The sequence below is a fragment of the Phyllostomus hastatus genome, unplaced genomic scaffold (assembly GCF_019186645.2).
Source record: "Phyllostomus hastatus isolate PE091 unplaced genomic scaffold, TTU_PhHast_1.1 phas_scaffold_755, whole genome shotgun sequence".
Classification (NCBI taxonomy): domain Eukaryota; kingdom Metazoa; phylum Chordata; class Mammalia; order Chiroptera; family Phyllostomidae; genus Phyllostomus; species Phyllostomus hastatus.
Window position 1 is genome coordinate 4,212,724 of NW_025334039.1, and position 140,009 is coordinate 4,352,732.

Here is a 140,009-nt window from a genome sequence, read left to right on the forward strand (position 1 = left end):
GTATGCAGTGTTTGGGGGTGGGGCAAGGTCCCACCAAAAATGAAAGGGTCTAGGCTACAACTAACTCACACTACTGTGAAGATTTCCACCAATACTTCCCTCGGGTGCCCAGGACCACCATAGACTTCACTGTGAGGCTTAGCGCATCAAGACTCAGCCAACCCTACCCTACCCCACTCTTCCCCAGACTGTACCAGAGACACAAGAGCAAAAGGTCCATTTGGAGATGCTGTTGGGTTTTGCGCTTGCAACATGACAGATGGTTATCAACCTCTTTTCCATTCCGACCTCTCTCCCACCTGCCCAGTTTAGGCTTCATCATCTCACACTTAGACAACCTTCTCCCAATGCAGCAATATTCTCCCAATGATCTGCCTTTGGTCCTTCCAGTTCATCCAATATATCTCAAGACCAGAATTTCTTAAAGTGTCATTCTATACACAAACACACACAGCAATTCCCTGTTGCCTGCGGTACTTGACACATAGCAGGTACTCAATTAACATAGACGGACAGAAGGGCGGATGGATAGAAAAAATGGACTAACTGGGGACAAAACTCACACTCATTCTTCTACAGTGTTATTGAATGTAATGGAGAAGGGTTGTGTTGTTTCATTTAGCATTGTTTGGTTTATAAAGATGCACAATACTCACATAGGGTTGTCATGTGAGCTCCTCACATTCCAGATGAGGAAACTGATCCTTGAGGAGGATAACAGACACAGAGCCAACAGGGCAAGAGGTCGTGATACGACCAGGTTCACTGGTTCTAGACCCTTTCGACCCCCAGTCCCTCTCACTTTGTTCGCTCTTCTATTTAACTTAATCTCGCCCCATTTTCTAAACAGGCAACAGACAGCCTATTGTCGCTTCCACATCTTTTCTGAAGTCATCCCCTCAGCGAGGAATGGCCTCACAACATTTCTCCACTTAGTATGCAGTACTTGTAGTCACCACAGCTGTCCTTCACTGAGAGGGCACGCTGGCCCTCAAATGGTTTGGCCGAGAAGGGACACACATCACTGCCACTCACATCACATTGGTCAGAACCAGCCCAAGTGAAGACAAAGCCACTGGGAAGCCGTTATCCCACGTACCCAGGGAAGAGCAGAACCAGACAAGCCTGAGCACTAGAAGGCCCGGTCAAGAGACCAACACCAAATACTTGCCCCAGAGCCCACAATGGAGGGACTGAAATACAGAGAACCAAGGGAGGAATTCTATAAGCCAAACAGGGCGTGCCACCCCAGCGAGCATGACCCAGTGACTAACACAGGCAACCACTGGCCCACAGGTGATGCCCCACCTTAGAACAGGTGACTCAGATCCTCAGATAGGGGATCATCAGGTCAGTACTGGGGCAGTTAACAGTGAATATGATTTTGAAATTCCTCAGCTTCTTCATGAAAGGTAACCCACACAGTCCCATAGGATAAAAGGAGTGTGCGACAGCAACTCAGGTAGATTCCAAGCTGGAGTCCTGCCTGGGACACGTGCATCTCTCCCTCACTAATGCATGAGCATGCGTGCATGTGCAAACACACACACACACACACAGCAGACAGCAGAGGCCGGGATTTATATATTCTGAGGGACTCACTGCAGGAACCTCACCTTTTGTGAAGTCGAATGCTCGGACAGCCCATCAGGTGGTGTAATTGAATAGCTAGGCTCCCGGATGCGGGTCTGCTGGGTGCATTCTGTACTTTGCTTGGGAACTGGGTTAGGATTACACCTGTACGTTGGCCAGGCGGCATGGGTGGGTGAGGGTTGCCAGCATCTATCCCCATAACAGGCATCCAGTAATATTTGTTGACAGTGCTGTTGATGGTAGTTACCTTGCTCACACTACTTCTGACCTTGAATTTAACAGGAAGATAAACACACAGGATAACCCAAAAGTCCCCTCGTGTCACCAGGTAGCCCCGAAGGAGCCTCCATGTGCCAATTCTTCGGACTACACAGATAAACTAATTTGGACTTTGCTTCAACGTCAGTATTTGGAAGCTAAATATTTTCAAAATAATTGATTAGGCAAATGGTTTTAAACTGCTCTGTGTATTCAAGTACAATGTGTTATCCCCACCCCATGGACAAGAACAATTTCCCAGGTTCCAGCTGGAGCCCACTTATTCATTGGGTACGTGTGACACCTCGTGTTCGTACAGCCAGTGGCCACAGAATGACGGCATCAGGCGGTCACTTGCACACTGGAGGGACACGTCTCTGGGACTCCTGGGAGCAAAACTGAACACATGCTTTGGTGGGCAAGAAGTTAAAGATCTTGTAATTTACTGCAGTCACTGCCCTCGTATCGCCCTGAGCAGGCGTCTTCCCCTTCATCTGTGCAGACTGTCCTTTCGGCCGTCACGTTCTCCAGCCCTCACCACTGGGTTCCACCCTCCTCCCTTTTCATCCAGGGACTACTTGCGTTAAGTGTGGTATTCACGTCTGAAGCTACAAAGAGAATGATGGTAATAATAAATGTCATCTTATCATATTTGTTTTACCGGTGAGGCAACTGAAACTCAGAGAGGGGACCTCAGCGGTGGCAAAGGGATAAATGACAGAAGTGGGGTGCAGAGACGGGCCGTGTGTCCCCACAAAGACCATGCTCACGCCACCCCGCACGGCACTCCTGCCCGCAGGACTCGCAGTGTCGTTCTCAGACCTACAGCCTGCATCACGACGGCCTGTACATGCACCCCAAGGCAGCAGCATCACCCCCCAGTCGGGTCTGCCCCGTGGTCCTGTCCCGCCTTGCCCCGCCTCGCCCCGCCTCCTCTTCTCTGCCCTACCTTCCATCCTCTTTGAGAACAAATGGGGAGCTGACCTCACCCCCAGTCTGGGCCACCCCACCTGATTCCAGCCAGCTTCCACCACAAGCTCAGAACGCCGACTCCCCCAGAACTCGGCTCCCTCCGCCCGACCTCGAGGCCGCACAGAGCAGTACAGCGTGCTTACACGGAGGCTCCCTTCGCGGAGGCTCAGCTTCCTCCTCTGCAAAGTGGATGTGCTAGTAACTCCCCAAGGCTGGATGCAGTAATCTATGTGAAGTGCTCACTGGGTACAGCGCTCGTCTCCCAGGGGTTCCCATCCGCCTGGAGTCTCTCGAGACTGTGCTTGGCCAGGAAGATTGGACCACAGCGCCCACAGAGCATTAAGGGAGCGTCACGCAGGTTCGCGCGCTCCTTGATGCTATGCGCTGCCAGGCGCAGGGACTCCCTCAGAAACTGAGCCAGTTTCCCAGCCCTCAGCTTATGGGCCAAGGGGGCAGGGCTCTACTGTCCCCGCTGACGGCCTTGGCAGAGGCCCCGGCATGCCCCCTCCCGCTGCCATACCTCAGAGCTGCGCTGGTCAACGGAATTTTCTGGGGTGATTGACCTGCTCTACAGCTGTGCAGTCCAAAATGGAAACCGACAGCCACAAGTGGCTACCGGGAACTTGCAATGTGGTTAGTATGTCTAAGGAACAGAAGTGTTCATTATTCTAATTAATTCTAATTAAGTCACCACATGTGGCTGGGACTAGTGACTGTCATAGTAGACAATACAGGTGTGATACACGTGCAACCAGGTGTGTTTCCTGTCTCCCTGCTGCACCGCACGTGGAGTCGCTTAGCCACTCACGGTGCAGTTGGGCCCCACAGGTAACTCACCGCACCCCCATTGGCTCCTACAGCCGAGCCTGCGATTACGCTGAGCGCATTCATCTCTGCCTTAAGAAATCCACCTCCCAGATAGCAACGCTTCTCGGGGTCAGTGGAAGGTGAGGAGGAAACAGACCAGCCGTCCGCTGGTGGGGCTGCAGCAGCCGGAGCTGAGCAGGGGCGTATATAATTACGGATCGCAGAGCCGGAGAGGATTAGAGGTGCTCCAGAAGTGAATGGCAGGCAACATGATATCCCGCAGGTGTGAAAGTGGCATTTCTATAGGGTTGGCCCACACTCTCTAAATCAAAAATACCCGCTGCCAAAAGAAGAGAGCGAGAGTCACAAAGTAAAATAAAATGAGATGGGAGACATTGAACTTGGCACTCAGAGCAGTGGACCATATTTACAAATGGGACTCCCCAGGCCCTGCTCTAAAGGCTGAATCCTTTATCAAAGGGATGTGTGCTTGGGGAAAAAAGCAAAGTAAATTATATAGCTGAAGAAGCTGAGGCTTAGAAAGGTTGTTATTTTCTCAAGTTCATTCATCTTATGAGACTTGTAACCAAGGTACAAGGCAGTTGAGACTCCAAGCCCCATCCTCCATAACCCGGGATGCACGAGAGGGCTGAGTCTGCGCACAGCAGAAGAGGTCAGCAAGTAAGGCAACAAGTAAGAATGGAAATGAATACCAAACCAAAGCGATTGTAGTACCTGATGGATGTGCGGGGCCACAGGTCAGGAGGAGGGAATCAGAAGGGGGATCTGATTTGGGGCGGAGATGATGAGTTGGGGTTTTGAGGTGATGAACTGTAAGTTGCAATGAGAGGACTAAGTGAAATGATCAAAAAATCAGTTGGAGACCGGGACTAAATCTACAAAGAAATGTTGGGACTGGAGACAGAAACATTAATTGGGAAATTGTTGCAAAGCAAAAAAAAATCTCCAAAGAACAGAGTATAAAAAGGAAACAGCAACACCCGAAGTATTGCCAGGGAGGAGACGCTGGCAGGAAACTGACTTAAATTGTGCAGCATGTGGTCCTCTGCCAGGGAGTCGCACCCACCATTATTTCACCACAACCCTGTCGGAGAAGTTATGTGACAGCACACATGTGCTTTTTCCTTCCCAACATCTATTTCCTCTTTTTCCAGCAACACCCAACAGTTTTGACTTGGGAGTGTCCCCTCCCACCCTCTGTCTAAAGCATCCACGGGAGCCCCAGTCCCAGCACAGGTGTGGGTCATGTGACCTAGCCTGAGCCAATCAACACCTCCCATTCCCCTAGTGGTAGTGATTGGCTCAGGGATAGTTGCAAGACCCAGTGAGGTGCAGTGAGACCCAGTGAGACTTCTGCTGGAAATGCTGGGATAGGGCAGACACGCTGACATGAAGCCTGAGAGAATGGAGCCCCTACAGCCATCTAGCTACCGCTTGAAATCTGAGAATGGAGTCAAACCTGAAGAATCAAAAGGGAGAGGAAGAAACTGGGTTCTCGGACAGCTTTGGGTTGTGAATCAAAATACACCTAAAATGGGAACCCACAACCTTTCCACTTATGTGAGTCAGTAAGTTGTTTGGAACAAGTTTTCTAGCAGTTGCAACAGGGTTCTTACCAGATACAGAAATGATCCCCATTCTCTAGCTGGGGTAAACGAGGCTCTAAGAGATTAGCTAACTTGACAAAGTTCAGGTATTTGTTCAATAACCAAGCCAAAATCTGAACTCACTTCTTCACCTTGCTAAAAGGAGCTGCTGGGGGTACACAAACTGGATTTTTTACTGCAGTGTGACAAATAGGAAAAAATAAAGATGCAACCGAAAGGCAGGAATGAAAGAAGGACACAGAGTGAAGGACACTGTCAGTGAGGTACAGGTGTGATGATTCTAAAAATCTGAGATTTTTCTGGTTGCCCCATCTCTCCCAGGGGCTGGGCAAGATAGGAGATCATGGATGACTCTGATTACCTGATTGACTATTTTACACTCCAACCATGTCTAGAGCACTAATGAGAAATCATTTCAGCCATAACATCTGTTCATTGATTTGCTAATATTGACTCTCTACAAGAGTAATTTGCACTTCGTTGCTAGGAAGAGTCATTAGTTTTAGGAAACCGTGGGAAGCAAACCCAAAGTCACGAAGACCCTCCGTTTCAGAAGGCACACCATGTGAATCTGCTTCTTCTACTTCTTCGCATCAGAAGAATCCAGGATGAGCCCGTACTCCTTGGGCGTAGAAGTATCTCATCTATTGCGGCCCTCCATAGGTACTCAATTTTTAAAGTTTCTTGTTTTGAAATACATGTCAATTTTACTATATATTCTTCTCTGAAATACATCCATGTGTTTGCATGTACGATGTGTGTAGGTGCTTATCAACTGAAGTACTTTCTTCAACAAAGTTTACTAAGGAAGTTTATTCTCTGGCTGGATGGGCCACGTGCATCTTGCAATTCCTCACCCATTTAGCTCAGCAGTCAACACCCCAGGCTCTCAGTTCAGAGAAGCTGGTTAATGACGCCACAGAACAACAGAGAAGGGCTTGCGGCTCACCAGGCACCTGTCCCAGTGACTTATATACATTAACTCACTTGTTGTCACAGCCACCTGCGAATTAGCTACTACTCACATTCCCACTTTACCCTTGCGAAAACTAAATCACAAGAGGTCGAGTTGCCCGAGTTCACATACCTTGTGGGGAGTAGAATTAAGATCTGAATGCAGTATCCGGCTCGTGCCACTGGGCTATCCTGCCTCTCTGATTCATCAGGTCTTGACATAGAACCTACCTGGCATCTGTGGACTATAACCAGTAGTGTGTTAGAAAGAGACAGGAACAGGAACGGGCACCATCTTTGGAAGCAAATCAGTAGTTATCTGTCAACATTTTCAAGGCTCACCTTCTGCAACCTGGCAGTTCCATTTCCAGGCACCTTTCCTAGTGAAAGACTCGCAGACATGGACAACCTTGTGTTGCTGCTTTTGAAAGGGGGACACTGGAAGGAATCTACATGCCCATCGATTCTAGATGTCTTACATGAACTCTGGCTCATCCATACAATGGCTTGCTATCAGGCCACTATAAAGAACACGGCCAGTCTTTACACGGAGGATGGGAAAGTCTCTATGGTCCGGGCTTAGTGGAAAGGGCAAAGTGCAGGATGCTATGTATGGAATAAGGCAGGTTTTTAAGCATTTATGTTGAAAACACCAGAAAACAAAACTGTGTGCTTGTGCAGCAAGCAAGGCTCCAAGGCAAATTGCAGTAGAGATTTCTGCTTTTAACGATCGTTAGTGATGGTCCCAAGAGGCTCCTAAGAGGCCCGATGACGGCAGATGTGACAAAGAGCTGCCAGGAAGGAAGGGGTGCCAGGCTCCCTGGTGTAGGAAAATGCTCCCTTTCATCCAAGATTCTGGAGACCCTGGAAGACTGTCCAGCAGGACAGCGTGGGGCAAAGCAAGAACGTTGCTGGGGCGTGTGGCATGGAACACGGAATGATAATAACCCCCACCCTGGCCCTTTGCCCCCGACTGTTTAAAGGGTCATCTGCATCCCACAGAGAGATGTCCCAATGGTCCCTTAAAGTCGCCCAGCTTGTTAGCAACTGAGCTGTCATCACACAGCAGATGTCCTGCGAATCCAAAGCCGCTCCGCTCTCAAGCCAGTCACCTCTGGGTTGTTGATCTTTCCGCTGCATTCCAAGTGTTTCCAAAGAGCGTCTTGATCCCTGGCACAAACTGAACAAAAAAGCTAGGGCCCGGGTCACCAGCCTCCTGGCCCCTCCCCCCACCCCAGACAGGGCCGAACGGAGCAGGTGTGTTGTTTGCAATAGCGAGTTTTGTTTTGCATGCTCACCTCTAGTTGTGTGTGTGGGCTTTACATTTTCAATTCTTGGTACTCTTCTCCTTTCCATTTCAGAGCAGCCACCCCCCGCCATAGGCATTATTTTTTTTTAATTCCACCCATTTTCCTGGGCCATAGCATCTCTTCTGTTTTTTGGTCACTGAGCTGCGCTTTCTTGGCCTTGTTTTTTCTACCCTAAACTTGAAAGGCCCCTTCACGTTTGCAGAGCGGTCAGATTACTGTGGAAATGCTGCCCTCTGCAGGCCACTGCCATGCATGACCCTTCAAAAAGAAGGAAGCTGGACTCTAGAATTCAGGCAAATAATAACAGCTGTTGTGTTCTGACTCCTTGACATGGATTATCTCATGTAATTCTCACAACAGTGCCATGAGGTTAAGCATTAGTATTATCTCCATTTTTAAAAGAGAAGTCAGAGTCCCAGAGGGGTTCAGGAACTTGTTCCAGATCACACAGCCAGCAAGTAGCAGAAGCAGGACTGGAACCCAGGTGGTCTCCCCAGAATCTACCTGCAAGCCTCTTTTTCACACTGCCTCCAAAAAGGGAAGATAACTAACAATTTTGGAGCAACTTAACCGTGACAGGCATTGCATACATTACCTCACTGAATCCATCTGTCAACTGAAGGCAAGTAAATGAACTGAAAATAAAACTCAGTTACTCACCTGCAGCCATGCCACCATTGAGCTGGGTCTCTCTGGGTCCGAAGCACTGGCTTCGTCCCTGTGTCACTCGTGCAGGTGGGCTGCTCACATCTTCCTTCAGGAGCCCGTAGGCAGAGGGTACTGTTCACCGATGACAGCCTCTGGCTGCTGCCCCACCGGAATCGCCACAGCATGCGCCGGGATTCTCCCAGCCAGTGACGGAGCATGAGGGGCAGGCTGCAGCTCAGCCATTCCTACCAGGTCAGGACTCCTCTGACTCTGCAGGAGACTCCCCACTGGCCCGGCCCGGGCCCTCTCACTGGTGCATCTCAGCCGGAGGCTCTCCCTACCCAGTCCCCCTTCCTTCCCGCCCTGACTTTGCAGGTGTGGGGCCAGCCCCATGGTCTGAGGGTCTACACCCACTCCTGCTCCCTCCTTCCTCCCTTATCTTTCGAAGCTGCCATCCCCAGTAAATTCCGGGCACACCTCGCCTCCATTCCCAGAGGACCCACTCTGACCCTGGTATCGGTCCCGCTCTTCCAAGGGCACTTTGTCCTTCCATGGAGTTGTCAGTGTTAATTGTTATTAATTCCCATATACTCTGGAAGAACAGTATCAAGAAAAGAAAACATCAAAACTCCACGCAAAGGTTGGACCCCCCGCCGTGGACTGCAGGAGGCAGAAAGGGGCTCGGGGTGTGCCCGGGACCAGACCACTCACTCACACAAGGAAGTGGTCGCTGTCTGTGGTGGTCCCTGGCTCTGGGGTTCTTAGCCTGCCTCCCACTACCCCACATGAGATGGTTCTGGCAGAGCGATGGAGAGAGCAGGGTTTGTTCCCACCATCTGCTTACCCGAGAGCCCAGTTCCTTATGCTGGTGCCTCCCGATCAGTTTCCAGATGTGGAATCCCAGGTGGCTCTGTCCACCTGGCACAGAAATTCACCCTCCAGGATGTTCTCACCTGCCTTCCACCCCCTACCCGTCACTGGATCTTATACCTTCCATTCACCCGCCCATGGAACGTGGATCAGATGCCCCAGTGGCCAGGCCTCAATCTGGGCAATCTGGGGATCCGCTGAGGTGAGTCAGACACTGATCTGACTTCCATGTAGCTTGCGCTGAGCGGAGGAGCTTGGTGGCAAACGTGGATGACTAGCTGACAGGATGAACACCCAGGAGAAGCAGCAGTGCAGAGGGAGCCGTGTGGGACCTGCAATCACGAGGCCCGGACCAGAGTCCTGCATTTGCCAATATAGCACAGGTCACAAGCTGTGATGGGCAGGGAGGCTTTGAAATCAGGCAGACCTGGGTTCGACTCCTGGCTGGATAAACTCGAGCAAGAGACCTAGCATCTCTGCACCTCGATTTCTTCATCTGTATAATGGGCACACCAACACATATCTCGTGGCGTTGCTGTGGCCTTTAAAAGTAATGTGTAGGTAAAGAGTCTGCTCTTAGTAAGTATGAAACACATGGCAGCTATTCTTGAAGATCGTTTGGTAAGAATAAGAAGATCCTACATGGGGAAGTGCTTTGTAAGGTACGCTAGCCAGAGAGAGGTTAGTGCTGTTGTTACAGATGCCACAGAGGGAATGGGATGAGGGGTCTGGGATTCCAAGGAGAGGGCGCCTTTGCTGAACCAGGGAGAGAGGAGTCAGGCTTGGGTTGGGCAGAGGAGGGTGGAGGCAGTGCAGATGCGGGACGGCAGAGGCAAGAAGGCACAGGGCCTGCTTGGGAACCCGTCCGAAGCCCCATTCATTCCCTTGGGGCTCTGCTGGATGCAGACAAAAGAATCAGAGAAAGGAGGAAGCCAGGACCATGCACTGGAGGAGTGTGTGGAGGAGGCTGGAGGGGTGCCTCGGCTCTCTTGGCCTTGGCAGTTTAACAAGGAGTCTATAATCACACCGGGAAACAAGGCGCACACCGTAGGCTCAGTGAAACAACACCAAGGGCTGAGGTGGCGGTGGGGGGCGCGGAGAAAGGGAGTACGGCTACCAGAGCTCCAAAGTCACTAGCTCGGGGACAGGGGACAGGAGAATGAGGAGAACATTCCATCAGACAAGAGGGAGAAGAAGGGGTGACCCAGGCAGAGACCGCCAAAGGCTGGGAGGCAGGCAGAGCCCCGACCAGACAGCTCTGTCTGTCTATTGGCATCACACTTTCCAGACGCTCCCAGACATTTCCCTCACCACCACCCGTGCGGCCTGCCTCCGAGGTGGGACCAGAAAGAAAGATGGCCATCCCTTCAGCGGGCTCTCCCCACCCCACCCCTTCCCCACCCGGCCCGCCGGGGTGGGGCTCCTGCAGATGGTGCAGCTGGGGTGGAATTTGAGAGCAACACATTCCGTGACACCAGCGTTCCTGCCGGGGGAGCTGCGGGGAAGGGCAGCTGCGGGCTGAGCCCACAGTCAGCACTTTCCACGCCTCCCTGCCCAGCTCCACATTCCTGGCTGTGCCACGCGCAGAAGCCCATAAATCACTTTACCCCCTCCTTGGTGAGCTCAGCCGGCTCCCTCCCCGGACTGCACGCTCCTTGGAGCAAGCTGAGCGCTTGCGAGATGCTCACGTGCAGGATAGAAGAATAAACAAACCGATGAAGAAATAAACAAGAAGGATCACTACTCCCAATTGGTCTGTTAAGGTACAGGCAGACACTGCGCTCTTAGGCCCCAGGTTCCCAGGAGGGGCGCAGTGCGTCGTAAATGAATAAAAGGCCCCCATGTGTGAGCTGCGAGGCCACGGTCGGGATACTCAGCAGAGGAGATCTCATCACGTCTGCCTCGCAGCCCGATGGGAGGATTGAACTAGATAAAGCCGGAGAACTTCGGCCACCCTCACCGCCCGGTCCAGGTGAAATGCCACTAAAATGGTGGGTGTGAGGAGATCTCTTGTGAAAGCCGGGGAGGGGGCCTGGCTATGTGTGGCCTTCTTAATGTGACCAGGGAAAGAGAGACAGCAAATCTGGATACAGTCCTCAAGAGTTTATGTCCTCAGTATCGGTGATAATGCTGATAACAGCTACCTTTGTTCACAGATAGTAGAGGAGGTTGAGGTTGAGGGGGCAGCAGGAGCCGGGGGATGGGGGGCATTTACACTGCAGTTTTGGCAAGGCAAGGGGCCCAGGCTACCTGGGCACACCTTTCAGAGAAGCCATAGCCTCCACAGTCCCTTAGTTTCCCTGCAGCCGGACCTAGGAAAGTCAACCCAAAGGGTCCCAGGCACCAGGCACCCACAGGCCTGGGAGGGGAAGGAACCCCCTGGAGCCCCTGTGCAGGCAGCTGGTGAACAATTTCTTCTGCAGGCTCAGCTGCTGCCGAGTGCCACGGGGCCCCGCTCTGTGTGCAAACAGCAAGCACGTCTGGGACCCTTCTGGTCCGCAAACGCAAGAGGCAGGCAATGATGTCAGAGAAACGCAGAGAGCTTGGGGACCAAGAGCACCTCTTTGCAGGCCCCTACCTTGACCCACGTATGCCTCTGGGGTCCAGGGCACTAGAAATGGCACCGGGATGGCATTTGGCCCAGAAGATCGTGAGCACGACTTCTGGTCAGGCCCCTCTCATGGGAGCGGCCCTACCCGGGGCTTCGGCTAGACTGCGCTCTAGCAGACAGGTGACCGGGAAAGCATAGGAGGCCCGCAGCCGGGGTGCGTCCTCGGTCATGTCATGAGTGGAGCAGACCCCAAGGGCTCCATTCTGGTCGCACACTAGACGCTTCTCATGCCCGTCTTTCCGCATGCCTGAGGCATGAGGGGTCATTTTTGTGTGTCAGCATGGCTGGGCGGTGGTGCCCCGTTGTCGGGTCAAACCCGACGGTGCAGATGTTGCTGCGAAGGTATTTTCAGATGTGATGAACATCTCCCGCCTTCCGACTTTTAGTAAAGATCACCTTTGATGATGCGGGGCGGGGGGGGGGGGTTCGTCTCATCAGTTGAAGGCTTAAGAGAAAACAATGTGGTTTCCTAAAGAAGAAGGAATTCAGCCTTGAGACTAGAACGTGGAGATCCTGCCTGAGTTGCCAGTCTGCCAGCCTGCCCTGCAGACCGGATTGGCCAACCTCCACAGATTCCTTAAAATAAGTCCCTTTGTGTATCTAGACATACAATCTGTTGGCTCTGCTTCTCTGGAGGACCATGATCGGTTCAAAGAGTAATCGTTAACCTTTCAGGTGTGAGGTGAGCAGAGCACCCGGACTGGGATAAAATAGTGAAACCAAGAATGCATGCTCCTACCTACCCAGGTGTCCTGGGAGGAGGCTGGGGCTGCAATTAGCCCCATTTTACAGATGAGGGACCTGGCGCTTGCAAGCATTTTGTCCCAAATCTCACCTCTTACAAATGGTAGAGCAGAAACCAAACTTCCAGACCTCCTCCTCCAAAATGCCTGGCTCCTGCTGTTCCACCTTGGAACAGCCAATAACAAGCTCCCTCCCCATTTCACTCTGGCCCCCCAGAGACGCTCAGGCCTCACCGCTCACAGCTCTCCACCTGCAGGACTCTGCAGCCCCTGCAAACGAAACGCCCCTCCACTCTCTCCGTGTTAATGGCATGTTAGTTCCCCAGCACCCAGTCTCAAAAACTCGACACTGCCTTCTCCTCACTCCCCACATTGAGTCACTGAAGTTCTAGAGAGTCAGCCTCAACAGAAAACGTCTCAACTATCTGCCCTCCTTTTGTTCCTTCCCACAGGGCCCATAGGTGCCCCGGCCCTTGGTCCTTCTCACCCGTGGGGCCAGACACCGAAACAGGTTTTGAGAACAACTGGGCTCCCGTGGACATAAAAACCTGGGGAAGAAACTCCAGGTACTGAACTTTCTGACCAAGACCAGGCAGTCCTGGAGCGATTGTGAATGGCGTTACCCCTACAGTTCTCATTCTTACTGTCAATCAACCAAAAGTCACTCATCTCCCCCATTCGACACCCTGGGTGGGCTCTGGAGAACATTTCTAAGTGGGGGCTGCGCCTCATTTCCTAGGAGGCAATTGGGGAATTTGTAGGACCATTTTGTCGCGGTTGTTGTAGCAGTGTGGTGGGGGAGGGTCGCTCCTGGGAATTGGAAAGTGAGCGTAGGACGGTTCTGCCCAGCAAACACTATCCCGCCCCGTATAACTTGCCCACGTACAGCTCGAGACACATATCAATGACATGCGTGCTCCAAGTTTTCTGATTATGATTTTGTTTCGCAATAAATGCCAAGGGACCTATTGCCCATTTTAAGAAACACTCAAATTTCTAGAAATGTGACGAGTGTATCGCAGAGGGCGCTGTGTTTCACTTGCTGATTGTCTTTGGAAAGTCGCTGCTGTCAGGGCTCTCAGGAAGGGGCGTGGCCCGCGTGGGCCCTGCCCGCTGATCCGCGGTGGCAGGCGGCGACCCCCGCGGTGGGGGGGCCTCTCTGCCCTGCGGCCCCGGTCTTGGCGTTCCGAAAGACTGCGTGCCGTTGGGTCACACCTGCCCTTCCAGTGTTTCTTCTGTATGAGGCCGGGTGCTAGTGGGGATGTAAAATGGCGCAGCCACTATGGAAAACAGCATGAAAATTCCTCAGAAAATTAAATACGGAATTATTGATGATCCAGCAGTTTCACTTCTGGTGGCAAACCCAAAAGAACGGAGCACAGGGACTCAGGTAGATGACCGGTGCACCCGTGTTCTCAGCGGCATCACTCACAGCAGCGGAAAGGTAGACGCAACGAGCACGTCCATCCGTAGACAGGACTGGATCAACCGAACGCGACACACACACACGCCACAGAATGTCGTGTGGCCTTGAAGAGGAAGGCAGTTCTGACGCGTGCTACCGCATGGGTGAGCTCTGAGCGCATGGCGTGGGTGAAATCAGCGAGGCACCCACGGACAAATATCGTATGATCCCACTCACGGGAGGCACGCGGCGTAGTCGAATTCCCAGAGACAGAAAGCGGGACGCTGGTGTCTAGGGGCGGGCAGACAGCGGGTGGGGGGCAGCGTTTGGCGGGCGCGGAGGTGCAGCTGGGGCAGACGGAAAAGTCCTGGGGACCCGCGGCGGTGAGCGCAGTGGAACCAGGCGGCTGTGCTCTGGGCCACCGAACTGCGCGCTCAAAAATGGTTAAAATGGAGAATTTTGTGTTGTGTTTCTTTAACTGCAATTTTTTTTAAAAGTTATGCCTTTTATTAGTTTTTATGTATGTATCAGCAGGATAGTAAAGAGGGCATTTCAAAATATTTGTTTTTAAAAGGAACCATTCCACGGAGAACAAGGTGTCTAGAGTTTTATGCCCTCCGTGTTTTATGGCACATTTTATTTTGTCTGGAGATTTTCTGGCACCCCTTGGAATATGTGGAGACACCCAGGCATCACTAATGAAAGGCTGGGGATTGTTGGGGCGCAGAATGGAAAGCCCCAGGGGACTAAGAAAATCTATATGGGAGCTTATGAGGATCAGGGCTGAGGGAAGAGCTACCCAGAGTCGATTTAAGTTGGATGTGAGCGAGCACGCCTGGGACTACAAACATTTTATATTTATGGAGCTTCTCACGCTTTATGATGCAAAAACACTCTGCATGCATAGTCCATTAACGGGCGGCAGCTACGACTGAGTGGGAGGGGACACACTTGGCGTCAGACCGGACCTGGCCACTTAAGAGAAGCCTGTGTGGTTTAGGGCAAACGTCTTACCCTCTTGGAGTCCCTTTTGCCTCCGTCGGTGATACGTGAATATTCTGCCACCTTATCACGAATGCCTCCTCTCTATCCAGTACCTACTGGGGGCCCGGCCCATGTCAGACATGTAATCATGTTAGCATTCATCATGTAATCTCCACAACTGCCCTGTGAGACAGGCATCGTCCCCATGACACAAACTGGGAAACCAAAGCAGATGCCCTTGGGCTCCGACATTTCCTCCTGGCTCACCGGGGGGGCATCTGCGCGGCTTCCTGTGTCTCTCCGGCTGCTTTGGTCTCTTCTGCCCATACACAGGCGGCCAGGAAGGGCCAGGGAGTGAACCCAGGAGCAACCGTCAGTCAAGGAGAAGTGAGGAGGGCCAGTGGGCAAACATCCCAGGCCCCTCACCCTGCCGCAGAATAATCCTACCGTCTCCACGAGGCTGATGAGACCCATTACGGACTTTCCCCCCTTCCCTGCCCATGCCCCACTCTGGGCTTCCTGGAATCAACTCCCATAGAAACCACCTGCACTCGCATACTTGTCTCTGCATCTGCTCTTGTGGGGAACCCAATGTAAGACGGCAGCTGAGGCTCAGACAGCTGTCGCTTGCCCATGATCCCACACTGAGAGAGCCTGGCCAGACCACCACTGACAACCCGCCGAGTCCAAAGTCCCCCCACCTGGTATCTGGCCTGGTAACTGGGGGACTGAGGGAGATGATGCACTTGAAGAAGAGGCCCACCCCGCAGAGGAAATGACGAGAATGTATCCATTTCATCTTCATGGTAGGCCCCGGGAGGCAGATGAACAAATTAGTTCGATGCCCATTTTATAGGAGACTAAGGCTCAGAGTTTTGCCGCAAGTGACCATCTAATCAGTGACCGATGACAAGAGGGTCCTCTGCTCCTCCAGGTCCATTCTTCACTTTTCTCTGCCTTTCTGTGTGCCCGGGAGGCCAATGTCCTGGAGTCCATCACCCAAGCCCCACGCTCCCTGGCTTCCAGTTGGCTTCAGCCAGTAGAAATCACGGGCGGGAAGAACGAAAGGGGGCCATAGGCCCCCACTCTCTCCCCGATGGGCTATCATTTTAGTGGTGGCCACAGGCCCCTACCTGAGCCACAGTCCCTATCCAGCCACCTTAATTTAAAAAAAAAAAAGCATTTGGATTTGCCTAGGTTTTATTTGAAATCTAGAATCCTGGGAAAGAGGCGAGGCAATGAGCTGAGTTTGCTAAGACCCCAAACACTTTCTGAAGCCAGTGTGCCCTGCCTCGCGGCCACGGCTCTCCGCAGGTGTGGCCAGGCGCACACCCTCCACTGCCCTCCCGCGCGTGACGGGGCTTCCCGTTCTCGCTGCTCCCAAGGGGCTCCTCCTCCCCTGCCCACACCTCTGTAAATCTAGACCTGATCCTTCCGTTACTCTCTCTTCATCCAACCCTTCCAGGTGCCATTCTCTTTATGGCTGGGACTCTGATGGACCCATCGGGCTCAGCAACCGGTAAGGGAGGGAGAAAATAAAACACTTGTGGAACAAATGCCATTTTCCAGGCGGGCCCTGTGCACAGCCCTTTCCATCCACGGGCCTCACCACATTGCTGCGCAGCAGGTATTCCCATCTCACGGATAAATAAACCGAGGCTCAGCGACGGCCCGGGGACCGAGCTCCAGGTCCATCAGAATGGACAGTCCCTGTGCTCTCTCCCCTTCGCCACAAAGACCACACTGTTCTCTAGCCGGACCTGTCATTATTGTAAATAACTGTTGGGACCAGAGCCTCCCCCGCCCCCAGCCTTGCTCTGGGCATGTCGGGAAACCCGAGAACACCCTGCCTGGGGCGAGGGTGTAGCATCTTTGTGGCCAGTGAGCATTCCATGAATGGAAACAGCCTTTCCCTTCTGTGAGCAGAGGCAGGATTTCATGTAAATGTGTGATGACTGGCAGGGAGCCAAGAATAAGAGCAGGAAATGGGAGCCCAAGTGAGATAACTGCCACGAACATGGCCGGGCGGGAGCAGGGTAAACAGAGGACTTTCAATTTTGCAAAGCAGCAGAGAGGTCCTTGGCTTCAGGACAGCCCTCGGGAAGAGCCGGGAATATGAGGAAAAGGAGGAGACAGTCTTGGCAGGCTGGGAGACTGAGTGCTGGTGGAGTAATTAAAGGGCGGAGCAAATGAGTAGGAAACCATAGAATACTGCAAAACTCAAAAGCAGGCATCTGAAATGTGCAATACAAAAAAAAAAAAGCAAGCTTGTGCTTAGTAGCTGAAAATATTCGAAACAACATTTTGGAATGAGAACCATATGGAATAAAAGGCCGCTGTCGTTCGACTTCGCAGCTTGAGAAATGTGACGTGTCCCCGCGGGGGTGCGGAGTGGGGACAGTCAGAAGGAAAGAGTTTGGAATGCTCAGTGGAGATGTGGAGCTGAACAGGCACAGAAAGGCTTCCCCCAGGATTTGACAATTATGACTAAAATCAGGAACACTAGATTGCACTCCATCGGAATATACAACTTACCCGCATTAGTAATTTCCAGCTATTTAGCACCTACATTCCAAGTACTTTACATATCTTATTCCTAATTCACCCAGCAACCTGCAGGTCGTATTACCGTCTCATTATACGGATTAAGAAACGGAGGCAGAGCGTGAGCAACTCGCCCCAAGTCACGCACGCAGCACAGGTGAGAGGGCGAACAAGGAGGCATAAACCCGGACCCCTTTTTCTGCGAAGCCTTCTAGAGGGTCCAATCCTCTCTTTTCAGAAGGGAAAATCGAGTCATGGAGAGAAGACCGACATGTCTGTGGACGCAGTGGTCCTAGAACTTGAGCAGAGGCCTGTGGGGTCTGGGAAGAAAAATCTCTGAGCCGACTCAGCCCAGCTCCTGTGTCAATGCTGTTTCGATCTCCCCAAGGTCGCCAAGCCGGGCAGCCTGGCAGCGAGTTTTGTGAGCACCGTAGCACATGCCCCTTTCCATTCATGTGTTTATTTGTTCATTCACTCAACAAACATTTTTCAAGTGCCGAGAACTAGGGGCCAGGAAAATATTTTTCCCGCAAACAACACAAAAGTGCTTGATTTGCATTTTCTTTTGATCTGATTTTTTTTATTGTATCACCTTTCCACGTAATTCACTACCTCAGGTCCCCCCCCATGCTCCTCCAGAAACTCGGGTTCAACCAATAGTCAGCACACTGCTGTCTCGAGCACATTTATGACCAGAGAGCCGTCCTTGGTTTTCAGAGACGTGATTGTGTTTTCTCTGCAGTAACACTGGCAGCTCAGAAAGCATGCATTTTCCTCAGCAAATATGAATGGCAAAAGCGCCGTAGAGTCTCCTTTGTGTGCTGAGGGCAGTTGAAAGGGTGCTTTGTCAGGGCTCTGAAAAAAAAAACACGCGTTTAGCTAGAGTTTTACTAGAAATCTAGAAACCTGGGGAGGGGGAATAAAACTGTGTCGGTTTGCCAAATCCCAAAACATTTTCCCCATTTGTTCAGACCTAATGCCAGGTTCATGCTGGCCTATTATCAATAAATTTTTGCTCTGTAACAAATGACTCCTGAAACGCAGTGGCTGAAAACAATAAGTATTTCCCATGATCCTAGGGGTCTGCTGGTGGCCCATCTGGGCCCCTCTGGCCAGGCCCCGATGGCCTAGGATGCCGTATTCACAGGACTGAGGCTCACCCGGGGCGAGTGGGCCTCTCTCGTCTGCAGGGCACTAGCCTGGGCATCTTCACCTGCCAGTGGAAGGGTTCTCAGTAGCCAGAGAATAGCAACCCCAATGGCCAAGCACTTTTCAAGGCTCTCTCGTCTCATGGATGTTACTGTCCTGTGCTACTGGCCAAAGCCAGTCACAAGGCCAAGCCAAATTCAAGGGAGGAAAGACGAGTCTCCACTTTCTGACGGGCGGATCTACAGATTCTTGTGGCCATTTCTTTTTTTCTTATTCCCTCAGCTGCTGGGAGTTTTGCTGGCGGAGGGCCCTGAGCTGCCAGCCCTCTCAGAAATGGCTCCTTTTCTTCTGAAGAAAGCCGCCTCACTCAAGGACACTCCTCCTCCCCAGGGGAGCCCGCAGTGGTAACCGGCCAATACTGGGATAGAAAGATTTAACTCCTTGCCCAGGCTCAAGACAAGCGTGAGGGGTCGCCAGGCTTCGGAGCTCCCCCAGTGGTCAGCTGCAACCTTTGCCGACCCTGACTTGCATGCAGTCTAACTCCTATCCCCACTCCATCCTGCTCCCCCTCTCCCCGACAGGCGTCCATCCTGAGCACACGCCCCATTAGACCTGCTGCAGCCTGATCTCTGTCCCAGCAGCTGCTCCCTGGGGACCCCAACCTGCCAGCCGACACCAGGAGGAGTCTCAGAGAGCAGATGCTAAAGCATAACGGGGGCTGGGTCACCTGCCAGCCGCCAGCGGACAGGGAATGAGAACCCCAATACTAAGTTTAGAAGACGGTGGTGAAATGGGATGGGATGCTGGGAGGAGAAAAGGAGCTGGAGGATGTGACATATCAAGCTTTCGAAACACAGGGAGGACAGAGTCATGATCAGGGCAATGGAACTGAGTGGGTGCTGCTGGAGAACAATGGATGCTTCGGAAAAAGGTAACAAAAGACTGGAAGTGACTACTAGCCCATTGAAAACGAACGGCAAAAGCACAGGAGCCTCTTGGCCCCATGTGAAGAAATTCTCATCTCTTGTAACCAACACAGACTGAATTCTCAACCAAAAACAATGGAAGGAGCTGTGGCTCCCGGTGCTTCTGTGAAGCAGAGTCGCTACGTCAGCTCAGATTGGTACATGAGAGGAATATGTTTCTGTCTAACTGAATGCATTGTCAGAGGGGGTCTGTTTCATCTCTAGTCCATGCTGTACCCTGCTATACACTGCATGTTGTTTCTCCAAAAAGCTGGATGTTGAATCTTCACCCCCAATGTGATGGCATTGGAAGGTGAGACTTTGGGCAGGTGGTTAGGTCACAAGGGCAGAGCCCTCATGCGTGGGATTAGTGCCCGTACACAAGAGGCCCCAGGGAGCTCCCTCACTCCTTCCACCGTGTGAGGGCACGGCAAGAAGTCAGCGCCTGCAGCCTAGAAGAGGCCCTCATCAGAACTTGACCGCGCTACCACCATGACCTTGGACGTCCAGCCTCCAGCACTGTGAGAAGTTAAATTTCTGTTGTTGATAAGCTACTCAGTTTGTGGTATTTTGTTATAGCGGCCCAAACGGGCTGAGATATACCCTAACCAGCAGCCTTGAGCGTACTTCAGATCCACCTAAAAGGCACAGAGTTGGGGCTTCCAGCACAGCGTGAAGGTGGCACTGACCATCTCAGGGTCCACGGGCACACGCATGTGCCCAGCAGCAGGGCTGGCTGGAAAGTCCAGTACAAGCTGCACAGTCTTCAATTTCCTGAATCTGAAAGGTTTATGAAAGGAGAGTCTCTCTTTGCTCCTTCATAGAATACTTGCTTCAGCCACCCCTGTGTTGGAAGTGTGCTGGGGGACTTGCTTGTTGAGTTTGCTACCTGACAGCTCTTCTTCTAGGTAACATCTGACCAGGAGCCTCCCGCATCACCTCGGGCAAGGCTGTCCATGGGGACAGTGAGACCTCAGCAGCCAGTGGCTGCAGGGAAAGGAAGGCAGGTGGTGGCATTTCTAAGATACTGACTTAGTTCCCTCCTTCTTCCTTTGGGTGACGAGCCATTTGAGAAGCAGAGAGGGGAGTTCAATAAGGACCAACGGTATCAGCTCTGTAGCTTCTTTGGATTAGATAATGCAGCTTAGATATGAAGCGGAAAGCAGCATTCGACTCCTTCCCTCCTGAATTAAATTACACCCTCATTTTCGGGTACAGCTGCAGCTTCCCCTATGTTCCTTCCTCGCCCCCGCCAATCCCAGGCAACCCTTCCCAGATGCTAGGCCCTCCCTGGCTGCTTCCTCCTACAGGAGGCAGGCGCACGGGGAACACACACAGCATGTGGACGAAGCCCATCTCTGAGAGAGGTCAGAAGGGGCTACACTGCCTGTGCTCACTTCCCCTGGTGTCCGTCTCACCGAGGAGCTGTGCCCCTCCTCCCCCAGGGAGAGGGGTTAGTAAAAGGAGTGGTGATAAGGACACAGCTGTATCAAAAGAGAGAGAGAGCTGGAACTCCCGCCACCCCCTTCTCTCGTCCTCTCCCCGCCCCTAAGAAGTCACGACCGGGTAGGGCAGGTATTCCAAGTTATAGAACTGGCTCTGGATGGGTGAGGGTTTCTACCAAATAATCGTAACACTCACATCTACCGTTTGTTGAATACTCACTGTGTGCCAGACATTGTGCTGAACAGACAAATGGCCTGAAAAGCTGGGGCTCAGCCTGGCCTCCCATCAGTATGCCGGCTCGGGAGGAGGTTGGGTGGGTGGGGGCAAACGAGAGGAATTGTTAAAAGAACCCAGAAGCAATTTGAAGAGGCGCTCACTGGCCAAAGATGATGAAGTCTGAGTGTGATTAAATACAATAACTGAAATGTATTGAAACCTATCCAATGTATTTAATTCTACGAGTTTTAATGATACTTCTCAAAAACCCTAATTGCTTGTGAACTAACTCCATATTCATAAAGCTGATACGTACAGAAAAAAGTCAGCCTTTTTTCTGTTTTTTTTCTATATGGACCATGCCATTGGGTGACCAAATGGTAGATATAGGGAAATTTCTTTTTTTAAAGGCATGCTATCTAATAATTGAAGAAGGAATCAGAGAATTCAAACCTAACCATTTTTTTAAAAAGATTTTATTTTTTTTTAGAGAGAAGGGACGGGGGAGAAAAACAAAGAAACACCAATCAGGTGTTTGGGGGCTTGTCACAGGCCCCCACCCAGATGGGACTCAAACCAGCAACTTTCGGCTCGAGGGCCTAGGCTCACCCACTAAGCCGTACCAGCCAGGGTCTAAACTAACCATTTTGCAAGCTCTACTAAATTAATTTCAGCATGAGCATCAACACCTGCTACCCCCACAAAATCAGACGACCAGATAGTTCATGCCTGCGGTGGAAGAACACAGCACCGCCTACAGAGCAGTCTTGCCAAGAGAAATCAAGTCTAAATGCAAGCAAGACTTTCTCATCAAACACCAGTGCACACAGGGATGTCCCATGGGCAAGTTATCCAACTGCAAAATTCTACAGGACGCACAAGTCAACTCCTTTAAAAAATAAATTGCAAGGAAAAAATAGCTATGGGAACAGAAATCGAGGGGTTTTATTATCACGATACGTAGACTTTATTTGGGTGCTGACCCAAGCAAACTGTTCATGAGAAAAACCTTTAAAACATTTATGAGGCAACTGAAATGTAAACTCTGACTCAGTTGTTTGATGACATTGAAGAATCACTGTTACATTGAGATGTGATCGTAGGATTGTGATTCTGTTAAAAACAAACAGTTCCAATAGTATAGAGATGTATACCAAAGGATTTACAGATGCAATAATATCTGGAATTTGCTTCAAAATAATATTAAGAGAGATTACATGGAGGCATAGATAAACAAGTTTGGCCATGATTTGATCATTGTGGAGGCTGGGTGATGGGTACGTGAAGATTTATTACAGGAGTCTCTATATTTTTGTGAGTATTTGAGATTCCCCACAACAAACGTTGAAAGAAAAACATGCAAAGGGGACTGATTTGATGGGCGGGTAGTGGCAGAATAAGTCTGTGCCTCGCGCCTTATGTTTAGATTAAGGCAAGATCTTAGCGAATGGTGGGGGCCCCAGGGAGTGGGGAGAACGTGCTAGGCAAACACCCAGGCTCATCAAAGGGGTCTCACAACAGCATTAACTCGGGAGTACAATCCCAAGAACCAGACAAACCTAGCAAGAGGTGGGAGGAGACCAGCATGGTAGACATATAGACACTTGCTGTTTATGGTTGCCAGAGTCATTTCCAGGCCCCACCCCCTGGCAGGCACAGGGCACTCGGTGTACTGCCAACTCTGTGTAGATTAATTCCAGAACTGGGAGAGCTTGCCAGTGGAGGTCCCCCATGCCTACAGCCGAGAAAGGCAGACAGCAATCCCGCAGTGCCTTAACCCTCCGGGGAGGACCCTGAGATGGTTTTAGGATTGAATGGGGTATGCATACTAGAAGGGTTTGGTTGCCCGCGAATTCCCTTTCTGAGAAAAGCTCTCAGTGTCTCTGTGGTTTGGGCCGCCATGTTGAAGCCACACGACTCCACCCCTCCAGCCACAGCCGACTCAACCAAGAATGTGCCCCTAACCCAACGGGGGGAAAAAACTCATAGACTGAGCTTAGTGCCTCGTACTCCTCATCCAGAGTTGGAACCAGTAAACTAAGAAACCAAGATTAAGAGCTGCAAACCATACCACCAGAAGTAGAGGCATTGGACTTAAAAGGTCATTGCAATCGACTGAATTTTGTCTCCCCCCTCCTCCACCAACCAAAATGCATACATTAAAACCTAATCCCCAATACTTGGAGGTAGGACCCTTGGGAGGTGATTAGGTCATGAAGGTGCAGTCTCCACAAGTGGGATTCGTGTCCCTATGAAAATGGAACCCCAGGGAGCTCCCTCACCTCTTTCTGCGTGTGAGCACACGATAAGTCAGCAGTCTGCTCCGTGGAAGAAGGCCCTCACCAGACCCTGACCAGGACCCTGAGGTCTGACGTCCAGCCTCCAGAACTGTGAGAAATAAACTTCCATCGTCGAGAAGCAACCAGCCCACGGTCTTGTGGCAGAGCAGCGGAACAGACTAAGTCAGGCATTCCCACAGGACGCACGAGGGGGCGGGGGTCCCAGCTGACCTGTGTGACTTTGGGCGAGTGACTTGGCCTCCTTGAACCTCAGTTCCCTCATCTGTGATGCGGGGAGAATAAAATGAAAATATTTATAAAATATATATGAAAACTTTTATAACTATGAGCTCTCATGATTACTTCTAGTAGAGTGAATACTACCCTTGGCTGCATGGCTACGTTTGGCCACGCGAGAGCAAGGGAAGCCGGTCACAAGGGACAGCTAATAGCAGCGTGGGCGGATCGCTGCCCCCCATGGGGCACTGTGCACAGAAAGGACTTGACAAGCGTCGAGACCTCACCACAGCCCCAGAATCTGGCAACGCTCACTTCACCCATGAGGAAACTGAGGCACAAGCTGATTCACCGAACATTGGGAAACGAGCGATGGCAGGAATGAACACCGGCATTCTGCCTCTGAGCCTGCCCGCTTAACGGCCCTGGGACTGCTTCATTGTGCAGAGGGGGAAAGTGAGGCCTGGGGACCATGCAGCCCTGAGAAATGAGAGGAGGAGGCAACCCCTGCGCCACCTGGAAGCCAGAGGGTGTGATGTGGCCCAGAAGTCCAACTCCACTTCCTGTGAGGCCCCAGCATCTTTGCTTTCCAGTGAAACAGCCTGGTGTGGCCCTTGAGAGAGCGCCCCCGTTTGGACAGCCTCCTGTTCTTTGTCCCTGAGGAGAACAACGGGAATCTCAACGTGCTTCCGTCAGCCGCATTAGAATCTGTGCACAGACCCTTGGCTCAGGCCATTCTGGTGCCAGGAAAAACATCATGTAATGGATATTACAACTCAAATGTCTGCCTCTGCTAACGGCAGTTCATTCTGTTTCTGCCCCATCTGACGGCTGCTCCTATATGGCACCCCCATTAACCAGAATAAACTCTCCGCTCCGCTGAACAAAGAAGACCTTGACCGAGAGAGTGGTCACCGTGTGGCCAGAACGAGATGTGGTGTGGATAATTCCCTTTTGAGAAAACATCCCTTCAGGCACGAGTCACAAAATAAACAGAGACAGGGAAAAAACCGCTAACAAGAGAAAAATTGGAAAGCCAAAATGTTAAGAACAGAGCGAAAAGAGCTTTTTAAATGAGACCAGACTAAAAAATAAAGAACTTTTCCTTCGCCCTGCCTGTTTTTTCCACCCACAACCTCCAACCCTCACATTTTTTAAAAAGTCATTAAAAAAAAAACTATAAACTTTTCCATCTGAGACAAAAGCTGTTAAATGGAGAGAGAACATGTAGCAGAGAATACCAGTTGTCAAATGTCTGCAGCTAACTGGTCGACCTGGGCCATCTCAAGGGAAACCACCAGCCCACACCCAAGAACCAACAACTGGGAAACTATATAATTGCCCATAAAACTTGGAAAGTTGACACGGATTTTAAAAGACAAAAGAAAGGAGGGTGATCCTCTTTAAATAAGGCAACAGCTAAGAATAAAGAAGTCATACTGTTTGAGTTTACAGAGGGAAGTACTGTAACTCCAAAATCAGACAGCTCTCGGACCATGTCAGGACATGGCCACGTAGCAACTAGTGACCTTGAGCGGTGGCTTAGCCTCTCAGTGCCTCGGTGCCTTCATCTGGATAGGGAGGGTGACAAAAACAGCACCTACTTCAGAGGGTGGGTGTGAAGATTCATGCACGGTGGCATATTGGACACATCCCATAGACACTCATGGGCCCCTCTTACAAGATATGCAATTCTATAATGTTTAGTGTGAGTATTATGACATGATTATAAGTAAGGAAACCACAGTTGTCCCCTGCATTTATGTGACCATGGGTTCTATGGTTCACTTTTGAGGAAATCTCAAAAATGAAATGGGGGTTATTCCCAGGTCCCCAGATTCCAGACTGTGGGCATCGTGGAGAGCAAGGTGTGAGCTTTTACTAGAGCCCTTGGGTGCTTCAGAGGGCTCTCCATGGCAAGGGTGCTGCAAAGAGAGTGAGGGAGAATGGGGGTGTGTGGGGGTGAAAGTTTATACTGGTTGAGCGTGTCCTCAGTGCCAGGAACTGGGCTGAGCATCGCACACACACGTGCAAGCCCACAAATGCACACACATGCACACACATTCCCATTTCATCTTCCCCCTGAATCCTCAGTGAATCAGGCACTATCATTATCATTCTCATTTCTCTGGCAAGGAGGTTGAAATTTGGAGACATCCTGTGACTTGCTCGGGGCCACATATCCAACATGGGAAGGAACTGAGACTCCGGCCTGAGCAGTCTTCACGACGCCACGACACTGTCTTCTGAAACCACACGGGCGTCTCCCTTCTCCTGACCTCCGTTTGCTCCTCCGCAGAATGCAATTCGCACCAAAGGCCTCTGTAACGCTCCCATCCTGTGCTTCCACGTGTTGCGTCAATGTCTTCCAGCCGGAATCACCCCTTTCCAGGCAAGGGAACGAGGCGGCGGGGAGTATATGTTCCCTGGGCCCTTTCACAGCGTGATCGTGTCTCCTGGGCTGATTACAAACAAAACTGAATGGGCGATGATATGGCAGCCAGCACAACACACGGCGTCCCACAAGGTGTCATGTCAACGTCACACCCTTGGCTTCCAGAGCAGAGCAGAGAGGGGCGAGAGTCTCACCAGGGGCGTGGATGCTGGCATTGAGCATACCGAGTCCTCCCATGCCGACATAGACCCTGGGGCCCGTGAAGGACAAAGAGAAAACCAAGGACAAATCACCAGGGTTCCACTGAGAGCCCCAGGGAGCCTGAACTGCTGGAACCTACTCCCAACCACTTCAAGGCATGACGAGAATAAAGAACGTAAGATGCGTGAATCAGGAAAAGGATAAAAAGACCTCAGTTTCCTAGATACCATCTACAAGGCTTAAATACATCATTTCCATTACTCTCCACTGCCAGCCGTGGGATACGTCTCATGAGCTCCATTTCACAGGTGGGAAGGCTCAAGGTCAGAGACGTTAAGCAATGTGCCCGAGGAAACCCAGTGAGCAGAGAGTAAAACCTGAGGTCAACAAAGAGCAGCCTGATTCCATAGCCCTCACTGAAGCACCACACCGCCCCTCCCCTGGCAGAGGGGTGCTCGCTCTCTAAAACAGTGGGCTCACTGCTGGAGGATCCCAGCAGGGGGCTACATACAGGGAATGCACTCACTCCAAGCGTTAGAAGGGAATGAATGCCCTGTGCGGTGGAGTTAGGTACTGGCAACATCCATTGGGAATAGTCGGCAGACCCAGCATGCAGCGCACTGTTGCAGGTGGAAATGACCACCGGGACCACTGTACCCAGCATGCCAGGGGCAGGGAATGGAGAGCAGAAATGCTGGCTGGGATATCAGAGTAAAGGCTTCCTGTGTGACCTTCACACCCGCACACGCAGAGGCACACAGGCGCGCACACCGTTGACACTTCTCAAGAGGATGGAGTGTATAAAGCCTCCTCAGTACAGGCTTTCTTGGGGAAAGGTCAAGTATGTGGAATAACCTGTGTTTTTGTTGTCCCTGAAGTCCTGCTTGTGATGATTGGTGTTTTAAGTCCTTCCGGGTGGGAGAGCAATGCTTGATGTTGAGTGACCTGCTGAAACAGGAGTCCCAGAAAACCCACGTGGGGAGGGGCCTGGGCCAGCAGGTAGCCGCTGTTCCATTGCCCTCAGCTCTCCAGATTCTGTCCTGGCAAAAGGGTGCTGGCATGGCAGAGGGGCCTCCCAGTAGCTGTGGTTAAACCAACCAGCTTTGGGATCCCCCAGCCCTGGGGTCACTTCTCTCCTCGCGCACTGAATAACTACATGACCCCATCTACCAAATGGCAGTATGGTCCTCAGCCCCCTGGGTTGGGGCGGGCTCAATGAGATAATGCAGATCTGCCACTTAGCTTCGTACCTGACCCAGAGCAAACACTAAGAGAAGCTCTTGTTTCCATTGGAAGACAAAACAGTTGAGCACAGAAAACGATCCAGCCCATCCCAGCCCCTAAAACAAGAACATCAAAAGCAGAAACTTCAAGATCAGCTGGAGATTAGAACCGACACACTCCTCACATAAAAAACGTCCAGATGTTGAGGCTGGTGTGGGACAAAAGTGCTGATCCTCATGAACCTAATACTCCCAAGCATCGAAAGTGAACAGCTTAGGCAAACATTTCCGGGTGTTCGTTAGAACTCAACGGGGTAACTGCCGACGATTCGGGAGGAAGGACAGGAGTTCACTGGAGTGCCCAAGAGTCTGCCAAAAGCCTTTTCCAGCAGCTTGACTCTCAACCACACATCCTTCATTGAAAAAAACACCATTTAAAAAGCCATCTGAGAAGGCATTGGCCAGGAAAGTCACTTTCCACAGATCAGCGAAGAAGAATCTAATCTCTGTAGCCAAAGTCTCCCACCACTCCCTTCGCCAATTAGTAAAGACTCAGCCTTGATCTCAAAGCCAAAATAAACTGCTTCCTCCATATTTTAACCTTCTACATATTATTATTGTTATTAGTCATTATTATCATTATCCTTGCTTCCTACTGGTAGAGTTCATCAATATGATCATCTAACTCACTAATTCATGTTTTCAGTTGTATCAGTTCTACTGTATCACAAAATTTTAGTCAACAATTTCAACCGATGCATTTTTCAACACTGTTATTTCCACCTGGTTCTGTTTCATGGGTTTCTTCTTCCTTTTCACTTCTGGTCTAGGTCCTTCTCTAAGTTCTGATCTTTGCTGTGTTTAACATCTTTGTTCTAGTAAGAGATGTTTGCTTCGTGTGTACATTTAGTCCGGTTTCTTGTCTTTTCTATTGAGGTCATTGTACTTCTTAGGTTGTGCTAAAGGTTTCTGCTTATTTTGATCCGTGAGTTCATAGTTCCCCAGGGTGTCAGTTATGCTGCCTACAAAAGGGCGGAGGGTCAAACTCTGCTGTGGCAGCCTGGGTGCTTCCAGGAGACAGAATGAGAGAAGCCCTAGGAGGGAGAGCTGGCAATCGCTCCTCCTGGCCTCACCCACCAAGACATTCTTCTGGCCAAGACTTCACCTTCGTGCCTTCAAAGACAAACCACCCTGGCAGGAGTTTTGGAGAAATGAACACCCACAGAAAGGCCATCATCCACCTGTGTCCTCAACTCTTCACTGCGACGGGGCTTCTGCTCTGTCTTGATGTACACCTGCACCACGGTCTTGGCTATTGCCATGGTTTGGGGGCACACAATGGCTGTCCTGAGTCAACAGTGGAGGGAGACAAGGGCAGAAGTGGAAGCAGCTTTATCTAACTTACCTGAGCCCATGACCCTCTGACTCAGGCTAGAGACACCTCCACCTTCACTCACCTCCACCCCTCTTCCTTCCCACACCCAAAACCTACATCTCAAAGTGTCTCCATAGGAAAGACAGCCATTCCTATGATTGAAATACTTATCCCTATTATGATTCAAGTGCTTCTGGAAAAAAAGGATATGTTAGGTGACTATCTTTCAGAAACAACTTAAGTTAAACATCAGGGGCTGCCCGTGGGTGAATTCTGAGTCAACTTCATCTATACCATGATGCAGAGTCCACTCTTTCCACTCTGGTCCTACAGATCCCCATCACTGGGTACAGGATTCTCACCTGGTTACTTAAATACCATGCTATTGCTGCTAAACTGCACTGGGCACAATTGCTTCCCTGCATAGAGGAGGCATCAACGAAGGGAGCCTGGAAAGGAGTCCCCCTGCTGAGAAGAAGCAAGGAGAACATGGGTTCCAACACTGGCTGCCCCACTTGCTAGCTGTGGGGTCTTGAGCAAGGAGCTTAGGTTCTCAGAGCTTTAATTTCTTCACATTAAATGAGGGTCTATTTGTTCAACAAATGTTAACTAAGTCTGTTATATGTCAGGCACTGTGTTAGGTCTGGATATCCACAGTTGACATCCATAGTTCCTGCCACTGTTAAGGTTACGTTCCCATGGGGAAATATACGAGGTCTGTCCAGAAGGTACCCAGCCATGTAGCATGGAAAATAGAGACAGTTACTGAAGAAGACACAAGATACAAGAAACATTGTACATAGGACAATGACACCTCAGTTTCCTTTAAAGTAGGCACCTTGGAACCTCACACAGTTCTCCCAATCGCCATCAGATGCCCTGTCGTATTTTCCTGAATCTCACTGATGGTCGGAAATCTCTTCCCTTTCACAGGCGATTTTAGTTTTGGGAAAAAACAAAAGTCACAGGGCCCCAAATCTAAACTATACCAGGGATGAGTCACCTGGGTGATTTAATGTTCCCCACAAAACTCTGCACGAGACATTACGCATGAGTGAGCACATTGTCGTGATGAAGCTGCCAATCACCAGTTGCCCATAGCATGTCCAAGCTTAATGCAAACATTGTTGCAGATTCATTGCTACTCACTCAGTCATTTTTAAATGTGACAGCCACACAGTACACATGCTCACTCAATAGTGTCTACTGCCCCCACTGACTAGTACAGTGAAGGCGTCATTGTTCACACATGCACATTCCAGTCCACTCTCCTTGGCTGCCAGGTTACATTGATGTCAGGCAAACTGTTCTTGTTATATCAGCAATGGCTGGACTTTTTCTGGACAGACCTCATATGTAATTCCATATTGAGGCAAGTGGTCCAAGGCAAAGTTACAGAAGATTATACAAGAGTATGGGAGAGACTCCTGTAGCCTGCAGAGGTCATGGATAATAACTGCCTTTATCCCTGAGATTCCTGTGAGGATTAAATGAGATTGAGCCTGAGCAGGGCCTGGCAGGCAGTCAGAGCTCTGTAAATGGTCGCCACTTCTGTCACTCAGCCCAGGAAGATGCCAGCCTTCGGGGGGGCTGACCGGCATCCGGAAGCCATGCGTCCTGCTCAACATGCCATTCCTGCCCTGCATCTCTGTGGTGCATCCTATCTCAGAGCTCCTGGGGGTGGGAGACCAACTCCCATCAGAGAGCAAATGGAGAGGACCTGTATTCAAACAGAGCTTGTTAAAGAAGGTTTCAGAAAAATCCTGCTATTGCGAACGGAAGGAAGCTAGTTCATTTTTGTCATCGAGAGAGGGAAAGAGAGAGAGAACTAGTACTGAACAAATGAGCAAGTCTGTCCTTTAACCCAAGTGGTCTTGGTGAGAAGAGCTGTTTGAGCAACTTGGGTAAGAAGCAACATACACGAGAGGATCTCAATAAGGGTTCACAGCCCGCTACATCCCCGCCTTGTGCTCCCGTGAGTCCATGCATTCTCTTGAAGGGGACCTCATGCCTGGCTTCCCAGCCCAGCTGAGAACCAACACAGACTGGCTAACTCAGGGGAAAAAAAATGGAAAATAACATTTCCTTCTCCTGGATATTTTTCTTCTTCTTTTTTCCATTCAATCCAGAGAAGGATGTCTGAATCTTAAAACATCAAGGTTAGGAGAGCTCTGAGATCATCCCATATAGCCATCTTCAAATAATCTTTAACAAGAAAACACTTTGGTCAGATGAAATTTTACCCAAAACCGTAATGCAGAAAATGGGGAGATAAAGTAATATTTTTTCATAGAAGTGTATCATTTTCTCTCTTTTTTAAAGATTTTATTTATTTTTAGAGAGAGGGGAAGGACGGGAGGAAGGGATGGAGAGACACATCAGTGTGTGGTTGCCTCTTGAGAACCCCCCCACTGGGGACCAACCCAGACATGTGCCCTGACTGGGAATTGAACTGGGAACCCTTTGGTTCACAGGCCAGTGCTCAGTCCTCTCAGCCATACCAGCTGTGGGTAGCAGTGTATCCTGTTCATTTCAAGTTATCTGTCACTGGGTTTCACTGAGGTTCCTTTGATGGATCCAAACACCGTGCTGTGGAATTCTGCACAGTGTAGGCCAGCTCAGATCCACATTGGCTTCAGCATCTAATTGCTGTTGTCGCTGCTGCTGCTGCACAGTTGCAAGAAAAAATTCTTATTTTCACAAGCAGGCAATTTGCCAGTAATTACCATTACAATTTTCTTGTGCCATTTATGTTGCAAATGAGAGAAATCCAATTCAGTTTAGATTAAGGAGGAGGGAGCATTTCTCAGCTCACAGAAGGAAAAGCCAAGGGCGTGAAGAGCGTCAGCCTGGCAATCCCCCCACCTCCCCTCTCTGCACGGCTCCAGAGCCTCCCTGTACTGGAGAGAAGGGTGGGCCCAGTAGTTCTAGGCTTTTCTTCTTCCTGGGAGAAAAAAAGAATGATTTTCATCTCCTTGAAGTTCTGGAGAAAATTCCAGAGCAGACACCAATAGGGCAGTCTTGGGACATATGTCCTTTGCAGGAGGAATGACAGCAGGTAAGGAAAAGGTGGGCCCTTACCGACCAGGTTAGGGTCATCTTGCCACCGTGGTGGTCGGGAGGATACAACCTCAGCACCTCCCATCCGGGAGGAATGGGACTCCCACGGGGAAGACAGCTTCCCTTAGCAAAACAAAGGGGAAAGGAGCTACATGGACAAAACCCATAGCTACTACAGCACACTGAACTTCCTTAAATAGTTGCATATTTAACAGTTTTAACAGCTCACTTTCCATGCTCAGGATAATGGAACAAATCCAGAGCTCGAGAAACAGCAGGAATTTTTGGTCTAACGATGAATAGCTAGCACTAACCATGGTTCACATCTCATAATCAAGTATTACCTTAGGAGGGATTTGATGAACAAGGTCTCCATCCAATTTAAATTTTCCTTCTTTGGGAAAATCAGAACACTCTTCAAATATATCTTGAAACATTCAACAACGTGTGTAATTATTAGACATCTCCATTCCTGTTCTATCAGATATTCACAAAGCACTTCAGAACGATCTAATTTATTTTGTTTTGAATGTTGAGTCCAAAACGTAGCTTTCCAATTACTTTAAGGAAGTTTTAGCTGTTCCTATACGCCTGGCTATGGGGAGCTCCGCATTGCCATATTGAAACAATTCTGCTTACTAAAGCCAGAACTGTAACAAAAACTTAAATACATAAATGATCTATGAAATTATATTGTCACAACTCAGCATGTTTTATGTTCTGCTGTTACTCCCCAGCTGATCTATGGAGTTATGACAGAGCCCCACCAGCCCAGACTTGAGAATGGCCCGCACATGTGTTATAAGAATGTATACATTTGCACAGTTTTAAGCAAGTGGTTGAGTGCTGGCCTAAATTATTTCTAAATATTAGTGTAACACCCCAGCCCCACAAGTCAGCGAGACTTCCACAAGAATGTTAAATAGACGCAGAGCTCTAGGCCAAAGTGCGCATAAACCGCAACATAAGCAAAACGGGGGTGGGTGTTCCCCACTTGCTACATTGTGGCACGTAATACATTTGAGTCTGTGTTGTTTCTACGGTCCTTTTCATCAATGTTATTGAGGTATAATGAACAGGCGGTAAAATGTCCCCTTCTCAAGAGTATAGTACCATGCATTTTCTAAATAATTAAAGTTCATTTTTAAAATGATATTCTAGATTATAATCTTCAGCATTATTAACATTGGATTTAATCTTTCCTGTCTTAAAAAAATATCCTCCCTGGGATGAACGTGACCGGGTATTTTTAAACACTAGAAATCTATAATAAATAAAACAGTTGGGACTGGAGCATCCTATCAGTTTGCTAGGGTTGCCCTCACACAGTGCTGTGACCAGGAGGAACTTACTGTCCGACAGTCCTGGAGGCTGCAAGTCTGAGGTCAAGGCCATGCTACTTCTCAAGCCTTTAGGGAAGGACGCCTCCTTGCCTTTCCCTGGCCCTTGGTGGCTGGCAGGCCCTCCTGGGCTCACAGGTGCCTCTAATCCTCCCTTTCGCATGGCCGCCCTCCCTCTGGGCACATCTGCCTGAGCCCAGATCTCCCCTTTTTATAGGACGCCAGTCATACCGGATTAAGACCCACCATAGTGACCTCATTTTAACTTGATTACCTCTGTAAAACCCTATTTTTAAACAAACAGGGTCGCATTCTGAGGTACTGAAGGTTAGGGCTTCAACCCACCTCTTTTGTGGGACACGCTTCAACCCCAAACAACCACGAATAACAGATGGCATTGAATTTTATCGGAAATTGACTCAAACACATGCAAAAATATTAGAATATGATAAATGTGGCATTTCAAAGAAGTTGAGGAATTACTCAATACTTGATGTTTGAACAACCAGGCAGCCACCCGCTGCATCAAGGACTAATTGTATCAGTAATTTATACACTGAATCAGGAACTTTCCAGTTCCTGATTCTAGTCCCTGAGCAGGTCTTGCTGTTCTGGGGTGGGGGGGCGTAGGTAGGAGTCTATAAACATACTTCAGTGTCTTTTCAAATAAACTCACTTTTTTTACAAAGACTGGCTTGAGGTGACTTCCTTATAATCACTTCAGAAGCCCATGACCTTCTTTCTGGAATATTCCTTCTCACAGAAGTTTATATGTTCTTCATTAAAAATAATAATAATAATAACGGTCCTGTCATCCTGCCTCCTTCCCAATTACATCTGGTCTCTCACCTCTACCTGGAAGTAGGTTACCTGAAGTCAATCGGCTCCTCCTGCACCGTCCATCATCCTGGGCCGCCCAGGAGAAGTGATCAGTCACAGGAGACACTGTCCTTTAGGGGCCACTAGGAAGTCTGCAAAGCCAGCTAAGATCACAGCTATTTTAAAACCCAGACATCAAAGTATTTGGACGGCATCCAGTTTCCCGCGTCCCTGCGACCTCCCTTCCAGAAAAGAATCAAATTGTGGGCAGGAGGGAAAACCACCTTAATTAGGCCTCCAATGCTCAAACCTGCTATTGGACGCCTTCCTCCAGAAAGGGGAATCTTGGACGCTGGCTTAGTAAAATATTTTTTCTGAAAACCAGTGAATCGGAGGGCAGTGCTAAAACCAGACAAAGCATGCCTGCAGCCAGAGGCTGGCTCTCTCTGCCAGGTTTCCTCTTACATCGCCCAGCTTTGTTTTGCAAATGGTAACGACTGCTCCCACCTATTGGACACCTACGTGTCTTACGTATGTTCAAAAAGACACACATGATTACGTTATCAAATTCTCCCAACATCCCCATAACATAGGTTCTATCATTATTCCCATTTGATGAATGAGGAAACTGAGGCTCAGGGAAGTTAGGTGAATTACCCAAGAGCACGGGTTGGGGAAGTGACTGAGCCCACATTTGAACCCAGGCTTGTCGGACCCCAGAGTCTGTGCTCTGGGAATCCTAAGCCAAAATGTCTGAAGCCAGGGGGCGAGAACAGAAGTGGGCAGCACCGGCCAGTCGGGGGTGAGACTGGGCAGCGGTCGGTGGAACAGGCAGGGCTGCTGAGCTTGCAGGGCATCATCTGGAGGAGGCACAGCTCTGTGGGGATGTGGCCCAGGGCGGCTACATTTTCCAGTTTCAAGGAGAAGCTTGAAATCTGGATTTTATATGAAATCTCCCAACTTTTCAATGCTGGGAACCGATTCAAATATTTTTAGGAAAACTTTGTGCCAACAGAAAAATTGGCATGGGAGTGGGGCGGTCCACTCTTAAGTAGGAACTCTTGGACTCCACTCCTCGTGTTTCCTGTAGGAGGGATTCAAGACTACACCCAACCTCCGGTCTTTCTCCTCTGATTGGTGTGTTTCTGAAAAGGACCTGTGCTCAGCTCATCCCCTTCCTCCTCCTCAGGAGCCAGCCTGAACGCTCAAGGGGAAGCGTGTCATAGGCTGGGTGGAAGGCCCATCTACTGAGGGGTGATGCACCCACAAACCCTCTTCCTTGCAACAGAAAGCCATGTTCTCCTCGGTGTATCAGTTTCCTGTGGCTGCTGCAACAGACTACCATAAAAAGGGTGGCTGAAAACAATAGGAATTTGTGCTGGAGGCTGGACATCCACAATCAAGGTGTCAGCAAGGCCATACTTCTTCTGAAGGTTTTGGGAAAGAACCCCTTCTTGTTTCTCCCAGACTCTCATGCCTTCTGGTAGTGCTTGGCGTCCCTTCTCTTATAACTGCGTCACTCCAAGCTCTGCCCCTGTGTTCACACCGCCTTCTCCCTGTGTGTCCCTGTGTCTGTGTTCTCTGCTCACAAGGACATCGGTGATATCTGACTGGGGGTTCACTTAGTCCTGCATGACCTCATATAAATTAATGACATCTGCAAAGACCCCATCGTTAGTGTCTCCACTTGACAAATCAGGAAACTGAGAGACAGAGGAGTAAACTGTTCAAGGTGCACAGGTAATAAGTATGTATAATAATAATAATTCTAGTGTAATAAGCCAGGATATAAACTCCCTGCTATTGTGAATACACTGCTGGAGAATCCTGGATTCCATGAATATATTTTTAAAAGTAAAATAGGGATTACTCCCACTGGCATTAAAGGAAAAATGAAGCTGCTATTAAAGCTAATTCCACTAGGGGGAAGTAGGCACAAGCATTTTGACGCTAGCCCACGGATTTTTTTTTTTTTTTTTAATGTTAAACACAAAGTTGTATCGCATATTCTATGCTGATTGTTAAGGAAGAAATTAATCCAAGCTACTTTTCTACTGTCTTATTACCTTGAAGTATAGAATATTGCTGTGAGGATTAAATATTATATATGCAAAAGTGTCTGGTAAACTGTCGAGCAAATGAAAGGACTTCACTCTGTTGACATTCAATAAACCGTCGTTGCTCCCTCCTTTGCACCAGACACTGCGCCATTGCCAGGGGTCAGGGTGCATGGGGCCTGATGTTCCCGGGACGATGAGAGACAAGGACCCGCCACACCACTGTAGCACTGGGCACTCACACTTACTCTGTGTGAAAAGCTCATAGAGATGGTCCAGGTACAAGGGGCATGGTAGCTTGGTCCGGAGTGGTGGCGAGAAGTGGATAGTTCAGAATACATTTGCAGCAATTGAATGAGCCTGAATTTGAAAAACAATGTGTTAGGCGCTGTGTTAGAGCTCAGGGGCAGAGGAGCGCGGGAGAGGGAGTGAGCGGTTCCACCTGGAGAAATGCGAACTCGGCTTTAACATGAAAAAGAGCTTGCAAGTCAGATGGGGAGAAGTGGAGAAGTGTTGCAAGAAGACAGCACTCTGAACTAAGGTTCTAGAGCGTGGAATGTCTTTATGCCTTTGGAGAAGGAGACGAGGATACCCAGCAAGACCCGCTGGATGAGACAGAGGGAAAGGAGAGGTCTCTGCCCCCCAACCCCCAAGCATTCAACACCAAAGACAGGTGGGAAAACAGTTTGTTCCCTAAGGACACAACCTCCTTCGGTCCCTCCTCAATGTACCACCTTTGTGCAGGGGATTTGGAAACCCCAAGCTATAGACTCCAGTCTTTAGCTCCAAATGGACCCTCCATCAATTTGCCTGAGCCAAAAATTGTAATACACCTAAATGGGGCTTATATTTAATAAACCGTCTGCCTAAAACGACATCCGTATCTCTAGACTCTCTGCTCTGTCCCCACTGGCTTTGTTTACATGGGAATCTGTGTTTGTGAGAATTCGGTTATGCGACCCTTTCCTACTGCATGGCACTCCTTACACAGCCCCTCGTTCAGGGCTCTTGTGTGGGTTCCAGGGCAACACACGTTCCTGGCTTTCCTTCCTCTCCCTCTGTCTAGCTACCTCTAGCTACTCCTTTTCACTCTCCTTCACCAGTCCTTCCTCCCTTTCCGGACTCCAGGCTCAGTGGCCAGGACTCAGCCCTCTGCAATCTCTTCTCTATCTATTCACCGTGCTGGTAGTCCCACCGATCTGTGGCAGTGAGTACCACCTGTATATATATATATATATACATATATATATATATATCATGTGTGTATATATATATATATCACCTCCCTCCTGATACCTTACCTGCCTATTCTATGTCTCCACTTGGAGGTTAAAGAAGCATATCAAAGTTAAAGTATCTAATCAACTGATAACCAGACAGGAAGATAAATATTGTATGATATCACTTAGGTGTGGAATCTTTAAACAAAAATCAAACTCAAAGGAGCGGAGTGGAATGTTGGTGTCTAGGGGCTGGGACAGTGGGGACATGGGGATCATATGTGCAGCATATGACTATAGTCAATAATACTGCATTGATTATTGGAAATTGCTAATAGAGTAGATTTCAAGAGATCTCGCCCCACACACACACACAGAGTAACTATGTGAGGTTATGTATTAATTAGCTTGATTATAGTAATCATTTTACTATGTATATGTGTGCCAAATCATCAGGTTGTTTGTAGACCTTAAATATGTACTTTAAAATACATAAATAAATACATTAAAAAGCCAGCAGTCAACAACAGACCGAACCTCCCTCCAGAATCCCCCCGCCCCCAGCACACCTCTGGCCTGGCCTGTTCCTCTCCCATTTGTAACCTTCGTCCAGCCACACTGAGTTCTTTGCTCCTCTCCACATCTGCCACACACACTCCCGCATGAGGCTGTTTAATTTGTCCCTTCTCCTTAAAGTGTCCTTCCGTGGGATACCCACACGGGTAGCTAGCTATCCTCCTTCTGGTCTTCAGCTTCAAATATCATCTTTTCGGTGAGTAATTCCCTGATCATCCTTTTCGAAACTGAAATTGTACTACCCACTTGCCCAACTAGCTCTCTATTTGACCTTCTCCGGTGTAGTTTCCCCCAGCACTTGTTACCCTGACAACTACACACACACCATTCATTTAGTGTGTGTCCCCTCGGGGAAACGGAAGCCCCATGAGGTCAAGGGCTTTTTTCTGCTCTGTTCACACTGCTACATCTCCAAGGCCTAACACAGTAAGCAGACACTCAGGAAATAAGTGTTGGATCAATGGGTCAATGAATGAATGATTTCTGCTAACACTCTTAGACGAGAATTAGATCTTGTCTCATTCATTGCACACTTCCAAGGTGCACAAAAGTCAGATGACTTGCCGAAGGCCTTAAAAATCATCCCAAAGATATTACTGCTCTAGAGGGGATACCAGCTGCCCCAGAAGTCTGTCCTACTCTGGCAGAGTCACCCATTTCTTTGTCTTCATACCAACCTAAGGCCACATCACACAATGGGTCCCTGGGACCCAATTCTAAGAACGGAAAAGAAGGTGTAAGGCACCTGCCTCCTAAGGAGTCCACAGTACTTCAATGTTAAGTATTCAGAGGACACACGAAACATGTACTTGTGTGCTAAATTATCTAAGTGTTAGACTCCAGTGGAGAAAGCAGTTTGTCTTCGTTTAATGGAACAGTTTTCGTAGAGAAAGAAATGGGAGAAATATGTGAAGCCACGGGATGTCCTCAACGTTATCAAAAACCTGGTTTCTCAGCAGCCAGTTCTACCTGCTGCTGGGAGGGGTGTGGCCTGCGCCATTGGAATGCTTCTCCTATTCCTGGTGGAATGTTTCGATTGGAACAAATTCCTGTTTTTTTTTCATTTTCCCTGACTCTCTGTGTCGGTTTCTGTGCCCTGGAGAGAACCACCAGCTCTCCCAGTCTCAAAGGGGTGCTCTCGTGGGAGGGATGAACCGTTATCACTCACCTCCGCCCTAGCTCTTGGTTGTTTCCCAAACCTTTCGCAGACCACACTGTGTCTGAAAACTTCAGGGGTGTGCGCCACAGGTTAAATGGGAAAGCCCCACCTGCACAGAGCAGAACTGCGCCCCCCACGCCCCCTGCAGGCTCCCGCAAGCCAGAGTTAGAAGGGACAGGAAGAGCAAACCTCCCGATGGCCCCCCGCAGGTGGGCACCTGGGGAGACCCGGCAGGTAGGCTGGACGACTGCTTCACTCCCCGATGGCATCCCACAGACTGCAGGTCAGCACGGCCCCCGGGGCTCCCCACAAGCCCACCTGCGACCCCATCCCCTCACTTCCATCCAGCCTGGATGAATTTCTAAGCAGTTACCAGGACACGTCACGGGTACTCAGGGCTCTGTGTCTTTGCACCTGCCGTTCTCTGCCCAAAGCTCTGCTACTCCTCCCTGAAGCCGGCTAACCCCACTCTCCTTTGACTCTGCAGGGAACTGCAGTGGGGGTCTTTCCTAACCCACCAGTCTGGCGGAGGTGCCCCGCTGATGCTCCCGAAGTAATCCGTGCCAACTTTGGGTGGTGCTGTGTTCATTCCAGGCTGCCCCTGCTATTCTAAAGAGCTGCAAATGCAGGGTCTTTCAGCCGTCCCCTCGGTAGTCAGTGCCCACTGCACACAGCAGGAACTCAACTGGCCGTGGTGATAAATGACTGAAAACCAGAGCTGGGTATTAGCACACAGGCTACGGAGGAGCACACCATGCTGCACTGTTTGAGCTTATCATGTACATTACATAAAAAATAAGCAAAGGAGATGTAAACTACCTTCCTAGGGATGAGTGCCTTGCCTCCCTTTTTCACTCCTGAAATCACCACCCCAGGCATGGCTACGACACAACTACACAAAGCTCCCATTCCCAAAAGTGAACCTGTTTTAGCTCCCTCGTCAAGCTCTCCCCAGCTCCCCAGCTCAGAGAGACAACCTCCCCATCGTACTGACTCAGCACCTTTGACCCTCTGCCCCTCTCTCTGGAGCCTACTCCAGACCACTTTTGCACCAACTCGCAGTTCACTGGGCCACGCCCTCTTTCATTTTAAAGCCCCAGAGGTTGGTTGCACTTGCCGGAACCAGATTTCTACATTCCAAGGATTCAAAGGGTTCTCCCAAAACTAAACTCTGGTCGTGTCTTTTAACTAATCTAGGAATGAATGTCTCCTGGCTCAGGGTTCTTAAGAAAACCTTTTCTAATAAGATACTTTTGTTCATCAGAAAGTCTTTGAAATTCATCTCTTACCTATTTTTCAATAATATTCTTGAAAACAACCAACATTTCTTGTTTGAAAAGATATTTACTTAAACTTTAGGCATTTTTAAGACTCCCTTTTCTTTTGAAAAATCTTAAAGTTAACAGTTACTCTTCTCTGAGTCTCTCATTCCAGATTCCTCAGTACCCAGGAAAGGTTACCAATCAAATAGCCTTAAGACATAGGTAGGTGGGCGGCAAGCATGATTAACATACAACACTAGGTTCTAAATTTAAATAATGTCTGGGTGAGGGAAAGCATTAAGGCTTATGCAGTCAAGTTTCAGGGAAGTTTCAAGTCACTTCAGAATTGGGGCTTTGTTTGGCAGGCCTGCTTGCTATGAAATGTCAGCGTGAGTGGGGGAGGGGCAGGGAGAGGATGGGGTTTGTCAGGAGGTAACCTGAAAAAATCACTCACGATCCAAGCTCAAACAATTTGCACAAAAAAATGGTGATAAAATGGTGATTGGATTATAACCTAAAGAACAAAATGAACAACTGTGAGTCCATACGGGTAGAAATAAATGATTGGATACATAAATAAACAGGGGCCAGGAACAAAGGAACACTCCTTGGAGAAGAATTCCAAGTAGGGGCCGTGAAGAATGGGGAAAGGGCACACCGCCCCCGGACAGCCCAGGGGCAGCACTGCAGGTGACTGCATCTGCCCGAGGGTGGCAGCTCATGCAGCGGGCAAACCTTGGAAGAGAAACAGGGCATTGGCAGGGTCTCCAAGTACCTCCCCGAACATACTTATTCATCTGCTGCTTTTAACAAATGTCCAAAAATTCCTTGCTACTCTTTCCTTCAGGAGGTAGACCTTAATTCTCTTCTTCTTGTAATGTGGTCCAAACTTGCGACTCACCCATGAGGAACAGAGGGTGGGAAAGAACAACTGGAGACCTTACTTACAGTGGGGAAATGGGGCAGACGCCCCCTACCGAGGGACCATGGTTAATATCACCAGTAACAGTCACGCTGATTTCATAAGATATTAAGATACAATGGGATGAGGATATCCTTTCCAAAAATCTGTAAGCCCAGCCTAATCATAAGAAAACATCAGAGAAATCCACATTGAGGGAAATACTTTCAAATATCAACCAGTAGTTTTCAAAAGTGTCATGATCATGAAAAATTAGGAAAGACTGAAAAAAATGCCAGGAAGAAGAGACTAAGGAAGCAGGACTAGCAAATGTAACAGAATGCAATGGAATCTCAGATTGGACCTGAAACACAAAAAGGACATTAATGAGAAAATGAACAGAACCCAAGTAAAGACAGCAGTTTAGTTTATAGCAGTGCACTAATATTCAATTTCTTAGTTTTAACACATGTATTATGTTTATGTAAGGAGAAGCTGGGTGAAGAGTATACAACTCTCTGTACTACCTTTGTACTTATCTGTAAATCTAAAATTATTTTAAAATTAAAAGTTTTCAAAGAGTGACTCTACCTAATACATCTAATAGGATACACTGCTGACAGCCCACCTAAAAACCACTATGGACTTGTGGATGTGCGACAGGCATACATTTATCACATTCATCTCTTAGTGTTTCTATTTTATAAAAGATTTTATTTTATACAAGATTCTTTTTTGTAAAAGATTTTATTTATTTTTGTAGAGAGAGGGGAAGGCAAGGAAAAAGAGAGGGAAAGAAACATCAATGTGTGGTTGCCTCTCACATCCCCCCTACTGGGGGCCTGGCCTGCAACCCAGGCATGTGCCCTGACTGGGAATCGAACCAGCAACCCTTTGGTTCATAAGCTGGTGCTCAATCCACTGAGCCACACCAGCCAGGCCTCTTAGTGATTCTTACCTTCAATTTTTTTTTTATCATTTTGATGTCCCTATGGTTGTTGTATGGACCAAATATATAAGATAATGCTTTTCATATGAAAACATTTTGGTCTATCATGGTAATCTACTTATACATTATCTTTGCATATTGATATACTGTACTGATACATGACAATGACATGTGTGACTTCCTTGAGAGTGTTCTTTTGAAAAATAATTAAGACATCCAAGTAAAGAGGGATAAAAATGTTTTAATTATTGAAATACATTGGTAAATTGAGTAATTCACATTGCAATAGTACATGGATACACATGGTCCTTATCACATGAAAAACTCCCCCAATATCCCACTGACCATCAGTCACAAGTCCGTGAAACAGGACAGAAGGAACGTGATGAGATGCCGTGATCACTCAGGGGCAGAATGGGAGACCCGACACCGGGGAGGGGTCTGCAGTCCCAGAGCCTTGGACTAAAGAAAACAGGAAGATGATCAAAATGTGTACATGACATGCCAGTTTCAGCGGCTCCTTTTAAACAGTGTATGTAATGTCACACACTGTTCCTAATAAAGGAAAACTTCTGACACTTAAATAAAGCTGAAAACCAAATAGTAAAAAAGGGGAAGAGATAACCATAAGAATCAATTTAACAATTCTACAGCTGAAAATTAATGTGAAGTAGAAACAGGGAAAGATCACAGGCAAATATATGACTTCGGGTTACTCATGTATAGTGCCTCCTTATCTTAAGTTACAAATAGAATGAGGATTTTGTTATATAAAAACTATCCAAAAAAGTATCCGTGAAAAGACACCATCTTCACGAACGGCGTGGAACCGCGGGGCCGACACGCTGCTGGCGCGGAGCCGGCTTGCTGGGCGGCGGCAGTCCGTTAGCTGGTCCCCGCAGGCGGCCGCAGAACGTTCCATCCCCGAGTGTCCCGTTCAGCCGAGTCCTTTCTGGTGCCACAGCGTTCAACGTGCACCCGTGGTCTGAACTGCCGACTTACACATTCTGAGGAGGTGGGGGCGGGGGGCAAGGGATTGTTTGGAATCTCCTTGGAAATGTCTGTGCGTGCTACAACGCCCCACGGAGCGGAATACCTTCTAAAATCTTGACGAGCAAACTATGAAGACAAGAGACAAAGGGGAAATAATTAGCAAGCTTGGAAAGGTACAATGTCAATAAAAATACATCAGCGTCAAGCCTAAAAATTATTTACGGACTTTCTCTTAAGTAAAGCCCATGTTCAGCATTCACTTAATATTTATTTAAGACTTCATGCACCGTGCCAACCACTGGCTGATGTAAAGGGACAAAGTCAGGAAGAAAAGGAGACTTAGAAACGGACACTTAAAACACGACAAAATAATGCCCAAACCTAGCTGCATGTCATCATCCCCCAAATGAAAGGGACAGACTGCTCGGCCACAACCCATCCCTTCCCTCCGTGGGCAGACTCTCTTGGGCGGGCCCTAGCCAACCACACTACAGCGGGTGGGGGGGTGGGGGGGGGAATCTGACGCAGCTGGTCCATCCAGCGGCCTTTGAGAGCCATCCCTTAAGCTCCTCTGGGCTGGCCGTGCTCCACACGTCTAAGTGAGCATAACTTTCACCCTCGCACCATCTGTAGGAGAAACTGCACATTTGTATGGTGACACGACTAATTTTAAAAGACTCTGAAATCTTCTATCACTTTGCTTCAAAAAGTAACCAAGACAATTTTGCATGTTGGTCATTGAGGGGGTTCAGTGGCTTTATTTCAAAGAAGATTTTATACATTGGGCCAAAGAGGACGTCTCCACTCCTTTCCATAAAAGTGTCTTTCATTCCGAAAGATACTCTTCATTCACGTAGGGGTTTCTGCCCGATAATGTCAGCCCAGAGGCCATGAGTCCAGCTGTATTACAGACAAATAACAACCAAGGAAAAGAGGCATCCTCTCCACTTAGAAGTCTTTGCGGGTAACTCAGAGGAGGCGGGAGAAAGATCAGGATCAAGTCAGTTGTGTAGAAACAGGGAAAACTGAGAAGAGGGAGGGATGGCAACAAAATAAGATACATTTACAGCCTGGAGCAGGAAGGAAATATTCTAGCCAGCTGTCTGAAGTTGCGTGGGCTGGCTTACCAGCAGTATTGCTAAACTGTTATCTGGGAACTTTAGGTCCACGTACAAAATTTAGCAATCATCTTGTGTCCCATGAAGAAACTACAACGGAGAAGCTGAGAGAAGATAAAGCACGCATCTAAGGTCCTGTGTTAGCAGAGCTCCGGACATTTATCTCCGGAGCACCTTTTCCCACTCCATTCCCATGCGTTTCGAAATACACCCTGTTTTCAGGAAGATAAACAGTAACATATGCTCTTTCAACTACATTATCTTTATGACTGGATATGAATAACAAAAATTCTACTATAATAGGGGGAAACGGGCAGGAAACTGAGAAATTGACATGGAGGGTTAGAACTCTATTAAAAATACGAGACACCCTGGCTGGTGTGGCTCAGTGGACTGAGTACCGGCCTGGGAACCAAAGGGTTGCTGGTTCGATTCCCAGTCTAGGGCACATGTCTGGCTTGCCGGGCAGGTCCCCAGTGGGGGGCACATGAAAGGCAACTACACACTGATGTTTCTCTCCCTCTCTTTCTCCCTCCATTCCCCTCTCTAAAAATAGATAAATAAATCTTTTTTAAAAAAATACAAGAAATAGAAAATCTCAATCAGCTTCCTAGAGAAACTCAACACCCTCACATGATCATGGGCACTAGGGGACCAAGTCCCATGATGCTGCTGGCTTGATGGGAACGTCTTCAAAGCTGCTACCCGAGACTGTTACGTTTCTTCCCAGAGAGAAAGTGGTTCCAGTTTCCATGTCCTCATGCCCCGCTGGGAAAGCTTATCTGTCTCCACCTGTGAGCTTAGTTTGCGACCGCTCCCCATCCCAAACACCAACTCCAGTTCCGTCCTTCAGCAGGAAGCTGGTTCACTATCAAATCAGTCTTGCTTTGCGTCTGCCAATGGCTGGGTGCTGGTCACAAAATGAGTATCATAATGATGGTGATAATAGCGATGAGGATAGCAGAAGCTGCCATTTATTTCATATTTAATCCTAACAACCACCCTTTGAGCCAAGCATTAGTTCCGTTTTACAGATTTAAAAAATGGAGGCCACCAAGGGAAAGTCATTTGCCTAGCTCGTGAGTGAAAGAGCCTGAGTTCAAATACAAGGCTGCATGGCTCCCAGAAGAGAACGGGCTATCTCAGGAATCTCAGGAGACAGCATCCATGATTCGTGGAGGTCCGAAAGAGTCAGGAGGCAGTTCCGCAAGGCTGAAAGACAGTGGGGGTCCGAGCACCGCAGTGCTGCTGGACCAGGTGAGCTGAGGCTCGCTGTCTCTACGAATGGCTGCTTGGCATGTTTTAGAGGCTGGGGGCGTAGTTAACAAATGAAAGCTATTTTCTCCTGCCCTTGTTCTTGCTCATCTTACTGTAACTCTAGCTCCAGGCTCTTCAGCAGGATCCCTGGTCCACAGTGCATCACGGAGACCATGTTTTCTTCTGTCCACGCTGAACATGGTTTATGATATCCAAGGCCTATGAGTTTACTCTTCTTTCTTGCATAACTGGGCACTGAGGTACCGCCCATCTCCACTGGAGTCGCGGTACTGATGCATCTCTTCCATGTACTCTCACTGGCTCCTGGCTGTGGTCAAACACTTAATGTTGATCCTAATTTAATTCCCAGCCCCAGCCTCTCTAGTCTCTCTCCCTGTCATTTCCCAGGTCTGAGACCCTTAAAGTTTTTGGCAATGAACAGTGAAAACTCAATTGTTTTTGGTAAACACTTGGCTTGCTCTTTTTAAATGAACTAAGTTGCATTTGAAAGAAAATAAATGGCTTTTAAAACCCGCAAAGAAAATTGATCTGACCATTAAAGACCTCTTGGCAATAAAATATGTTCGGTTCCACAGATACAACCTCAAGACGAAACCCCCTCCTAATCTCGAAGTCCCAAGATTCCTTAGAAATAATGTAGCAAAATAATATCTGCAGTTCATTCATCATCAAGGCTAAATACATCCAATTATTTAAAAAATATACAGTACCTCTTGATTATTGAGTCATGTGTTTGTCTTCTAATCTTAAAGAGAAAATTAAAAATGGTAAGTGTTCAGATTATAAAGAGCATATTCTAGTTTCTTATAAAAGCTCAAATAGTCACAGCATACCTTATTTGCTAGTTTAAATAATGTCATTAAATCAAAATCATCAAATCATGTCATTAAATCAAAATCATAAAATCAAACAAAATCATAAAGTAGAATATAATGAGGAGGAATGTATAGCTAAAGTATGTTAAATTAATGCACTACCGCCTGAACAGTTCCTTAAAACTCTGCACGAGACAACCGCACAGTACTCGGGAAGTCAGCGTTCTCTACCACAGCCCTCACTTCAAGTTCACTCACGCAAGAAGCCATCTGCAAGGCTGCAGTGGCGCCTACCATCAAAAGGGCTTCATTCACCCTGCAATTACCGTGAAACTCAGAAAAGGGAGCCTCCCTTCATTTAATTATATAATAGGCAGTTGCTTTTCCTTGAATCACCAGACTGATGATCAGTCAGTTGTCTTTATAACATAGTAGAGGATTTTACTGTTATGTTCTACAAAACCCCCGTGAACTGACTGACACCTTTGCTTTCGTTTTCATACCGATCACCGCTGACACTAGTAAAAAATTAAAAATGCCCGTGGAGCGGAACCACAAACAGAAGCCAACTTACGACTCCCACCTGTACAGGGCTGGCCGGGTCAACAAATGATTACAAACACGGACACGGGCCTCCCTGCCACTTGAATGTATGTAGGTTGAGTCAAGCTGAAATACACACTTCGTATTTTCTCACAAAACCTAAGATAGATGGTTAGAGAAAACAAATATCTTGTGATTTTACCTACTTTTTCGGACTGTCTTTGTTTGACTCGATACCATACTGACAGCTTCAGATGGGAGACCGACATACACTCCTCCGTAGTTTCTTCATGAAAAGAAGCAGAGACGGGAAAAAAAGTCAGACCAGCGTAATGGTGCTACACGTGTGAAGAGAGCAATAGGAGTATGCAGTACTTCAGGCAAGTTATTAAAATAACTTGTGATTTTTCAAAAGTGGAATTTAAAATATTATTGCCCTTGGAAATGTCATTTTTTTCCTGTTAAAAAGAAGCTACATATATATATAAAAGAAAGCTGTATTGAGTTGGTAGAAATTTTAGATATTTTACTTACAATAAGAAAAAAGTTAGAATGTTATAATTTAGTGTAGTAGTAAATACGGCGGAGTGACATGTGACAGTTACCGAGAATTCAGAGTGGCCAAAGTGATATAGTCAATGCTACGGACACACAAAAAACACGTCATCTATAGGCAGGTCTAAGTACAAGGTTCGGAGACAGACCGCTGAGGAGTAACGAGAGCGGGGAGCAGGGAGGCAGAGGAGGGACGGGAGGACGGGAGGCTGAGAGGATGAAGGCAAGTCGCCCAGTTAGGGAGGACAGCACACCCAAAGCCACAGGACGAAAACCGCCACCGGCCACATGCACGGGACGAAAACCGAACTTGCCTGAAAGAAGCAAAGATACTGAACCCTGGGGAAGTTCTTTTTCAGGTCACATGCTCTGTGCCAAAATTTTTCTGGTGAAATCTCTACGATATTGGCAGTGTGCTACAGTGTTACATTTGTAAGTTAAATTAATCCACGTTAAATTAAATCCATGAGATGTGGCCACAATTACCCAAATTAAAGCCAGCTTCAATATCCAACTTACCTCCTCTTGTCATCTTCTGCTATCGAGTCTTCTGTTCTGAAAGGTCAAGAACACTTGCTGTGAGCCGTTTGGGTACATAGTCAGAGACTTCATTTGGGGTTATGAGAAAAAGGACTCCGAGTTATAGTCTTTTTACTTCAAGTTCTTCCGCCAAGTATTCCTGTAACACCGTATTCTGTCTCCACCTCAATCATGCATACACTAAAAACACTTAATTTTCTACTCATCATAATATTCAAACCCAGCAAATGCCAAAGAGCCCAACTGCAAACAGAATGAAAAATGGAGGGCGGCCGAAATTGCGAAGAGCACAGAAATTAGACATCAGGAAGCCCAGGTTCTTCTCTTGGCTGGGCCACCTGCTCCCTGTGACAAACAGGCAGTGGGCCAGCGGCCTACCTGTATGTCATTTGTAAAACAAGGGGGTCGACCAGATGACTCCAAAGGTCCCTTGCAGTCCTAGCACACTACGACTTTGTGTTCCTCATGCCAGTCAGTGGCACAACTCTAGATATGAATGATTTTTTTAGTGCCAAAAAATTCATGTCGATTAGGTGTTTTTAAATCTTAAAAGAAAAAAAAAAACTCCATCCATTTTATACATGATCTCCTGCAAAGAGAAGGGAAAATGTGTAAAGGGAAGTTGTACAGGGACTCGGCAATGTAAAACGCACAGCCTCTTTCCTTGCACAGGAGGAACCCATATCCTACTAGAATTCCTGGGCAAGTTTCTGAGAGGGGCACAAAGCTTTCCTTAAGGAACTAGTTGGCATACATAAGTTGCTTTTTGAAAGACTGTAACAGCTCAACAAGATCTAAGTATTTCTGGCTGAGCTCAACATGTAATTCTTAGGGGCTTCCGTCAAGAAGAAAAGCAAACTGAAAACATCTAAACAGCTTCACTGAATCTTCTGATTCTAGGGACAAATTGTGGTTTCCCCCATTTCAAAGTCGTTGATTTTTCAAATGTGCACGTACATGAGATTTTGCTTCATTGCAACAGCCAATAAGGCCCACGTCTGTAAAGGAGGGGAGTACCAATGTGGCAATAACCACTTGAACACTGGCCTTGCCCTCAGCTAGGGCCCCAGCAGAGCACAAACTCCCCTGGAGACCTAATCGATCCAAGGTGAGTGCATAACCTACAGTGGCCAGACAATTATCAGCCTCGTTTCCCTCTTGTTAATGGTGGGCCGTTTTTTAATTCAAAGGTGTCAAGGTCATGCTGTATTAGAAATGGTGTTATGCTCATTGAAGCGGTCTAACAAAGTGTTGTTTACTACTTGTAATTAGAATGGATTTATGACCTGTTAGTACAGATAATAGGAAAACGAAATCAATTCATTCAAGATTATTAGAACGGCTTCCTTTGGCCCTCAGTAACTAACGTTATCATGAAATTGGTTTTTGAAGCTACACGTAACCGGTGGACTTGGACACACACAAAGCCTTGTATTTCCTGCCACAGCTACACTTTTCATATCCAATTATGTATCTGTTTATTTCCATTTTTTCCCTTTCTAATTGTGATTAAGGATATAGTGAAGGTTTTGAAATATATTTTAACTTCCCCAAATATAAAAAAATTGTAAATTATATTAATCTATTATACCTTATTAAATAGTCAATATGCTAAAACCCAATCTGTATTCTCCTTTATAAAATTAATAACGTTACTCATCTAACTGGCAGGAAATGAAAATGTAGCTGCCATATTCATTGGATACTAAACTAACCTTCAGATATAATACAAAAATGTTAAAAAATACCACTTATAAAGACTTATAAGATGTCTATTCTTTTAAACTTTCTCATAAGCCACCATCCTGCCTTGGTGCATATGCCCCCACGTGTGAGATTGCTGCCTCATCCCCTCCCCCCACAAACGGTGATTCCACAGTACAGTAACCGGAAACCGAAGACTACACAGGTGAGAATGGGAGCTCCAGGGGCCCCTCCTCTGTGTCACACACAGTGAAGGGCACTCTGCACCATCAGTGCTAGTCCTCACAACAACTCCAAAAATGCAGACCTGAGGAAATAGGTTCGGAGGGCCATGTAATGGATAAACATGCAAGATCAACCAACAAGCCCAACATTTACCCTGACACCACATTCTAACCCGCCACTCCACCCCTCAAATAGGCAGATGGAAACATCAAACACACTTCCAGTAATACACCAACATGACAGCTGCCCCTAAGTGGGAGCTGCCCCCACACCACGCTTACAAACGCTTTCAGCATCACGTCTGGCTCACAACCTGCTCGTGTGAACTGTACACGACACTTTGTTAGTGCTATTACCTCATTTCCTTTCATCCTCGCCACTATCCTGCAAGATGGGTACTGGCCACCTTTTAAAGATGAAAAACAGCACTCTGAGTGGTTGAGTAGCATGCCCAGGGTCACACACCCCACTAATAGAGCCAGAATTCAAACATAAGTTGGTATGATTCCCACTCCTTCTTTATAAGCCGTGAGCCCATGCTAATTCGAATCAGAGAAACACCCCCATCTCCCAAGCTGGATCTCTGCAATTTTTATCATCCCACTTAAGGAAAGAGGAAACCAAGATGGTAAAGGAGTCTTAGTCAGCGTTTCATTAGCATCAGAAGAAACTTCTCATGGTAGCAATGGACAAGCCATCTTTGTAGAACTTGACAAATTACTTCATAACTCATTTTTATCCAAGTACCAACGTTGTCCTGATCAGATGTTACATCAGAGTCTGCTCACCTAAAAAACCAGGTCCCGACTGAAATGCAATCAGAACATTGTCGTTGGTCTACACTGAATCCCGGAGTGGACAGACAGTCCAAGATACTGAGTTTAGCTGCCTGAGGACCAAATGCTGCCCTGCACGTGTGCAAAAGGACTGCACCCTCCCAGCTGGGATGGCGTGGTCCTGCCTCAACTGCGGAGGCTATGGCATCAGGAGGCAGAAATGGTTCATCAGGCAGCCACAAAGCTTCCTGGTGAAAGGAAGACCTGGAGTTGTTAAGCCAAAGGCCCAGAAAAACTACTGGAATTGCCTCCTGGTTACTGCTCACTGCCGGTGAGAGCTAAAAAAACCATCCACCTTCCAGTGTGGGGGACTAACTTCCCTAAAAGGTCTTTTTCTTTCTTTTTTTTTTTTAGATTTTAAAGTATTTTATTTTTCAGGAGTACAGAGCTTTCCTTTTCACTAGACTATAATTTCTCTCTTTTTTGCCTTTTATCTTTGAAACATATTTTTATTTTTCAATCACATTTTACATACAATATTATGTTAGTTTCAGGTGTACAACGTTAAACAGGAGAAGAGTGGCTATTGGGTGGCCTGCAGCTGCGATGGCTGAGGGATTATAAATTTGTCCCCCAAACCAGCACAGGAGTAGGGTGGGAGAACGCACCATGATTAGACACTTACATAGCTTATGAACTGATCACCCCGATAAATCTAGTACCACCTGGCCCCATAGTCAGTGATTATAGTATTATTGACTATATTCCCTATACTGCACCTTACATCCCCGTGACCAATTTGCAATTACCAATTTTTACCATTTTGTAATCCCTTCCCCTGAAAAGTTATTTCTTGTTGCTAAGAGAAGTGGACATTACCTTGCGGCAGTACAAAAGTGGGGTTTGTTAAGTTCATCTAACCACTGAGCGACTTAGCAAGAAGCTTGCCTTTGAGATTCTATCCTTGGCAGAGTCTCAAGTTCAGAATGATGCCCTGGGTGTCCGAACCCTGGGGCTGCTCATCTGGACACCATTTCCAGATATCACTGCACTTGTTTCCGCTCACAAAACATATTCGGACAGATTTTGTTATCAGCTGGCCTTAAGAGCTCATTCGCTGATGTTCCGTCAGACACACACTGCCCGAGGGAGCTTCTGACGCACATGGGACGACCAAGGTTCCCTCCCACTGGGAGCTAATGTAATTGGAATGGGAGGCAAATAAAGCTTACGTTTCGGGAGGTCTGTGCGGCCTCACTGTGGGCACATGCAGATTTCCACTCGGTTTCGGGAGTAATGAAGTTGGTCTGTGGCCCTTCCTCAGCCTCCGAGATCCAGTATGCCCCAGTGAGAACCGCATTCAGGCCAGAGCCCTCTCCGCCCCAGCCCTCCCGCCGACCCCACGGGGATCTTGGATGAGCCACTCCGTGTTTCACTGAGGACTTTATTTTCCTTTTCTGGTAGCTACACGTTAAACAGGAGAAGAGTGGCTATTGGGTGGCCTGCAGCTGCGATGGCTGAGGGATTATAAATTTGTCCCCCAAACCAGCACAGGAGTAGGGTGGGAGAACGCAACACAGAGCCACACCTCCCTGGGCTTTGGGAGAGCAGTGCCGCGGACAGAGTCTGGAAGGTCCTCAGAAACAGGCACCATTCCTCTATTTTCTGCAGATCAGCAAAGGCAGAGAGAGATGGCCTCGCCCTTGAAGCCTCCCTTAGAGAGGAGAGGCTGGAGACCGAATCATCCCACGCCAGAAAAGTGAGAGTAAACACGAGGCCATCTCACAGCAGATGGACTGGAAAGGAGGCCCAGCTGCCCCGCCGCCCTCGGTCACGCTACCTGGGGGTTACGTGGTCCAAGGATCTCTACCGACTCAGCCGACACACAATCTTGCTCCCTCAGGAAAGGAGCAAGTGGGTGTAAACCAGCCAGGATGAATCTCCCAGAGGTAATGCACCTCTAAATAATAGTTCTAAAACAGAGTTCAGGAGTCAAGGCCCAGACATGTACGAGCAGGGCCACTGAAAAACGGGAACTGCGTGAGAAGAAACCCAAGAACCACCCAAGCACCCAGCCCCCAATCCACCGTCAGTGGGGAAGACACCTTGAGAATAAGGCTTCTACCAGGAGGGCCCAAAACACAGGGTTGTAGGAGGCGAGGGACCAGGTACCATAAACCAAACCACCCAAACACAAAAAGTGGAGGGTAATTTTTTTCAAATATATTTTATTGATTATGCCATTACAGTTGTCCCATTTCCCCCCTTCATTCCCCTCCACCCTGCACACCCTCTCCCACCCACATTCCTCCCCTTTAGTTCACGTCCATGTGTCATAAGTTCTTTAGCTTCTACATCTCCCATACTATTTTCACCCTCCCCCTGTCTATTTTCTACCTGCCGTCTATGCTGCTTATTCTCTGTACCTTTCCCCCCTCACTCCCCCTCCTACTCCCCTACTGATAACCCTCCGTGTGATCTCCATTTCTGTGGTTCTGTTCCTGTTCTAGTTGTTTGCTTAGTTTGTTTTTGTTTTAGGTGTGGTTGTTAATAATTGTGAGTTTGCTGTCATTTTACTGTACATGTTTTTTATCTTCTTTTTCTTAGATAAGTCCCTTTAACACTTCATAACATAAGGGCTTGGTGATCATGAACTCCTTCAACTTGACCTTATCTGAGAAACAAAAAAGTGGAGGGTAACTTTGACCAGTGTCCCTCCCTGCTCCCCTGCCCTGGCTCCCATGTCCCCATTAGGGAGCGAAAGGCCAGGGTCAATGAGGAAACTAGCACAAATTACCAAAGGGTCAAGGGTGATCTGGAAGTAACTAGGGAACACATCAAGACAAAATCTGCTCTTGCCAGGGGACCTGTGCTGGACAGCAAGCTACTGTCTCTCGGCACCAAATCCTTGCCCCCTGCTCTGTGACGCTGGGGCTGGGACTCTGAAAACCACATTCTCCTTGGCCATCTGGCTCCCTGTTAGGTCCTACCATGGACATGCCGGAGACAGGTAAAATGCCAAAGGAGGAAAAGGGCTACTCTCTGTGGCTTCGAGTGCTATTTCTGCCAGTATTGCCCCAGCAGCTGGCTCCAGGGTCCAGAACAGGACCCAATACCTTCGTTTTCCAGTCCCTACAGCTCAAGGTCAGGAGTGGGGGGCCGGTACCTACAAGCGGCCTGCAGCTGTGATCCCTGATGGATTTCAAAAGTCAGATGCGACAGCCCCAGGCTGGCAGTGCCCTGTCCTCTAAGGCCCTGAGATGCTGGCAGCAGCCAGGCAACACTGTCCCCTTGGAAGTCGGGGTCCCAGCCCCTCACAGCCCCTCTCCCTCCAGCTCCCAGATTTGGATAACCCTGCCTCCTTCCTCTGTTGCTCCAGCCCTAGCCCAGGCAGCCACCTCCTGCCATTACTAGTTCTGTTCCTCTCAGTCTTCCTTCCTTACCTCCTCAGTCCCCAACACCTGCCTAACCAATCCCCAACAGTAAACTCTCTCCGCTAAAACAGTTACTATGGTTTCCTTCACACCGACGGGACACCAGCTGATACCTTACTTGGCAGCAAGAATGGGGGTTATCTCCCACACTGAACCATCTTACTAAAGCATCTAAAGTACTTGTTACTTTCTGTTCATCGGATCCAGTTCCTACAATGTGATCAGTATACTGGAGTATGATGTGCTGAGGGATGTCAATAAGGTGGAGATGCTGCAGAAGAGAGGGTGCGAGAAAGCGGGGACATCTATAAAGCACAGAGGGAAGACTGTGATGGTAGACCGTTGGCCACGGCAGGAGCAGCGAACGCTTGTGGTAATCCTTGCCAACCGCTACAGGGACAAAGCGTTTGCCAGACCAAAGGCTACATGCCAGGAGCCGGGGCTACGTGGATTATTTTCAATAAAGATATCACGTCTTGACCAGCAGCTGAAACTGGAATCACCCCTTCACGAGGTTTACAATAATCCAAAGTCCCTCTCTAAAATAAATCTGCCTTCTGCACTGGCCAAACAGGCAAGTTCAACGGGGATGTGAGTGGTACCTCCATGCCTTCATTTTCCCAAGTCTTTTCTGAGGACACTTTGCTGTGAAATTCCCCAGGGACGCAGCACTCCTTCTGTGTACCATCCGGGTAGGGAGGGGAAAGTCCATTGGCTTCCACTTGGCCCTTCCTACCGAGGTAGCCTTGCTTCAGAGGTCAGAGGGCCAACGCGGGGATTCAGCCAGGTGCAAATATGTCTACTCCAATTACGAAGTCAAAAACTGAGAAAATACCCAGAGCCTGGGCCTGTGGACTGCTGGACCCATTGTCATATTGAACATGAGCCAAAATTCCACTTTTCACTTGGCTGCCATAAGCCCGCTCACGAACTGGTGGACCACAGTGGTGTTTTGGGGGTTCTCAGCTATTACCATCACTCAGAGCCAGTGCCTAGAAATCTCTAAAAAGTCCAGGTACTTCCTCTGGCTCTGGGCGCAGCTGCTGTAGTGAATGCACGCGGGTGCCTCTGAGGCAGACGCGGAGGGACAGCTGCACGACACGCCTGTGGCCTTGCTGAACCTTCCTGCAGGGAGCACAGCCTTGCCTTCAGTTAAGGGGCGCAGAGACGGACTTGGATCTGGAAACTCGAGGTTACGTCTTTCCACCGTGATACACCAAGTCAGGCTCCCGACTCCCAGACCGAAGGTCCTCCTCTTATAGAAATACGCAGAGGGCGGAAATTAACCTTTAGAAGGCCGTCCACCTCAGTTCTCCCCAGGGAGGCTGTGATCAACGAGCTATGAGCACAGACCCTTCCAGGAGAGACCAGGTCAATGGCCCCCTCATCCCCGCCGGCCGTGACGGTCACTGGGCCAACCTTGTCCCAGGTGGTTAAGTTCTACCACCACCCCTCGGCCTCTGCTCCTAAGAGCCCACCTCAGGGACAGTTATTCCCACCATCACAGCTGTCTGACAGAGGGCAGCCACCCTGGAGCTTATCGGGGACACCCCTGCACTACGTGTTTCTCGACTGCATTCCTGTCTGAGCCAAGGGGGCTCCTCTGTGGTGGAGAGCAGGTCACACTCCAGCAAGTCACACCGACGGCCCTGTCCCCTGAGGTTCTGGCACGCCCCTCCCCTGGGTAGAGTGTAAGCTCCTGTTTCATCCCCCAAGTTCACCGAACCGTTAGAGTCCCAGCCATGCACCTGAATCACTCAATCTCGAATCTCTGTTGGATGTAACAATAAATTCAATCTAATTCATTCAGAATCCATTCCCTCACATGCTCCCCAGGTTTCTGGTAATAGAAACGGCAAAATCCAGCAATTATACTGTAGTATAAGCTCTTTCCTCCCACGTCACACGGTGCGCTTGGCCTCTGGGGCGCACTGAGATCTGACTCTGTGGGTGGGTCTAGCGGCCATGAGGGGTGACTAGGGTAGGTCTCAAGAAGGACAAGCCTCCCCCAACAAGGCAACCGCTCCAGGCAAGGGGCCCACTTCCACGCCTCCCACCCACCGGGACGACCCCTTTCTCAAAGGCACTGCCAGGAAAACAGAAAGCTCCTGGCTGGCAAAGGAAGTCCGCTCCTTGTCATTGGTTTCGCCTCGATTCCAGCTTAGGCTCGTCTAGTGAGAAAGGAAATGGGGAAGGGAAGAGGCTACCACCGCTGTCTCCAATCTAACCAGGCACGAAGCGGCCACAGAATCCCCCTGCCGTTTGGAACAGAATCTCAAACTCCTCCAGAGGAAGCCCCACCATTTACCGCAGTGTCAATGCCCTACAGCACGGCCGAAGGCAAGGAGTCAAGAAAGTCACCGCCCACCTGACTGTCGGTCTCCCCAGCAAAGTAAAGAGTAAAGACAGGTGAGGAGAGGCGTAAAGAGTCAGGTAGGTTGGCTTTTTTTAATTCAGAGGTATAAGTAACCAACTATTTGAATAGTTTTAAGGGTCTGGAAAGGATAAGATTTAAGTAGAGTTCAATTGTATTTGTTGGCTGAAGTTACAAGTTTGAGTGCCCTATTATCAGGTGTGTGTGTGCCTCGGTGTCAATGAAGAGAGAGACAGAGCAAGAGAGCAAGAGTGAGAGCAAGAGAAAGAGCGAGAGGGCGGGAGAGAGAAGGGGAAGCCCGGTGGAGGGGCTAGCACTAAGGCTGGGGTTTGGGTATCGACATCATCCACTTCACAGCTGTGTCCGGGCTCAGTCTTTGACGGAAGGCTTGCTTCTGTGGTCCAGAGAGTAAAGGAGCAAAGCAGTGCCCGAGGACTTACATCAATGTCAACGAGTAGTTACATCATGTTCCAGTTATGTGTGAGCTGCTACTCTGAAGGGGAAGCTTTTTGATAAACTTGTTTTTTCCAGAGGGAGCATGACCGAAAGCCTAATGATAAGCTGCTTTCTCTGATATCAAGATAGTGCTATATTTCTAACCATATACGTCATTTGAAAAGTTGCGGAAAGTGATGTAGTATTTGGGGAAAAAATGTAATAGTGCAATTATTTCTTAATCATAAAGCTCACATCCCATCTTATGGAGAAAACTTTTTAAACCATGGAAACATTTCATAAGAAATGTGGAACATGTATTAACAATTTTGGACCAGGTTTCAAAAATACCCTGGGGGCCCTGGCCAGCGTGGCTTAGTTAACTGGAGCATCATCCCAGAGACTCAAGGGTCGCAGGTTCGATTCCCAGTCAGGGCATATACCCAGGTTGCAGGTTCGATCCCCAGTCAGGGCACATACAGGAGGCAACTGATCAATGTTTCTCTCTCCTTCTCTCTCTCCCCTTCTTTCTTCTCTCTCTAAAGGCAATGAAAAAATGTCCTCAGATGAGGATTAAAAAAATACACTAGGCATTTAATTAAAATTGGGTCTCTTTTTGTTAGCAAAGGGTTAGCTTCTTTTATCAAAGAACGGGTGTTCAAGGAGAAAGAATGCATCAAGGTCAGAGCCATCGGTTACGAAAACCTCCAAGAGTGAGACCATAGGCTCACAGGCTGACTCACATTCTTGCTCAGAGGATCCCTAAAAAGGTGTGAGGGTGGACCACCAGTCACTGACGTCCTCCCACCCCCCCACTTGGGAGATTGTTAAAAAGATAAATCTTCAGATGACAGTTTTAAAATGACACACACTTGCAGAGTAGGATACTGCTGAGTGATACCTATCTTACCAAAGTCGGCCCAACACTTGATTCCCACACAAGCGTGTCAGAAAAAGAAAGCAGCCAGCCATCAGCAACCACAACTAAAGTTATAGTTGGATGACTTCAGGTTTCAAACTGCTTTGTTATACCTCCGAGTTTCCACCGAGGACTGCTGGCCTGCTTTCCGTGAACTTGCTAATAGCAGCATGGGACTCTCTTAGCCCTTCTCAGGCTCAATATTCAGACCCAGATTCTCTGGGGCACTGCACGCCTGCCTGCTCCGTACTAGCTCGGTAGACCTTTCCCAAATGAACCAGAGACACTGAACTTCTCTCTAACCGTAACTCTGACTCCTTGGGAATCGAGGTTCCAGGAGGTGGGCTGCCTCCACACCAGCTCCGTGTCTGTGGTTGCTCTCTGGGGCAAAACGGCTTTTCTTGGCCTGTCCTGTTTATCACTGTGTTCTGTGCTTGCCTATGTCAAAGCCAATATCTGTCCAGAACACCTGAACCCGTCAATCAGTTCACACCACGACAATTCCCAGCTTATCAATGACTACCACTTTAATTAAGAGAAACCTTATCCGGAGTTACGATAACAAATAGAAACCACTGCTATTGTCTTCCTTAGTACTACATGGTCATCAAAATATTTTCATCACTATATTCGCTTAGTTTCAGGTTGTATAAAAATAGCAATCCAAAGTGACCTAAAAAGGCAGGTTTTGAAGGTAAAATCATCGAACCACAGTATGGACACACTATGTGCGCTCTCAGGAATAAACACAGATGACAAATGTGAGACAGCAGCCGCCCCCCACCCCCAGCTGGCATCTCCTTGCTCGTCCTGGCTACGGCCTGCCCCAGAATGTTCTCCCTTGCCTGCCTTTCCAGACCTAACATAGTTTTGTGGCACCGAAAAAAAAAGAGATTCATTTTTTTTACTTATTCATCAAGAAAAATGTTCTACATCTAGAGCTATTCTTTTTAGCGATGACTTAAGAAGCAGAACAACAGGCTGCAGTCTTTTCTTTTTTCCAGGGCGGCAGAGCCACTCACTCTGTTTGGTTTGGAAACAGAAAAAACAATGTAACAGGGACTCAACCCCCTGGAGGCCTTGTGCGTGGCTGACCACTTTCAGCTACCACTCGCCCGTAACCTTTGGGGAAAGGGTTCTTAATGAACAAGGCTGACCTCCAGTCACACGGCAGTTCTCCAATCAAATAACGCTATTTAATTTTCTTTGTAATGTTGGTATGATGGCTGCTGCTTTTTGGGGGTGGTTCCGATCAAGTCTACCGAACACTTCAGTACATTTGATTCAGGACACAATCTTTTCTCGTGGACCATTTGGGCCTATATGCAATCTCATTTGTTTCTTCGCAATTTCAAAACTTCTTTGAACAGTTATCTTTAAAACTCCTGCCTTGGACGGGCCCCTTAGCTAACACTGGGTCGCTTCTGTTCTTCCAGAATGTACTACCGGAGAACATGATAACACTCTCTTTGTACGGGAGTGACGGGTCAAGAGCCTACTTACAATTCCCCCACCAGTCTACTGCTCTCCTTCTAAGAAGCACACGGCCTGTTCCATCACTGGCTGTGAAAGAACCATTTGCCCTAAGCCAGTCAGCCATGTCTCTCCCCTACCTGACTTAAAGAAAACCTGCTTGTCCCGGATGGTATCGCTTCCCCAAAACCAGGAGCAGAGGCAACTGGTTTTCTCATACCCCAGAGCCTCCAAACAGGAGACGGAGCAACCTCCCTGCAGAGCTCTCCCACGGGGCCCGTCCCACCCCACCCAAAACCTCTCCCCTCTGGCATCAGAGCCGGCTCTCACAGCCCAATGCACTACAGATTTGGGCTTTCTTCCTAAGCATCATGATCTTGGAGGATCTGAATCCCACGAAAATCACCCAGTCGACCTCCTGCTGCACATGTCCCTGACTTCCTCTAGCCCCACAACCATAATTGGTGCTCTAAGAGCTTACTCCTGCGGCTGCTCAGTGGAGCTTAGTTCCCAGAACTACTTCGCCTCCGACATTTCGGAGTAGAAAATTCCACTGTCTGTGGGGGAAGGAAGTCTCCCTTCCCAAGACACCTGCTTTCTTGTTGTGCCTTCACCTGCAGTGCATCCGCCTCTCCCCACTCACTGGCCCACGAGGGTGTCTCCCCCCCCACCCACTCCCCACTCCCACCAACACCAGCTCCGCTCCAGCAGGTGCCTGCGGTCCAGCTTTCCTGCAGCACGTGCAGGTCACCACCTCTCCCTCTCTATCCCTGGATGGCCCCACCCACCTACTTTCTCTAATCCCGCTTCTGTTCCACGGGGTCCCACCCGAGGAAAATTTCACCGTGTACTGATGCGTAACCACTGGGCCTGTGTGGTTTCTAACGAAGGTAAGGCTCTCGAGGTGACGGGTCTTCTGCCATCAGGTATTCATGACCGAGGCTCTGCCACACCTCTTCCACAACCCTGAAACCACCTGAAAATCTATAGCATTTACAGGGGCGGCAAAGCCTGTGCCCAGTATTATCCTAAGACACTGAATCTACCATACATCAAGAACCACCGTAACTCCTAAGCAGTTACTCAGGCACTTGGTGCCTCAGTCCTCGTTGGTGAATGAAGCAGCGTTACTGACCCATCAGACGGTCATGGGAACGAAATGAGATGGTGCACTTGAAGCGCTAGGCTCACTATAGAGCATCTAGTCCTCAGTCAAGAGGAGCTACTGACGAAGAATGATGATGGTGATGATGATGGTTACCCTGCAGGTATGACTATCCCAAATGTGCAGACAAGAATCCTGAGGACACAGTATCACATAGTTAGTAAATGGTGGCAGGTCCCTCTGCTTCCGAAAGGCATGTTTTTTTCAATGCCACCCCCACCCCGTCCTCCACACCCTGCCTGCTGCTTCATAGAGGAGACGTGAGTCCATCAGATGCCCTCAGGTTTGGAACAAGGAACAGAGAGGGCTCAGCTGACACAAGTGCTTTAGACATGGAAATTAATAAAGAACAGCAGAGGAAATGGCGCAGCCAAAGAACTTATCCTCGTGACCCATGGACGTGAACACGGGTGGGGGCGTTGCCTGAGGGAGTGGGGGGTGCTGGGTGGAGAGAGGCAAAGGGGACAAAATCAGGACAACTGTAATAACATAATGAATAAAATATAATAAAACATAAAACAATATGAGTCTATGTGAAAAAACAAATAAAAAATAAAGGATTCCAAGGAAACTCAGGATTTGAGATTGATAATTTCATTTTTAAAAAAGAAAGATGGCGCTTCGACATACTTTATGTTAACTCATTCCAAGACAATTTTCTCTATAGTGGACACCTTCCATTAACAATAGAATTGCTTTGTCAATGATAGGATCTTCTTTTTTTATTTTAAGTACACTTTATTGATTATGCTATTACAGTTGTCCCACTTTTTCCCCCTTTGTCCCCCTCTGCCCGGTACCCTCGTTCCCTCCATCGATCCCCACTCAGTTCCTATCCATGGCTCGCACATATGAGTTCGTTGGCTTCTCCATTCCTGTATTATTATTCTTACCATTCTCCTGTCTGTTTTGTATGTACCAATTATGCTTTTTAATTCCTGCACCTCTTTCCCCATTCTCCCCCTTCCCCCTCAGAGCTGATAACCCTCCAAATTATCTCCTTGTCTAAGATTGATTCTGTCCCTGTTCTGGTTGTTTGCTTAGTTTCTTTTTGTTTCTTGTTATTTAGATTGAGTTGCTGATAGTTGTGAATTTGTTGTCTTTTTAATGTCCATAGCTTTGACCTTCTTTTTCTTAAATAAGTCCCTTTAACATTCCATGTAATAATGGCTTGGTGATGATGAACTCCTTAGCTTTACCTTGTCTGGGAAGCACTTTATCTGCTCTTCAATTCTAAATAATAGCTTTGCTGGATAGAGTTACTTGGTTGTAGGTCCTTGCTTTTCATCACTTTGAATACTTCTTGCCAGTCCCTTCTTGCCAGAAAAGTTTCTTTTGAGAAATCAGCTGATAGTCTTATGGGCACTCCTTTGTAGGTAACTCTCTACTTTTCTCTTGCTGCTTTTAAGATTCTCTCCTTATCTTTTATACCTTTGGCATTTTAGTTATGATATGTCTTGGTGTGGTCCTCTTTGGGCCCAACTTGTTTGAGATTCTCTGTGCTTCCTGGACTTGTATGTCTTCACCAAATTAGGGAAGTTTTCTTTCATTATTTTTTCAAATAAGTTTTCAATTTCTTGCTCTTCCTCTTCTCCTTATGGCATCCCTGTGGTTCAGATGTTGGCACTTTTGGAGATGTCCCAGAGTCTTCTTATTCTCTCCTCAGTTTTTTAATTCTTGTTTTTTCTTTCTGTTCTGGTTGAGTGCTTATTTCTTCCTTATGTTCCAAATCACTGATTTGAACCCCAGCTTCCTTCCCTTCACTGATGGTTCCCTATAGAGTTTTCTTTATTTCACTTAGTGTACCCTTCACTTCCTCCTTTATGTTGTTGCCGTACTCAGTGAGTTCCTTGAGCATCCTGATCACCAGCGTTTTGAACTCTGCATCTGATAGGCTGGCTATCTCCATTTCATTTAGTTCTTTCTCTGGGGTTTTGTCCTGTTCTTCCATTTGGACCATATTTCTTTGTCTCCCCAATTTGGCAGCCTCCTTATGGTTGTTTCTGTGTATTAGGTAGAACCGTGTTGACTCCCTATAAAAGTCATCTATAAACTGTATGGGGCAGGGGCAGCCTTAGGTAATCACCAGGACAGGGCAACCCGCTTCACTGCTTTGTGGCTCTGTGTGGGGGGAGAGCTTGGAGAGAGGACTGTGCTGCTGCCTGGCTTCTGGGGGTTTGCCCAGCACTCGCCCCATTTCCAGTCACTTCACTCACTCCCCGTATGTGATTGGCCCCCTCCAGCTGTTGCTCTGGTGGTGAATCCCAGAGTGTGTGGCTTTTATGACCACCTAGGCCCTTTAAGTGAAGTTTTCTGAAGATCTGGCAGTTTCTTCCATTGCCCCTGCCCCCACTGATTTTTACAGCCGGAAGTTATGGGGGCGTATCTTCCTGGCCCTGGAATCCTGGGCTGTGCAGTCTGGCCCAGGGCTGGGATTGCTTGCTTCCAAGGTGTCCCTCCTGATTTTTATCCACCACACACGAATGTGGGACTGTCCGTACCCATTCTGCCACCACTACCTCTCCACACCACACCATATCTCCTGACCTCTCCTCCCCATCTCCACGTCTCCACCCCTCCCACCAATGTGAATGAATCTGGCTTCTTTAAACCCTTGGTTGTTGGACTTCCATACAGTTCAATTTTCTGACAGTTACTTGTTTTGAGATGTAGTTGTAATTCCTGCTTGTGGTTGCACGAGGAGGTGAAGCGTGTCTACCTATGCCTCCGTCTTGACCAGAAGTCCAAGAATGGAATCTTAATGAAATGTCACAAGTTTCAAGTGAAAGAAGTATCTGAATTATCTTGCTTACACTGAGTAACTATGGTGTTTTATTTTTAATGGCAAATATTAAATTTGAGTCAACTTGTTCAATACTGTTTCTTATTTGAAACACATTTATAATATTTTTATAAGTGTTGCTTAAAGTTTTAAGTTGAGTTTTTTTTTTCAAAATATAACATGAAAATTGACCTCCATGGAGAACATGCTTTGTTTCTGCCTGCCAGATATAATTGCCCCCCTCTCTGGTAATAGCATCCCAATTTTTCTTTGGTGTGGGAACCGCCACTCTCCCACTTTCTGGGCATAGAGTCATGTGGAGTTAATGGCACCGGTTGGCTCCAGCAGTGGTCACGTGACAAGGCCTGACCAATGAGAGGCTCACGTTCCTCTGGCCCACTGACTAATTCAGAGAGAGACACATGACTGAACCCAGGTCCTGGCCAGGGGCAGCCCAGCCCTAGGACTTTTAATCAAACCACAGGGAAAGATAAGCACTTTTCCCACAGAAACTATTAAGCTGATAAGATATAAACTGGCATCTCCATCACCATATGGTGGAAAGCTGCCTAAGAGTGGAGCCAAAAACAGGAAGGCAGAGATGAGAGAGCTTCTTCCTGTCATTTGATTACCTGGACCCAGCTGCAACCAAGGCCAAGCCCCTGGAGCTTTCCTGTATCATGTGCCAATAAATTCCTTTTTGTTTGTTGGTTTAAGCCAGTTTAAGCTGGGCTTCTGCCATTTCCAACCAAAAATATCCCATCGCAACCTATTTGTGCCAAATAGCTAAGATCATTCACTGAAATTTTTTTTAAAAAAAGCATGGTTGATTTCTGCAGGCTTTTGAAAACAGCCAAATGTCATCACACTGAATCCACTTGTATTTCTTCTGCCTGTCACTGCACGGTGATTCAATTTTGAAGAGACAGAGGGAGAGAAAGAAGAAAGGTTCGCTCCCCGATATGCATGTGAGTCTCTCTTAAGGTAATTAAATTTCTATATTCACCCGTGCATTCCTCCTTATCTCAGGTTTCTAAGGTTAATCTTCTACATGTCTAATCCTTGTCGCTTGTCCTAGTATCTATTTCCATCCATTATTCTCTCCCTTGCCATAGATAACCACCCCCCCCCAAGCCACCCTCAGCTTTTCTAATGCTACCGGCTTCTACCCTTTATCCTGTAAGTACAACCATATCTCCTCCACGCAAAAATTAAGTGAAAGAGTAACAGACTTCAATACATGAAACCGCACATATACCAGCCAGGCAGAAATAGTAAGAAAAAAATGAAATAGTGTTAACTATTAATGATGATTGTCTCCGGTGGTAGGATAATGGCTGATTTTTTCTCTTTTATAAAAAAAATACTTTTCTGTACTTTCCAGATCATTTTGGTATTCCTTTTATAAGAGAAATATTATGCTTCCTCTTTCAGCAACCAACAATTTTCCATCCCTTACTGCCAGACATTAAATGAAAGACCACGCCCACTTCCGGGTTCTTTGCTCCCACCCCCTTTGACTCACGCCACTCACCTGCAACTACAGTCCCCACGGTGACCAGTGTGGCCACCACGCCACATCCTACGGCTTATCTTCTCCCTTTAGCCCACCTGACCTCTATGGATCATCAGCCACCCCTTCCCTTGACGCAAGTTGGAATCTGCAGCGTCATCCTCAGATTTTCTCCCCTTTCCTTCCCCATCCAGTCGTTGGACCACCTTACCAATTCTACTTCCAAGTGGACCCTGACTCCGTCTCCTCTTCCCGTGGTGACTGTCCTGTCCGCGGTCTGACCCTCGTGTGGCCTCACCCCCATCACTCCTCTCTGCCTCCACCACTCCCTCATAGTTATCACCCCAAAGCTCAAACAAAATTACTCAGTTCCCCTGCCTTAAGATGTCTGGAGGATCCTGAATGCATACAAGCCCAAGTACCGTTCCTGGCACCCAGGGCCCCGCCCAAGCCAGCCGCAGCCCATCGGCCGCATCCTTGGTCTCCGTGGAAACACACGGGCGCCCTGGCCACCCTGCACCCAGCGCCTCTCTGCGGGCTCTCTCCTGGGCCCTGGTGGTCCTCCTCCCCCTTCCCGCAGGAGCTCCTGCTCCCCCTTGAAGACCCAGACTGGCATTCAATTCTTATCATTTTAGTAATTAGCACTTATCACAGTGTACTCCAGTCCCCAGGAGACACTGACCTACTTAAGGGAAGAAATGTCTTATTTGTTATTACATCCTGGCTTCTTGCCTATGAATAAATAGGAAAAGACGGATAAAATAAAAATTGCAGGCCTCCCTAAAGCACTGAGTTTTGCTTATATATTAAGGGAGAAAGTGTAGTATTTCTGGCTTCTGCAAATAACCATGATTCTCCCCGAAGACCTTCTGTGGTCTGTGGAACCTGGGGGTGGTCCCGTCTGAAGCTCTCCACTCTCAGGGCCCGAGGCGGAGGCGTGATTGCTGATTGCGGCTACTCCCTTTGGTTTGGGGTCAGTTTCTTTAAATTAAAAAAAAAAAAGTTTAAATCTTTGTAATAAGAAGTTTAACGTGTCTTAATTTCTCAGGTCCTTGTTTATTCACAGCATCACCTAATGTTACAGTCCAATTTATATGTAAATCTATAGCTTCAGCTTTAAAAAAAACAACAGGTTTGCCCTGGCTGGTGCAGCTCAGTGGATTGAGCACGGGCTGTGAACCAAAGCATCGCAGGTTCAATTCCCAGTCAGGGCACATGTCTGGGTTGTAGGCCACGGCCCCCAGCAACTGCACATTGATGTTTCCCTCTCTCTCTCTTTCTCCCTCCCTTCCCTCTCTAAAAATAAATAAGTAAAATCTTTTTTAAAAATCTTAAAAAAAAACGAAAAACAAAAACAAATTTTAAAACAACAGGTTTGAGTATAACTTTTATGCACAGAAAAGTAATACCATAATATTCTTGTACTTTTTCCAATTAAATGTACTACATTTATTTTTTAAAGGGTCATTGACTCAATAAAATTATATCGTTTTAATTATAGGACATACAATGAGCTATATATAGACCCACAGAAAAACTGAATCTGGAGCTTTCAGGATTTTAAAAAGTAGTTCAATGACATCTCATATCCTGGACTAGTTAATTTTGTTGACTCAATGTCCACAAGGCATCAATAAATTTCATTAGAAATTTTCATGATCTAACGGAAAGAGAAAGTCATGGAGTCAATCTCTGCTTGAAAAGAACTGATGGAATTCATTCAATACACATTCATTCCGCACTAGATTCAAAGCACAACACGAAAAACTGCAGTGGAGGTGGGCAAGACGCTTCACTTCCCTCAGGTCCCCCAAGGACAAGACGAGAAGATAAATAACTCCAGTAGAGGCCCAATAGGATGAGGCCCAATAAGAGTGGTCCAAATTGCTATCAAAGTTCAGAAGAGAAAGACACGTTATACCCAGTGGATTATATCAAGTTCTTTTCCCAAAGAATACGATGTAAGCCCTGAAAAACAGAAGTTTTACAAAGAGCTTTGGGGAAAATGTTATTCCAAGGCAGGGGGGAGAGCAAAACACTCGGAACCCAGACAGGAGGCGTGAGGTCCGTGTGCGCCCCCGAGGGCGACCTCACGGAGGGGACCCTCAGCTCACCCCTCGGTCCTGGGCCTTGCTCCATCCCGGGCTGCAGCGTCTCCTTCTGCCTCACGTGGAGTTGGTGAGCTACGGGCTAAAACACAAAGGGCCTTCCACTCCCAAAGGATTCCGCGTGCAATCCAGAGGGCAATGAAAAACAATTGAAAGCTTTTACGCAGAGGTCCTGAGAGGGCAGGAGAGTGTCTGAAGAAATCAGTCTGGCCACAGCGTGTAAAAGGGAAGGGAGAGACCCGGACACTGAGTGACAGGAAAGAGGTGCAGGTGCTGAACTCACCGTGGCCACATGTTTTCATAACAAACTGAGCAATCTGTACTGCTTCCTTTGTACCTAAAGTCCTATATAAAATGCGCATTAACTCCCCAAAAAACTATACAACCCCATTCTTATCTTCTCCTGATAATTAAAAAAATACGGTTCGGGTATTTGACCACAGACAGATTTCAAGTGCCACCATCCCCCTTCTGCCCTGTGTCGGTGCAGGCTGATGAGAAAGCTGGGCATGGCTTCCTTGGTGCTGGTGGGGACGAGCGAACCAGGCCAGCCTCTGCCCATGCACACCCCGCCCCACAGCCTGTCCCGGTGAAAACCAAAGCCAGGCACCCCTCCTTCATGCAAGCTGGGTGGACCAGGCTGATGCCGATCCTGCCCTCCCCGAAGAGCCTTATCGTGTGAGTAATAAGCCTGTTCACACCCTCTCGGTGTATGTGTGTGGGGGGGGGGGCACCATCAGTCCTGACATCGAACTAGTGTGGGGTGAGTGGGGCCGGGGTTGATCCCCCCTTCTGTGAAGTAACCACAAACATTCTTAAACAGGGCACTGGTGCAAAGTCCTCGCTCCGCTCGGGTGGGAGGTAGGGATGCAGAGGAGGGGTGGACGGAGGTTCCGACCGGGTTCCCGAGTCACAGAAACCTCTCAGACACAGCAGCGCTTTCATGCAGTGTCCTGGGGTCTCCAGATCAACTCCGTGTTGGCTGCCTGTGCCCAGTGGTTGTGCACATCCACTCACGTACCTAAGTTATCAACTTCAAACCAATTCCCTGTGCGCTCAGTCAGTGCTCGGCCCCGGCCGCTGCCCACGGCTGACTCTGAGACACCGCATAGTCACGGGGCCACGTGCTTAAGTCTCCCATCGCCTCTTGCTTTTAACTAGCAGGAATCTATCCCGAAGTCGGGAGGGAAACACAGACATGTCCCTTTCTTCAAGTTCTGCGTTAAAGGCTTCGGGAGACTAAAAAGCTAAAATGGAAAGTCACAAATAATCACATTCTTCGAATAGTACTTTAGTCATAAACTGAATGATAACCTTCATGTGTACACAGCACAGAAAGTATTCCGTGTCTTTTTGGCCACAGCTACACATATCTGAAGGTTGTAACTATGCAAAACAGTGCCTTCCTCAGGAGGAGCTTAGCAAATCATAACAGTAAGTACTTACACATCTTTAGCTGCTCCTGCAGAGCCTAGGAAAGAAAACAAGACAGGTTTGTATTAGTGTGAGAGTATGGCTACGAAAATTACACGCCCGCTACCCAGTTAAAATAATAATCTACATGAGGCAACTTGAGGAAATGGTGTTTTAAAAGATTATTTCAGAAAGAGGGCAAGAAGACAATCGTAAAGTTCAAATCTTAAATTTCTAATTTGTTCTGCCCGTTTTTAACAATTCCACCATGTTACAAGGTGTTGGGTCTGAAGGGGTTTTACGGACCACCGAATCCAATCTCCCCATCTGACAGATGAAGACTGGAGAAACACCTTCTTTTCCAAGCCACGCCCCTTCTACTAAGCTGGGTGGCATCACTGTAAATCTCACTCCGCGGAGTAGAGCAAGGCCACCAGACAAAAAGGAGGTGATGTCCTAAGGGGACTAGGAAGTGTCCAGGACAACAGCCCAGCTCCCCCGGGAGATACCTACACCTATGAGGGTGCCCCTGATTCCTGCCGAAGCCTCTCATTTCTGCTTCCCAGCCGGTCGCGTGGAGCCCACTCTCACGGCTCAGCACAGGTTCTCCGCCCACAGCACAGTCCGAGCGCTGCACTTCTCCCAGCGCCCCTATCTAGCGACACAGAACCATGTTCTGTGGCCTCAAGGGCCCTATGACCCTCGTCAGACCTCCCTTCCCTCCTGTGCCAAATGAGGGTAGTAAGAGTGCCTTTCTCAAAGGTTGTGAAGATTTAAAAAAATAAACATGCATATAAACACAGCACCAAGTCTGGCCATAAAAATAGCTCAGTTATGATGAACAGTCACGTTGAACTTGATATCTCAATTTCCATATCTACGAAATGGAAATGAAAATACTTCTGCGCAAGTTACAGAAACATGAAAATAAAGGGAGCATTGCTGCAAAGCAAACAAGCACGTCTGCAGGGAAAGCTGCTGTCGAGGTGGCCAGAACGAGGGCCCAGCGACACTAACTCAGGACCGGTCACAGTGCGGATTCAAAGCAGAGCGTTAAGATAATCAAGGCTATGTCTCAAACAAAGACTTTTAAGGCTTTGACCAAACCTGAGTTTTGTAACAACCTTAGTTCCTTTCTTCAGAGAAGAGTAATATTTCTGTGCCACAACTATCAACTCAATTACAGAAATAAAAACTGCTTTGGAATCTGAAACCATAAAAACAAAAAAAAATCCTAAAACTTAAAAAAAAAAAACTTCACGTAAGAAACACTACCAACAATGGAGTGTCTTGATAGAAAACAACAAAGGATTAGAGCCACCCAAAAACCCGGTGAAAACGAACATTTTATTTCAAAGTCAAAATGAGTATGAGAAGCTGGAGGGCAGCCTAGAATGAAAATAATAGCCTCGTTTCCTCATTTTTATTTTCATGGAAAAGGACAGGGAATGTCTGAGGTTGGGGAGGGAGAACCAGGCGTACCCGAAACTTGGATTCCGTGAGGTCTTAGAGGGAGAAGAACACAGAGGTCGTCATGCCGACCGTGAGTCCACTCAGCAGTGCAGGGCCACCCAGCACAACCCCCCGGACAGCAGAGGGGACGGAGCCACCCTGCCCCATCCCAGGGACGGCGGCAGGAAAAGAACACCATGGAAGTGGAAGGCAGCAGGCCTCCAGCGAGGCCTGGCTCCAGTATGTGTCAAACAGCCCATAGATCTCTGGGCTTCAGTTCCTAACGCGGGGCTGATAGAGACACTGAGAACACAGCACAATAACACGTGTGAAATTACTTTCCAAACGGCACCACATTGTCTAATCACTACTTATTCTCATCAGCCACCAGCGACCTGCCACCCGGCTCACCCAGACTGAACCAGGCTCCAGCACCCGTGGGTCTCTTCCCAATTTGGTTCACCATCACAGGTCCCAGTGGGTGTGACCTCCCAAAAGGAAGTCAGAGATCATTTCTTTGTTCTCAAATGTCCCTTATTTATGTCGCCACCTATTCAATAATGGCACGGAGAGCAAAGAAGTCAGAAACACTACATCGAGTGCATACATGTGATCGTAAGGTGTGCTCTGTTTTTTTAAAGGGACGAGTGTACATCTCTGAAGCAAGGTAACATGGTACTGATAAGTTTACAAGGGCAGGCAGAACATGACTCCCTAACATGCAACTTCTCAGAATAAGTCTTTTTAAAGATTTTATTTCTTTATTTTTAGAGAGAGGAGAAGGGAGGGAAAAAAGAGAGGGAGAGAAACCCCAATGTGTGGTTGCCTCTAGTGTGCCCCCTGCTGGGGATCTTGCCCACAACCCAGGCATGTGCCCTGATTGGGAAGCAAACCAGAGACCCTTTGGTTCACAGGCCAGCACTCAGTCCACTGAGCCACACCAGCCAGGGCAGGAACAAAGTGTTTAAAAAACTGCATTTGTTGAAAACCCCTGGAGAGACTCTCAGAATACCTAGGAATATAAATGTGAAATATCTTTGTTCAGCAAAAGTACAAAATCACAAAAGTACTATAAGTAGCAGAAAACATGTCATTAACCTCACTGTAATATTTTAATCACACTTCACCTAAATATTGAACATAATTAACCAGATGGAGGTCTCTAATTTATGCAAAAAAAAATACTCTGATTAGAACTACTCAGATAGTGGCAAAATCCCATTGGCATTAAATCGGGTTTATGGTCCACGTGATTTGTGTCCCATTAGGCAAACATTTGTAGGGGCGTGCCTCCTTCTTTCCAGGCCCCAGGGACAGAGCCACCATCCCTGTTAGCACCACCTCGTTTCCTGCCCAAACGACTCTTTCCTTTTTTTTTTTAAAGATTTTATTTATTTATTTTTAGAGAGGGAAGGGAGGGAGAAAGAGAGAGAGAGAGAAACATCAATGTGTGGTTGCTGGAGGTCATGGCCTACAACCCAGGCATGTACCCTGACTGGGAATCGAACCTGCGACACTTAGGTTCTCAGCCCGAGCTCAATCCACTGAGCTACGCCAGCCAGGGCTGACTCTTTACTTTTTAAACAAGCCTTGATGTGTTAACCTTAGAAGAGACAGAGATGCAAAAAGGTAACAATGATTCTTGTGGAATAAGAGCACCCCAAAACATACAGACTCGCTAGAATTTTTGTGGGTCCAAAGAGTTAATGACTATTTTCCAACCATATCAGTGATCATCATAATTTTAAATATCTTCCTAAAAACAGAAGAGGGGGAGGTTTGCTTTCATAAACATGTCACATGCAGTTACAGTGACAGAAAGTAATTGCCAATGGTGAGGGTCTGTAAGGAAGAACATTTTTTTCTGAAAGTGAGGAAACGTCGTTTCTTTAACAAGCAGTAAACATTCTCGGTTGCTCACGAAATCACTTCACTTCACCGTGATTGTGTACAACGTTTACTTCACACACTTCGAAAGATTTTAATCTTTTATTCACGAGTCTCCAAGTCTCGGTTACTTGAACACGCACAGCAAACCCAATGTGTGCGAACATTCCAAGAATTTAATCTGATATTGTGAGATCAGACAAAGATACTTGGTCTGTATCCCCCATTCCTGGCTCAGAGCTTTTAAAACTCTTGGAATTTCCTGAACGATAAGGGTGATGGGAGTCCTTTCCCCGCTGATGAGGGCACACTGGGCCAGACCACACAGAGCTTCGGGATGGGGCGCCGCCCATCAGAAGAGCCAACAGTTGATTAGAAGCTTGGCACCGGCAGCCCCACTCTGAGCCCTGGAGGGAGAGAGGGCCTGAGCTTGAATTAATCACCAGCGGCCATTGATTTCACTAGCTGTGCCTACCTAATAAAACTTCTAGAAAAAAACACCAAACAAACAGTCCAAACGAGGAGGTTCGGATTGCTTCTGAGCTGGCAAACACATCCATGAGCCAGTCAGTAGGGAGGGTGGCGCATCCCGACTGCACGGGCCCAGAGACCCCTGCGCTCAGGGCCCTCCCAGGCCTCCCCCTCCGTCCCTCTCCACAGGGGCGCTCACTTATGCCCTCGACAGTAAACCGGCAAGTTTAAGCTGGAAAGTACAATACCTAAACTCAGTGAGCCTTCCTAACGAATTATGCAATCTGAGGGAGGGAATGGGGGAACCCCCACAAACTGCACGTAAGTAACCGTGGGGCCCAATATTTGCGACTCGTGTCTGAAGTATGGGCATCGTGTGGTGCTGGGCCCTCAAACCTGCGGCAACTGGCACCGCGTGGAGTAGGCATTAGATGTGAGCTGAATCACCGAACGCCCACCAGCTGGTGTCGGAGAAGGGGAGAACTGGATGGTATCAGGAGGGAAAAAACCTATCACGTGTTCTTCGTGCCTTGTAACAATTTGCTATCCTAATAAACGGGGCTCTGAACAACCTTGAAGCGATTTATGAGTCACTCCAAGATGGAACCGTGCTGGATTTAGGTCAACAAATAATTATTGACATTCCAGGTATAGACATTTTTAATGACATTTTCTCACTTTCTAACTTTGTCCCATTCCCAGCAGAAAAACCTGCTGTATTCGTTTCCTGCAGTTGCTGTAACAAATCACCACAAACTTGGGGGTGGTTGGTTATGCTCCTGGAGTTCTGGAGGCCGGAAGTACAAGGTCAAGGTGTCAGGAGGTGCACGCTCCCCACCGAGGCTCCGGGGAAGAGTCCACGCGTGCCTCTCAGCAACTGGTGGCCGTGGACACTCCTCAGCTTAGGTCCCTTCGTTCTGCTCGTCCTCATCCACCTTCTCCTCTTGGTGTCTCTGTCTCCTCTAGAGTTTCTTATAAGAACACTTATCATTGAATCTCAGGCCTATCCAGATCATCTGAGATGACCTCCTCACTTAATCACATCTCAAAGGCCCCTTTGCTACATAAGGTAACATTCACACATGCCAGGATTAGGGCATGGACTTACCTGTTTAGAGGCTATCATTCAACCTGCTACACCTTCTTATCCCCATCCCCCCCCGCACCCCTCCAAAAACAGAAACTCTCTTTGGAAAATACATACGTAGCAAAGCTAAGATGGGGGTGAGGGGTGGGGATTAAATTTTACATAGCGTGTCATAGATTCCACAAAAACAGACAAAACTTTATTCCTCATGAATAATGAAGCAAGCCAGCTGCAAGATACTACATCGGTTCAGCAGTTTGAATCTCAGTTCCTAAAGACAGAGGTCCCCCTGGCTGGCGTAGCTCAGTGGATTGAGCGCAGGCTGCGAACCAAAGTGTCTCAGGTTCGATTCCCAGTCAGGGTACATGCCTGGGTTGCAGGCCATGGCCCCCAGCAACCACACATTGATGTTTCTCTCTCTTTCTCTCTATTTCTCCCTCCCTTCCCTCTCTAAAAATAAGTAAATAAAATCTTTTAAAAAAATGACAGAGGGCCCTTCTCAGTTTAAATCAGTCTGGTAAGTGAAGGAGAGTGAGCCGTACTTCCCAGTATGGTTTTAGTATTTTTCAGATTCACATACTTATTGTTATGAGTTCCTCGCCCATGTCAAGTTCTAATATGAAGAAAATATTCATCTTTTTAAAAGAAAGATCATGTACATTTTTGCATTTGAAAAAATAGTCTATTAATGCCTTTTTCATCACTACTTTATATGCATTTTTATTATAGAGTTTATGTAAGGTACTGGAATTCTTCACACAAGCAAATGAACTGTTAAATTACATACTAAATCATATTTCTTTCTTCAGACTACGTGGTAATCATTTAAACACACACCGAAAAATAAAATAATGCACAGAAAGAATTTCCAAAAAGCACTAAAGATTTATAAATCAGTCTTCTTCCACCATAATGATCAGAAACATAAATGACTACGGCTCTTATGGGAAATAATAAAAATCTGCAGGAGTGTTTTACCCATTATTTGCTTTACAAAAAAGCCCCTCTGAGAACGGCAGAAGCATGACTACAGAAAAATAAACAACATTCTCTTTAATTGTGGCAGCTTGCTAGGTCTCCTCTGACCCACAACAGTTCAAAAACCATGTCACACAGACTATTTGGCCCAAAGTAGTAGAACGACAGCTCTTCAGCTCACCCAAAGCAATGTTTATTTTTCAGGAAGCCAACAAAAGACACGGATTCCTAAGTCATTTCCTCAACAACGGGGAAAAAAAACATTCAGGTCAACGTGTCTCAGAAATGTAAAATGATATTAATGAACGCGGGAGCCCTTACAGAAAACTCTCTTTGCTTACAGGTCTTCCCGGCTGCGCGGCTGCCCCTTAGGTGGATAAAAGAATTAGTAAGTACAGGCAGCCGCCTGATACAGACGGAAGGTAACGCGTTGACACTTAGCTGCGACAATTCAGGCCACGTCTATATTGAGCTAAAAGCGGCTCGTGGCAGGACTGAATAATTTCCTTAGGTCACGTGGTGGTGAGGTCAATTCTAGGGGGTTGGACAATGAACTTCCTGACTCCGTCGGACCAGTGGTGATGCCTGAGTGAGATATTTCCACCTCTCGTCGTTCAAAGGGGGTACAGCCAGCCAAGAGTACACTGTTCACCTGCATCTCCCTGCCGCCCCTTTAGAGGGAGCGGCATCTCCTTCCAGTTACCCAGGCATCAACGGTTTGAGTGCATTTTCGCTTCCTCCTCCTCCTTCCTCCCTGACGTGAGGTCCACCCTCAGCCTGGCTGTCCTCCAAGGGTCTCTGACATCAGCACCGCCACCCCTCCGGGCCCTCGTCGCTTCACTGATCCCAGACAGCAGCTCTAATTCATGACACCCCAGGTGCTCACTCTTTCCTGCTACACCAGCTATCGATGCCTTTCCCTATATGAATAATAAATGCCATATTGAGTGCTTAACACTATACAGAGCACTGTTCTAAGCCCTTTCCATACATTAGCTCAGTTAACTTTGAGTCAGTTGCTTTAATGACTCCCCCCTTCATGGAAGCAGGGGGACAGCTGAAAGTACCCGGGCATGGTCACGGCCATGTTTAAACCAGCCCTCCAGGAGACAGGTCATCCAGTTACCCCTCTCAAGGGTCCCACAGGGCTTGGCAACAGGAGACCTTTGGGTAAGAACTACGCAGCCCCAAACCATAAATGTGATTGCAACGTGTGCTTAATAGCCTTGGTATCTTGCTAAAGCTGTTTTTGCTAAGCTCTGTTCCCTGGAGAATGGAGCGGTCCTGAAGTTAGCTGGGTCCCTCATGCCCTTTTTGGGCAACCTGTTCGTGCCCGCTCACACTCCGTGTGTGACTGCTCTGACACATCCCAAGGAAATCTCTGCTTGTTCCGTTTGCCGGCGTGTAGTATCAGGAAACAGTAACCATCGTTCATATGACTGCTTTGCAAAACAAACATCACACTGTAAAAGTTAAGAATTTCAAGGTCATGAATGCAGCTGATAAGTGACAAAAGCAGGATTTGCTATGACAAAATGACAGAAGCCTCCCTGTCCTCCTCGCCCCATCCTACCCAGTCTCACCTCTGCCCCAGCATCCGGCGATCAATATGAACTACTAACGCCGGTCCGGCGGACTTCTCACTGCCTTGAAATGGGCCGAGCCCATTTCTGTCCCTCTGATTTCATAGGGCCCTGAAAGTGCCCTCCCTCCTGTTTCTGCTCACCCAGTTCTTACCTATTCTTCAAAGCTAAATCAAGTCCAGCTTCTTCCAGACAGGCTTCCCAGACTGCCCACACTTTTATTTTGTGGTTCTCTCAATTGCCGTAGCAGTCACAGTGCCCTCAACACAATTTAGGACTTAATTTGGTATCACCTTTTTCTCCCCCAAATATACTTATTTACTCAACAAAAATTTTTGAGGGCTAAAAAATTCCTTTGAAAGTTTGGATATCAGTCTAGAGGCTGAGGGCACAGCGGCGAACAGGATGCAGGAGGGTCTCAGAAAGCCAACATTTGGTGGAGGAGGACAAGGGGACAATAAATATCAGCTCTCCAGCAGAAAGTGTTTCGGAGCGAAAACAAGAGAATTCCGTGTGTTTAAAGAATAGAAAGGAGGATGGTGGGGCCAGGGCCTCACGAGCCAGCTGAGTAGCCCACGATAACAGGGCTGCTTGATGGTACCAACAAAGCTGTATAGTATGTCCAGCATTATTCAGCCTGCACTAATGCTAAGCACCGTGGGGGCATTTCAATGCTACCGGAGCATTTATAGATTCATATTAAAACTGCCTTATACAGCTGCACCCAAAGAGCATGCAATGATCTGTCTAACTGGGGAGGAGGATAACTAATCTAAACAAGTGGACTCAAAAGAATGATATTAGCTCCCTGAGTACACTGATAAAGTGAAATAATTATTAAACGTCTCCTTCTCAGACTGTTCTCTAAATAGCAGAAGAACCATGATAGAAACATCCTGATAATAAACTGCCCACAAAGTTAACCATGTTAGATGGTTGCCAGTTACATACCTCTGGGAGGAAAACTACAACAAACCAATTCCATCAACTCTCACGAGCAGAATACTTCTGAAATAACTCCGCTGCAGTGGAGAATGTCTACAGCCTTAGCCAGCATTAAAACATGCCATTGTAGATATCTGGAACCATCAAAACTTTCAAGGGACTTTCTGGTTTGCATTAGACTCGCTTAGCAATCTATACGTATTGCTGCTACATAAGAGGGAATGACTGACCTGTCATAAACCATTATCTCAAATGCAGGCTTGCTCAGTGTGCCGCCTGGCTAGGGAGTATGTTCAAAGAAAAACAAACAAAGGGATAGAAATCTGACGGCCGAGAAAAACACAGAGAGCGCGAAAGCTCCCTGCCTTATAGAAAACACAACCCTTTCAATATGGACTATTTAATCCAGATGTTTCTCTCTAGTTTAGACTCTCCTAATGCAGGAAAAGAATGTATTGAATCTTCAAGGAATGGAAAACGTAAGAAGTCCTCCTACTCTAGCTCTCAGTAGGGAAAAATCATATTCCTCCACAGAGAGAGTGATCTTACTAAAACATGAAAACGGAGAGAGCTCTCATGTAATCTAAATGGTTCCCATGACCCGGTCTAGACTCATAGCCGAATTCCTCCCGGAAGCCTCCTCTGATTGAACTCTATTATTCGCCATCTCCGGGCCACATGGAGGTTCCATGTGTGTTCTATTGGCTTTGCAGTTGTCCTCAAAGGGTTAAACTTCCTACCTAGACTGTCCACTTCTCAAGGGCAAGAAAGTTGGATTTCATTCTACCGCCACCATGGCTGGCCGCCTGGACCCTTGCGCTAACTTCCTAGAAGAGGACCGTGTTCTGCACATAGACGGGAGAGTGTTTATGTTCACGGTTCGAGATCTCCCATCAAGGAAATCTCACCTGAATGATCTAGGGCCTCGCCGATCCAGGGGCTAATTTCTTCTGGCCGTTGGCCATTTTACTGCATCTCAATTTCAACACAGAGTGGACATTCAGAATCAAATTTACTCAAGTCCACTACTAAATACCAATGTGTCATATTAACCAGTTCCGCCAGACCAAAGCCAAAGAAGGCAGTGGTCCAGATAGATAGCTTGGGGAAGGGAGGAACAATGATCTGCTTTGACTTGAATTACTAAGGGAGTTAGACAGGGCTCCTGACGGAGATTTCAGGTTCGGGAGCTTTATTAATAACGTGCTAATGCCTCCTTGGAAAGTGGATTTGCCATGTTCTTACAGAAAAATATTCAGGGAAAGCCATTTCACTTTCAACAAGGTAATATTCCCCTACTCTGTGATAATTACAGTACAGAGTGCTTTCCTCCTAGAACTCCAGCTAAGTGAAATGAAGTGGCCACACTAACGCAACCGGCACAGTACCAAAGTCAAGTCCATTCTCCAGGCTGAAGCTCAGCATCCTTCCACCACCTCTCTGCACTTTTTGCTGAAAAGCTTAAGTACAGCTATTGAATTGTATGATCCTGGGACATTTCAGAAGTTGCACATTGCGAGCACCTGGAACACAGGGACAATTTATTTAATGCATCTATTTAATGCGTTTCATTGAGCTTGGGTTTGGTGCTCAAGTTTGCAGCTCGGTCAACAGCATAGTCGATACTGATGTCAAAGCTCACAATTGAAAGAAATGTAAGTACCTTTGCACTCTGGTTTCTTTTTTTTAACCTGACATCTCTCAATCTGATGCATTCCCTTTCTGAAACTAAAGTCCTACCACCAGCTAACCAAAAAAAAAATTCAAAATAACAATGAAATTTTGGGGGGATAACAAATCCCCAAGCGAGCCAGCTAGACTCACCACCAGCAGGGACACCTTGGCTTTGGGGAATGACTTCCCAAAGCCAAGGGCAGCTCCCTCCAAGAGCTGGTGCAGCAACTCCCTGTTCACGATGTTTTCTGCTCCTTGGTGCTTCACGGTCTGCACTCACTATCTTGCTCTCCTCTGAACACAAAGTAATTTTTAGTAAAGAACAAGCTAGCAGAGAGAACAACGTGCACTCGCATGAGCTGTCCTTCATAAACAAAAGGCTACTTATCAAGAAGACTGAGCTGTAAGCGGTTTTTTCCGGCCTAACTATACCTCCCTGGATGGAATAAGGGACGTGCTCCTGGGGGGGGGGGACGCATGTGGAAGGTCAGCCAGATATGTGTAAGGAGAATCATATTTTCCTGTTTTTTTTATATGCCCATTTTGGAGCTACCTTATCATCATTCTGACTTAGCAATGGGACTCCTCCCTCTCTGTCCCCACACCTGATAAGCAGTTCAGTAATAAAAGTGTAAATGAACCAGACTGGCTCCACTTTAAAGAGAATCTGTGATGAATTCTCCCCATGATTTTTTTTAATGTGGATTTTTAATGTGTCCTTAACCTTCTGTAGAGTTGTGGGGAGTGCACATGCAGTAGGTCACATAGGGCCACAGGGCATGTCGGATTAAGAAATGCAATTTGTGGTGCGTGGGGGACGTGGCCTTGGCATTGTTCCACGTTTCTATACAGAGCTCTCTGGCCGCTCTCTGTGGAGAAGCCTGTTCTTGCCCTCCTTAGCATAAGGCGATAACTAACCCGTGTCACTGTTACATGAATGGAAATGATTTGTTCCCTGGTGGCTCTCTCTCTCTCTCTGCATGTCACAAGAATAGGAATTTAATTCAGGATAATAAATGTTACCTGTAAGAGATAAACTTTTCAATAAATTATTAGCTGGGCACCTTCTCTTAAAATATTGCATACGTGTGGTCCCGGACAACCAAAGAGAAAAAACAAACTCGGCCAATTAACTGAGCAGATTTCCATACCTGCTCCTGGGACATGAACATCAAAATAAACTTTAAAATAAACAAACAAATAAAGCTTGGATCTTAAACTGCATCTTCCACCAAGGTCTGGGCTAAGCGAAGTGACAGGCCCAAGGTCACAAAGTCATTGACAGGGCATCTGCCCCGCCTAGGAAATACTGCAGCACCAGACCGCTGTTTACATTGGCCCTTTGGGGTAGGATGTGGCATCTGACTGACTCTCCTTTGGAGGAGATACAAGTTCTTTATCCTCACGGGCACTAAAATAGGTCAGCAGATATCACTCAAAACAGATCCAGACTCTTACATCTGGGAGGCAATGGGTTAAAGGGAAGGACTGAATTTTGGAATCAGTCACCGGATACAAAGCCTGGGTGACTGGGGGAATCCAGAACACCTCACCTGCCAACCAACGACGCAAAGTGGTGTAAAAAAGAAGTTTCAGTATGTTTTTGTTTTTTAATTAAAAAAAAAAACACAGGAACAGATCAATGCTAATATTAAAACTCTGTCACACATCCAAAACGTCCTTTATACCCGCAGCCTCTCAGAAAAATCCTACAAGCAGCCCAGCTATCTTCAGCGTCAAGACCCACTGGGATGAATTTTCACAGCCCTGCTTGCACTTCTCAACCCCACTCGCATCCCCCCAGCAGCACTACCAAAAAAGTCCCGAATTGCTCTGCTACACTTTTCCAAGGAGCAGCGTCTGGGTTCTGAGGGGCTGGGGGCGAGGCCTGGGAGAAGGCGGGGGGCAGAGGAGTGTCAGGACGAGTGTGAGAGCGCGAGGCACGGACACGGACCGTCACTAGGAACCCTCTCCCCGCGGAGAATGCCCAGCCTACCCACTGCAGGGGAGCCCCGCCGCCAGTCCTCCCCGCGCTCTCTCCGCAGGATCGCCCTGCAGGCTCTCCTCGTCCCTGCGTGATCGCCCCCGCGCGGGGGAAATGCCCAGCTTTCGGTGGTTCCAAAAGCGGGCGATCTGTTCCCGTCCCGAAGAAGGGGGCTGGTACAGGGGTCTGCACTCTCTCCTTCCCCGGCTCTCTGCACCCCTCCTTCCCGCTACCTTTGTCCTGGGCTCTCTAGCCGAGGTGGCCCGCCCTGCTGACTCCCCACAGCACCCCCAGTCTCGCCGTCTCCACGCCCCCGGCTTCCTGCTGCGCTCACCTCGGCTCGCGCCCGCGCTGGTGGCGGTAGAGTTCCCGCAGCCCATCGCACCGCCGGCTGGAGAAGCGGCGCTGGAAGCAAGCAGCTGCAGGTCCTGGGGGCGGAGACGGAGACGGAGGGTGGTGCGTCCCGAGCGGGAGGCCGGAGCGGCGCGAGCGGTGGCGAGGGGCGCTCGGGGGCCGCCCCCTCCTGCCGCCCACGCGCACCGGCCAGGGCGTGGCGGAAACCACCGAGCACCCTAGCCCTCGCCCGGCTCCGGGACCCACCGGGCCCACCCGTCACCTCGGCAACCGCGGCGCCGGCCAATCCGCAGCCTCCTACGGGCTCCTTGGCCAGGCATTGGTAATCATTAAGAGGGGGCGGGAGTTTAAAGGGTTGGGGGCCAGGGCTAGGCTGAGAGGTGTGACCCGCGCGGGCGCGGGGCTGTGTCATAGGAGCCCAAGATCCTCATCTGCTCGCCCTGCACAACCTCTTTGCCTTCTCTTTTTCTTCCCCACTTTCCCTCCTCCTCCAGGATGTGGGGAGCAGAGGAAGTGGCAGGGAACACCTGTTTTGCGTACAGTGGGAGGTCAATAGATGTTATTGACTAAATAGTGTTCAGATCTGAAGCTAAACTGAAATTCATTTCTGCTTTAACAGAAAGCTAATGCATCTCTCTGCCCCGCTGTTCACACTGGCTAATAATATAAATATCCCCCACATTGGTCATGTTAACTTACTCCACTTTAAAATAAATGCCACAATTTTGATAATCTGGGTCCGGGACCTCCCCTCGGAGTTAATGGCCAAACTGTGAATTTACAGGGTGCCCTTCAACCTAATAGTTGGGCAAGAGCTACTGGAGTCAGATTGTCTGAGTTAAAATCCCTGCTCTGCCCCTCCTGACCTCAGCACAGTCACTTAACCCATTAGCATAGGGGTTGTTCTACCTGTAAAATGGCAATAATAACTCAGCCGCACATGTAAAGACCTAACACGGTGCCTGACCCTAAATAAATGCCAGGTATTCTTTTTCTTAAATCTATTAGAAGTGAACACTAATTCCCCGAAGGTAGGGACTAGCTGATTTATCATAATGTCCTGGCTCATAGTACAGGCTCAGTAAATGTTTTGTGAGATGAATTCAAGCCAGAAGTTAAATCTCTGTTTTAAATCCATCTAATATTTATAGAGAGCCTAGCCTGTGGCAAGTTTTTTTGTGACAGTTAAGTCCCAAGGATACAGGTATGTGGGGACTAGTCAATTAATTACAATATAGCAGGGGTGTTTCCAGAGGGCTGCTGTAGGGGTGCTATAGGGGGATCTGCACTTTCTAACGCAGGACTCCAGCCCTAGGACACTTACGAGAAAGAAAAAACAGACCGAGACATCCAGGACCGGGCCTGACCCAGCAAGGCCTTTATGTTCTCCCTTTAAGCACAGTTGCACACACACCAGCATTAGACAAGGCCACTCGGTCATCTTGTCTAAGTGTGACAAGAACAAAGTCACTGGTGAACCACAGAAACCCCAAATGCCGCCCAGTCCTGGCTCACATGAATAACGCTGCAATACTTGCTTACCAGTCACAGCTCTAGCCTCATTCAATCCTTCCTGCCTTACAGACGAGATTCATTAAGAATATTCCATCACCAAATTGCCCCTGCTTCCTGACAATGTCCAATTCAGGGGGGAAATAAGTGGGGGGGGAGGCTTTTTTAAACCTTAATCAAAATCACCTGACTCAAACCCAAACCTGTAAGTTCCTCTCTAACACCCCGTTACTGAGCTACCTCTTGGTCCCCGACTGTGTGCATCATCTCTTACTGCAATGAGGAATAAACCCAGCTTGTTCAACTACCAGCGCGTTCTTGGTGGCCTTTGGCTGGAAGATGTCGACCCTCGCAAATCACATGTACTCTGCTATATAAGGTTGATAGGATGTGTTATCTCTCCATTTTTTCAACAAACACTATCTCCTTCTCCTTCGTGCCAGCCACTTTTCCAAATGCTTGAGATACCGCAGTGAACCAGCCACAGAGGAAAAATCTAAAGGGAGCAGACAGATCAAAGTCAAACAAAAGATAATTCCAGATACTATAAGCTCAATGGGGGAAAAAAAATAACGTCGGGTGAATAGGTGACTGGGATAGAGGGAGAGATGCTATTTCAGGCAGAATCGTCGGGAAAGGGCTCTCAGAGAACAGGGCATTTTAGCTGAGTTCTGGACCGGAGCCAATCCGATGGGAAGACCGAGGAAGGAGCACTTCGGATGGAGGCAAAGGCAAGCACGAAAGCCCTGCAGCAGGAACGTGCTGGGCGTGTTTCGTAAACAGAAAGGGGTCAGGATGGCTGGGCTAACGCAGCGATGGAGAGAGGGTAGATGGAGACGTAGGCCAGCTCACACTGGGCAGGGTGGGCTTCGTCAGGAGTCAGCACCTTACAGAAGGGCAATGCAAAGTCACTTGACCAGGCAGCGTACGATAAGCTCCTAGCAACGTGTCGGGCATGTAATAAGCGCCCCATGAGCAGCAGCCTCTCTCCCTGCTATGGAGTGAAAGAGTAATCTGGTATTTCTTTTTTCCTTTTTAGGACTTTGTTTTACTTTATAGACAACAGTTGATTGCCTTTGGGTGTTTTCAAGAAACAGTGATTCAAAAGAAAATTATGAATGCCTGCCTCGTTTCCTGACTGGTCAATTTTAGCTTTTTTCTCTGCGCCCGTTGAATCATAACACTTGCTGTGGTTCTCATTCTTCCAACGAGAGCTGGTGTGGTGTGAAGGCGAGAGGTGTGTGACTGAAATTGGTCTGATAAGAAGAAGAAAGCAGGAGGCAAGAGAACATGGACCTAAATAAGTCTCAAGGTTCTTGATTTTTCTTCCATAAAAGTCTCCCTACAGAAGTTTACCCGCCTGAGTTTCATTTTTGTGTTTCTTTGATTCGCCATTGACACGCGGCAAGGTGACGGCCTCAGCTCTGAGTAACGCATCCACGCATCCACACGCCACAATCTCAGCAACAGAAAGGGGCCTTTTGCCCTTCCTGTCCCTTTTTAAAGCCAGGACACTCCCTCTCCCAGCTCATTGGCCAGAATTGGGTCACACTCCTCCTCCTGATCCAACCACTGAGAAGGTAAATAGGATGGTTGTAATTGGCTCTGGTAAGTTACACTTTACCCCTCAGTCAGGACAGGGAGTACAAGATAGACACCTGAACACAACTGGGGCTTTGCTGCCCCCCTCCAAAAAAAGAGGGATGGGAATAATTAACATCTATTTCAGTAGTTTAATAGATACACAAATGTGCACCAATATTTAGTTGTGTTCTGGATTAGCCTTTCTACCCCCCTCGAAGATGGGCATGGACATATGACTAGCTTTGGCCAATGAAATACAAGTAAAAGTAAAATATGACTTAGAGGCTCTGTGAGTTCTGGTCTGCTGGGAGTCAGGCGTCAGGAATGCAACAGATTTATTATGGGTAATGCTTGAAAGGTACAGGGGAAAGAGATCAGAAGCAGGCTGGGAAAGCCTTCAGGCCGCATGGCAGATCTGACACCCGTTGGGCAAATGAGAAGAGAGTTACATAAGGAGGACTGGGCAGGAAGAAGTTCTGGCTGCGGCGCAGGTCTGAGGAAGCCTTGGCCAAGGCCAACGGGAACTTCAAATGCAGATTGCCTGTAAGGGTAAGAGTAGCTCCAGGTTGTGGGGAGATGGCCAGGCCCTAGGAACCACGCTGGGCTGCCAGCTGCCCAGAGAGATCTTGACCTGGAGCAGGACACAGCAGCAGATCCTGAAAGTTCCAATAGCTGGGGGCTGTGTGCGAACTCCACCGCTCATAGCAGGTTCTCTCTTAAATGGAGATCTGAGCCCTGGCTGGCATAGCTCAGTGGATTGAGCGCGGGCTGCGAACCAAAGTGTCGCAGGTTCGATTCCCAGTCAGGGTACATGCCTGGGTTGCAGGCCGTGACCCCCCGCAACCGCACATTTGATGTTTCTGTCTCTCTCTCTCTCTCTCTCTCTCTCTCTCTCTCTGTCTCTCTCTCTCTTTCTCCCTCCCCCTCACTTCCCCCTCTAAAAATAAATAAATAAAATCTTAAAAAAAACAAAAAACAAAAAAACGGAGATCTGAGCAGCATGTCTCTAAGCCTGCTGCACAAGGAGGAGCTCTTGATCTCAAATGCCAGATTATCCAGCTGCAAGGACCGTAGAAGCACAGGCGGAGGAGTTGCATCCTCCATCAGCCTGGATTCCTAAGTCACTACATCAGGCAGGTCCCCACCCACAGCCACACTGGTCCTGCAACATGAGCAAGAAGAAACTTCTGTGGTGTCTAAGCCACCGGGATGTTAAGATTGTGCTATCATAACATGCCCTGTCGTGTCAGATCAAAGCATAGTTTTTCACACCCTGTCATAACACAAATACAGCAGTGACCCGTGTCTGCTACAGGACACGCATTCAGATGCATTGGCATAAAGCTGGCCACGGTATTTTCTTGTGGTGGTTTTAATCTCACAGCTGTGGCTGTGTCCCCTTTTGCCCTCCCAGAGAGTTTATTTTTCTTTATCTCTTGATTTGACTTGTGATAGATTTGTCCATTTTATCAGAGTTTGCTGAACCCGCTGGTAATTTTTTTTTACTATCTTTGTTGTTTTATTTTCAGTTCATTTATTTCCAGTCCTCATCTTTATTATTTTCTTCTTTCTAATTTCTTTGCGTTTACTCTGTAATAACTTCTTGAGTTAAACACCAAACTCATTTACATCTTTCTTTCTTCCAAATATTGCTTGTGCTGGCTCCCCAAAGTATTGATATTTAGTGTTTTCACTGTCATTCAGTCATAAATACTTTATAACTGCCATTACCTATTAATCCAGGAATCAGTAAGAACTTTTTTGTTTCCAAATGCATTTCTTTCAAAAAGGTATTAACATTTTTACTATCGATTTCAATCTGTCTTGGAGAGAATTATCACTATGAAAGTGGTGATTTGAAATATATTGGGACTTCCCTTTTCATTCTCCTTATTTAATATTTAGGCATGGTCTACAACATTTTCTTATGGGTTATGCTACTTATTCAGACCATAAATGACATTTTTAAACAGACGACATTGACTGTATGTATTTCATATCTTCCCGAAGGGACCACCAGCTCATTGAGCACAGAGATGGGGTCCCACACTCTCTATTTCCTGACTGCACTGTGAGAGCACTTGTGTGTGAGTGTTCGTGGAGAAGGGTGAGGGGAAGAGAAAGAAAATCTTTGTAAAAACATTTTTTGAGCCCAACTGCCATTATTAATCCCAGGGCTGGTTTTTTCAGAAAAACTTACATCATCTTTTTGAAAGCAATAATAATACATGTTTGAGCTGTTAGTCAAACAAGGTTCAGGCACATTGCTAATTAAGTATGTTGCATGGATCATCTCATATAACCCTCGTGAGGAGCTTAAAGGGTAGGTTTTGTTGGTCGGTTCACAGACGTAATAGGAAGGCTAGGAACCCAACCTGGGAAGCAGTCAAGAAGCAAGAGAGACTGGGCCATGGGGACCAATGCAGCCCTGGTGCACTGCGCCTGTCCACTGGTGCCACTGTACCTGCCCTGCCCTTACCCACCACTGTCACTGTCACATGCCCAGCCCCACCCTCACTTACCTACGTGGCACTCTGTCTAGATTCAAAACCCGAGGAGGGAAGATCCAAGGTCGGATGCTGTGTAGACTCAGTGAGAGAAAGATGCTCTCCTCCCTTCGGTTGAGAAAGGGGTGGGAGTCCTCTTAAACAGGAGGTGATTTCCCCAAACCTTGAGAGAGGGTCCACTTTCTGAGTCACTTAAAAAGACAGTTATCGCCATGGCTGGCGTAGCTCAGTGGAGTGAGTGTAGGCTGTGAACCAAAGGGTCTCAGGTTTGATTCCCAGTCAGGGCACATGCCTGGGTTGTGGGCCAGGTCCCCAATGGGGGCCATGTGAGAAGCAACCACACACTGATGTTTCTCTCTCTCTCTCTTTCTCCCTCCCTTCCCCTCTCTAAAAATTAAATAAATAAATCTTTTTTTAAAAAAGGCGGTTATCCACTATAACAAATATAGCGTCTGATGGAAGAACGTCAAATCCAAGGCTCTCACTTGAGAGTGAGGAAGAGAGCGAAGAGATCTTGCTCACCACTGCTTTTTAGTTAGCAGAGCAAGAACTTGAACCCATGGCTTCTCATTTCCTGTCCAACTCTCTTGATGATACTGCTCTGCCTCTTTCATCCTGAAAGACAGACTGGAGTGGTGGCATCTCCTTGACTTATCTTCCCTTGTGGATATCATTCCTCCTTTGGGAGGATGACAAAGGCCAACTTCGGGGCCTCAAATAATCATCAGACTTAGAGGCAGCTTTGGTTCTAAAAACCTAGAGTTTGCTGACACTCCAAGAGTGGCTGCCTGGGGAGGCTGCGTTGGAAAGTACGTAGCAGGGAGCCTCATCGTGGGTAGGAGAGACGGATAGCCACGTTTTGTTTTGTTTTTTTCTTGGCGCCTGGCCACAGGCATACTCCCTGGAGTGGAAGCTCGGCCTCAGTGGCTGCCACACACCCGCTCCGCCGCCCTACCACTTTCGGGGCATTCTGACCTCTCTGGCCCTCGGTTCCCTCCCTTTCCTGTTCAGATCAACCAAGAGCAGACCTGAGCTTCCAAGAGAAACTTTACTAGGAAAACAAGAGAGAATAGCACCTACACAGTAACTTTTTAGTATAGACAAGGATAAATTTACACAACTTATTCTAACTATGAGATTACCAGGAGTCCAAAATTACATCTTCCCAGGCCGAAGGCCATTTCCCCCCTGACCCCCCCCCACCCCCCACTCCGGCATCCCTCTGCTTGGCTGGAGTAGCTGAAACAGGAATTCCTGTCCTCCGCTGTCCTGATGCAGCAGATGGGCATGCCCAGATGGAGAGTGCTTCCAGGCTCCCGTGTTGCCTATCAACCCCCTCACCCTTGGGTGAGATTTGGCAGAAGCAAAACAAGAAAACATTGGCTCACAGAACTGATATGTACAGAGGCCAGGACAGCCCCAGCTGTGCTTTAACACGATACCGAAAGTCATCAGGACTTTCGCACCAGCGAAAGCCTCGCTTTCGACTCAGCCTCGCACCATCTCTCAGCTCAGCCCCTTTCTTGGGTCCCACCTGGTGACTCCCGCTGGCGTCAAACTCTCCATATCATGATGGCAAGACGGCTACAGCAGCTCCTCTTGAGGGTGCTCAAGTTCAAAGCCAAAGAGCAAGCTCAGGCATCTTTTCTGGCAGTTCCTGCTAAATTCCCGACAGACAGTCGTTCCGACAGAGCCAGGGCGATCTGATTGGTCAGGCTTGTCCCACCCCTATCACTGCATCCAGACCGCAGGGACTAAGGGAGGAAGAGGAAGAGGAGAGCTTGGTCAGGCATCAAGGCTGGCTCCCCTTCCCTTTCCACTCCCTGCACTAAAGAGTGCCTTTTCAGGGTGTGAATCTGATCAGGTCACACACAACCTGCTCCCACCCCCCCGAATCCTCCTGAGGATCTTCAAGAACTTCCCATTACTCTTTTGATCAAGACAAAACTCCTAACCTTGGTTTGCTAGGTCTGACCTCCACCCACCTCCCCTTCTTTAGTGTCTTCTTCAAGTCAGGTCTTTCCCACCAGTACGCCTTTGCACTGACCACCCTGTGCCTGGAGCACTCTTTTCTCTCCTCTGCCTGATTAATTCCTGCTTGACTTTCAAACTTCGCAAAGTATTACTTCTTCAGAGAAGCCTCGTCTCCCCTGTCTGATGAGTTTAAATTTCCCTGTTACACAGCCTCTCCGTCCTCAAAGCAGTTGTCACGGTTGCAGCCCTAGGTTTCGATGTGGTTCTTAGCATAACACCTGTCTCTCCCCCTGGGCTATCCATTCATTAACGCAGAGATCAGGCCTGGTTTGGCTTCCTCGTCGTCTCTCCAGCACCTGGCTTGGTGTTTGGGCCAAAGCAGGAGCCCAGGGGTGTGTGTGAGCACCCATCTGTGCCGCCACGTTGCTGACGCTCTAAAGAAGGAGACAGACCAAAAAAAAAAGGAAAAAGCCCCAAAACAACAGTTTGGGCAAGTGCAACGAAGATATATAGTCAACCGACATAACAGGCGGAGATTAAAACGTAAGTGGAGAAGCCACTTAGATGGTGATGTGACATTTTAGGTGACACCTGAGGGTAGGAAGATGCTGGCATCTGGGCTTGGTGTTTCAGATAGGGCCACCTCAGGGCGCCGAGACTCGGGCTTACAGCCAGCGAACGGGCGGAGCCCCACGGTGAAGAGCCAAGTGTGCTAAGCAAACCTCCTAGAACTTCAGAGCCAGAGAGGGTCCCAGGGATTGTGGTCCCGTGTCCCACCATCAGGTGTCTGGCGAAACCCCACTTTAGAGCTCACACAATGTGTCTCCTTCATTCTGTCTAGGTCGATGCCTAATTCATGTGCCATTTTTAAAGGGGAGGGGGCGGCGGCTGAAGCCAAACGTAGGCACGTGACTCCAATCTCCTTGTGAAACATTGTTTTCCCTCACCAGTCACTGCCAGCCCTCACAATTGGGTGTTACTACATCTTTTAAATTGACATTAATGTCCACATAACATAAACATACAATTTTAAACTGTCCGACTTGGTGGCATTTAGCATTTGCAATGTCGTGCAGTCTTCTCCACTGTCTGGTTCCAAACCCTTTTCATCGCCCCAAGAAGGAGCTTTGCACCCATGGGAGCGGTCACTCCCCATTCCCCACCCTCATTCTCAGGCCCTGGCAACCACCCATCTGCTTTCTGTCTCCATGTGTTTGCCTATTCTGAGTATTTCACATAAATGGAGATGTTATTACATTCTGTTTCATTTTTTATCCTTACCCGAGGACATTTTTTCATTGCTTTTAGAGAGAGAGGAAAGTGGAGACGAAGGGAGAGAGAGAAATATTGATGTGAAAGAGGAACATTGATGTGTTGCCTCTCACAGGCACCCAGACTGGGTGGCGATGGTGTAGCACCTGAATCGGGGATTGAACCCACAACCTTTTGGTTATGGGAGGATGCTCCAACCAGCTGAGCTGCATCCACCAGGCAGGTGTTGCTGCATTTTAAACCGGGGTCTATTCCACTGTACTTTGACGTGATCAAAGCTGGTACATTGCTCTGTGCTCCCGTGAACTTGCAGACTGACTAGATCTGACTGAGATCTAGCATGAAAGGTTTTACCCAAGTCCATGGTTATTTACAACAGTGAGCAGAAACCAGAAACAGCTCCCTAGCAGGCAGGTGACAAACGTGTTCCCCGTTGCCTAACGAGCACCGTGATGAATGTTTAATAGACACATAAAATAAATAGTGTTACTCCTTTTCTCTGAAGCAGCCTTCTTAGTAAACATCCTCTTTCCTTCAGGGAATCGTGAGCACCTTCCCTGGGTAGCTGAACATTCAGGATCTGAAAAACATCCGTTATCCTGAGCAGCGGGGACAAGCTTGCCCTGATGAATCGAGAGATCAAGCTAGAATTCAAGCCATAACCTGGACGTAACATGCCTGAAATTCTTTTTTGTTTATGTGGGTTTTTTTATGTATCTTTTTGGGGATTTGAAACATGGTTGAATCATCTTGACAGCTTCAGAAAAAAACAGGCAGAGAGGCACTCTCAGTGTTACATATTCATTTACAAATTTAATGCTACACTTGTAAATGCCCTTTTATGTAAATCAAATTTAAGATTGAGTATTTCAAATTATAAAATGTGGCCCTGCCCGGGTAGCTCAGTCGGTTAGAGCGTCATTCCCCATACGCTGAGGTTGTGGGTTTGATCCCTGGTCAGGGAACATACAAGGATCAACCAATGAATGCATAAATAAGTGGAACAACAAATTCACGTTTCTCTCTCTCTCTCCTTCTCTCTCTCCCCCTCTCCCCTCCCTTCCTCTTTCTCTAAAATCAATAAGTAAATTTTTTAAATTATAAAACACTACCAAACCTTTGGGAAACCCGGGAGTGACAGTTTAGATTCATATTTATGAAGTCTCCGTTGCAACAGACTGTTTAAGTTTAATTTTTAAAGATTGGATTTTAACAGCTCCATACTTGTTTCTCTAAAAAGGAAAATAAAAGGAAGCTTGATCCTGAAGTTCTGAAATCTACATTTCTCCCAAAAAGTCCTTTTCCTCCAAAGGAATTCCTCTCCCGGCCAGATTATTGTTTCATAGACTGCTTTAAATAAAACCAAGTGAGGTACATTCTCACCCCTTGTGATTGCCTGGCAAATGTATTTGAAAGCCAAAGCGATATAGTCCAATGTGCTAAAGACACTTTTTCTTCAGTTACAACACCATCATTTCCAAGTGCATTGGCTAGTTGCGGAGATTAGTCAAGCCTTTATGCTAGAATCTGAAAAATTTGGCTGATGCAGCTGGACTGTCAATATCAAGTCTAAATTTAGTTGCTAATTGGCCTATCAAATGGCTTCGTTGCCATGACTAACTAAACAATATACATAAATGGTTACGATGAAATTGCTTGGAAAAGGAAGAGAAAACTGGAAGGTGAAAAGGGGACATTTAATCATTAGCTAAAGCGCAAGGAATCTGGACTCCTGTGTCCGGACTTGAAGGGATTTCTGAAGGATGCGACTCCCAAATGCGGGCCCTTCCCTAGAGGAAGCTCTGTCAGGGTTCAGAGAGATAACGAGGGATGTTGTTTTCTGCTTTTAAATGCTTCAGTAGGTGCTGTGGCTCCTAGCTTGAAGATCTTAGTGTGATCTCGGGTACCGTGTCTCCAGCTAGAAACTCTAGACTGAAGCTGTGTTCTGAATCCCAATTTCTTACAGACTTTCAGTCCACCCACCCCACATTTTCGGGTCTCCCCCATAACTGACTGGCTCCACCCCCACCAGGAATCAGAGGTCTGGCTACCGTGCTCTGTTTAACGCCGCAGAGATTTCAGTTTCTACATGTCTTCGTGATAACCCTGATGAACACTCTTATTATGTTTGAGACGGAACAGCAAAAAGTTGAAGGCTTGGGACTTCGGAGCCAGGCAGATATGGTGTCAACTCCCGATTGTTTACCACTGAAAACTCTAAAGCCCCCCAACCTCTTGAAGCCTACGAGACGGCCTGAATCATCTAAACTACAGGCTGCGCAGATTCTAGAGCCAGACAACCCGGGCGAGAATTCAAATTCACCGCTGACTACCAAGCTGCCGAGTCATTTTCTCTGCCTCGGTTCCTTTGTTTGTAAAAAAGGAAAGACAATAGTACCTAATTGGAAGGTTGCCCTGAGAATTCAATGAGCTAATATATGCAAATCCCTTCAGCAATGTGGGTCGCAGGGAAGACTTTGATCTCCAGGCCCTGCCTTGCTCCACACCTACCCCATTCCCCCTTCCCCCCCACCACGCCTAACCCATGCTCTTTGTAGTTATCTCTGATGACTGTTTTCTTCCTGGGCCAGGCCCTCTGTCAGGCTGTCACAGGAGGGGTAATAAGCTCTTTCTGAGTCTTTGGGGGCCTTGATGGTCTTTAGCGCAAAACAGTGTGCACGCCAAAGTGACACCTTCTGGGAAGGCTTGTTCTGAAGCCCTTCGCTTCCTCTGCAAGTCTCCTCCTCTTTTCCGGGGAAGAAATGATTCCTCCTCCTCCCCGCACACTTCAGGCACACTTGTGACCGCGCTGTATCTTTGTGTCTTGTTTACCTCTGTCCCCCCAACACACACCATCGTCACTAGCATGCAGATTCCTCCAAGTCAAGGTTTTACCCAACTTTGCATTCCCAGAGCTTAGCCAAACGCCTGGTAAGCACTCAGTCCACGTGAACTATCTTTCTCCGAGGGATGCGAAGCCGCAGTCCACGGAGTCACAGAGTGGGTGTAGAGAGAACTGGAAGAAGGAGTCAGCCAATCAGAGGGTGCTCCCAGGATCTGGGGGAGGGACGATCAGGCAGCATTGCCTGACTTTCTCGATCCTTAGTCTCCCAAGCACTTGCTTTGAAATGTGCAGCCAAGCAGGGGAAAAAAATCATTGGAAGAAATTACAGCTTTGGAGTCCCCGATCCCCGTGAAGCACATGGGCCTGGTATTCGAGCTTCTCTTCCCATCCAGTGAGCTCTCGTTGGCCGCAAGAGACCGTGACCTAGATTTCCCTGCACAGTACATTGGAAATAATTCCCACCTTTTGGCCTGGAATGAAATTCTTATTTTCCACAGCTTGCCAGGGATACCCACGAAGCCCTTTCAGATTCTGCAGCTGGAAGTGGGGACTTGGCCCTCAGGCCGCCCCACCGCATGGTGCTGAAAAGTGCTTCAGCGACATCAGTGAGAGCGAGTCGCAACTCCCAGGAGAAGCAAAAGTCAAATGAAGGCATTTAAAGTCAGCAAATCTCTTCACTTGCCGTGTCCCCAGAGTCGGGCCGCTGGGGTATCACGAAAAGTGGCCATGCTCATCGAAAACCGAGCTGGGCATTGCAGCCCCACAGCACCTGCGAAAGTGCCCGTGTGCACCTTTCCTGCTCGTAGACACCTCCCACCTGCGCCTTAGACTCCACCCCATGCTACCAGAAAAAACATCTCACTCTTACCCCTTTCCTCCCTCCCACAGAGAGCATCAGTTTTCACCTCTTCTCTGGCTTTAAAAGGGTCAGTGTCTCCCCCAGTAGTAGAAATAAAAGCTACTGTTTGGCTCTGGAATGCTCTTTCCAGATGTTCTCACTTCCCTACTGTATGGCTGCCTCCTGTCTTTCCCCAATCTCTGTGTTTGCTCATCATGAGTCCTTCTGGAGTATCGTCTGGGACCACTCATCTCTGGACCTCTTGTAAGGTAGTGGAACAACTAAATCTCTACTATTCACAATCCTATTAGTTCTTGCTCCTTGCCCCTGAAGTCAGCTTCATTGATATACTAGGCTACAGAAGTGGATGCCTCTGGTTTGGGTTTGCCCACCATTTCTTCCCCCTTCTATTTGTAGAAGAATTCGACTTTCATTTGGGTGACACCTCACCTCCCATCCGATGTGGTCCTGATGGGACTGTAAGCCGGGACATCTCACCAAGGAGAAGTGGTTGAGGAGTGAGCTGTTACCCAAGCGGGGCCAGTCCAAGCCTTTCCCGGGAATCTGCATCCTGAGCAGCGTGACGCAGGGTGAAAAGCAGCTGAAGCTGAGTCATCTCATAGCAAAGCCCAAAAGAGCCTCTTCGTGGACCCTCCCTAGCGTTCCTGGTTACTTTCCTCTAAGGCCTGCTGTTAACTGCAATAGTTAAGGAAATGCACCAGGACCCAAGTTCAAGGTGAAGATGGTTTTGATAGAAGAGAATCATTTTAGCTTAAAAAAAGCGTATTTAATTTTGATGACTTTGCCCTTATTTACCCATGACAAATTTCTCCTTTGTGTAAAACTGTGATTTCTTTTCAGTCCTTCTCAGTTTTTTTTTCTTAAGTGAATCTGACTTCATGTTTAAACTGTAACCAAAGAACTATAGCTGATATACAGACTAATAAATACATTAATTAATTATTGTGTCTTCAGGAACCAAGTTAGAAGTACAGACTAAAATATGCCATTCTTCCACAGTTTTCATCGTTGTAATAAGCATTCTCACTCTGTTTGACTTTTTAAAGTGGCAATTTCTAAAGTGAGATAGCCTCATGATGGAAAAATCCCAAATGGAATCTCTGAGAATGTTCTTTGAGTGTTTCAGCTTCTATTCCAGTTGTTCTTGTGTGTGTGTGTGTGTGTGTGTGTGTGTGAGTGTATAGTAAAAAATATGCTTAAGGCCCTGGCTGGCATAGCTCAGTGGGTTGAGCACGGGCTGCGAACCAAAGTATCGAAGGTTTGATTCCCAGTCAGGGCACATGCCTGGGTTGCAGGCCACGGCCCCCAGCAACTGCACATTGATGTTTCTCTCTCTCTCTCTCTTTCTCCCTCCCTTCCCTCTCTAAAAATAAATAAATAAAATTTTTTAAAAATATGCTTAAAAGATCTTTTGAGTTTTCATTGTTTTTCAGTTTGGAAGATATATACCATGGTTAATAAATAAAGTCTGATCTTCATGCCTTAGAAGCTCATCATTTCTGCTACGTGTCACAAGCTGGGGAGATGTTCAGGTTGGAGGAGGCAGGTGCCTTCCTCTCAGCTAAGGAACTTGATGGATCCAATATTCTCAAGTCCCCCCCCTCCCGCCCCCGACAGCATGTGTAATCTTCACTAAGGGAGAAAATGGACTCTAACGTCTACTTCTTTCATTAGGGCTCTTGGCAAGTCTTCACTTGACCAGCCATGACTCACCCTGCAGAAAAACAGAAAAACACTTTTCCCTGCTGGTTGATGACAAGCTACTAATACTGCAGGGCGGGCGGGGTGGGGGGACTGTGCGGAGAAGCTCCCCAGCAGGTTTATGGACTTTTCATTGTTTCCTAGAAGCCTGTTCAAACCTCCACCCACACACCTTTGGATCGGATTGTCAACAATAAAGTCTTCATCTCTTGACAGGGAAAAATAGTTAAGGCAATTCACCAGGACTCAAGTTCAAGGTAAAGATGGTTTTGATAGAAGAGAGATAATTTTAGCTTTAAAAAAAGGGAGGTATTTCATTTTAACTCCTTTGCCATTATCACCTGTTTATCTGCAAACATCAGATGTCTACGCTCCGCTCTGCCTGCAGACCCGCAGGGCCGTGATTAGACGGCGTCGCTGCTCTGAGACTTTCTCAGCAGAAACATCACCTTGTTTCTATGATAAATTCTACATATTATCTTCCATACTTGCTACTAGTTGCCAAGGAAACTTTTCTTCCTTGTGTGTATAGCAGAATGTTATTGTAATTTAAAAAAAATCTGTTTGGAGGTAGTTGTATATTGTATTTCTCCTTCTTGTCAAGCAGCAGGAAGGAAAGCATAAGGTCCAATGTTAATGAGGAAAAGTTTCAGCCGAACATGGTAATGATATGTCTTAAAACATGTTTTGCCACATGAGCTAAAACAGTGGTTTCTAAATAGCAGTTTGTGGACTAGCTTACATCAGACACGTTGATAACAGAGGAGCTTCTTGAAAAGTATAACTTCCAGGCCCCACCTGACCCAATGAATCTGAATCATTTTTGTGGAACACATACGCATTTGAAAGACTGAAGTGGAGCCATATATGCTCCATAAAAAAAGTGTTCAGCCCTGGCTGGCGTAGCTCAGTGGATTGAGCGCGGGCTGGGAACCAAAGCATCGCAGGTTTGATTTCCAGTCGGGGCACATGCCTGGGTTGCAGGCCACAGCCCCCAGCAAACGCACATTGATGTTTCTTTCTCTCTCTCTTTCTCCCTCCCTCCCCTCTCTAAAAATAAATAAATAAATATTTTTTAAAAAGTGTTCAGAACACAGCGGCCTGGAAAAGCAGGTTACAGAATGGTAGATATAGAACAATTACATTTGTGGGGGGGATGTAAATGAACCTATGCCTGTATTAGGTACAAAAAGTTTTTGGAAGGCAATACACAGTGGAGTTATTCTAGGAAGCACAGAGTATGGGAGAGGGTATTTGCATTTTTTTTCCTTAGGCTTAATGGTTTGGGGGTTTTTTAGTTTTCAATTATAGTTTGCACTCAATACTTATTCTGTATTAGTTTCAGATATACAACACAGTGGTTAGAAAGTCATGCACTTTACAGAGTGATTCCCCCAGTGCCTCGAGTACCCATCTGGCCCCGTATACAGTTATTACAATATTATTGACTGTATTCCCTACACTGTAATCTACCTCTCTGTGATTATTCTATCTCTCCGTGAAAACATTAGCAGTGATATTAGACCTTAGTTTTTGAGTTTAGCAAAGAAAGGATTCGGACCCAAGAACTCTAACACAAGAGGAAGTTTATTTAGCACACAAAGCAAAAGTACACTCTGAGGGAAGATTCAGGCAGGCTGCTCAGAGGGCTGCCTTGGCCTTTCGCAAACAAAGACTCAGAGGCAGAAGAAGTGAGCCAGCTGGGCATCATGGACTCAGGAAACAAGTTACGGAGGCAAAAGAATGGCCACTGGAGACATGTTCAGGGAGGTAGCCCGGGACGAGCTGCCACTGCCCACTGCTCTCCTGGTTGCAAGTCTTGTGAGGACCCTTTGAGCTCAGGAGAAAGAAAGCAAAGACACACACCTGCAGAAGGAAGGTGCAAGCATGCTCTAGAGAGAGAATTTTCACTGGGTTCTGTATCTTACGATTTTTTGTCTGTTTTCTAAAAGCAGGAATTTTATGGGATGTCTCGGGGGAGGATGTCAATAGAATATTCATCAGCTTTCTGGGTATGTTTTTAATATGCTGGTTCATCCAAATGAGCAGGTAGAGTCAGAGTCGTGGTCTCCTCTGATCGGCACTAAGGTAGAGGGGTCATTGGTCACTGCTTCTGGTCCTGAAGCCAGCCATTGGCGTCGCTTCATCTGGTTTTGCTGCTTTTCTGGGCCTGGAGCTGAAACACAATTGAGGCCTAGATGTTATCTCCAGTTTGACCAAAACTCTGTCTCCATGGTCATGAGGGCTTACTGTTTAAGGGAGTCGTTTGTGTGAGGGAGAGGGAGGCAGCGAGTTGGGGTGCTGGATGGGGCCAGTTGGAATCCGCCATTGTCTCAGTTTCCACCTTCCACTCGCCAAGGAATCTTGCTGGCTTCTTACTCTCCTGCCTCGTGACCACCGCTGTGTACTTGTAATCCCTTCATGTTCTCACCCAGGCCCTCATCCCCCTGCCCTCTGACAACTGCCAGTCCATGCTCTGTCTTTATGAGTCTGTTCCTATTATGTTCGCTTATTTAGTTCTTTAGATTCCTCCTATGTGGGTGGACAAAAGTGGATTTAGATGACCAGCCATCATTCCCTAAAAGATAAATCATAAGTAAGGATACAGAATAATAACAAGAAGACAAATAATGAATAATAATACATAAATAATAATACAAGATTAAACTCCGTATTTCATGTACTCACAGCTGTAAATGTATCGTGTCCACTCCTGTATTGGTGGAAGCACACGGTCTTTATCTTTCTCTGTCTGACTTATTTCCCTTAGCATAGAGAGGGCACTTGCTTCCAACTTTTCATCCTTCCACACTTTTTGAATTATTTTAGCCCCAAGCACATATTACTTTTGTCACTGACATTAATTAATCAACAGTGGAAAATATGTAGAAAAACTTCCCAGGGCATTCCAATCATCAGCCAATTTCAGGGACCATTGCATCAGGCAAATGAGACCAAAAAAAAAAGTCCCTTAGTTTAATTTCTCAGTTAAAGGATTTGTATTTTCTCTCAAGATGCAAGTTCTTCTAATTATCCTGTGAGTACCAAGCCTTAAGGAAATGTTGACATCTGCAAGCACTCACTACACGGAAAGTAAAGGAGAAGAAACAGTGAGGAATAAATAAGCAACTCACATTGAAATTTCGAGGTGGAAACATTATAGTCCAAGGAGAAAAAAAGCCTTAAAAATACTTTTCCAGGGATGGAAACTGAGAAACTAAATGCCTCCCCACCATCTTATATGTTCCATACATAAAGTGCTTTGTCTCGCTTCCTTTCATAAAAAGATCCACAAATCAAGCTACATTTTTTACTACTTTAGTTCCCTCCTGAAAAGTTGGATTGTCAGTGGCCAACATACTGTTACTCATAAAAAACTGTAGTTACTTATCAGTTTATCTCATCACACAGGCACTGGGTCATCCCACGTCATCACAAGAAGTGTGAGTACAGTACAGGAGGGTATTTTGAGAGAGAAAGAGCATATTCGCATCACTTATATTGTTGTATATTGTTGTAATAAAATTGTTCTATTTTACCATTCATTATTATTATTAATCTTCTAGTGTGCCTAATTTATAAATTGAGCTTTATCTTGCATATGTATGTATAGGAAAAAACAGTATATATAGGAGCAACAATATATATATTGTCAGCGCTATATGTGGTTCCAGGCAACCACTGGGGGTCTTGGAGTGCATTCCTTGTAGATAAGGGCAGGCCTGTACATTGCTTTCTGCATCCCTTCCATCTGGCTGTTCCTGAGTTACATCCTTTCACAATAAACCAGGGATCTAGTAAGTCAACGGTTTCTCTGAGCTCTGTGAGCCACTCTAGCAAATTAACCAAACCCAAGGTTGGGGGTGTGGAAACCTCTGACTTATTGCCAATCGGTTAGAAGTGAAGGTGACAACCCGGGCTTACAGCTGGTGTCTGAAGTCCAAGGAGAGGGTCGCTGGAACCTCTAGTCTATAGCTGGCCAGTCAGAAGTGCAGGTGATAACTGGCCCATGAAGGTGGGGGTGGAGCACTCCTGTAGGACTAAATGATTAACCTACAGGATCTAATGCTATTTCCAGGAAGGCAGCGTCAGAACTGAGTTGAATGGTAGAACACTCACCTGGTGCCTGAAGAATTACTTGGTACTGTGTGGGAATCACGCCCCCCCAACCCAGCACACACATACACATCAGAACCCTATGTACCCCTTTACCCTCATCTAAGTGTTGTGCCTAGTGATCACCAGCTTCTCTAAAAAGCTTCCTTTTCTTTCTTTCAACGCTTGTTCCCAAAGACTCTTCACATGATCACACTTTCAACTTTGGAGGCCATCTCCTTCTCGTCCCAGATGTCTCTCCTGACCTTTTCTGTCATCAACGTTTTCAAAATGCAAACATGACTAAATATGAAATGCCCATGTATAGATTGCTTTATTGTAAAACAAAGTATAACATAATATGCAATGCATTGAAAAAAAGGCTTTCAGACAGCCTGAAAATCGCTAAGCTCTTAGTAATCATTAATTCATCACTTTATGCATTCACTTAGCAAATGCTTGCTGCACACGCATCACCTGCAGAGGGACGAGCTCAGCCCCAAAGGGCGTGCAAAGAGAATAAAATCCACCTTTGCCCCTGCAGTTAGGAGATAAGCTACACACAAGCCTGAAACAATTATGTAATACTGCAAAGACAGCAGGGAACTGAGTAGTAAAAAAAGAAGTTTCACTAAAAATTTATTATCATTTAGAGAGGATGAAAATCACACTAGCTGGAACAAGTTTCTAGACAATTTTTTTTCTAAACAAAATGTTTGCTTCAGCAAATCAAGTTTTTCAGGCAAACTTTTCAAGGGCAAAATGGTAAGTCTATTTTGGAATAAGGAGGGTTATTTATAACAAAGAGAGTCAGAAAGTATTTGTAGAAGAAAGCAAATGTTTCCATGGCCATCCCTTAGTCTCAAATGTCTTCGTATTTTTTTTTTATTTTTCCCAAGAGAGCCAGTAAGCCTTCAAGTAAATATGAAGTGTGGTCCCAAATCAGGCCTGCAAACTAGAATTCAAAAATGGTGATGTAGATGGTTTCCTTGTCATACCCTCTCTGTGTGTGTACAAGGCCCCCTCACCTATGACACTGTGGTCACGTTGACTGACTGCAGACTGTCACTTCCTCCACCAAGTCCCCACAGGGTAAGCACTATGGAGACCTCCTCAAATCTGAAGTGGGAGAAAACCTTTTGAATTAAATCACCAATAAATAATGCATGTGAAATCACCATAAAGGCAGAGGAATTAACATAGAAATAAAGCTATGCAATCTGTCAGATACATATGAAAACAGAGCCCAAGAAAAAAGTTTCACACTCATGTATCCCCTTCATTGTGTCATGCAAACCAGGCCTAGAAGCTGTAGACTTAGAAATGTGAAGTAAGGGAAATGTGAAATAATCAAGCATCAAAGAACTCTACCTTGCCAAAGGTCACTCTCCTTGAGTAGTAAAAAGCATATTGATTTTTGTTAAAATAAATGAACAAACATATATATTTAAAAACCTGGTAGCTTTATTAAGTGCTCTGCATAATTTAGTAGCCATAATTCTATAATAAAATAATTTGGCTTTTCCCAAATAAAGAAATAAGCCAGTTTTAGAGTTGAAATTGACAGCTTCACAAATGTCTTCATTTCTTTCACAAACGCCAATAACTAACAGCCCTGAGAGCAGGAAGGAAAGGATGTTGTACAGATTTGTTTACGGTAGCTGGACTTCCCAGGACGTCCTCAAGTCCAGTAAACTGTACCATGTCTCTGTGTACATCCTGGGACAGGTCAAACCAAACATTTTTGTAATGTGCACTTACTATGGTTTCTACTTATGTCTCCTGCTTTGCGGGAACCGCTTCTAACCCTACTCAACCAGGTTGCTTTGCTGGTGGCTCCCAATTAGAATATCAGGGATAAGCATATGACACTTAAAGACATCTAAGATTACTATGTTCGCCTGATTAATTGACTTCTTTATGATGAAATGACCTTTAGCCTTCTTTATCCCTGATAATATAATCTTTGATCAGAAACCTATTTGGTAGGGTATCCATAACAATAAACTCATATGAAGTTTTGCACATCAGAACTTATCTGACTTGATTACTTCAAGATTTTGATGGAGAATAATGTTAAGAAACAAACTCGAGATATTCTCCTTCTATATCCTAAGACTGTGGTCAATATCAACAGCATTTTCATGAAAAACGACCGTGTTTATTTCCACTGGTTCTCGCTTTCTCTCGCTGAGAAGCACAAGGTTTAAAATTATCAGATGATCATTTCTCAGGGGCTTACCATATATGGCCGTTAAATGTTTGGAAGGTTTCTTATCTGGATTTTGTCTTCATTCCAATGGGGTATTAAATTCTGCCTCTCAAAATGTTTTTAAAAAATTCCTTTCTAATACCTTTTTTAAAAAGTGTGGTAAAATACACATAACATAACATTTACCACATTAACCATTTTTAAGTGTCCAGTTCAACAGAGTTAAGTATATTCACATTGCTGCCCAACCAATCTCCAAAACTTTTTCGACTCACAAAACTCTACCCATTCATTAGACCACAGCTCCCAGCTTCGCCCTCCCAGCCCCTGGCAACCACCATTCTACTTCCGGTCTCTATAAATTTACCCTCCGTTTATTTTTTTTAAGATTTTATTTATTTATTTTTAGAGAGGGAAGGGAGGGAGAAAGAGAGAGAGAGAGAAACATCAATGTGGGGTTGCTGGGGGCCGTGGCCTGCAACCCAGGCATGTATCCTGACTGGGAATTGAACCTGCGACACTTAGGTTCTCAGCCCGAGCTCAATCCACTGAGCTATGCCAGCCAGGTCGGTTTATTTTTTTAAACTGTGTTTCACCTCATCAATATCAAAGGATTCAATTTTTTTGCAAAAAAAAATTTAGACACTTTGGAAATGTACAGAAGTAGAAAATTAAATTCAATATTTCCAGTGCCAACTCTACACACAGTCCGGAGACGACGACCATGAACAGTTCTGAGTAGATGAAGCTTTTTCTCCGCATGCATCTGTTTAGGAAGGCGTGGGGAGGAGAGCGGCACCACCCCCCTCCTGAGGGAATCCCCTAATCCCTGTGCCTCTAAATTTCATAGTCCTCTTCTGCCCACATTCCCTTGGCCAAAACACAGTCACAAGGCCCCGAGCACCTAAAAGGGAGCGTGGGAAATTTGGTATAGCTGTGTCCCCAGGAGGCGAAGGAAACGGGTTTTGTGGAAACACAGCAGTCTCTGCCACAGCCTCCACCCTCTCAGTCTTAAGCACTCCACCCTTTCCCCGATGCCTGCTTCACACGTTTCCAACTCCTTTGCCCAAGTACCGAGTACAGCAACGTTCTGTCTCCCCCGGCCCCCCAGTCCATGGACTCCCCACCACCTCTTCACCGTCTCTGGTTCCACCTCCCCTGTCTTCATCCACCTTTTGACTTGGCTTGGATGCCAAGTTCCACTGTTATAATCATCCCCTCTTGCAGACCTCTCTCTCTCTCTCTCTCTCTCTCTCTCTCTCTCTCTTTCTCTGTCTTAGAACATCTGTTGGTTGCTGAAAATCATCTCAGTGAAGCTTGAGCCCATGTAACTTAGGGATCTGCAACATACCAAGAACAACTACTCAGAAACCTCTGCCACAATGTCTGGTTCAGGCCCTGTACTCAGCTTGTTGGTACCATGGCCTAACCAATCCAATCCAGCTGCTCGGACATGTGACCTTTCTTTGCTGGTTCTCGGAGGTGCTAACTCTCAACTCCATGGACATTTGATTTGGTAATGTTTGGTGATATTTGCTAAGTACAAAACAACCTCCAGAAGCCAAGAAAAGGATAATAAATTTTATTTTTTAATTTTTTAAAGATTTTATTTATTTATTTTTAGAAAGAGGTGGAGGGAGGGAGATAGGAAGAGAAACATCAATCAGTTACCTCTCACACGCACCTCAACCGGGGTCCTGGCCCACAACCCAGGCATGTGTCCTGATTGGGAATCGAACCCACAGCTTTTCAGTTCACAGGCTGGTGCTCAATCCACTGAGCCACACCAGCCAGGACTAAATCACATTTTTTTAAAAACACAAGCAACAAGTTAATGGGAAATATTGGAAACTTTAGAGTGATAGCTAATTTCCCTAAATGTAAATATTTCCTCAAATCAATAAGCACGGTCTCATGACTCAATAGAAGAACACATGAGATACTACCAAAAATGGCCCTTAAATCTATGGGAATCTGAGCAGATTGTTGTATATACTCAGTCATATATACAATAAAAAAATGTAAAATTATATCCCCACTGAGATACAGTTTTCCCTCTCTCGGATTAGTAAACTATGTTAGCAAGGGTGTGAGGAAATAAGAATTTTCTCACACAAAACTGGGGAAACTATAAATTGATATATCTTTCTGGAGGTTAATCTGGCAATATCAAAATTACAAATCCATATAGCCTTTGACCCCATCATCTTAATTCTAAGGATTCTTACTACAGATATACTCAACCATGTAAAATAACTTATGTAGGGAATTATTCATTGTAGAATTGTTGGTAATTACAAAAGATTGAGAACCACCTAAAGCTGAGCAATAAAAATCTGGTTAAATTGACTTTCCATGCAGGTACAATACAGCCTTTTTAAAAGAAAAAGAAAAAGAACTTTATCAATATGAGACCATTTCTAAGTTATACCGTTAAGTGTAAAAAACTAAGGTGCTGAACAGAAGTATAATGTGCTGTTGTTCTGATATAATATGCTATATTATGCTACCATAATATGCTACTACATGAAAAAAGGATGGCTGAAAATGAGTGGATGGAATGCAGTCTGTATCTGAGTTGGTAGTTTACCAATCCTATTACTGTCATTTTCTTTGGTTTTGAGTGTGTGCTGTGCTTGTGCTTTTGCTTTGGGGGAAGGTGTATAAAGTGTAAACAGAAACTCTCTGTAATGTTTTTATAGCTAGCTTCTTGTGATTCATAACTAGCTCAAACTATAAAGTTATTTTTAAAAGGAGTTGATAAATGAACACACACGTATTCATAACTGCGTGTGAACATACAAAATCTCTGCAGGGAGGGATACAACACCAATTGGAAGCATTGAATCCAGAAAGGGGAATTAAGTGGCTGGGGATCCAGGGGGAGGATATTTCTCAGCTTATCCTTTTGTTCTTTATGAATTTAAAAGCTACTTTTTAAAAAAAATACAGCTTTTTAAACAAGGTTTTGAGCAGGGAAGGTACAGGATGAAAATGAAGGAGGAGAAGTAGAAATTACAAATGCACATTAGGTTACATCCCTGGGTTTCTCAGAAGAGGGTCCCCAGGGATGAGAAGAGTGTTTCCCGCTGGTCTTCAGAAAATGCATGCCTACCTTCTCTCTCCCGTTGGCTCTGCTCCTTCTTTAAAATCAGTTTCCTGAAATGAGCACGTCGACCACAGCGACGACCACAACGTGGTGAAAAGATGGGGCGCTGAGAACCAGAATGAGAGAGAAACTTGGCAGCCGATCACCAGCAAGGTCTCATTTTTTTTTCCTTCCCAGGGAGACTGAGACTTTCTTAAAATCTTGTTTACATTTTATAACATTATTACAGGGAAAATACTGATGATTATTTTGAAATTGTTTTCTAGCATTTTAAACAAAATAAATTTGTATTCCTCTCCTTGAAACCGTCAGAGCAATCTCAAACACTTCAGGGAAGGGTGTTCTTCATGGGTATTTTTCAAATTAAAAATGATCATAGACACCAATTTTTCTCTCCTCTAGCTGAACTTTAAAAACTGACTTTTATTTCATCACTTAACTATCTTTAAGAACTTATGTGGGCTGGTAAGTAATCCTGGAATGATTCCCACAACTGAGTACATAGATTGAGGTTAATTAATTTGAATAATTGAAAGCAGCATGTGCTAATTGGTTTTTGTAAATAAAATTAAAAGACAGCTTCTGGCAGTAGAGAGTATTTGTTAATAAATAAGAAATGGCTTCTCCAGAAGCCACAGTGGTGCGGCATAGCAGATTTGAGAGCTAATGTTTCATTTTGTTTTTTAGATTTTAAAGACACATATCCAATTTAAAACCTGCCTGCAAACTGTTGGGCATTTACATGGTTTTCTCATGAAATGAAGTGTTGTTCATTAATGACCAAGTGTTCTTCAGTTCATGCAAATTCCAAACAGCCCGGGCAGATGTGGAGCGGAAGGGCAGCACCCATGCTCCCCAACCCCCAGTCTCCCAACATCCCGCGCCAACAACCCGCCTTCTGTGACCAGCACCCCCACCCACCCAGTGGCAGGCCACGGCCGTGGGGGTCATTCTAGTACCTCCCTGCTCCTCACCCCACATTCAGTCCAGCACAAAGCCCTTCTCAGTAAGCTTCCTCTGCAGACCCGTCCATATTCGATGTCCTCACTTCCTCTCCTTTAGTCAGTTCTGTCCGGTGGGGCTGTCATCGCTACCACTCCTCCGCTAGCAAGGTCACCTTCGCTCCGCATCTAGCCAAGGCCAGTGGTCCCTTTCCCACTTCCCTCTCACTCGGCCCCTCAGCAGCATTGACACCCGCTGGCCACTCCCTCATTCTCAGAAGTCTTCTCGGAGCTCCTCGGAAGATCAGAGCCTCCTGGATGTCCTCCTAGCTCATGGGTCACACTTCCTCGGTCTCTTTATTTTGCATCTGCCTTTGGCAAGTCCTCTATGTTTTAGGTGGCCCAAGGCTCCATTCTTGGCCCTCTCTCTGCTCTACACTCCCTCTTATCTCTAGACTTCAGATACCATCCCTATGTTTATGATGTTCAATTCTCACCCCACCCCAAAGCCCCAGAATCAGATACCAACTTGGAAGTCCAACAGGCATCCTAAATTTTATAAAACCATTACCTTTCTGTCACTCTCTCTCTCCCACTAGCCCCTACCTGCCTTCTCACTAAACCTTCTCCTTTTCAATAAATTGCACCATCACACTCCCCTTTGCTCAGAACAAATGCCTACAGGTCGGTTATTCTGATTTTGCCTCTCTCTGAAAGCTGGCATTCAGGCCAGCAGGGGATATTGCTAATTCGACCTCTAAAATATCACCCCATCTCTGCGTCTCACCCCCTCCACTCGTACGGCCTAAATTGAAGCCACAGTATCTGCCCTGATTTGTGCAACAGCCTCCCAACCAGTTCTCCTGCCGCCACTGTTACCCAGACACCACCCATCCTGCACACAGCACCGCGAGCAAAGATCAGACTCCTTAACTCCTCTTCCTGGAAACTGCCGATGGTTTAACACTGCTGGAGGATCGAGGATCATGAAACAAAATCCTAACCAAGTCTGACAGGGCCCTGCAAGACCTCCAACCGCACGTCTGGCCATTTCCACGCTCACCCCTGCATCCTCCTTCCCTCACACACTGCACGCTCCTCTGCACCTTGGAGCTGTGAGCTTGCCGTTCTCTCTGCCTGGAGCCATCATTCGTCTGGTCAGTACATGCTCCTTCTCCTCCATCCCGTCTTAGCTTGGGTGTCTTAAAGAGGTCTCCCCGTCCACTCTACTTCAAACCAATTCTTTCCACCCACTCTTTATCATACTGTACTATTTTGTTCTCATGACCGGAAATCATCGTATTATTCAGTCACATGATGATTGCCTGTCTTTCTCAACTAGAAACTAAATTCCTGGAGGGCAGAGAGTCTGTATTATCTCCCACCGCATCCCCACGTAGAAAGTGGTCAAAGACAATGTGCCCCTGATGGACTCAAGGTCAGAATCTGTCCTCCTCCGGCTGGGGAGAGGAGTCTGCTGTGGTCTGTGGCTCTGGTGGGTGCCAGGAGGATAACTTCTCTGGGAATGGGAGACTCTTTCCAGCAAAGCTGGTTACCGTTGGCTCAGGGACAAGAAGAGGTTTAGCCTAGGAATGCCAGGACTTCAGTCCTCAACACCGGAAAGGGCAGGATATTTAAGAACAAGTTACAAGGACTTTAGTGACAATATTAATAACATACGAGCATGGGCTGAATGGGATCTGCATGTTGAACATTACGCCTAGCGCTTTATAGGAGTAACCTCATTTAACACTCATAACTTCCCTGATGGATTGGTACTGTTTTTTTTTATTGTGGTATAATATACATAACATATGCGCTGGCTGGTGTGGCTCAGTGGATTGAGCACTGGCCTGTGAACCAAATGGTCGCTGGTTCAATCTCCTGTCAGGGCACATGCCTGGATTGTGGGCCAGGGCCCTGGTAGGGGGTGGTGCATGAAAGGCAACCACACATTGATGTTTCTCTCCCTCTCTTTCTCCCTCCCTTCCCCCTCTCTAAAACGAAATAAATAAAATCTTAAAAAGTATATACATAACAAAGTCTACCATTTGAACCATTTCAGGTGTGCAGTTCAGCAGCATTAAGCACGTTCGCACTGTTGTGCCGGCCTCACCACCACGCATTCCAGAACCTCGCCTCCCCAAACGGAAACTCCGTACCCATGAAGCGGTCTCTCCCCATTTCCCCTCCCAGCCCCTGGGAGCCCCTGGTCTACTCTAGTCTATAAATCTGACTGTTCTAAGTGCCCTCTATGAGTGGAATGTCACAACACTTATCCTTTTCGTGTCTGGCTAATTTCACCCAGCAGGTTTTCATGGTTCATCCACCTCGTAGCACATGTCAGACTTTCCCCCTCCTTTATGGGTGAGTAACGTGGCACTGCACGTACGCAGCACGCTTTGTTTGTCCTTCCGTCTGTCCATGGATGTGTGGGTTATTTCCACCTTTAGCTAAGCGGGAATAATGCTGCTATGAACATTGGCGTAAAAATATCGTTTTGAGTTCCTGTTTTCAGTTCTTTTGGATACATACTGTACTCAGAAGTGGAATCGCTGGCTCATGGGGTAATTGAGCTCATATGGTAATTCTGTTTAGTTTTTTGAGGAACCGCCGTACTGACTGTCACAGCAGCTGCAAAATTTTACTCTCCCACCCACGGTGTCCAGGGGCTGAAATTTCTCTACATCTTTGCCAACACTTGTTATTTTCTTTCTTTTTTTTTAAAAAAATAATACTCATTCTAATGGATGTGAAGTGGTATCTAATAGTGGTGTTGGTTTTCATTTCCCCAATAATTGGTGATGTTGGGCATCTTTTCCTGTCTTATTGGCCATCTGTGTATCTTCTTTGGAAAAAATGTTCATTCGAGCCTTAAGTTCACTTAATTGGGTTGTTTGTTGTTGTTGAGTTGTAGCTATTATTTACATTTTCTGAATATGAATCTTCATCACATATTTGATTTGCAAACATTTTATTCCATTTTGTAGGTTGTCTTTTCATTCTGGTGATAATGTCCTTTAAGGTACAAGTTTTTAATTTTGATAAAGCCCTCTTTTGATGGAATCTTATCCACTTCTTCTTTTGTTCCCTGTGCTTTGGGTGGCATGTCTAAGAACCTGATGCCAAATCGAGCTCCAATGTCATGAAGCTTTTCTCCTCTTTTCTTCTAGGAGCTGTTTTGTTTGAGCTCTTACGTTTAGGTCTTTGATCCATTTTGAGTTAACTTTTGCATACAGTGCAAGGTCAGGGTGCACCTTCATTCTTTCGCCTTTGGATATCCAGTTTTTCTAGCACCATTTGATGAAAAGTCTATTTTTTTTCTCTGTTCAACATAATTGGCATCTTTGTTAAAAAATCATTTGACCGTATATATGCGAGTTTTCTTTTTGGCTTGCTACTGTAGTCCATGGGTCTCTATCTTTGTTTTCTGTGAGTACTACACTGTTTTGATTACTATGGCTTTGTAGTAAGTTTTTACATTAGGAAGTGTCCGACTTCCAACTTTGTTCTTTCTCAAGATTATTTCAGCCATTGTAAATAAAATCATTTTCTTAATGTCCCTTTCAGATTGTTCATTGTTCATGTAAAAAACACAACCTAATTTTTGTGCATTGACTTTGTATCCTGAAGCTTTGCTGACTTTATTAGTTCTAACAGTTTTTTGCATGGAATTTTTAGGGTTTTCTACCTATATGACCATGTTATGGACAAAGATCATTTTGTTTCTTCCTTTTCTGTTGACACTATTTTTATCCTTTCTAAGTTATAACTGAGCATATCACATAAGAATGCATTCTGAAAGTAACAAAATCTACTAGGGCTTGACAAATGAACTGTTTGTTTTCCTCACTGTTCTTATTCAAGAAGTCCAAAGTCCAGACCTGCTGCACAGGCTCTATAACACAATTAAACTGTCAATCTTTTTCTGTGTTTTACTCCTCCCTTCTTAGCACACTGACTCTCCTTTGCAAACCACAGCATAGTCGCTTCATCTCCAGGATCATGTCAGCACCCAGACCGGAAGAGCAAAGAACAGTTTTTTCTTTTCAAGGATAGATGCTGGCCTCACCTCACCATCAGCTGACTTGCCCTGACGTCTTTCTGGCCGTAGCTAGGTCACAGCCCACCTTTAGATTAATCCCTGGTCAAAAGGAAGGAGATTTCTATGACTATTTTGACCAATCATGGTTCATACCCTGGGGCTGGGACACTATATGGAGCCACCACAGGAGCTGCCACTGGAGGTCAGGAATGTCTAGCCAGTTTCTGAATGGATCCATGTTCTGTAGGCAGACAGAAAGGAAGAGATGGCTTTCGGCAGCAGATGGTAGCAGCAAAGCTGAGAGAAGGTTAACTGGCAGAGCCAAGATTCTAACCCACACAGTCTAACCCTGAAGCCCGTTCCAACCAAATAAACAGAGGAATAGGAGGTGTGGTGCCCAATAAGCCAAACCAAGTCAGTGGTTGAGTAGGCCTTGTTATCTCAGGGAGAGAATGGGAATACAGGGAGAGGTGGTCAAGCCAGAATCCCCTGGAGAGCTTTTTCTGAACTGTAATTCTCCCCAGACATTCTGCTGCGACCTTCAGGTACTCACGTTTTACACAGTTATTACAATGTCATTGACTATATTCCTTGTGCTTCACATTACACCCCCCTGACTTATTTATTTTATAACTGGAAGTTTGTACCTTTTATTCCCCCTCACCCTGTCACCCATTGCCTTGCCCCTCTCCCCTCTGGCAACCATCAGGTTGTTCTCTGTATCTATGCATCTGTCTCTATTTCATTTGGTTGTTTGTTAGTTCAAGATTCCACATACAAGTGAAACCATGTGGTATTTGTTTTTCCCTGTGGCTTATTTCACTTAGTATGATGCCATATAGGTTCATCCACATTGTCACCAATGACAAGATTTCATTTTTATTGGTAAGTAATATTCCATTATATATACGCACTGCATCTTCTTTACCCATTCATCTCTTGGTGGACACCCAGATTGCCTTTATATCTTGGCATCTGTGTAAAGAGGTCTTTGTAACTTTCACCATGTTCTCCAGTGTATCAAAGTGTGTCCATGACATACAAACTGTTGATTCCCTGATCAGAGAAGCCCACGCCCGTAGGTGGCTATGACCACAGCAGTCCTTAGGCAGCCAGAGGATGCATCACAGGGTAGGTGACATTCTATGAAGAAAACTAACTATGAAAAAAAACCCCAAGGTGGGTGACATCATTTTGTTCCCAGGAGGAGCTTCGCCAGGGATGGAGGGAAATTCCAGCCAGTGGAGAGATGAAAACATGGTTGGTAAAAGAAGGTTGGCGAGAGTCCTAGCCATACAAGGCAGGCTTTAGCTCTGCCAGTCAGACCAGACAAACCATGTGGGGGAGAGAAGAAGGCTGGAGCCAACAGCTCCATGAGTCTTGGGTTCAATAAATCCCCATCTCGGGGAGTGGCACACATTCCAATCCTACTTGCTGTGTAGACGAGGCATTTTTACATGCTGTCAGGCTTGGTAAGCATTGACTTAGAAGCTAAACCTAGTACCCTGGCTGGTGTGGCTCAGTGGATTGAGTGCTGGCCTGCAAACTGAAGGGTTGCCAGTTCGGTTCCCGGGCAGGACACATGTCTAGGTTGTGGGCCAGGTCCCTAGTGGGGAGCCTGCAAGAGGCAGCCAATTAATGTTTCTCTCCCTCTCTTTCTCCCTCTTCTCTCCTCTCTCTAAAAATAAATAAATAAAATCTTTTTTAAAAAAGAAGTTGAACCTATGTGTTGAAAATCTCAGATAGAACATACCCTTGACATTCATGGATTTTTAGTACCACAGGGGAAGGCACAGAAAATCAAATAACTCAATTAAAAATAGCAACAACTACATCTCCCCATAAGAAAAGGGAAGAAACCAGGTCAAGTGCAGAGAAATTTGGGGTAAAAGAGATAGGAGTTGATGAACTTAGTCTTGTGAGAAAAGACTTCCTTGCAGGCATTGATCCAAGCAGGTTTATCAAATTATCCAGTAACATCAGTGAGGACGAGATGGCTGTCAGGAGAGCGCAGTGGTTCAGGTAGTGTACTGAGGAGTGCAAGGACCACCAGCATGAACTCTGGAGCCAGACAGCCTGGGTTCAAATCATGGCTCTGCCACCTACGGCTGTTTGACCTTAGCCAAGTCATTTGACGTTTTCCTCAGTTTTCTTGTTTGCAAAATGAAGGTACAATAGCACTTGGCTCACAGGATTGTTGTGAAGATTAAATGAGTTAAATTTTGAAAAGAGCTGAAACCAGTGTCTGACACATAGTAAAAGCTGAAAATCATCATGAAAGCAGTGGAGAGAACCATCAGGTGGATGAGGTGAGCATGTGTCGGGGTCTGGTAGATTAATTGATGAGCCACATAGCACAAAGTAGAAAGGGAAGAAAATAAACGAAGCCAGGAGGGGCAGCTAGGCCTGGGGTGTAGGGAGAAGTCAAAAGGAAAAGGCTGAGCTTGATGAACACAAGATAATGGAAGAGGTAGACCAACAGGGGAATTTCAGAATTTAAATTTCTAGAGATGACCCATTTGGAGAAATGGCCAGCCCCAAGATGCGAGGAGGCAAGCACAGGTGGCCAAGTGCATTGGAGACGAATGTTACTGAAGCAGAAGAGCTGGGGGGAGGGGGGTCATGAATCCAGGAGGATGGGGACGGTAGGCGGCTCATCTAAGGCCTCAGAGAGAGGAAAGGCAGGAAAGCAGAAAGCCACACGCCGAGATTCGGTAGTCTAGCTTGTCTTCCCACACACACATGTGTTCTCTGTCCTTTCTTCATTTCTGGGGCACCCGAGGATCACACATGTGACGTGTTAGTTTGGAGTCAGCCTTGTGTCAGCCCTGACTCAGGCTGCTCGCTGCTAACGTTAATTTCTTCACATCTCTATTTCCTCACTTGTAAAATGGGACTCCTAATATCTGCCTACTGGAATTGTGAGAATTAAATGAGATAATGCGTACAAAGCACTTAATGCATAGTTAGTGCCGAGAAAGCAGGAAGGCCCACATTGTTCTCATACCGACCAGGAATAATCTCACAGGACAGTGACATCAGACAAGGCCACTCTGAGCCCACGATAAAGCGAGACAAAACGAGGTCACGGTACAGCCCACCAATTACCAAGCATTCCCCTCTCTCCGACAGAATGAGTGACTGCTACCTCTTTACCTCTTACAGCTTTATCCCCCGCTTGAGTCCTCCCTCCCTGGTGCTAAGCTTTATTGAGATGCCCAATCCTAGGACGGTCCCTGCCTCCTGACAACACCCAATCTAGAATGGGCCCTTGCTTCGTCAGACCTTCCCCAAGCTCACCCAACCGAAGCCCAGGTCCTATAACAGGCTCCCTCTAACACCCTCTCATTGGGATGCCCACAGTTGCACACGGTGCATGTTCTCCCTGGACCAGGAGTGACGAACCCAGACTGTTCACCACAGTGTGCTCCGGTGGTCCGGGCCAGCTCCTTTCACTGAAGGACACTGACAGTGTTCAATGAGTGACAGTTATTAGGTGAAGAGGTAGTTTTTCTTCCTGTTCCGATGTGGGAACCTGTTCACAAAATGTAAACATTGTATTTCTCAGGGGTGTTAAATTGAAAAGATCCAAGCTAAGCCTAGCTCTGCGGTTCTGAAAGCCTGTGATTCTCAATTTGACACTCTCAAACATGAATTGAACCCATTAATTTACTCAATATTATTTCAGCGACAAGTCCATGCAGGGCAAACATCTCCCTGAGATGCCCATGGACAGCCACTGTTCTTCGATTTTGCTGTAGCAAAAATAGATTTCAGGAGAATGGTCAAACTCATGTGTTCTACATTACACTGATGACCTTGCAGGATAGTTTCACACACACAAAAAAATCTGGTGGTATTAATATTTTAAATCTCCTCTGGGATCACTGAGTGCTGACTGAAAAAGAAAAACAAAGCAAAACAAAAAAAACCAACTCAAGGTATTACAGAATACTTTTCTCTTTATCTAGAATTCCCTGTACAGCAAGCTCCAGGCTATTATTTGGTTCATAATTACTCAGCCCTTGTCGGTTCAGTCTGTCCCAGATTTGAAATGATACAAAGCTTTATTTAACCTTGTTTGTGCAAAGGTCCGTTCTTGGTCCTAGCACAGCGAAAGCTCCATAGGACTGAAGGGACATGTTGGTCCCTTAGGGCAGGAAGGAGGCCAGTAACCTTGGAACTGTGAAAGGGCAACCAAAGTAGCTGCCCATAGACCGCTGCCACCCCCACGTGATTTCTCCTGTCGTCGTAACCCCTAGAAGATGGTTAAGGTGCCTTCCAAGGCTCAAATTCCAGGCACCTAACACTATATTTTAAGACCCTTGTTCTAACTGGCTGATGTTCTATTGTTCTTCACCCTATGCTTTGAAATAAATTCTGCAAACATTTTCTGAACACCTACTACATGCAAGGCACAAATTTAGGCAGTACAGAGATTGTAAAGATGAAGAAGACCTGTCCTCACTCTGAAAGAGCTAGAGCTTGGGCACACGGAGAAGGCGGTGCAAGGATGAAAATCAATTTCATACAGAATGTGGAACACGAGTTTGTGAGCTTCTTTCTGTGGGGAGGTGCCTGGTTAGGAGGGACTTGATGCTGGTTATTGTTTAGTTAATTGAAAAAATTGAACAGCAACAAAAAAGTTTAAAAAATAATAAATAATAAATAATAAAATCATACAGCCTGTTCTACAGCCAGGAAGGAAGGAAGGAAGGAAGGAAGGAAGGAAGGGAGGAAGGGAAAAGAAAAAAGAAAACAAAACAAAACAAAACAAAAGAACTAACAAGGGCATAGTATCATTAAAACATCATAAATTCCTTAGGGATTATTTGAATTTAAAACACATAACTGTACACGCAGTCACCGTTCAGTTGATATGCAGCCAAAGCCTTTTATCTGAGTCTAGGTCTGTGATTCAGGCTCCATATCGTGTTCTAGAATGAATGCGCCTCATGAACCATTTTGGGGGCAGCATCCTTCCAGAGCTTTACTGTTCCCCTCAATCTATCACACTAGTCTGCTGACACCTACTTTTGTAACACTTCTTTTAAGCAATCACTTTTCTCAAGTCTTTCCAAAATATGCACAAGCCATTCAAAAGAGGTTTTGCAGAAATAACTCTGTTCGGCACTTATAGGACACGGGTCTAGTACTACTTAATTATGTAATTATGAGTAGAATAAAAGGCACAACTGGGATAAGCAGGTCAAAGGGTGAGAAGTGTCCAGATACCCAACCTGCCATGAACGTGTCATGGGTGTCTGTCTGTCTGTCTATTTTAAGAAGTAATGGAGAGTGGTGTTCAGCTGGATGGATGGGTTAAGCAAACGGTAGTTAGCAGAGCTTCTGTGAAATATATCATTAATTGTATTCTTACAAGATCCAAGTATCCGAGAGTTGCTTTAGCCTGATTCAATTTAATCTTCTCAGCAGCCAGTAAAGTGAATGCTATTGTTATCTTCCATCTAGAAATGAGAGAATTGAAGCTCAACAAGACTAAGTCATTTGTTCAAGGACTGACCGAGTTAGTAAGTGGCCATAACAGAATTTTAACACAGAATGTCTTGTCCCAACGCTGGTGTCTTTGACTGCTTTTTTATAATATTCCTTTTTGAGAAATTTGGTGGTAAACCAGAGGAGAAAGGACAGGTTACCTCATGGGTATAATACATACCTATCAATTATTTTGCCTCTTGAGAATAGTACCTTGATTTTCCTTTGGACTAACACCCCTTCTTTGAATATCAAATAGGATTTACCTTCTTCCCACCTTAGTTCCAAGAGTGAACATGTGACCCAGATATGTCCAATGAGAGTACTACACCCCTGGAACCACAGTGATTGGCTAATAAATGGGCACATGACTCAAGTCAGGCCAATGAAGGTCAAGCCTCAAACTGTTCCTAGCAATACTGAAAGAATGCTCTTCCACTCCCCTCCCCCTGTATTCACTAGCTGGGGACCATGGAAGCAGCAGGCACCGCTGCAGTTGGCCAAATCCTGTCTGAGCATGAAGTCAACACAGGAACGCAGAGCCTAGACACGGAAAGAAAAAGACCAGTAGAATCGTCGGTCTTTGAGCTTCTGCATCCAACATGCCTGAATTCTGCCACACCAGTTCTTAATGACATTCAAAACCCAGTTCCCATCTTCAATGAGCTGGTGGTTGAACTCAGAGCCCATAAATATGTTCAACTTACATCAAACAAAAACAATGTTTTACATTCTACTTCATTGCTCAAATGTGCTCTGTCTGTTTATCTGGTTTTATTTACCTCCCTTTTCCCTTATACCGCTCATCATTCCTGCATCACCTTTATGACTCACTACAAATAGCTAACTAGATTTGTTCTTATCTGGAAATTCGGTATTTCTTGTCTAAGCCTACAGGAAGACATACATGTGCAAGACCACAAGCATGGTTGCCGTGGAACCTCTTTCCAAATTAAATCTTGTCTGGAATTCCAGGATATAAAACTGTAGCTAGTGAGGTTGCAGGTGGTGCAGGAGCCTGAGGAGCATGGATGATGATCCCTAAACAGACTATTGTCTGACAAGCCCTTGGATTCACCGTGTGATGCACGATGGTATGTCTTGACAAAGTACCGAGTAGAATTTTGACAAACTTAACAACTTTTGAAGACTCTTTGTCAAATCTTGTCATATGCTATGTGGATCCATCAAAATGACAATTTGCACACTCTGCCAGTGTCATTATTTCCTTAAAACAGGCAGAAAATTCACTACATTACATAGAAAAAGAAAACGTAGAAAGACATATCTAACATCATCTCTTTCTCTTTCTCTCTGTTTTAAAAATTACGTGTCTGATAAAACAGAAGGTGGATATGGAATCAACACTGTAATTTAACTGGGGAAAAAGTTTCTAAAAGCCTATATTAGAACATAGAAAGGGGAAGATCTTTGGATAGCTCAGGTCTGTATTTTAAGCCCTTGTGCCTACAGCAGCAGCAGCAACTCGAAAGAAAAATGAATAGAACCAAAGTGTCCCAGGTTCGATTCCCAGTCAGGCCACATACCTGGGTTGCAGGCCATGGCCCCCAGCAACTGCACATTGATGTTTCTCTCTCTCTTTCTCCCTCCATTCCCTCTCTAAAAATAAATAAATAAAATCTTTAAAAAATGAATAGTTATGATGTTTTAGGCCAGGCATTTTAAGCAGTAAGTTAACAAAATCATTACCATCATCATCCTCACCACCACCACCATCACCATCACCATCACCATCATCACCACCACCATCAACATCACCACCATCATCACCACCACCATCATCTCTAATGTTTTGAGCACTGAGCGTGTGTTGGACACTGTGCTGAGTGTGTTCTGTGCAACAACTCATTTCACCCTCACCACGGCCCTCAGAGGAGAATACCAATGTTATCCCTGAGCAATGAAGTGACTTGCTCAAGGTTACAGAGCTGCTAAGTGGCAGAACGGGGAGACTTCAAGTCAATCTGTCTCCCAAGTTCTTCAATGCAGCCAAAGCTTGTGAGTAAGTACTGGAATGTGAGGAACCCAAATATCCCAACATAGGTGCATTGGCCAACACATTCACAGGTGGTGTAGGCTGGTCTTTCACCTCTTACCCACGGAGAATGGTGCTATGTGTAAAATTACACAAACCTGAGTTTTGTGACACCTTATGCATGCCGTTGTTTAATTCAAATACCATCAGCAAAGAGTGTCTCCTTCATCTACTCAGTAGTTCTCTGAGTTAAGGAGAGGCCGTTTTCAAACTCATGGAAATAGAATGGAATGGTGGTTGCCAGGGGTTGGGGCTGGGGGAAATGGGGAGATGAGGAAACGGTACAGACTTCCAGTTATAAGACAGCATGGTGACTATAGTTAACAATACCGTAGTATATACTAGCAAGTTGCAAAGGAAGAAGACCTTAAGTGTTACCACCACTAAAAAAGTGGTAATTATGCAAGGTGATGGAGGTGTTGATGAACCTTATATATTAATCATTTCTCATTCTACACATGTATCAAATCAACACGCTGTCCACCTTAAACTGACACAATATTATATATCAATTATCTCTCAATAAAACTGGAGGAAAAAGAGGCAGGTTTTTGTTATTACTTACACTTATTCTAAGGAAGGAAAAACAGAGACATGAGTGATGGTGAAACTTTCCAGGACATACAACGAATTCCTGCTTGGGCAGATCTCTCCGTAATAAGCTGCTGGGTGCATAAGAAAGGACTTTTGCCCTGAGCTTTGATCTTCCTAGTTCCAGCTTGTATAGTCCAGAGTCTAAAGGGGACCTTGAAATAGGATCATAAGAGCTAATATTTGTTGAGCACTTACTATGTGCTTTGCATACATTATATCATTCTGACTTCACATCAACCCTCCCCTGTGGGTAGTCCATTCCCCCAGGTTAGAAAAGAAGAAACAGAGGGTCAGAGTGGTTAAGGAACCTGCTCTGCAAGACACAGCTAGCTAGAAGCAGAGCCAGGGCTGGAATTCCATCCGTCTTACTTCCTTTTCAAGCTCTTAACCTGGTACAAATGAGCCATGTCCAAGGTACAGGGGAACGGTGTTGTTTTTGTTCATTTCGAATTGGAACGTGTTTCCTCATAGAAAAATTTCTAAAGGGCAGGGCTCTCAGATCAGCCCGCAGAGACCTATTTGTGCCTTGTTGTTGTTGTTTAAATTCTACCGGTAGGAAAAATTTCAGGAACAAGATGTTTCCATGATAATGAAAAAGTCAGTATTAAGGCAAATACAATGAATAAAGAATGTTTTTTTAAAATCTTGTTGGAGAACTCCAAAATGGCTAGAAAAGGTAAAAAAGGAAAATGAAATCTTTTGCTAAGATTGTGAAAGTTCCTCCCAACCAATTTCAAGTACTTTAGAGGTGATTCCTACAGGCCGTTTGTTTGAACTTCTTATTCTGAGACCCGGATACAACACTAGCTCTACCCATGCTCCTCAAAATCATCATCATCATCGTCATCATCATCATTATCCTCATCACCAAAAAAGGTTTTTTTTTTTTTAGTTTTTCACCCAATTGGAGACATGTGTAATACAAAAGAAATTGCATGCACTTTGGAATTTAATACATAAGGATTAAAAACCAGATTTCTGCAAGTAGAGAAGCAATTAAGAAATTTCAGTCCCACTCTGGCAGAGTGTGACTGTGTAAGCGGAAAGCACTAAGTTTTGGGTTTTCTGGTAATTTCTCTGTTCAGAATAGGTTGTGAGAACTTGGGTATCACATGTAATAGATAGTTGAGTAATTGGATGACTAAGTAGAAAGCCTGAAATTAAGAAATAATCATGAGAAACAGAACACGGAATTTAAGTCAGGTGAAATTAGTCAATTAAAAAAAAAATCAAACCCTAGCTCTAGGCTTGACACAAAACGAAAATACTAATGAGGGCTGAAACGTGAGCCACTAAACTGGAAACTTCCAAGCAGTCCTTCTTTGCTGCCATACGAGCACAGGATGAGAAGAGACTGTGAACATTGATCCGTGGTAGCTTCTGGTTCTGGCTCCAAATACTCTGACATCACACCGAAAAACAAATCTTGGCTCATGGCATAAAAATACTCAGATCACGCAAACCCTGTCTCAAGAACAATCGATAGAAAACAACGTTCTTTAGAAAACTCAGTGATCACCCATGTCCACTGGTCAATTTGCCTTCCTTTAGGTCGTGATTTTGCAAAGCGGGTCTTCCGTACTGTCAGTGGGAAGACCCATCTGCTTTAACACCCAAATCAGGTGCTCACCGGAGATTCAAGAACCATCCAAATGCAGATATTCACAGCCTCCTCTTTTAACAGAGAAAGAATTTTAAAGGCAACAGGACTAAGAAGGCAATAAGATCTTCTTAGTGATCTTATTGACAAACAAATAATATTATTAACAAAAAAATAAACACCTGTAAAATGTCAGTATCTTTTGTATGAAAGGTACTTTTAAAAAAGGTGTTTCTTTTTCCATTTGAAAACAAACACATAGGTAAATCAACAGTTTATATAATTCTTTTAGAGGTTTTGTAAAACAATAACGATTTTCTCTCTTGACAACTTCCTTCTTCCCATAAAAGTACTATGGTCCAGGGACAGGTTTTATTGTTCAGGGACGAGTGACACGGGGCCACAAACTAAGGAGAGAATGTGGAGGTCTTTTAGGAGCCTGGAGCTACCCGGTTGCCTTGGAAACCTGCAAACTCCTCCCCCCACTCCCACCCCGCTTTTCCTTGGGTCTACTAAGGGGAGGAAGATCACACACCCAGTAGCCAAAGGCTTCAATTTGGACTTGCACGTGGGACTCACCCACAGGCTGAGGGTAGAGAGGGCTCTGACGTCACCCGCCAGGTCCCAAAAAGTTCTCTCCCGTTAAGTTTTCAGAAGTTGCTTCAGGCTCTGGGGATGACCATCGAGATTCTGTGGGTGTCAAATACCTGTACGGAGTGCTGATCTGACATACAAATGGGTCTTTTCTCTCCCAGGGTGGTTGGTAATATGTAACACTCCCAGATCCAAGTAACATTTATTATGCATTCAGTGAGAGTGCAGTTTGCCTGGGCTCACTACCCCAAGAACTGACAAACAGAGGGTGGAGCAAAAGTAGGTTTACAGTTGTTTGTATGGAAAAATAATACGATAATTAATAAATAATAATACAAGAAGTAACTGTGTTTCGCATATTCACAACTGTAAACCTACTTCTGCCCCACCCTGTATATATATTTTTATATTAAAATATTATATATTACATATACATTAAGGACATACCATGTGTGAGGGTTGTCTTGTCATCCAACTTCTTAACTAAAGCTCACAGCAGCCAAATAAGGCTGCTATTAATTGTTAGGCTTAACTACTGAGGTTTTAGAAAGGTTAAAAATTTGCCACGGGCCTCACAGCTAGCAGTGGTAGGGCTGGGACATGAACCAGACTGGCTTGCACTGGAGGCCTTGATTGCAACGGTTAACGTAGCAGCTGCTTCTGGTATCCCACCCGCAGCCCTCACCAACTCAGGGCGCTCCAGCTGCCAGAGCCCCCAGCACGTGCAGCCCGGGACCTGGAGGCCCTGCGTGGAACCACAGAAGGCTCTTAACTGGCATGTGCTTGCAGCAGGCCAGACCACCAGGAAATTAATGCGGCTCCTCCCCACATCAACGCCCTCTGTCTATACCAAGCCCCTGTCCCTCGGGTAGGATTATTCTGAGACGTGTGTTTCACACCATTTCCCACAGTTTTCCTGTGGGGCTACATTTCGATGCCCACCGAGGTGGCTGGATTAACAGCACACGTTTTACTAGCTTCCTTTTCTTCTCCGAGGTCCTTGCCTATTTCCCTAACCAGGGCTTTTTGCGCTTGTCAGCTAAATGACTCACATTCGAACCCTTGTCTCAGGTCTGGTTTGGGCAGAACCAGTCACACTACCCAGTTCAGATCCGTAACTAGTCTTCAGATCCATAACTAGTGTTCAGGTGTATTTCTCTTCAGGATTTTACACAAGAGTGTGATGGAACACAATCTCAAACAAAACTATATACATTTTATTTTTCTGTGAAATATAATGGTATCGCAAACTACCTGATGGTGGATTTTAACTATCACTTTCCCATTCACAGAGGAAGTACAATCCAGAAAAAAAGAACCTTAAGACAAAAATGTCCGAGATTATTCTTTCTTCTGGTTTTTGGTCTGGAGTCATTTATGCTGCTGCTGTTCTGTGCGCATCATTCTGGCACGCTGGGATAGGACTACTTGTTTTTTTTTTTAACTATGATAAGATACACATAACAAAAAACTTACCATGTTAGCCATTTTTAAACGTACACTTCCCCCACATTAAGTACATTCACATTATCGGGAGACCAACACCACCATCCATCCAAGACCACTTTTTATCCTGCAGAACTAAAACGCCACACCCATTAAACACCGGCTTCCCCTCCTTCCCTCGCCCAGACCCTGGCAACTACCGTTATCCTTTCTGTCTCTATGAATTTGAGCACCGAGGTACCTCATTCACTATTTGACACGTCGTGACAGGCTAATTTGAGTTAGCGTGATGTCCTCCAGGTTCATTTGTGTTGTAGCATAGGTCAAAATTTCCTTCCTTTTCAAGGTGAATGATATTCCTTCATACACACTTGCCACCTGTTGTTTATCGGGTCCCCGCTGATGGACGTTAGGGGAGTCTCCAACTCTGTCTATTGTGAATCACGCTGCCTTGAACGTGAACGCACAACTATCTGTCTGAGTCCCTGCTGTCAGTTCTTCTTGCTGTGTCCCCAGAAGAGGAGTTGCGGATCAGACAGAAATTCTGTGTGTACTTTTTTTCTAGGAACCGCCATGCTGTTTTCCGCAGGCAGCTGCACGTTTTACGTTCCTGACCACAATGCACAAGGACTTTAATTTCTCCCCTTCCTCATCAACTCTTGTTATTTTCTGATTTTGAGTTTTGGGTTGTTTTTTTTTCTGTTTTGGTTTTGGTTTTTGCTTTTTTTAAATTACAGACATCCTAATAGTGTCTTAAAGCTTTGATTTACCTATGGTTTTTAATTAGTTCTATTGCTGAGGAAGGCTGACTCTACAAAGTCAACCATTTGTTATTTATTACGAAGGGTATGGCTTCTTCTGTTTGCTTGAGGACACAGCTCTGGCACGTCCCCTGTGGAGGGGAGGGGACCCAGTTCATTACTTCTGGTGGACAGTGAATGGCCTCACAGGGTCCAGGAAAGATCCCTCCCTGGGCCCTGGTTTCAGGACACTTCTGGGTGATGTCATTGCCCATAACCCAAGCCCACAGGAGTCGGGCTCAGAGCTCTTGGCTCCATTGTGTTTTCAGTCCCGTCTTTGCTCGGTGCTGCGCCATGAAGACCAATGCTTTCCAATCTCATTTGACTGCCAGCTTTCCTAATGATTACACCTTAGCTTTTAAGTTTGAAAAAAAATCAAGGTTATTCTCTAAAAACTACACGTTCACTTGTTTTCCTAAGTGCTTTCTTCATTAAAAGAGAAAGAGATGGTGGAGAGAAGGGGAAGGGAGTAGACAAACAACACGCATGAGTGACCCACAGACACGGACCACAGGGTGGAGGGAGACTGACTGTGCGAGCAGGGGGTGGGGGATGGGCGGAGGAGGGCTCAAGGCGGGAAAAGTGAGACACCTGTAATAGAATAACAATAAAAATGATTTAAAGAATTTTAAAGTTATGCATAAAAAATGAAAGCTCCAAAGTGTTCAGAGTAAAAAAAAAAAAGCAAGAGAGAGAGAAAGGAATGAATTTAAAACTAAACCCAAGGGACCTAGACATTTCCGTAGCACGTACTATGGAGACAGGTGAGGATGCCCGGGGCAGGCTCCAGTCTTGCTGGGCATGCGCATGTTTAGGAATGATAGTGAGGTGGGGGCAGGACGTGGACAGGGCAGCAGAGGCTTGAAGTTCCATTAAACAAGTGCTCAATCATAACTTATCATGGGCTATTGGCTCGCAGACTGGCCACTACAACTGGAAGGTGGCAGGTTTAATTAATAAGCAAGGGAAATGACCAATGAGGTTTGTCTGGAGCGGTCCCAAAATCTCCACACCACCCCCCAGCATCTTAAAAGTTTATACAAAGGCCTTACCTGGGTTCAGTCACGCATACCATCCCGATCGTCTCAGCAGCACCTTGCTCTTTCAAAGCTTCATCCTTGGAAATGACAATGGCTGTAGGACTGGTGTCCTATGCCAAGGACAGGGGTCGGGGGAGGAGCCCTCAAACCGCCTGGTTCCAGCTGGAGGCTTCAACTGGAGGTCACGTCTCCTCGATGACCTCCTCCAACGTGGGCCAGTCTTTACTCCAAATGCTTTGTATGCACGTATCATCTCATTTAATTCTCAAAGCAAATGACAGGTACTTTTACTATAGCACCCATGTTGCAGAGAGTTTAAGGAATTTACTAGAAGTCACACAGCAGCAGAACTCGGCAAGTCTGACTCCAGTGACACCATGTCACTTTGATGTTGGGATTAGCTGCAGAGTGCCTCAGTATAGTCCCCTCTCTCAAAACTGCCTGTGCTGTTAATACCATGGAATGAGAATAGAAATAAAGGCCACTTTCTCTGCTACTGGCCTCGCTTACTCATTGATTTACTCACTCACGTCATTGACAACTTTCTACTGAGCACCGACGACGTGCTACGTAGTGCCCTCTGCTCCAACTCGAGAATATAGCCAGGAACAAGACAGACACAGCCCCTCCCACTGTGGTGGGGCTTACATACAAATCAACAATGAACATAATAAACAAGGAAATTGGGACAGTGGTAAGTGCCAGGAATATCATAAACATAAACAGCAGAGTGTCTGGGGAGCTACGTTGGACTCAGTGGGCGGGGCATGGCACCTGGGCCGAGGCCTGAGTGACGGGAAGAGCCTCCAGGAGAAGGTCTGGGGAAAGAAAGCCTCAGGAAGGAGGTGCAGGAACCAGCGAGCTGTGTCTGACACGGACACAAAGGCAGCATTCTGAGAGCGAAGTGAGTGCGGGGCCGAGAGCACTGGTAGGCGGGGGCCAGGAAAGGGAAGAAGAACCTTTCGGGTCATGGGAAAGGTTTTACACGTTACAGCAAGTGTGATGGGAAAACACTGAAGAGTTTGAAAAGGAAAGTGAGTTGCCCTCTTTCATATTTTTAAAAGCTTTTCATTCCCTAATTTTGCTGTTTATCGTAGGAGTCCCCGAACAGTTAACAGAGACCTTTCTGTCGGTGTTGGTGTTTGAGCGAATGGATCCTCAAACAGGTCACCGCCACCGTGACTCCTTCCCAGCGGTTCCTCAGATTCCCAGTTAGGAGGGAATCTTCGTGGTGGAACTCCCCAGTCTGAGACGTGCTCTTAGGGCCCCAGAGAGACTATGAATCGTCCACGAACCTGTCCGCCAGCCTCTGAGGTTGTGCCCAAACTCCATCTGGCCCGTATGTGCATCAGTATGTGCAGGCAGTACCCACCAGTTTCCCGAAGAGATCCAGAAGCCACGGCCACGGAGTTCCCGGCTCCTGTGTGTGAGAAGAACGTGGCGTGGGAGAACCCCTGGAAACAACTCCACGTGAAAAAGTAATACCTGCAATGATAAGAGACACGTATAAAACACTATGAAAAAACTAATATTGTGTGTCCACTGTAATGGAAGAATAAAAAATTATTTAAAGTCAAAACAAACAAACAAAAACACAGGGTAGCAGAAGTTTTATAAGATAATATATATTGTCTGGGCGACTTGGGTTGCATCTCCTTAACTGTTACATGGTGCAATTATTTCAAAAGGAGCCTTTCTATTTTATCAGCATTAAAAAGCCCTTACTAACTGGGACAAAACAATCCAAAGGAATCACTCTTTTATTTTATTTTGCCCTTTCTCTTCTTGCCGAGAACAGCACGTCTGGCCCACAGACTTGTGCGGCACTCCAGCGCCGTGGTGCTCTCGGCGTGCTGAAGACGGCTGGCTGTGTTTTCTCTTCTCCCAGAGGTTAAATTGGAGTTGTTTTGTGTGCTTTGAAAAAGAAGCACCTGCAAATTATTTTGAATCCAGTTTTGACAAGGATGGCTTCTACCTTTATAATGGTGGTTCTGTAGCTTCCCTCTTGAGGCTGTTTAAATTGTTTTCCAGGTGCATGATGAAAGCCTCACCCAGACCGTTTCACAGCCACTTATAAGTCTTTTCAGGTTGCGAACTCATATTAGAATGTATAAATGGTAGGTGAAATTAGAAAACAAACTGTAATTTGAAACATTAAACGTCTGCAGTGTAAAAAGTAACTCTGTGTCCACATTCAAAATTGGCTTAGAGAGAAACAAACACCGCCAGGAATGAGAAGACATGAGTTCCGTCCACAGTAATGCCCATGATTGTGGAAAGCTATTAACTTTATCCTTCCATTTCCCCATCTGTAATAATAAACTAGGTGAGAACGCGTTCATTGCCATTGTTCAAGCTTTTTCCCAGAGTTCTGATTACTCTCTCAATGAGATTATTTCCCATTATGTTTAAGCAGAAATTTCATATCATGCACATAACAGCTAATTTATATAGTACAGTACTTTAAATATTTCCCTGAAAGCGGTTTCTCTGTCTCATTCACATTATGCTACACTTGTTCTTCAGGGTGAAAAGTAACCAATGTTTCAGAGGTAAATAATTGGACTAAGCCAAAGTATTTAAGTCCAGCCAAGTTTCATCATTGAAAATAAGGAAAATTTATTGTATTCTATCTTTGTCCTTCTGGTTCCTCAGGGTTTTCCCTCCCCCGTTTTCTTCCAATTCTCTGCTTGAATGCACTTGTTTGAACCAAGAATCTCTTGCCTTCAGCTGAGAATGCTCCCAGCAGCTACTCTTGGCTTGTGTCTGCTCATTCCTGAGAAGGCTCTCTTGATCTGCCAAGGTCCCGAACAAGCTGTTCTCAGCAAGGACTCCTCAGACCGTGCCCTGCACCCGCTCCTCCACGAGGCTTAATCATTCCTTCTTCCATATCCAGTGAGACTTTGTAACCACCACTGGTACAGCACATAAAACATTATATTACTTTTATTTGGGAAGAAACCATTTCTTCTTTATCTTCGTATCCCCAGTGCCTAGATTTTGGGCACATGTGTCAGTGCCAAGCATAATGCTGGGCCCTGTTTATTGGATTAAAAAAAGGAATACTGTGAAGATGTAGGGACCTTGTGGTTTCTGAGTACAAGGAGTATCGTGAGGAGAAATGGATGGGTGTTTGTGGCAGAGACTGTTTTCAGTATTCATTTCCACTTTTCTCATTTGTACTAGAACCCCTGATTTTTGGTTGGGCACATGGCAATGCAGAATACAGATTAAGCCCTGGCTGGCGTAGCTCAGTGGATTGAGCACGGGCTGCGAACCAAAGTGTGGCAGGTTCAATTCCCAGCCAGGGTACATGCCTGGGTTGCAGGCCATGACCCCCAGCAACCGCACATTGGTGTTTCTCTCTCTCTCTCTATCTCCCTCCCTTCCCTCTCTAAAAATAAATAAATAAAATATTTTTTAAAAAAGAATACAGATTAAATTTCTCAACCTCCTTTGCACCGAGGCAAGGTTATGGGACTCAGCTTTGGCCAATGGGACTGTCATGTGGCAGCTTCTAGGAATCCCCCTTAAAAGAGAGCTGACACACATCATACTTCTTTTTTTCTTTGCCACTTTCTATCTGACTGGAATGTAGATTTGAGGGCAGGAACTGAGCAGCCCTCTTGGACCATAAAGTGATCTAGGGAGGTTCTGTATGGTGAAGCCTCAAGACAGAGAGAGAAATAGCCTAAGTGTCCATCAATGGGTGAATAGATAAAGACACGGTGGCATATATATAGATACCTATATGTAGAAAGAAATCCTGCCATTTGTAACAATGTGGATGAAACTAGAGGGCATTATGTTAAATGAAATAAGCCGAGCAGAGAAAGATAAATATTGCATGGCATCACTTATATGTGGAATCTTAAAAAAAAAGTCAAGTTCATAAAAGCAGAGAATAAGCCGGTTGCTGAGGGCTGGGGTGGCGGTGGGGGGAAGGGGATGTGTCCATCGAAGGTACAAACTTGCAATTGTAAGATGAGTGCATGTAAGTTCTGAGGATCTGACGCCCCGGGTGGTGACTGCCGTCAGCAGGGATGCACTGCACGCTTGCCGCTGGCTGAGCAAGTAGACCTCAAGTTCTCACATGCAAAAAACCGGGGACTGTCAGGCGATGAAGGCGTTACCTTGACTGTGGCAACCATTTCACACAAATGTGAAATGTACATATCAATTAACTCATCAAGTTGTGCCCTTTACATCTATAACATCTTATTTCTGGATTACACCTCAATAAAATCGGGGTGGGGAGAGGGCCAAGATCCCCGAGGTCCCCATAGAGTAAAACCACCCTACCAGCTCTAGGATAGCAATTCTGGACTTTTACGTGAAAGAGAAACTTCTATGTTGTTTAAACCATGGTTATTTGAAGTTGCTGTGACAGCTGAATCTAGTCCAAAAACTCTATTGCGTTTTGCTCTTTCTGGTTGGTGTATTTGAAATTTCTAACATCAGAAATTTAAAAAAAAGAAAAACCCTCCCCCAGAAGCTTAGATGAGTCATATCTGGAATCTCTAGACAAGAAAATTGAATGTATTAGTATCCTGAATTACTAATGCACACAGACACATACGTACATTTTGGGCATCAACTAGTAGCTTTTGTTATTGAGTCCTTACTATATACCAGACACTATGCTATACTGTATATCCATTATCTTATTGAATCCTCATAAAAACCTTATGGTATAGGGACTTTTATAGCTCTACCTTATCAGGGTGGTAGCTGTAGATTAGAGAAGCTAAGTAAACAGCTCAGCAGTAGCCAAGGCAGGGCGTCATCATCTAAGCCCACACATTAACCACTCCTGGGCCCTGCTGCGGGATGGGCAGGTGGAGGAGAGACCCTTCCTCTGCCCACCGGAGAGCTTTGCTTCCAAATCCATTGAGCTCCATATGGCAAATGCCAAGGTAGCCAGGAATGGGATTCAGCTATCAGCAAAGGGACCATTGGATATACCCAGGGAGAGAACCAGACAAAACTGAAGAGTCAGAAACCCCTGCACCAGCTTTTCAATAAAATGCCAGAGGCTAGAAAGACACACCTGTTCACGAGTAAGTTGGCAGTGGGGGTGGGAATCTGGGTGTGGGTGGGGTCCCACTGCAGGGGCACAGCTGTGGAGCTGAGGCCGGAAGTCAGACACGATGACGCAGGCGCATGGTAACCACCAAATCAGATTTAAATGTAGAGACCAGAGGTTCAAACACCTGAAATTCATATTGAACAAGAAAGACATTTGGAAAAAAAGAGTTTTATTCATTTTGCTACTCGGCTTCATGTAACACTGAAACATACTAAATCAGTAATTCATTCCGTTCTCACTGTCTGAAGCAGAAACACTCATTCATTCATGAAATATGCACCGAGGGCCTGCTGTGTGGGGGAGCTGCGCTGCGGTGGGGCAAGGGCCTGCAGGGCGGCGCAGTCAGGTGGGGCGGGCCTGCCTAGGACCAGATCAGCACAGTGCAGGGCGCCACGTGCCCTAATGGAAGGATGTGCAGGGCTGTGAGGGCCCTAAGTGAGAAGCAGCCACCTTCGGGAAGCTCTTTGATGATGGAGCCGAGGTCTGAGAGGTGGCTGGGACTCACCCAAGAGGGGTGACCAGGAGGGGAGAACCGTTCCTAAGAGTGGGAGGAGCAAGTGCCAGCCAGGCTCAGGGGAGCCGGTCCTCTTCCAGGAAACGGGCTTCCTTCTAAGGCTGGAGCACAGGGGTGAGGAAAGACGAGGCAAAGAAGAGAGTGGTTCTTAAAGTGAGCAGTTTAATGATAAGGTGTATCAACTTTATGTTTAGAGAGTCAACCAGCATTCATGGTCCTTCTCCTCGTTTTCCATTGTAATTGAAAAGACAGTGGTTTCAAACTCCAGTCCTGTAAGGAACAACGCAATGACCCATCGCCTGCCAGTAGTGCCCACCCCCCGTCCCCCTAACAGAACTCATGTCCCAGGTCTTCACACAGGCCTGCTCCTCCCTGGGTGCCTCTGGAGATGCTGGCTCATCTTTAGGTTCCGGGGTGGATCCTTGTTTGTCTAGGGCAGAGGTTCACCCACGGGCCTACTACCTGTTTTGTAAATAGTGTGTATTTGAAAACAGCCACACCCATCATTTCCTGTGGTTGCTTTTCTGATGCAACAGCGGAGTTGTGTGACGGGGACTAGATGGCTCACAAAACCTAAAATATTTATTACCTGGTTCTTTAGAGAAAAAGTTTGCTGATCCCTGGTCTAGGCCAATCGGAGCACTGCATTCCCCTGGCAGATTTTATCGGTCCAAAGACAGGCTTATTGCTTAAACTGGCCAATCAGATTCGAGGCAAGAACTTATGTGTTATGTGTGGGCAGGGATTCCCTCATTCCCATTGATGATGCATGGGTTGCCGTCATGGCCATTCTGAAGATGCCAGAACAAAGGGATGGAAAGGTCTGGGTCCCTGATCACACAGTTCAGCCATTAAATCAAGCAGCCCAGAAGCCTGCCCTATCTCTGGACATAGTGTTGTATGAAATAATACATTTCCTAATTATTTTTTTAAAGATTTTATTTATTTATTTTTAGAGAAGGATGGGAGAGAGATAGAGAGAGAGAGGGAAACATCAATGTTCGGTTGCTGGGGGTCATGGCCTGCAACCCAGGCATGTACCCTGACTGGGAATTGATCCTGCAACACTTTGGTTCTCAGCCCACGCTCAATCCACTGAGCTACGCCAGCCAGAGCTATTTCCTAATTGTTTAAGCCAGTTTCAAAGAGGATGTCTCTTACTGGGAAGTAAAGGCATCCATCATTCCTGTCTAAGTAATGTCATCTTGTTCAAAGGCCAGACTCACAGCAGGCTAAGATATCTAAAACACAGTCCCAAACCCAGAATTACACAGAGGAAATGAAGTAAGAATAAGCACCATCCTAAGCCCATGCACATTAGCTGCAGGCAAGGGTCTAGGAAAAATCACAGACCTTTACCCAGAGTCAACTGAAATTTTTTGAAAAATAAAGTCCCTAATTCAATAAACTGAAGATGATTATTAAAGAACAGCAGTTCAGATACAGCACATTGGAAACTGGGGGAGTGGGGAGGAGTGTCAGGAAAAGCGACAGCCCGCTGCCCGGGAGGAAGGAGAAAGACAGAAGAAACAGAAACGAACAAAACAAAACAAGAAGTACATCGTGCCAGTTAGTACAGAGTCCAAAGCTCCCCTAAGTAGCCAGCAATGGCCCCAGGAGGGACAGGTTTATGTTAGACCATCATAATCCGTGCTTATAAAATACGGCCTCGACATGCCAAGAATAGAATTAGTTATGTCCAGTCTATTCTGTTTACTAAAACAAATAAGAAGGCAGGCTCTTTTGTTCAAAGACTTTCTGACTGTCCTCAGAAAAGTTTTCTCTGAATAACAAAGTGACAATTCAATGACATGGCAAACACACCCCGTTCCTCAAACGCTACATCAAAGGCGCCTTTGCAAACGGCGTCCGACTTCAGACACATTCTCACCGCCCCCTGCACCAGCGGGACGGTACTTCTCTAACATCAAACACGGACTCAATTACACAGAATCCCAGAAAGCAGGATCTAGGAGTGGAATGACATCTCTCAGGCACAGAGGCCAGCGCCGTGCGGTGCACAAAGCACATGCGCTGGAGTCAGAAAGCTCTGAATCCAACCCCCAGTTCCACGTCCAAGCTGGCCGTGGGGCCTCTGTTCCTCACACGCGGGACAGGAGTGATGATGCGTGCCTTCCCTGGTTTCTGTAAGATCATACACACACACACACACACACACACACATACGTACACATGTACGAGTACCTACGGCATGTACACAACATCTACATACGTATATCAGGCCTCCATTTACAGAAGTTGTCACTATGATTGTTATGGGTGTTATTATTATCATTATTCTATCCCAAGTATTCTAAAACACTGTATTTGGAGGGCAAAGTTGCTATAGAACAATGTCAAGCTAGAGAGCGCCAGTCTCCTCTGCCTTGTTTCAATCCTCAGCGGACTTCCTTTGGTTTGTAGCGGGCCCCCACGCAGGCACGGAGTGCAGAGAGAGACCAAAGAAGCAGTAGACTACCCCAGACTGGTAGGAGGAGGTTTCCTAAGCAAGGGAACTTCCTGACGAGGCTTGTCTTGGGCGGTAGCAAGTGGAGGCGGTCTCTGCGCTCACGCGCCAGAATTTTAAAGTTTACACAGAGGCCTTCACCATGTTCGGTCACGTATTTTACAGTGGTCTTAACAACACCTGACTCCTTGAAACAGCTCCCACCGTGGGAGCGGGGGGGTGGAGCATATATTCCGAAGAGGTGGAGAGGGGGAGGAGCCTCTGATGTTCGGGTCCAGCTCTCAGGGCCACTCGTGGTCAGATCCTCTTGATGGCCTCCTCCAGCGCCTCTGGGGAAGCGGAGTGAGCCCAAATGCTGGGACTAAGAGCTGAGTCCTCCATAAAGAGTCCTTTGTTCAAGAACAAGAATTCAGCCCTAGCCGGTGTAGCTCAGTGGATTGAGCGTGGGCTGCGAACCAAAGTGTTGCAGGTTCGATTCCCAGTCAGGGTACATGCCTGGGTTGCAGGCCATGACTCTCAGCAACCACACATTTTCTCTCTTTCTCTTTCTCCCTACCTTCCCTCTCTGAAAATAAATAAATAAAATAAAATAAAAAAAAGAACAAGAATTCCATGAAAGCCTATTCATGGATTGGGAATTATTTCAAGCAGTCATTGGATCCAGCAACCCACTACTCCTTTCAATGTGTCAGAGGTGAGATGGGGCCATCATTTAAACGGACAAAGTGCAATGAGTGGCTGAGACAGTTGATGTGTTCACTCTAGCCTCTAACCGGCCCGGAACAGTCTCCAGCTGTTCAACAGCAGGATCTTCAGGGGACCCAAACTATTCAGCAGTGACCAGCACTGAGAAGAGGCATGTGGGAGTTAATCAGGGCCTCAGGAAGCTGGGAAGCCCAAGACGTTGGCTGACTCAGTTCCGGATGAGGGCCTTCCTCCCTCCGTGCAGACGGCTGCTTTCTCACTGGGGCCTGACTCGGTGCAGAGGGAATTCTCTCTCTCCCTTCCTCTTTTCTACAAAGCCACCAACGCCATCAGGAGGGTCCCATCCTCAGGACCTCACCTAATCCTAATTACCTCCCAGTGGGCCCGTCTCCAAAGACCAGCACATTGGAGACTTGGGTTTCAATGCGTGAAGCTGGTGGGGGGAGGGACACAATTCAGGCCCTAGTCTGACCCTTCGGCAAGGTCTTCACCTAAAACCTGATTCCATTCTCTAAGTCATAAATAGTTTCCAAAGTGAGTTTTCGGAGATTTTCCAAAATATTTCTTCTTTTAGCCATGATTAAGCCCGAAGAATTTCATCTCAGCGGGGAGGACAATGGAGAGGATCAGCGCGGTATGAGTAAGGGCGCTTGGATAAAAGAAGCCTTCACCACATTCTTTTCCACTGAAGAACACTTGGGCATGACATGAAGCGCAGGGAAGGCCCAGGATAAGAGAGGGGAGGGTGGGAAATAGGCCTATCTCAGCAAAAACTCCAGCCTGCAAACAACAGTTCTGCTCTGTCTCTGGTTAGCCTGAGCTGGGCTCCGGAGCCGGCAGCAGTCCAGCTGAGCCCCACGCAGTGCTGATTACCAGATACGGTCTGTGTGACGAGGAAGCCAACCTCAAATTGGTGAAACAACGGGATGAGGAGAAGAGATTGGGAACAGGAGTCAGCCTTTCGTGACTTTCTTGAGACTCCGTGGAATCATCTCTGGAATAATTGAAGGAGAAGGCCCGAGCGGGTGCAGGGGCTGACGGGCTGGTTTCACGGTCATTCTGTGCTGACCTCTGCAGTGGTTGGGAAAAAACCAAACAAGTCTGGAAGATCGAACATCCGTCTCTTGGTACCTGAGAATGCAGCAGAGAAAGAGAATCCTGAGCAGAAGGTGGAAGCAGAGAAAGTGTTAAAATATGTATGACCGGTTCGGTTACCTGTGGGGAGGCACAGGGAAAGGAGGAGGAAGTAAAATGACATTTACTGAGAACTGACCGGAGTGTAAGGCCTTGGAGGGCCGGGGGGGCGATGGGGCGGGGAGGGGTCCTGCCTGTCTTGTTCCCAGTGCACCCCCAGTCCCGAACACAGGCCTGGACATGCGGGACTGAGAGACTCAGTAAGTGCTTGTTGTAGGAAGGAAGACACGGCACACAGCCCATTGTATAGTTGGCACTCAGTAGACATTTTTGAAAGAATCAATTAACTAGTGAATGCCTACTGTATGCCAGGCACAGTTTCATTCTTTCATTCCATTTACAAGGACGAAAAAATCCTTCATTTGCCAGACATTCTACTGGACACTGAGAACTCAAAACAGTAGAGAGACTGTCTCTGCCCCCGGAGAGCTTACAGCGTTGGGGAGGTAGGTGCAGGAACAATGGCGGTGCAACGTGCCATGGTCACAGGCGGTCACAGGCTGCGGGGAAAGATGGATGGGATCTCGGGCTCCCTGGGAGAGTTGAGGCAGTGTTTACCGGGAAGCTGGCCTTTGAACTGAGACTTTAAGAGGACCAGAGGATCGTAGACATTTCAGGCAGAGAGGACGGTGTGAGGGAAGATTGCAAGAAGTTCATCCTTGCAAGAGAAAAAATTCAGTGGAACATAGACAGTGGAAGAGTGGACTGAGAAAGGAAAGAGTTGAGGCATAGGCCTCATCAGAAAGGGGTTTCATCTGAAGTAATCTGAACTCACCCTCTGGAAGACAGGATCAGCTTCATGGACATGCGACCTGTGCGGTCCCACGGTGCTCCGTGCCCAGCTGGGCCCCATGCTTGGTTTACTGCTGTGCTGTTGGCTTTCTTGGCATTCTCACTGATTTTGTCTTTGAACATGTGTTTTATAAGTGAAGTCCAACGGGCCAGTGATGCCGTCGCATAGCAGAGAAGGTATATACAATACGCATGTCTGCACCACCTTACGGCTTCATTCACATGTGGATTCCTGAAAGCCCATGAGCACAGTGGACCTACTATGTGTGGGAATTTTGCAACTCAGAACAAGGACAAGGTAAACACATTATGGAAGCTACCAGCTCCTACTGAGGTTTGATAAGATGTGTGCATACTAAGAAGTGAGATAAAACAGTTGAGTTAGTTTTGTGCGATGGGCTACAAAATACAAATTTTATCATTTCAGTGATTCCACATATGAGTTAAAGGCTCCCCTGTTTGCATGTACAACTGGCATTGCACAATATGAGGATGAACAATAAAGTTTGTGCTAATAATTCATAATCTGAATTTTTCTTTACATTACATGGCAAATAGAAACACGTTGAGAGGATGAGCAGTGAGCCTGTTCCCCGCCTTTGAGTTCCTGGATCCCGCAGTTCTGAGCTTCATTCCACCCTTCCTGGTAACAGGATCTGAGAAACCCAGTCTCCCCTCCAGCCTCTTATACTTTTCTGAAGCTACCCGAAGTTAGGGCTCTATCCCTTTGGACTGAAAGAGTCCTGATTAGTACAGGACAGGTGGCTGGGTGCCCATGGACACCGCTTGTGACAGATATCACTCCCGTATCATGGAGAAGTGAACCGTGGCTCAGGAAGGTTACAGAACCGCCCACAGCCTCACGGCTAGCAAGCCACCATGCCAAGGCTCGAACGCAGGCGAGTCTAACTCCAAAGCCAGCCCTCTCTCTCTCTCTGATGCCCCACTTTCTTCCTAATACGTTCCTTGTTCTCAGCATTCCTTTCTTTAAACTCAGGACTTAGCATTTAGGGCTATTCGTGCCGCTGACCTTCCAAGTTTCTTGCTTAATGACCAAAGGCAATGAGGGCTCGACAGTGGGTTCTCCAGAGCGTTTCCCAGGCTCTGACTACCCCCAATTTAAAAGTCACTGGTACCAGGGGGCCTCGTTGCTAATTTTGCAGAAGTTTAAAGCCACTGACCTTATCACTGAAACCTTGTTTTTCTAAACTTTGTCTTGTTTTATGAGTTCAAATGGAAAGTCACGTCTTAATTCCCAACAGAGCTACAAGGAGGTGATAACGAACTGTGCCCAAGGCTTCAGATCTTGAGAAAAGCTCTCGGTGACCTTTCCTCTGACCTTTCCTCCAGCCTGCCTCTCTGTTTACTGTCACGTTCTCTTCTTTGTGGAACCTTCTTCTCCGTCTTTCCCACAAACCCAGTGTATTCTTGAGGGAATCTTTTCTAACTCATTCTAGGGAATTGTGGCAGAGACTGTTGTCCCCAAATTGTGATTTACTCCTTTTCCCTTTCAAAAATAGAACCCCCCCATTTTAAAAACAATTCTTTTTGAGATATAATTCACATATCATAAAGTTCATCATTTTAAGGTATACAATTGAATGGGTTTTTTAGTAGATTCACAAGGTTGTACAGCTATTATCACTACCTAATTCTAGACCATTTCATAGCTCCCCACCCCAACACACACACACACACACACACACACACACACACACCTCATACCCATTAGCAGGGGCTCCCCATTCTCTCTTCCCTCCAGCCTCTCTGGCATCCGTCAATCGACTTTCTATCTCTGTGGAGTTTCCTATTCTGGACATTTCACATAGGTTGATTCATCTAATATGTGGCCTTTTGTGTCTGGCTTTTGTTATGTAGCATATTGTTTTCAAGGTTCATCCATATGGTAGCATATGTAAGTACTTCATTCCTGTTTATTGCCATATAATAACAACACTCCATTGCATGGACATACCATAACACCATATTTTGGTAAACCATCTGTAGTTGATGGACATTTGCATTTCCCCCCCACTCTTTGGCTATTAGGAATAATGCTACTATGAACATGCATGGTCACATTTTTGTGTGGACGGGTGTTTTCGATTCTCTCGGGCACCCATGAGGAGTGACTGACTCGCTGGGTGGTGTGACGACTCTGTGCTGAACACCGTGAGGAGCTGCCCAGCTACTCTCCACAGTGGCAGCGCCGTTTTACCTTCCTGCAGGCGGGATGTGAGAGGCAGCCTTGGATTGTAGCAGAGCGCACTGAGCCCGATAAAAGATCAACCTTCGCCTGGCTGGCATAGCTCAGTGGATTGAGCACGGGCTGCGAACCAAAGCATCGCAGGTTCAATTCCCAGCCAGGGTACATGCCTGGGTTGCAGGCCATAACCCCCAGCAACCACACATTGATGTTTCTCTCTCTCTCTCTCTCTCTATCTCCCTCCCTTCCCTCTCTAAAAATAAATAAATAAACTCTTAAAAAAAAAAGATCAACTTTCCAGCTTCCCCAGAGCTGTAACACTCATCTCTTCCAGCAAGGCTCACAGCACAGGATCTTGTGTGGAGATTGCTAACGAAGGATGCATTTTTCTTCCCAAACTTGGTATTTCTTGGAGTGCTGCTCAAAACACTTATAAAGTATACTATACATATAAACTTACTAATATTGATATACTCACTTGCGAGAATGACTTCTCATTAGCAGCAGACAGAGCCACAAACATCAAGACATGGCAACAGCTACAAGCGAGACTGACTGACTAACGGTGATCACTCTTCTCGTCCACGCTCCCGTCCCGAGTCCCAGAAGTGTCGGCCTTAGCCTCCACCACGTGCTCCCTGCAGCCTGCACACCCCTGGTCAGAACGCTCATCTCTTTAATAACCAGGAGCTCCCTTGAAGGCAGGAAACCCACGTCTCCTTCACGTCATTAAACTTTCAGTGCCTTGCTTGGGGTTTGGAACGAAGCACATGCTTAATTAATATGCACTGAATTGAGTTTCACTGACCACAGCCGTGCTCCTTAGCTGAGCTTCAGAAGATGAACACGTCAAGTGGCTTGGGAGGGAAGAGCATTTGGGGCTGAGGGAAACCATCTCTTCATGGACACGCGCACGCCCAACAGAACGTTTTCAATGATTCCATGACCTTCAGAGGGCAGGTGGGCAAAGGGTCATGGCAGGTGGTGAATCAGGGCCAGATTATGTGGCAGGGGCTCGTGTCCCTGCTAAAGAATAGAGATGGGAAAGCATAGGCAGCAGGAGCCTCTGAAGAAGACCTCTGCAGGGGCTGGGTGAGAATGCCTCCCAGAGGCAGACCGCCTGCGCTGGAATGCTGCCTCTGAAATGAGCTCATTGTGAGCAGTTCTTTAACCCGCCTGGGCCTCCCTTTCCTCCTCTTTAAAACGGGGATTATATCATCAAACAACCAAAGAGCTTTCAGATAAAATGCCCGGAGACAATGCAGGTGAAATGCAGGTATGGTTCCTGGCACATAAAATAGCACAGTAAGTGCCTGTTAGTTATTATTATAGTTTTTGCTCCTGCTATCAGCAAAGGTTTTTAAACAGCAAAGGGTCATGATCAAATTTGTATCTGGAGTGAAAATCACAGGCCAATGCCCTCCGGGAGATGTACACTCAGAACTGACAAAGCTCTTTCCTTCTCCTTCTCTTCTCTATTGTTTTCCATGGCGGTCTCTCAGATCTGAAGGATGACAGACCTCTGTGAAGGTCTTCAGTTTTCTCTCTCAGCTTCCACGGATGAGCTGAAGAAAGGCAGAGCAGATGAAATGACAGTCAGTGCAGCAACAGCCTGCTGTCACAGGAGTCTTAGGTGGAGAAAACAGGAACAGTCAACAACCATCTAAAAAGCATGTCCTGTAGATCAGACACTAAGTAGGCCCCTGGGTAGCAAGCGGTGAGAGGTCCTTGGGTCTACTGGCCTTAGGCTTCCTACTGAGCTGACCTCTTTTTTCTCTTTGGGGTGGTGCAGCGGGCACAGTCCTGCTCTTTGGAACCTTGTCTCTGCCATGTCATTTGTTTGAGCCTCAGTTTCAGCACCTGTAAAATGGGGATATTAATACCTATGACTCATCTTCTCATACCACAAGATGGGTTTACCACACCCTTTCCTCTCTTCTCCAACTTCCAACGCCCGCTTACCCTCATTGCTTTGAGCTGATGACCTCGTTTCTTATTTTACTGAGAAAATAAAAGCAATCAGAAAGAGAATTCCTTCATCCTCCTCCATTTTAATCTACCAGCCTACTGTTACATGTATCAGTCTGAGTGCACTGTTCCTGCTTCTGTCCCCTCCATATGCGATTTGGGTCCGTCTCTTGTCTGCTCAAGGACTGTCCTCCTGCAATTGTCACTTCACCGTCCTGTACCTTCCGTTCTACCCACCCCCGCCACCACCCCTCTACAGGGTCACTCTCATCACTATGGAAATAATCTAAGAAACACAGAATCTCCCTCAGTCTCTTCCAGATTTTTATGTTTTCTTTAAGCTAATCACAGCTAGGTTCCTGTTATTTGCAACCGGAAAAGTCCTGGTTAATACAAGACACATAGATAGGTGGCTATGGCAACAGCTCATGTCCTTTTCCCTGATGGTCTTCAATGGGTATAAAAGGTTACAGCTCCATAGGGTTCATCCTTTCTCTGCCCGGAGGATATGGCAGCTCCAAATTGCCCACCTGTGCACTTCCTGTCACCGCCCTCACAGCTGTCCAGCAATTTCAGATGCAGTTGGCTGAATGTTTGAAACCACCCTCATACTAGTGTAACAGGGACAGATATTTTTTAATAAAACTTAAAAAAATATCATGCTTATATAAAATTCCTTTCACATAGTTTTTCACAGAGTATCTGTTGAAGAGGAGGATAACTGGCTTCAGGATTTGAATGAGTCATACTAAAGGCAGTAGAATAAGTAGGAGACACGGTGCTTAACATTGAGCAGTTTATATTTATGAGTGAATGACTGGAAGAATGAATGAATGAAATTAATTAAATTAACCATCTGCAAACGTGTTGTAGTCCTAGAATTGGTTTTCGCAACTTAGTTGTTTTGAATTTGGGATGCATTTGCCCATAGAAACAATATTATAAGTGATATGTAAGTGTCAAGAAATCTCACTAAGGCTGTTTAGCCCATAATGTAGCAACAAAATGTAAAAAAAAAAAAAAGTAATGGCTTTGTGTAAAAACACTGATTAAACAGTTTTGAATGCTGGTGTTTGAGGAAAAGTAACTTTAATTAGGAGATGAGAAATGTGATTCCCAAGGGGACTTCTGAGACCTTTCCAGGATTCTGGATTGTCCTTTTTATATCTATTTTCAAATTAAAAAGTATGCATTTTTTTCCCTTGGTACAATCATACCATTTGTGTGTGTGTGTGTGTGTGTGTGTGTGTGTGTGTGTATGTGTGTGTGACAATCATACTATTCTTATCATCACTGGGCTCACTGTTGGTTACCTGGTAGGTCATTTATAACTGTTGTGTCTGTAACTGGATGGAAGGGTAGGAGCAAAGCAAGATGGGAGATTGGGGAAAACTTCCCTGAAGTAATCACAAGAGCTGGAATAGATGAACATGTCACAAACAGCACTCATGTATTTGCTACCATGTGTCTCTGTATTCAGAATAAAGGAATGTGACCTGCACTCCTCAGAGGCTTACTATTTCCAGCAGTAAGACCTACACACAGAAAAAGTGCTGCTGGGTAAGACATGCTGGACGCCAATCAGGGTGATAGCTGGTGGTTCAGAGGACGAGTGATCTCTGGGACCAGGAAGGGAGAAGGAAGAGTTTTGAGTTTGACGTAGTGGAAGATTTCAGTCCAGAGAGAGTTGGGAGAGTGCATGAGGTGAAATTACCTCAATGGTACTTGTCAGAAAATATAGCAAAAGGAAGATACGTGATGTGAGCATTCATCTACACAAGAAGAAAGAATTTGCGGAGGGGTGGGGGAGGGTGCTGGATGATTTCCCCCTGAAGGCCATGCAATAGCTGGGGAAAGTCTGGCTCTGGCTAGAGCTCGCTGGAAATCACAGCCTTGGAGTTTTCAAGGGGCCAGGCAGCACGTGATCAGACTTTCAAAGGTGTATGCAAATCAGATTGTACATTAATATACCTAGGCGTTTCTGTAGAATATAGAATTTGTATAATTTCATCATATTCTGCTTGTCGATTTCGGTGACATGTGTCCTATTGGACAAAT

The 140,009-nt window shown here is 46.6% G+C and overlaps 1 protein-coding gene across 2 annotated transcripts; it reads right to left on the reverse strand.

Annotated features, from left to right (window-relative positions):
• Positions 1-42,377: 42,377 nt before the first annotated feature.
• CUNH12orf75 (chromosome unknown C12orf75 homolog) lies at positions 42,378-81,134 on the reverse strand. Of its 2 annotated transcripts, none has more exons than XM_045826542.1 (6): positions 80,715-81,134; positions 68,353-68,377; positions 47,978-48,013; positions 47,110-47,189; positions 46,256-46,285; positions 42,378-43,275 (listed from the first exon to the last, which is right to left on the reverse strand). In XM_045826542.1, the coding sequence occupies exons 1-5, from the start codon at positions 80,758-80,760 to the stop codon at positions 46,263-46,265; spliced, it is 210 nt and encodes a 69-aa protein (XP_045682498.1). In that variant the 5' UTR covers positions 80,761-81,134; the 3' UTR covers positions 42,378-43,275; positions 46,256-46,262. The 2 variants fall into 2 exon arrangements, with proteins under 2 accessions (XP_045682498.1, XP_045682499.1); XM_045826543.1 differs by having other exon boundaries at positions 46,256-46,290; positions 80,715-81,090.
• Between the last annotated feature and the right edge of the window lie 58,875 nt (positions 81,135-140,009).

Excerpts from the sequence above, each read along its gene's own strand:
- CUNH12orf75 (XM_045826542.1), bottom strand. The coding sequence starts at position 80,760 with ATGGGCTGCGGGAACTCTACCGCCACCAGCGCGGGCGCGAGCCGAG. Across the intron at positions 68,378-80,714 it reads CAGCGCGGGCGCGAGCCGAG|GCTCTGCAGGAGCAGCTAAA; the intron begins GTGAGCGCAGCA and ends TTTCTTTCCTAG. Across the intron at positions 47,190-47,977 it reads GCAGAAGATGACAAGAGGAG|AAACTACGGAGGAGTGTATG; the intron begins GTAAGTTGGATA and ends CTTTTCATGAAG.